At 43.9% G+C, this 141,489-nt stretch overlaps 6 protein-coding genes and 1 long non-coding RNA gene across 15 annotated transcripts; 4 read left to right on the forward strand and 3 right to left on the reverse strand.

The window, feature by feature from the left end:
• Positions 1 to 228: 228 nt before the first annotated feature.
• Positions 229 to 10,032, forward strand: LOC142372139 (uncharacterized). The gene is made up of 14 exons (XM_075454968.1): positions 229 to 451; positions 1,809 to 1,964; positions 3,085 to 3,203; positions 3,527 to 3,698; positions 3,841 to 3,959; positions 4,066 to 5,776; positions 5,967 to 6,071; positions 6,227 to 6,402; positions 6,824 to 6,915; positions 7,581 to 7,711; positions 7,855 to 8,035; positions 8,598 to 8,745; positions 8,877 to 8,946; positions 9,986 to 10,032. The coding sequence occupies exons 1-14, from the start codon at positions 241 to 243 to the stop codon at positions 10,015 to 10,017; spliced, it is 3,423 nt and encodes a 1,140-aa protein (XP_075311083.1). The 5' UTR covers positions 229 to 240; the 3' UTR covers positions 10,018 to 10,032.
• A 44-nt stretch (positions 10,033 to 10,076) lies between these two features.
• Positions 10,077 to 18,819, reverse strand: cd9r (CD9 molecule related). Of its 3 annotated transcripts, XM_075454970.1 has the most exons (10): positions 18,713 to 18,819; positions 18,317 to 18,455; positions 17,636 to 17,741; positions 17,376 to 17,473; positions 15,359 to 15,433; positions 15,159 to 15,260; positions 14,464 to 14,559; positions 12,839 to 12,922; positions 11,863 to 12,081; positions 11,062 to 11,097 (listed from the first exon to the last, which is right to left on the reverse strand). In XM_075454970.1, exons 2-9 carry the CDS (start codon positions 18,380 to 18,382, stop codon positions 11,872 to 11,874), a joined length of 837 nt encoding a protein of 278 aa, XP_075311085.1. In that variant the 5' UTR covers positions 18,383 to 18,455; positions 18,713 to 18,819; the 3' UTR covers positions 11,062 to 11,097; positions 11,863 to 11,871. The 3 variants fall into 3 exon arrangements, with proteins under 3 accessions (XP_075311086.1, XP_075311085.1, XP_075311084.1); XM_075454971.1 differs by lacking the exon at positions 11,863 to 12,081 and having other exon boundaries at positions 10,077 to 11,097; XM_075454969.1 differs by having other exon boundaries at positions 11,062 to 12,081.
• A 4,147-nt stretch (positions 18,820 to 22,966) lies between these two features.
• On the forward strand, positions 22,967 to 72,421 carry LOC142371997 (RNA binding protein fox-1 homolog 2-like). Of its 4 annotated transcripts, none has more exons than XM_075454718.1 (13): positions 22,967 to 24,022; positions 35,911 to 35,961; positions 51,318 to 51,512; positions 52,365 to 52,538; positions 52,940 to 52,993; positions 53,155 to 53,247; positions 62,664 to 62,751; positions 63,059 to 63,115; positions 64,037 to 64,184; positions 65,863 to 65,905; positions 67,339 to 67,439; positions 68,350 to 68,428; positions 68,655 to 72,421. In XM_075454718.1, exons 1-13 carry the CDS (start codon positions 23,765 to 23,767, stop codon positions 68,697 to 68,699), a joined length of 1,386 nt encoding a protein of 461 aa, XP_075310833.1. In that variant the 5' UTR covers positions 22,967 to 23,764; the 3' UTR covers positions 68,700 to 72,421. The 4 variants fall into 4 exon arrangements, with proteins under 4 accessions (XP_075310833.1, XP_075310832.1, XP_075310834.1 ...); XM_075454717.1 differs by lacking the exon at positions 65,863 to 65,905 and adding an exon at positions 65,310 to 65,352 and having other exon boundaries at positions 22,968 to 24,022; XM_075454719.1 differs by lacking the exon at positions 65,863 to 65,905 and adding an exon at positions 65,310 to 65,352 and having other exon boundaries at positions 22,968 to 24,022; positions 63,062 to 63,115.
• A 1,024-nt stretch (positions 72,422 to 73,445) lies between these two features.
• Positions 73,446 to 78,672, reverse strand: LOC142371669 (retinoic acid-induced protein 3). 3 transcript variants are annotated; one of them, XM_075454384.1, is made up of 6 exons: positions 78,319 to 78,672; positions 78,003 to 78,093; positions 76,331 to 77,607; positions 75,585 to 75,647; positions 75,119 to 75,174; positions 73,446 to 74,996 (listed from the first exon to the last, which is right to left on the reverse strand). In XM_075454384.1, exons 3-6 carry the CDS (start codon positions 77,532 to 77,534, stop codon positions 74,907 to 74,909), a joined length of 1,413 nt encoding a protein of 470 aa, XP_075310499.1. In that variant the 5' UTR covers positions 77,535 to 77,607; positions 78,003 to 78,093; positions 78,319 to 78,672; the 3' UTR covers positions 73,446 to 74,906. The 3 variants fall into 3 exon arrangements, with proteins under 3 accessions (XP_075310499.1, XP_075310498.1, XP_075310500.1); XM_075454383.1 differs by lacking the exon at positions 78,003 to 78,093; XM_075454385.1 differs by lacking the exons at positions 75,585 to 75,647; positions 78,003 to 78,093.
• A 1,425-nt stretch (positions 78,673 to 80,097) lies between these two features.
• pde6hb (phosphodiesterase 6H, cGMP-specific, cone, gamma, paralog b) lies at positions 80,098 to 82,375 on the reverse strand. Its single transcript, XM_075453998.1, has 3 exons — positions 82,333 to 82,375; positions 81,065 to 81,219; positions 80,098 to 80,968 (listed from the first exon to the last, which is right to left on the reverse strand). The coding sequence occupies exons 2-3, from the start codon at positions 81,205 to 81,207 to the stop codon at positions 80,851 to 80,853; spliced, it is 261 nt and encodes an 86-aa protein (XP_075310113.1). The 5' UTR covers positions 81,208 to 81,219; positions 82,333 to 82,375; the 3' UTR covers positions 80,098 to 80,850.
• Positions 82,376 to 116,018: 33,643 nt separating this feature from the next.
• On the forward strand, positions 116,019 to 118,797 carry mgp (matrix Gla protein). The gene is made up of 5 exons (XM_075453658.1): positions 116,019 to 116,118; positions 117,487 to 117,573; positions 117,698 to 117,727; positions 117,922 to 118,027; positions 118,240 to 118,797. The coding sequence occupies exons 2-5, from the start codon at positions 117,513 to 117,515 to the stop codon at positions 118,403 to 118,405; spliced, it is 363 nt and encodes a 120-aa protein (XP_075309773.1). The 5' UTR covers positions 116,019 to 116,118; positions 117,487 to 117,512; the 3' UTR covers positions 118,406 to 118,797.
• An 18,430-nt stretch (positions 118,798 to 137,227) lies between these two features.
• Positions 137,228 to 138,419, forward strand: LOC142371773 (uncharacterized). 2 transcript variants are annotated; one of them, XR_012768113.1, is made up of 6 exons: positions 137,228 to 137,343; positions 137,483 to 137,630; positions 137,751 to 137,803; positions 137,911 to 138,008; positions 138,100 to 138,188; positions 138,305 to 138,419. It is a non-coding gene; the product is annotated as an uncharacterized LOC142371773 (long non-coding RNA). The 2 variants fall into 2 exon arrangements; XR_012768112.1 differs by having other exon boundaries at positions 137,229 to 137,343; positions 138,298 to 138,419.
• The last annotated feature ends 3,070 nt before the right edge of the window (positions 138,420 to 141,489 follow it).

Consider the following 141,489-nt stretch of genomic DNA (forward strand, 5'->3'; position numbering starts at 1 on the left):
ACACCTTCTACTTCGGCTCTCTTTACAGGCAGAGCCAGCGCTTTAGCGACGAAAAGCCTCACCCAACCCCACGCGAGCGGAGTCAAATGGCAGTTACGCCTCGGCTCGAGGCCCCGGAAGAGACAGTTGAGACGTCCTCCTCACTCCAAGAACCACGGAGGCGAGGATGGGACGGCGAACACCCAAAGAGGAGGGGAGGGGGGAGGAGGAGAAGGGCCCGAGCGGACACTTAAACCCAGTATGGCGTCTACTACAAGTGGCGCTACTTCCAAAGGCCGTTTTAGACGGCTGGAAACCGAGAGAGAGTGGCTGTTTACGTCGCATGACTCTCCCAATGGAAACTGCAGCAGTGGATACACCAAACAAGTAGTCCCCGGCAGGTTTTACAAAACTGGTCAGTTTGAAGCAAACCTCCCACATCTGAGCTATCAATCCGACTCCGCTGGTTCAGGTGAGCTGTCCTGATGGTGGTTGCGCTTTTGCATTTTTATCCCGTTTAGCAGTTGTTGGTTACACTGGCCAATGAAAGGGCGCATAGTTTTCAGCTAGAATGTGCTTCTAATGTTGGGGTTCAGTGTAACAAGTTATGGCAGAAAAAGGATAAAGCTCTCGTGTATGGTACAGCTGACACATTTTTTGTTTGTTTGTTTGGAGGACCAAAAAACTGTAAGAATTCAAATCCTGTAAATACCATTACATCGACGTAAAAAAAATGATTATATGAAAAAGTCCTACATGTGATTTAATTTCCCTCTGGGATAAATAAAGTATTTTTGAATTGAATTTGAATACATTGGAAAACATCACCACATAGGTAGTTAAAGCTATGGTAGGTAATCCTAGAGAGCTACCAAGAGAGCTAGCAAGATTCGAAAGTGTCCCCTCCTCTAAGCTCCACCCCCCCCTCCCCATTCCGTCAGTGCTTCATCCAAAGCCGGTAGAACCGCGTGCGCACATGGAGCAGGGAGCCGGCAGAGGGGGGCGTAGGCAGAAAGCAGAGGCATCTGATTGGTTTTTTGTAGGCGACCAATCCGAGATCAGCGGGACGCTGATCTCGGATTGGTCAGCTTTTTCTCAGTCCTGCAGCTGCCACAGAGGTCTGATTATTTTCGTCCCTTTTTCTAAATACATCTTGTATAGATTTCTCTCAGGATAGACGGACCATTTCACCCAGTATTACAAAATGTGTTTCTGAACAGGATTACCAACCATGTCTTTAAGTATTAGAAGTAAAGGATTGTTGGAGTAGTCTTTCTGCTATGTTGTGACTGAGACTAATACAGATTGTTGTCCCTAGCAGCTGGAGGTGGAGATGGATAGATCTCCTTTTATAAAGGGGTACACACAGAAACCAGATACATGGGGCGGGGGGGGGGGGGGGTGATTAACGGGGCAGGAAAGTGAGTTCTATGCTCAAATATGTTCTCAGTCTTCTACTTTTTCCTTAAATTTGAGATTTTTTTTTTTTTTTCTTAACACTTCACTTGAACTGAAATTAAACCTCTTTTTTTCTTTAGACTGCACAGTGCTTTGTTAGGAAGAGACCAAAAGAGTTTAAGCCGATTTAGCTGTTCTTTCAATCCTGGTTTAAAAAAAAATTATCAAAAAATTACCTGGTTATTAAAAATGATTAAAAAAAATATCCTTTTTTTTTTTGTAAAATAATCTTCATGTCTGTGTGATGTGTTTATTCTCACGGTTCTCACACTGCAGTCGGTGGTTCTTGCTTTTATGTATGCACAAAAATGCATTGCGCGCACACACACACACATGCGGGTGCTAATCGGAGGTATATTTTTGTTTTCCAGTCCAGGCTCGGGAAAGCCTGGCGAAGATCGGAGGTCAGCAGGTTAGTGGCTCGGAGGAGAGCTGGCAGAAGCTGCTGCCTGTGGTGGAGTGTGGCGAGGATGCCATGACCCTCACTGTCAGAAGGAGACGAGCTATACAGCTATTCCTGGACCGAGGTGAGGCTGTGCCTTCTCAGTTTAGCCGTACTCCAGCTTTACCGGGTGTAGGGGACAGCTTTTTAAAGTTGCTTGGGTTTAGAGATCCAGCCTCCTTCTTTTAAAAATAATTGATAATGACTGTTTAAGTATTTAAGCCCTTTGAATGAGCACAAATTTATTCCCACGATACCCAGCAAGAGTTCTCTTCAGAACTGAATGTAAATGATCTGTTCATTTTTAAGGCAAAGTCGATGCAACACAACCACATGACTCCTGAAACGGCTGTTTCAGCCATCCGTCAATGAGCTGGATAACTGCCCGTACTGGTGTTGGCCTGATGCATCCGTGTATCCCTACTCTTGTCCTTTCTCAGCGTCTACATTCTGGATTCCTTGTCTGATCCCTTCTCCTCGTGTCTGTTCTTTTAAACCCTGAGATATGAGAGGAGGAGGCAAGTGGGAGACATGAGGAGTCAAGGCAGCAGGCCCTTCATAAAAAAGTCCCTCCTACTGTAGAATGATGTAGCACAGGGCACAGCTGAATCCCCTTTTTTCCCTTCTTTTAATCCCTGAAGCCTCCTTTTGTCGGGGGGGGGGGGGCAAACAGACCTGAAGATGTTGTATGTGGGCCTCCTCAAAGCTCCAACAAGCGTTCCCTTTTCTGTAAATGCATTTTAGGAATTGATCAAAAATGATCTTATTCGTGTCCGAAAGGAGCACCTCTAGGATCAGTAGCTAGGACACAGGAAGGATGTTTTCTTGTCTGACCTCTTGAAAGAAAAGTGTTTCCAAACAACTAGGTATTTTTTACCTCGGTTTTTTTTTTTTTTATTATTATTAAACTTGTCTTGTTGACCAGAAGTACTCTTTCCATCATGGTGAAGATTAACTGTGCAACACGTCACAGCGAGTGACTTTTGGGCTTTTTGGGAAGTGCCACAGGGCTGCCACAAAACAAGAATAGAATTGCAGGACAAAAGTCAGTTCTGTAATTTTATTTGGATTATGTCCTATTCATGATCCTTGTAAGCCAAAGTTTTAATTATACAACCCTGCTTTGTAATGCTTTCTAGTTCTTCTGTCTCCCTTTCCCCATAATAGTAAAACTTAAGTTTTGTTTTTGTGTGTGTGTGTCCCAGCCAATGACTCATCGTTGCCCCTGTTCCAGCTGCCGGCACATTGTGGTTACTCGGTTCAAACCACATGGAGAGACCTCAGTCTGATGGCTCGGTATGATGCCTGTCACGTCACCCAAGAGGTGTGGGACATTCTGCTTTACCAGTCACAACACTGTAGTTAAATCAGCCAGTTTTTGAGCTTCTACTTTGTGGAAACTTTTAGCCTTCATTCTTTTGTGACATTACGCCTCCTTTCCAACTCCTAAAGCCTTCTGTCCTGGTAACCGGGGTAAGATGAAACCTGGATTTCAGCTGAAATTACTCTGGGACTTTCACAATTATTGACTCGTGTTGAAAACTGTTTTATTGTGGAAAAACTAGCTTATCTCTAATGGGTATAAAATGCTTTGAGCCAAGAGCAAGAAAAATGGTTAACGAATACTGTGAAAACACGTTTATTTAGAATGACGACTATGTGTTGCCTCTGCTGTGGAGGGGGACTCCGGTCAAGATGTCCTGTCCAGTCTCTCAGATTAAGCCTCTGGCTGTGAAGCCATCCTCCCTCTGCTGCTCCCCGTATGGCATGACTGTCAAAGTACAGCTGCAGTCTGCGACAGAGGAGCCGAGTATAAAGGGTACGTTTTCTTTCGGTCTGCATCAGAAGACACTTGACTGTCTAACATTTTTGGGGTTTTTTTTTTTTTTTTTTTTCCCCAACTATTTAAAAAAAAAATAATTTTTGTTAGTAGCTTTGTTTTTTTTCTTTTTCCATTTCAGTGAGAGGAGAATGGACCCCTTTGACGCTGCTGGCTGAGCAGTGTGGCTTTACTTTGGACAAACGAGACGCAGAGATCGTAATTGCTGTCCCGTTTATTTCTTGTGGTATCACAGTGAAGGTGAACGTTAAATGCTCTTAATGTCACGAACTTTAAATATGATGCAGCACTGAATGTGGTTTCTGTTTGTATAACACACCGTGACATGTTTTGGTCTTTTTGTCAGGATGGAAAATACACTCTGTCTCTACAAGTGGGACCAAAGATCCTCACATTGGCCTGTCCGGTCTCATCCATCGAAGGATTCCCAGTTACCCATCTACCTCTGGCCGACAGTCCTGCTAATCTTATCAGAAGGGCAACAAAACCCATGCTAGATCCTTTGGGGCCCTTACGGTGGATCCCACCTTTCTACCTGGCTCCTCCTTACCACCCCCACCCGACATTTCACAACAATTTTGATCCTCCTAAGGGACTCGAGTCACATAAGCCTTCTACACCGCCACCATTGACTCTTGGCGTTACATTTAGTTTGCAGTCTCATCCCCCTGTGAGTTCCCAGCCAAACTTCCTAAAGAATCCTATCGGGAATCCTTACGAACGCTCGGAGGATTCAAATCTGCCATTTTCAGATGAAAACCAAAATCAGGAAGCTCCTGTCTCAGATCTCTCTGAGAAGCGCAGTGCTGCAGCTACAAGCTTTCCAGCTGTGGTTGAAGCTCCTCATTCCCAGGCTCCAAGCCATGATTTCAGTCCATATTACCACTACTACCATCACCCCAAAATCCCCCTTCCTGGAACTCCTCAAGACCCCCACCCTGCTCCCGGAGGTTCTGAATTACTGTCCTCAGCTTTCTCTCACAGTCGGTCTCCATTTTTAGATTTGAACGTCCAACAGACAGAACAGTTTTCAAGCAAAGATGCATCAGACAACATTTCTCCACCTAAAACTACTTCCTATCCTTATACCCCACCAAATACTAAATTTCCCAACAAAGTTTTTGCACTGAATGCACCTTACCCTCCATACCACTATTTCTATTATTTTCCACAGTTTGCTCGAGGTGAGGTTAAAAGTTTGGGTCTTTTACATCCGGGTTTGGCTGAAATAGCAAATCTATCCTTTGTCAGGTCCAATCATTCACCAGTACTTCCAGGACATGACAGACACGGCATGAATCCAGGCATAAATGAGCCAAAAAGTGATAAACCTGTTGATACTTTGTCCCGTGCCAAGTTGAAGCAGGATGACAATAAGACACATTCTGCATCTGTAACTCCTGCAGTGCGCGCTCCAGTCGCACAAAGTTACCTTCACAGACCAGATCCTGTTGCAGTTCCCCCTACTAAACAAGCCCCACCCCCCACTCCAGGTTTCATCTATAATCCTAATCCGTACCAGTACTACTACCACCCATATTACAACAACTATCTCATGTATTATGGATCAGAGGCACTGCGTGGACCAAACAATCCTCCTTCTCCAACTTCATCAAAAAATCTAAATCCTCTGCTTCATTCGTCTTCTTCTACAGTTCACCAACCATCCTATCTCAAACATCAAACCACTACTTCACCCACAAAATCCATGCATGATTTTCAAACTGGACTGTGGCATCCTTACTATTATTACCTCAACCAGCCTCAAGTGGCCAAATACAACCAGGAGCTCCGTAAACCATGCAGTAAAGCCTCTAACAAAGGATCTGCCCAATCTGAAAATCGGCGTCCCTCAAACTTTGACTATGGTAGAAAGCAGTGGTTTGCTCGTTCTTCTGAGGCACAGTATCCCAGTGCCCCTCTGTCACTGCTCAATCCCTTTCAAAGTCTGTATTCCTACTATATGACTCAGCAGCATCCATATTGGCAACACAGTCCATATTTTGGGCAGTACAGTGGAAATTGGGTTAAGGAGAAGGTGGATAATAAACTGAGAGGTAAATTGTTGCATTTGGAGTCTAATTTTTGTGCTTTAAAATATTTTAAATTTCTTATTTGTTCTGACACTGGGCTAAAGTTAAGGCATTAGGTTTGGACTGCAGGGAGACATTCATAGAGCACACTGTTTGACTAAATCAACTCCCTGCATAACGAGTTCTCCTCTCTTTGTTCACTCTGGGCTCTCAGATAATCTCAAGGCCAAACCATACATCGCCCCACCCTGTGGCCTTGGACCTGTGTCAGACATTGATGGCAGAAATCCTTCGGGGTGCTGCTCATACCTGATGAAAGGCGAGTCTCTCGCTAAACGAAAGTCATCACTGCTCGTCTTAAAAACGGACCATTTTAATCCGATAATTGGATGGACTTGTGCATACTTTTAAACCAGAAGCATTTACCCAGTAGTTTGGGATCATTCCTTACACTTCTTGCATCTCTGCCAACAGATGGCACTGTAGGGCAGTATTTTGTCTTTGCGGTGCCCGACTCTGTGGCGGAGCCCACAGTGGTTCGTCCTGCTTTATCCTCTGAGGACAGTAATGTGTCCTGTATGCTACAGAGGCTGGCCTCAGACCTGGACATCTACTTTGTGCCCCTGGATGGTTGTGGAGTTAACAAACGGGTAAGACACGTTTCTAAATGCATCATTATGTACAATAGAAATGAGTCCATCTCAGTTCAGTCTCATTTCATGGCTAATTTGTTCATCTTTGTATTAATAAATGCACAGTTTATTAAATGGGATTCCGGAGAATCACAGAACATCTCTCCAGAAATGAATATTTAGTTGACTTCCCATCTGCATACAAAGTACAGAGGAAAATGTGGATATTTAACATTAATGAAAGGTTTCCTGACTTTTCTAGTAATCTAGATTTGATCATACAAATCTGAACTGTTAGTTTCTAATTTTGTGAATGCAAACACTTTAACTTTTTATTTGGATCTTACCGACTTCACTTACTGACTACATTTAGTTGTATAACTGAGACATGCATCACATTGGTGCTTTGTGAAATCCCTTCTGACACATCTTCTGTTAGATGTTTGGTCAGACGATGGTTCATCTTTTGGAAGTCCAAGGTATGCAGCCACAAAACGACGGCAGTTCGGCACACAAGAACTCTCCTGTGAGGTATGTCATTGCTGTTTGCAGGTAGCTTACGGTGTACAGGTGTTTTTCAATTCAGAGATGACGTCGGCTCCATTTCAGTGGGTCACATGTCACCGTTGGATGACATGCTGGTTTCCTTTGCAGGGAAAAATTTTCATTGCAAATAATCTAGTGCTACGTCTGTTCAGACAGCGCTCTCTTCTAGCTATCTGTGATCGGCTTTCAGCTGGAGAAAATCTTAATTATTTAAGCCATATTTATCATTGGAGTGTCTTTGAATATCTCCCACTATTCTGAGCTTTTCTATTCCATTTTGATGAAGCTGATAGTACTTTTCTCATTTCGTTGTGCAGTAGATGCAATCGGTGCATGTACAAAGCTTAAAGTTGAAAACCTAGAACAACAAAGAAAGTTGGAGCCACTCCCCTGATGACCATTATCCCTACATGTAGTTTAATTTTTGTTGAGTCAACTAAAGCAAAGGGGTTTGTTGACTAGCACAGTTTGCCCCTCTTATAGGCCTGGGAGATCTCCGATAATGATCAGTATACCATTGAAAACATTAGATATGTTAAATGACATGCTTTCTTCACTTTTATGATGATCCCTGCATCCTTTGTGCTGGTAAACGTGTTCCTGAGGTCCACTCTGCTAAACATGCGCACATTGCTTGTGTCGGTCTGCAGGTTGACGGTTGGATGTAGTTCCTCCCCAGATACTCCTGGTGAAGTGAGGTTCCATATGATGGATCCACCACCTCGGCCCCCCATCCAGCCAAAACCAGCTGCTATCACTGTGCTGTTTAGAATTGCAACAGGTTTTTTTTTTTTTTTTTTTTTTTTTTTTTTCTCCCCCTCTTTAAATGTCACATCATTTCTATTAAGTGTCTTGACATTCTAGTGTCTATCTGTCTACATCTTGTGGAATCAGCTGAGCTTTTCTTGATTTATGCTCCTGCAGATGGGTCCTTCACCAACTACTACTCTGAGGCTCACTTGCCTCTTAGCCTCCTGCAGGGTAAACCGGTTTACGTGGAGCTGAGGCTGCTGGCCCCCTCAGCACCCAACCTGATGCTGCTGGTTCACTCCTGCCTCGCTTACACTCTAGCTCCGTATGTCAGCTGGATCCTTTTATATGATAGGTATGTTTATACGCGGATAATGAGGTGAAAGTGAAGTAAACTAGATTAATCTCTTGAAGTTTTTTTTTTTTTATAGTTTTATTGGTTGTTGCTATAATTACAATGAATGAACTTCCTGTTGTCTCTTGCAGTGAGGTGTTTGGCCTGTACTTTGTTTTGTTGTTTGAGATAAAATCTGATAGTTGGAACCTTTTTATTTATTTATTTATTTAGTTTTTGTCAATGTAGCATAATTATACTGTGCATAGATTTGCAGGAATCTTAAAGTTGTGTCAATTAATTTCCAAATTACTGGTAGTTTACTATATATTCACATTAAATGTTTGCAACCATGGGCAAAATTACAGTTGAATTGATCTATTTCTGGGCTTAACCAATAATCTACTATAGTCTTCTCTACTCAAATAAAAACAAGGCTCCTGCACTTGAATCATAGCAGGAATTAAAGGCCCCATGATCATTAGAGGACATGCAGTGTCCAAGTCCTAAACTGGAAAATTATGGTTGTGTTAATTCTTCAGAGCTTTTCTGTTGTAAAGTTGATCACTCTTTTGGTGTTCAGTTGTTCCAGCCAGGGCTTTTCGCAGCTGCTTCCTTCCCCAGACACTCGCCACATCCGGAGGATTAAAATCACCAGTTTCCCCTCTCTTCCCCTGGAAAGTTCAACCCACACAGCTCACAGAGGATACTCTCTCCTGCAAGACCCAAAGGTGCCTCCCACTTAAAACACACCCAGGTTGACCACTGCTGCTGTCTAAGTTTGAACTTGACTGCAGCCCATTCTTAAAGTGTGGACAACTATAAATAGTTTGAATGTTTTCCTGTTATCTGCCCCACTCAGGTCTCCTTTTTATGCCTGACGGAAACATGCTCAGCTGCTGATGGGAACTGTAGCATAGGCTGCATTAAAGGTAAGATCAGGGAAAAAAGCAAGTGTAACAGCGGTATGGGAGTCTAGGGTGGCTGGTTTTATTTTTTTCAAATGTAGTGAATTCACATTCAAAAGAAACCTCTCACAGAGCACTTTATTAGGAACACTGTACTGACTGAAGCCCCCCTTTGCTCTCAGGAAGAGCTTCAGGGCCTGTTCACATTATTTGTGAGAAATGCCACAAGATGCTATCCAGTCTCTTGACAGTCTTGTATTTCTTGATGTGACTGCATCTCACAATGTCTGCACTTTCATGCTGCTAGTGGAGGATTAGTGTATTGTAGCAAGGCAGGATCCTGGTGGTTGACAAAAGCACAATTGTATTGGAAGAGGATCAGTAATGAGGAGGAAACTTCTTCCCCACACTATTATCAAGCATCGACACAGGTCAGGTTGGCTTTATTCTGTTGACGCCCAGTCTGGGTGGCATCAATAATGCCAGTTTAAACTTCACTAAATGTTCCTCGTCTTCAGTGGTATAGTTTTGGCAACCTTGTGTTCATGGCAACTTCATTGTTGTGTTGTCTTGTAGCCGATCCACCTTCAGGCTCAACAAGTGAATTCTGAGTTGCTTTTCTGGTCACCTCAGTCGGTGTCCTGAGTCATTCAAACCATTTGGGCTTTTTTCTGAATAATCTCATCGACGAGGCATTTCCTGCCACACAAATGTTGCTTACAGGATGTAGGATAACCATTCTCTGCATTTGTATAGTCTGTTGTACTGAGGGAGGGCGGGGGACTGTCTGACATCAACCATTATACCACAGTTAAACTTGGAGATCATTTTTTTACCCTCAATCAGATCATTGACATAAATTACCCAAAGCTCCTGTCTGTAGTCTATTTGGTTTTGTGCTCTGTACTTATGTCACCTGATTGGCTAGTCTTATATAAATGAATTCAAATGCAGGAAATGTATTATATACATATATTAGACGGTAAATGTGGGTTTTACAGCATTTTCCTTCCATCGTTTGTCTTGTGGACGAGTACATCTCTGCTTTGTCTTTTCTCCACAGGTCCCAACAGCGACGTGAGAGCAATGAAATAAAGACACTTTCACACAGCTGCAACTTGGCTCGTCATTTTAGAAAAACAAGTACACAAGTGTCATCCACTATGGTGTTTTTATTTCTAATATTGTGGACTGAACACTACAGTGTAATACAACAACCTGGAGTACAGAGAAGGAAAACGATCAATTTAAGGCATTAAGCTGTCTGGGCAACTAAAAGTTTAGAAGGCAAAGAAATCTGACAGCATCACCAATTCTCATAGAATTAAGTTGGTTTTATTTTTCCCTCCATATCAATGCAGCATTTACAGTACTTAATAGTGCACAGCTCCAAATGACTCCGTTACAAGTGTTAATGCAGTCAATTTAACGGCCTAAAACGCAACACTCAAGGTAATTTGGACTTTTCTGGCCAGTCCTGCGGCCCTCAAGACGCTCATCAGAAATAAATGGAATGCAATTTTCACAAAAAACACGACAATTTAAAAAAAAAATTTTTAAGTGTACATATAAAAAACAAAACATATTAAGCTAAACAGCATAATGATGTCGTAAGCAGAGTAAAGATAAAAGAAGGCCCCCGAAATTCAAGGCATCCCTTTTATAATTTGACCTGATGGCATGGATTTTCATGAATAATATGATCCCTTTTGACAGCTCTCTCTCTCTCTGTGTCTTTGTGCAGCAACAGACAGAAATATACAAAACATCTAAAAAAACATTTTCAAAAGCTGCATTCATAGAATTCAAAACCCACATTAACATGAATAAAGTGTTAAACAGACATGGGGAAATCTAGTTAAAAAAGAAAAAGGCTCAATCTTATTAGCTGAATGTGACATTAAACTGATGCCTTCACATTTTAAGATTACAGTACCTAAATATCAAATGATCTTATTTTCAAGTTGTGATGTTTTGGGGATATAGAAATGAAATGGCCGCATAAGAAAATCTGTAAATACTGGATTGCTGGTTGAGTCTCCAGCGATGGTCTTTGCTGATTGAGAGGAGGGTAACAACCTCCTCTTAGTACACAGTCGAATAGTATGTCGTGATGTCCTGCTGGACTCTCTTGAGCTGTTTCAGGAGGATAGTGGCGCAGACCAGGGCAGTAATCTGTCATGCAGACACAGAAGGAGGAAGGGGCGTAAAGAGCGGGGACAGGACAAAGATGTGCAGAGGACAACCTGCATCATCCTCCCCATTGCCATAAGATCCAAACCAGCCAAAGAATGACGTGAAAGAAGCCACATTTCCCAGTGCCAGCGATCAAACCCAACACAACCCGCTCGAAAAGCACATGTAAAAGTGAAAAATGCCACATGATTGGTGAGTAATAACTAGACATTTAAAGAAAAAAAGAAATCCAACCCCATAACAGTTGCAGATACAAAAGAACAGACCACAGTGACTTGTTGGGAAAGAAATCAGGCTGGTACAGTGAACAATATCTTGCTTGGCCTCCAAGACTTGTGGCACAGCAAAAATCCATTTCCACCTTTTATGAGAGGAATAGTTGGTGGAGTGGTTTAATAAAAATATTGTTGGAAAAAAAAAAAAAAATCAGCTTAAAAAGGAGCCTTTTGATTCAGAGAGCCTCCTGTCCTATTCACCCACTGCTGCTAAGCTTGGAAAAACTTGACACATCATCAGCATTTGTCATGCTTCCGTGTGGGAATAAGAAAAACAAACAACTACCCCGAGTTCCGATAACTGGCAATGGTGTTGTTTTAACTGTTATGGGTACTTTAGGGTGGATTTTTTTTTCTTTAAAGGGTGCAGGGGACACTTGGCTGTGATCATACTAAGAAGCAGATGATTCTGTGCCAGAGCATTGTGAAATAACATCAAAACAGCACAACAGTGTGCATGGAAACTGACAAGAAAACACTAAGCCTGAGCCACAGGTATGTTGGCCACAGAGAGGGGCGTGAAGACGACTGGGTCCTGGTCGGGGTAGGACGTGGAGGCAAAGGCATGCTGAGATGGCTGAGGGGTAGCCACAACAGGACTGGTGTGAGTCAGGATAATGTACTGAGGAGATGAGGCGGACTGACGAATCTTTGAACTGAGGGTTGCGCTGCATATCAGAGCAATGATCTTTGGGAAGTAATGAATGGGAGAGCAAGAGAAAAGGGAAATAAAGAGAGAGGCAAGGGGAAGAGTTTCAATCAAGAAACACAGGGGAGCAGAGTGATTAGAACATGAACTTACGAAATAAGAGCTGCAAACTTGAGCTTACGAACAGACAATATTTACAATCTCACTTCCTGGTTGACACCATTTCAGTGAATTTGTACCATCATTTACTAACATTGAGAAAACAGATTATTTTATCACCAACAATTAAAATAAACCTGTCCAGCTTTTCTGTTGGGATTAAGAAACTAAGTGACAACCTAACAGTCCCAATAACTGGAGGGGGTGTTGGTTTAACTGTTTTGGGTATTTTAGGGTGGACATTTTCCTTTAAAGTGTGCTGTTGGGATGAGATATTCTGTTTTGAGAACAGATTATTTAATACTAACACTTGAAAATAACCTGAACTGTATTTTGAATTAAAAATGGCTCGCAAGTACAACTCTGTGGTGTGCAACTGTCAGTGAATTGGTGCAATATTTACCACTATTTGCATCTTGTTGCACATCATGATTGTGTCCTTTGTGTTGTGTTTTTTCAACATTTCAATCCAAATACAAAACGGCATCAAGCTGCGGTATTTTTTTTCCCCCTTAATTTGCAGAAATGATTTATTTCTACCGCTTTAGAAAAATACATTTACTTGGTTGTTTCCCCCCGTGTTGAACGAAACGTAATTTATTGTGTCCAATTAAACACGCATGCAGCATTTGCCTACCAAAAGAGCTCCAGTCCCGATGAAGATGCCCATCACCATCGGTGCCCTGCGGTCAAAGACATTTGCGATGGTCATCGGACAATTCTGTAGGAAGACGAGAGGAAACTGTGAGCACCCACACAACTGCATTTCTTAGTCTTACAATAAATCCATTAGTATAATGAGACAAATCATCCTACATAAAACCGGCGTCCTAAAAAAAAGAGTCAAAACCAGTCAATGTTTAACTTTTGTATCAGCTGTGCTCCATGCATGCATGCCCTCTATTAATGAGTTTTATCCGTCCAGATGGCCTCTAATGAGAGTCACCCCTCCAGCTCGTGGATTCAGGTCACTTCAGCCAAGAAGACAGTCATTAGGAAATATGAAGACGCCGGGCTGCACTTAAAAACTCACTCATGCCTTTTAAAAAAAATTGCAAAAAGGATGGAGAAATACACAGACAGATTCTGAAATTGTGTTAAAATGGAGTATAAGATTAAAGGAAAATAATTAGGAAAATGATAAAACAACGGCGGAGATTCGGAGGAGCCCTGTTGGTAAATAAAAGGTGAAGCCCAGAGAGGGTTGGTCAGTGAATTCCAGAATTGTGTCTCTGCATGTTTGTAGTTGGCTAAATATATGCACCCTGGTTGCATTTTGCTATCTCCAGAAGATCATTTTTGCCTTCACCCGTCTCTTGGCTTTATTTTTGCCAATGATAAGACAGAATACTTCTTTTTGGTCCCGAGTTTGTTTCTGCATATGACTGAGGTGGCCGAGACAGGAAATGTAGCGAGGAGAAAGCAGGAAAAGCACAGAGCTGGTGGCCCGACTCCACACCGACACCACTGAACATCCAGTGAAGGGACATTGAGATGGTGACATCTTATGAGCACCTGGGTGTTCATCTGAACAACTGGACTGCACTTTAAAACGCCACTGCACTTTATAAAAAGGGACAGAGCAGACTCTACTTCCTCATGACATATTTTTGGAGTGCAGGGGACACTCCCGAAGACCTTTACTGCTGTTGTGGCATCAGCCATTTTCTATGGTGCGCTCTGCTAGGGGGAGCAGCATCACAGCAGCTAACAGGAAGAGGCTGCACCAGAATGGCCCGCTCTGTCCTGGGATGCCCTCTTGAACCTAGTGTTGGGGGAGAGGAGGATGACAGCCAAGCTGTTATCAATCATGGACAGCAACTCTCACCCCCTCCGAAACACAGTCACTGGACTGCAGGACTCTTTTGGTAACAGGTTGCTCCACTCAAAGCGTGTGACGGAGAGGTATCGCAGGTCATTCCTCCGTGCAGCTGTCAGACTCTAAAATGAACACTGCTCCCAGTGACAGTTCACACAGAAACTGCAATACACACTTGTACATATATATATTTATATATATGTGTGTATATATATATGCTATTCTTTTCTTTAATCTTCTGCTATTGTACCATTTGGAATTCCCCTTGTGGGACGAATAAAGGTCTATCTTGTCGTGTCTTTAACATCTGTTCAGTTCCTCCTTTTTATTCCATTTCAAGCCGAAGGATGAGTCATTAGACCTTAGGGTGGAAATTGAGGCTGGGCCAGACATTAATGCAACCGGCATAATTAAAACAGCTTTATTTCTTGGCACCAACTTACTGGCATAACAAACTTCTCCAAGAACCCATCCGGCTTGGGACAGGTCTGCTTGACTATCTCTATCAGAGAGACGCCGGTCACTCCACAGCAGTGGATCTGCAGGGCAGAAGGAGGGAGGTGGGGGTGGGGTGACATTTGAACTGTTGGGTATCTGACAATTTACACTGCATCTATAAACTAGTGTTCAACATTCATTAAGTAAGTAAATAAGTAAAATTGTGTAAAAAAAATAAAGACTCTGACGGAACTGTTTAAAACTACATCTAAAAAAGTGCCACTTTTTAAAATTTTCCTGATGTCACCTTCTATTTCTTGACAACATTGTCGTGATGAGTCTGTCCAAAATAGTGGGCTAGCTTCTGCTAAACTCAGGCTACAGCCCCAAAGCAATTAGCTCATTGTCAACTCATTAGCTGCTTTTGTAAAGAAGCAAATACAGGGAGACTAGCGTGCCCTTTGAGGCTACCAAGCTGCCAAACGAGGCGAGGTCCTAAGCTTGTTTGACTGCTCAAAGCGGTTCTGTTTATTTATAGCTACGAGCCTGTTAAATCTCGCATGAAGGCGGACATTTTGAAATAAAAACCTGGAAAACATCATCCACAGTTGGCTGAATACTTTTTAAAATAAGAAAAGCTTTAAATTGAATAGGGCTTTTTTTAATCATAAGGGAAGGGAAAGAATTGTTTGCTGCTTACCGTGTTGTGGATGAAAGTGAGAGTGACAGCAATGCCTGGGTCTCCACTGGACACATACAGAGTGTACAAGCTAACGTAGAACTCCCCCATGTTCTGTCCAACCTTAATGAGGAAAATCAAAGCACAATATCATGGTTTAGAAATAGTGGGGTTCTTACATATTTTCAGATGATTGCAAACTTTTTCCGTTTGTCTCTTACCTGATCCCTGCTGGAATAAGCGAGTACTCCAACAGCAATTTCAGCCATAGCCAGAAAGGTCAAAAGGACGGAGAACTGAAGGGACCGGAAGAGATAAAATTATGGAGGTTATTAGTCAGGAAGCACAACAACAGCACGGGAAGTGAACCAATAGTTCAACTTGATCCTCTATTTTCTCCCAGTAGATGCATCAAAACCGAGATAGATAAAAGACAGCTTAACGACGCACTACATCAACATGTGAAAACACACTCAAATAATCCGATAAATAAGTATTACCACCCTGTAAAACAATAAATAACACATGGATTTCACTTTAAAATGAAGACTGTTGTTAAGTCAAAAAAAAAAGGACAGCCAATGTCTTTGCAGTTTATTGCAGCATACAAGCTGTCCTCAACTTTCTGCCTTTTAAACTATGTAACACTTCAGGAATGCCTTTCACTTTCCAACACGAACATAGAGATTAGGCTACGAGCTAACGCTGGAGAATAAGAAATCCTGGGAAACTTTCAGCAGCACAACTATCAAAACAAATAGTTGCCGTTAAGAGTATTACAAACAGATGCTGCACACTCCTAAAGCCCACTCTTATAAAGCGGGGGAGCTCAGTGATGGGCCCATTGATGTGACTTTATTTTGTTCTGAGTCATAATCAGCCATCAGCCATTCCTCCTATGTGCACTGCCACATTTGTAGCTCTTTTGTGTGATTTTGCAATGCAAATTTACAGTGTATCTGAAAAAGGGGCAAAGGTCAACGTCTCCAGGCTGGATGAGCAGGGACTCTCAGCTCAAAATACAAACCGCGTTATTGCTATTGACACCTGATGTGGCAGATGGTTTATTACACAGAACCATCGAGTAGCATCCTTGGAAAATGTTTATCTGTCTGTCACAATTCAACTTAAGGCTTGGTTCTTAAATTTCATTAAATGAAATATCTCAGTGTCTTCGAAATGTTAATGTGACCTGTTAATAATTCAAACAAAAACATATTTTAAATGTAGAAAACGGAGAATGGAGAACGATTTTGTGATGCAAATGTATTACTCTTTTGAACTCATATTGTTTTGAGAAGCAAAACGCTTTATTTTTGCGACCCCAGCCAACTAGCCGGACTACTTTCGTCAACGCCAAAACGAGGCTGGAACTCGATTCACAGGGCGCAGTGGGGGGTAAGAAAATGTTCATAAATGATATTGCTAGTATGGGATGTCATACAGCTTCATGTGAAAAGAGGCGAACTATCCCTTTAATCGGTCCACCTCCAGTTGTAATACAGGAGTAACACAAACCAATCAACGTACTATTGTACAAAGGTGCTCTAATGTGTTCCCTTATTATTGAAGGGTTGGAAATGGTGGCTGTATTCGTGTATGCGTCCGTTTAAGGCGGCGGATGGGGGACCAGTACGCGTTGCGCGTTTAAAAAAGAAAAACCGCGGCTTCGTGCTTGGTTCTTTTGCTTTCAATCTGCTGTAATGCGTCACAGTGCAGATTAAGTAGCCCGCTCCACCTTGAGTAACCGCCACCTTTGAATCACCACCACATACATCAATCTTACAAGTGCAACGATAAATCTTTAACTGTCGGATGTTTTGAAAGCCTTTTCACGAGGGGGCAAAGCGAGCGCGGCAGTAATTCATTCCCTCCGGTAAGTGCTGCCTCTTCTGAGCACTTGTTCTGTGAGAGGACGTTAGTTAGTTGGCTACTGGCCAAATCAGAGCGAAAAAAAAAAAAAAAAAAAGGGGAAGCAAAAGGAATAACTTGTGATGATGAAACACTTACCCTGAAAAGACTGCTAGTTTCTCACATAAGCTGTTTTATGAAGTTGTATGCTTTGCGTCATTTAAATGAATCAAGCTGGATATTATTTTCACTCGGCAGTGAAGCACCCACACGGATGTCTCCCATAAGCACGCAGCTCATTTCATTTTAATTTCTTATTGTACAGGAAATGGCATTTCTGCCGAGTGAGCGAAAAAAACCCCACAAAGATACTGTAATAAACCTCACCACTTGTAAAGCACATCTTTTCTCGTTGCAAGCGCCGTAGTCTCCAAACGCGACCACAATCAGCATAACTGAGCCGAGAACTATCAGCACAGTCACACCTGCGTTGAGAGAAAACAAAAACATTGGTTACAAAGTGTGAACCAGAAACAGATTTAAAATAAAGAATTTTCCCAGGGGGCTATATTGCATAATTACGCCCAATGCATATACACACACACACACATACATACATACATACATACATATATATGTGTACCTACCAATGACAAAAGCGCTTGAGTTGAGGGCATCTATTTGGAAGATCCCTCTGGTGTTGTCACTGAACCTCAGCCATAGGCCGAGACCCAAAAAGACAAATCCCACCAACTGCGGAAAAGAGAATAATAAAAAAGAAAAAACAGATGTTCACCTGCGTTCTTGGTTTGAAAGTTTCACATCCTCTCTTGGTGACTTCAAATAACCCGATGTTCCTGAATTCACGCTGCTAATGGGTCCTATTTTGTTTCACACCATGTAGGACTTCCAAACAGGTGGCATGTTGGCATTTTCAGTGAGGGAGCAAAAACAAACAAACAAAAAAAGGGCAGGAGGAGTGTGGGACAGCTGGGAAAACAACAGCAATTCCGGGTGGGCTCAGTTCAAACAAATGACGTGTTGTTGGATGGAGAAGCTGCGGTTGCGACAGCATGCCGTCAACAGTCTCCAGGTTTGCATAAAGGCACCCAGAGCTTGCATTCCTGGGAAACGAAACCTTTTGGCTCAACCCTTACAACCCATGAGTCAGACCCCCCACACACCACCACCACCCTTATCTTACAACTTATAGCAATATGTATTTAAATTAAGGTGGAAAGGTGTGTTTTTCCTCATTTCTCATAAATGTAGGCCTATACGTTATTGCAAAAAACAAAACAAAACAAAAAAACAAATGCGCGACTTACCGCAAAGATTATGTTGAAGAGGATGAGGATATATTTGCAGACGAGCCCGCATCCATCCACAGCCATGATGAACGGTGCTTTGAGGAACTACGCACTCGGGAAGTCTGGAAACGTTTGCACGACTTGACTCAGCACAGGACTGCGAAGTGGAAAAGCACACGGATGTTTTTTTCCAAAAAAAAAAAAAAAAAAAACACACTTCCGATAGGATACAAACCACCCACGCTCACAAAATGAGATGCACTTTGTGCTGTCGCGAGTCGTTTCAGATGTCAAATCCAGATTAAGCACCTAGCGGTACGCTCGTGCGTTTAACAGTTCTTTCACAGAGGTGGAATTCTTAAGCAACGTGACAGCGATTAGGACATAAAAAGAAGCGTAAAAGGAAACACAAACCTGTATCCTTTCCTGACTACAGCACACCTTAAGTTCTGCCTGCTGGAGGAAGCGAAGTACTCGGGCTCTCAATACATCTGCGTGGACGTTGTTATGCCTGGGCATGCAGCATGCCCCGCCATTTCACATTCGTTCAGCTTTCCTATTGGCCAAGGGGCGTGACTGACAAGAGCTCCGACCAATGAGCAGAGTAGGAGAGGCTGCGGTGGCCTAAAGAGAGAGAGTGAGAGAAAGAGAGAGAAGGGGGAGAAGCGCAGTAAAAATGAAACTTAGGGAAGTGAAAGCTAAAATTCACTTCTTTTTTTTTACTTTTCTTTTGTAGCCTATGGCCAAAATATAACAAAAATTTAAAAAACTAATTTAGTGCGTATCTGAACTGTCAGTTAATATTTGCTGTTGTCATGGCGAACACTGTGATGTTCAACTCCCTACTTGCTTTACGCCCTTGAAACTTGGAGTTGAAACGAAAAACAAAAAGAGGGCACAAAGAAGAAAAGAACATTTAAACACACACACACACACACACACACACACACAAAGAACACGAGGTAGCCTGTGCCATCCTCCCCTCCCACACAGTGCACAGGCCAGTGTGCACTTTTTGCAACTCTTTGCGTAATTAAGAATGGTCATTACACCATCCACATTGAGAAATGTACTTTAAGACAAAATTAAAGTTATACCCAGCTGACATAAAACCACTTTAAGGGGAAGTCAAGACTTTCTCACCGTACCCACATGCGGTTCCAAACGATCTCAAAGACACAAAACAACTACCATGATTCTGTGGTGGGAATCTACTGCCTCCACCACCACCAGTTAAAAACTCAACCAATACAGTTAAACAAGATCTGCAAGTGCTGAGGCCCAGTTGAGAAACGAAATCTAAAAATGTCTGTGGAGATCATCGACAGCTTATACCTGTGCTCAGAGCATGCATAAAGTGCACATATGTGAGGTATTATCAGTGCTGAATGATGTCATAACCTTTTCAGGTTACGGGAAAATACCCTGTCACCCAGATAGAGTCTTTTTTCAGGGAACATAAGGCCTTTTTCAGTAAGACAATGTCAAACTAAGATTCTGTTCATATCACACCAACATGATTTGGTAGTAAAATAAGCTGTGTCCTCAGCTGGCCTGCCTGCAGCCCAGGCCTGATCCTCAATGAGAGCTTTTGGTGAATTATGAAATGGGGAATTACAAAACGAGAGGACTCTGAATTATGGAGCAGAATAATCGTATGCCAAGCAAGGTGAGCGAGCAGGTGAGCTTTCTCAGGAGGAAACATGGACAGAAAGTCGCAGCCAACAGTTGAACAGCTGAGGTGAGGAGAGACTCCTTCTCAGTGACATGTCCAGGATTACATCGTCTGTTGTTAACAGTTATAACAATCCCTCCTCCTTCACTGTTACCTCTCTGTCTGCAGTCTTTGTTCATTTAGTCTTTTTTCGCTGCGGAGTAAAGAGGTGCTTTAGAAGTTTCTTCAGCCGACTTTTGAAAAAAATAGTATTCCCCTCCTGATATTTCTTGCTAGGTCATCATCTAGGCTCAGAGCACATTCATTTGATCTGCCACTTATCTCACTCTTCCCATGATGATCAAAGGAAGAAATGGTTTAAACTTCCTCCTCCTTTTTCTGTGATTTTTTTTTGCTCTTCATGCTAGAAGAACTCAACTCATCTGCATTCGGGGTCTTATTCCAGGCATCACCTGAGCTTTGGAAAGCTCAAGCTGCTCCGACGTGCAAATAGCTGTCACGTTGCCACGGTTATGCATAAGCATAACAGATGTAGAAAAAGTGCCAGAGGTACCCGGCCGAAATTATTCCAACAGAACAGCCTCAAAAGCAGCACAGAGAAACAAAAATCCGACATGTGTTTTCACAGAAAAAAGCTCAGCAAGAATAGAATAGAATAGAAAAATACTTTATTGATCCCCCAATGGGGGAAATTCAAATTAGTCAAGTAGCTCAAAAAATTATTAATATTTACAATGAATGTATAGAACAACAACAATAATAATACCAATTCTATTAAAAATACTGCTAGTAACTAATAATAATAATAAATGACTAAATAAATAAATAAATATCAAAGATTAATCAATCAATTTGAGAAGAACTCAGCAGTCACTGTTAAAAGTGGGACACATTGCTGTGCACCCATTCTTCTTTTATTTTATTTACCCATTTATGTCCTTCTTTTTTACTGTCTTTATCGATATGGATACTGATTGTGTGTAACTGAGTCGTTGTGTGTTGCTTGAGTGTTGGAGTTTTGTGTTTGTTTATGTTGAAAAAGGAAAATTAATAAACATATTTTTTTTAAAAAGAACAAAAAAGCCTTATGGCTGTGGGAACAAAGGACCTCCTGAACCTCTCAGTCCTGCAGCGCAGAGAGATGAGCCTCTCAGTTAAGCTGCTCCTCTGTCCTGCCAGGATGCTGTGGAGAGGATGTCATTGGGTGAGAGGCAGGGTGCACCCTGGTCCATCACAGCGCCACACAGACACAAACGAGACACACAACCATGCGGCCTCTCACTCGCTCCTATAGAGACAATTTAGTCTCACTAATTAACCTAACATGCATGTTTTTGAACGATAGGGGGGAAGCCGGAGCACCCGGAGAGAACGCACACACACACGGGGAGAACATGCAAACTTGAACCACCAAACCACCATGCAGCCCTCCATCCAATAATAAGGACTTAATCTATACTAAGACAAAACAGTGCAGGAGAAATAGAAATGTTCCCTCAGATACTATAGTATACAGTATGTTCCACAACTGACATCATTTTACTGCTGTATCGAGAGAGTAATGGCTTCTGCTGGCTCTGTCGGTGAAACAGGCAGCAGTGTGGAGTGATGTGACCCCTCTGTCTTCCATCATTGCAGGTTCAGTGGGTGGCAGAGGAGCAGGTAGCAGGAGAGAGAAAGAGGTTGATAGAGTGAGTCATACAGACGAAGAGGGGGAAAAAAACGCGCACACACACGCACGCACGCACACTACGCTCCCATGTGCACACACACACACAAACACAGACGTTTACACACTTTTACACAGAGGTAGTTGGCCAAAAGCAACGGCAGTCGTTTCTTTTTTGAGTCAGGCGGGGGAAGGGAGCAATCAGTACAGGTTTTATGACATAGGTGTGTGTGTGTCTGTGCCTGTCCAACTATCTTCGTGAGTTAGCAGACTATCTGAGTAAGAATATGTTGGGAAAGGGAGGATGTTTAGGCCATTTTTCCTCTTCTCCCTCCATTTCAGAGGGCCGTTCGAGCCGTGTGAAGCCTTATTGCTTTTGAGGGTTCAGGTAAAAAAGAGGCTTTAGGTTAGGGCTGTGCTCAAGCATTTAGTTGTTAACGCTGAGAACAGCCTGAGCGGATGAGGAGGACGTTGTGCCATGAAATGTCCTTGCAAAGACAGCCATACAAAACCTGTGTATTTGTGACGGCAACGTTTGATCCGAGTTCTATGACTTAGCTGGCTTTGCAACTGTAAGCCTGTCTGAAAACCAGCAGATAATTTGGCTTTGCATGAGTCACACGACAAGAAATACACAAGAGTTAATGAGACAGTGTTTCCCTTCAAACGCTATGCCATTTAAGACCCACTAGAGGGCGCAAAAACCTTACAAAAAAAAAACACAAAAAACACAACTGTACTGGGTATCACTCCCTCAATTGAATTTCAAGCAGTGGGGACTGGCGTGGGGCTCTTTTGATGTCATTTTATTTTAGATTTCTTGCCTAAAACTTGCGCGCATGTGAAAATACACAGACATTTCCATATATATATATATTTAATGTATTTTGGAAGCTTTGGCGAATTTAAACATGTACGTGTAACGGATATTTAAAAATGTGCAAACCGTTGACTATTGAGAGTAGGCTACATGCGGCGGTGTTAATATCAATCACTCCTCTAACATACTGTTTACGGCTATTTCAAAAATGTGAAATGTGAAGGTGTTTTTAAGTCAAACGTGGTCTCTTGCCACTGTGGTCAGTCTTTTTCCCCCCATTTTTTTTTTTTTCATATCATCTGCAATTTAGGGTGGGAGGTGTGGGGGGGCAAATTCTGGCAGGTCTACGAGCTGTGGGACAAGCATCTTCTTCCCATGAATTGGGCTGAAATGTTTAAATAATTGAGGATAGAGGAGGAGGGAGCTGTAAGAAGGTGGTGTTGGTGAGGGGAGGGGAGAGGAGGGGGTTTGGAAAAAAAAAAAAAAAAAAGAAGGCAAAGGAGACCAAGAAAACGCGGACCTCAGACCAGTCCACTCCCCCTCACTGTCTCCTCTCTCTGTTCCCGGTCTCCATCGAGAAATCTGACTGCAGATCAGCGCGCCGCGACTCCCCCACACTACGAGTTGGGACTGAGACCAGAGGAAATCGTGTTCGTCGGTCGCCAGGTCTGCACGCCAAGACTCATCCACAGCAGACCACGGCGAGGGAACGGACGAGAAGGGAGTGAATTCAAGGGGAAGGCTGGTAGGAACCACGGAGGAGTTTAATGCGATAACGCACACGGCGGCGAGAAGAGAGAAGGACTGGCTGGCCGCGCTGAAGGAGTAGTATTACGCTCAGCTAATTTCCAACCTTTTCTATTCTTGGCAGCGAGAGTGTGCTCTCCGAGCCACATTTATAAAGAGAGCTAGCGGAATGTAATGCTAGCAAGCTAGCTAATGTTAGCTAGCTAATTAGCTCGTCAGGCATCCGAGAGTCGGACGTGTGATCTTTATGAAAATAGGTCACTGCTTAGTGTCGTTTTACTTTTTTGGAGGGGGAAAAAAAACCTGCTCTTTTGTTTGCTCTTTATGCTGGATCGTGGCATCGTCATAATGGTCTTTCTCGCATAGGCAACGCCAAGTTAAGACAATAAACAGTGCGAGCTTTCCCATATTGATGAAAGTCCGTTCAGTATTACCCGTCTACGCGTGTTGTGGAAAAGCCAAGTCCACTGTGAACATCAAGCTCTGAAGAGATCAGGAAAAGACAAAAGGGGGGGAAATAACACAGACTTTTGACTTCTGACTGTCTGCCGTCCAATGTTAATGTCGACCGACGTTGCATCTCTAATGTTACCCGTTAATCGGGGAATAATGGACTGCGAGAGGGAGATTGATGCAGCAGCCGCCGGAGCCCTTGCGAACACGGCCGGGGGTCCAGCAGTGGTCCGGGGAATGAAGCGCGGAGACCCGGAGCCCGACGCTCAGGCTGCCGCTGCTCTGACTGAGTTGGCCGGGGCGGAATGCAAAAGACCAAGGATAGACGGGACCGGGAGTGTGGTCGGTGACATTGGACAGGTATGAACGCAAATGTAAACGCAAAAGAATCCATCCGTCACATCTGTGTCATTCTCTTCCCTTTTCTTGGTTTCCCTTCTTGAGCTTTTGTCTTTGTAACATTGCAACAGATTATCACCTGCCTCCCTTCTCCTCACTGATAAACGTTTGTCCCTAAGCATCACCAAGGAGGGATGTTTTGACAGCCCCCCCACCACCTCTCCCATCCGACAGCATAGTCCTGCCGTATTTGGAACAAAAAAGAAAAGCCTGTAATTACAGCAAAATGAGAGGTTTCTGAGTAACACAACAGCAGAGCGTGCCCTGTTGAAATGTTGTAGCTGTGCTCGTGGAGCTGCTCGGCGAGGGAGCACGACCAAGCCAGACAAAGGTAATATGATACAGGCTCCATTGCTGTGACAGTCAGCACCACAGCAAAGATCAGAGCCATTCATCATGCCTGTCTGGCACGAAGGCAGCCCGTGCTTTGTCACATGTGGCGAGGTATCGTGCGTTTTTTTTTTTTTTTTTAGTCACTTGGACAGAATTTCTACGAATGGTGCTGATGATTTGCAGCCAGTCCACCACGTATCCTGATGCAGATGGCATGTGCCATTAATGCCCCCTCATTGTGGCTAGGTGTTAAAGGAGAGAGGCAGACGGGGATTGGGGGAGGGGTCACCACAGTGAAAGACAAAGAACAAGAGCCTTTTGCTGGAGGCTGAAGGAGCAAAGGGGGCTCAGGGGGCCCTCCTTAACGTGGGTCTTCCCTGCTTTCATGACTGGACAGCTGAAACAGCGGAGCATCGGCGACCCGTTCCTGCGTCTCTGCTCTCATGCACTCTTACAGTAAACCAGAGGGCTGCCTCCTCACAGGACGCACCTCTCTTGCTTGTTCTCTGCTGATCTGTTGCTATTTATTCCTCCGTGGCTCAGGAACGCATAATTCTTACACCTACACGCATATGGTTTTGAAGTGCCTCTGATCCGGTGGTACAGGGGGAACATTTTTAGCTGACGTCTGGTGTTTTTTTTTATTCACTGAGAAAAGTCGAAGGGAAGGCAAACGTCGCTTGAGGTCACTTGCTTGTAATTCAATCCGGAGAAATTGGTAAAAAAAAAAAACCCACCATAATGGGGAGTGCGGCTGACCTGCTGCAGAGACTGACAGCAGAGCTGTGGAGCTCAGTGAGTTTCACAGAGGTTGTTACTGATGATCGGGGAGAAAAGGTTACGGTGGTAAAGATGATGTGGAGGTGACGGCGGGATGGCGTGGGGAGGATTCGCCCTGCCCGTCGGTTGTATTGATTGTGGAGTACGAAGAGATGAGTAGACGGAGACACTGGAAGAGGATGCGAAGTGGATTAAAGGTTTGGGGTGCAGAATAAAGAACGAAAAGGGGAAAGAGAGTGATTTAAATGGCCATGATGCGCCAGTGGATTGCAGGAGAGGGAAAGGGACTCGGATTGGTAGCTTGCATCCATCAGGGGGCATGATAAAGGATGAGGAGGAAAGTGATGGATGAGGGGGATTGCAGTAGTTGGGGAAGGGATAAGCGGGGGGGTATGGTCTGAATTAAAATGAGTGGTTCAGTAGCAGTATATGCTGTGAATGAATAAAAGAGAAGATGACATTGAGGGGTTATGCTGGCAGTTCAGGCATAAGAGGCGAGTAGCCGGCGAGTTGTGGGGTTGCTTGTGTGACCAAAATGTCCCGAACAATTACTGCAGGATTCCCACTGAGGGACAGAGCCAGTAGACTGCTGACCTTCCAGACTGACTGTAAATCAACACTGTAATAATAAATGAGAGTGCAGCCTCCTCTCTTTGTTGCCCGTGCTCTCCTCCCCCAGTTCTGCCTCACACACCGCCCCACCCCCCCCACCCCCCACCCCCCTCGCTCCCTGCCCCCCCCCCCCCCCCCCCCCCTTCGCGTGTCCTCTGATTTGTCTCCCTCCTGCCCTCCCCAGGCATATTTCCAGATTGTTAATTGACTCCTGGTTTGCAGGCTTTCAGTGAACCCCCCACCCCGCCCCGCCCCACGCTTTCCCTTTCAGCTATGCCTTTTTTCTCCTGCCATCTTTGATTGTTTCTCCACTTCTCAGCCCATCTCCAGTCACTCAGATCTGTGTATTATCTCTCTGTTTCCCAAGCTCTGCACGTGTGTTCTCTCATGTTTGTGTCCCCCCCCTCTCTTCTTTGTCATGTCTTATCCCCCCTTCTCTGTTGGCCGTATTCATTTATCCCCTTGAGGCAATGCTGTGGTCCACTCGGATGCAGCGGGAGAACAGTTTCCAACTCTCCCTGCATGTCGCTCCCTCTGATTCGGAGAGCCGATTTGTCCTATCGTTGGCAGTAAAGAGGCTTTGTGTTGCGCTAACGAGATCAAAGCTCATTTAGAGGGGGGCATTAACCAGACTGATCGCTATAAAGGGCTAAGGCAAAGGGAGAGGGAGCAGGCAAAGGAGTGGTTGATATGAGGGTTATTACCAGCAGTGAACAGTTTTAGTTGCACAATGTTCACGGCAGGCAGTAATCATAAGATGTAGGATTGCTTATTTGAGTAGAACAAATGGGGATTGGACTTCTGCCTGCTGAAGAGTTCAAGGAGAGATCTGTTTGGTCATATAGGCTGCTCATGGGCCTTGAGCCTTAAATAAAACCCACAAGAATAAATGAACTCTGTGCAGGTCTGTATGGATTTCTTTTGGGTTCTGGAGGTAAATTGCATTGTGGAAAATGAAAGCTTTTTGATTTTAAGCGTACTAAATCGCATTCTCTTGGATATCTCCTCAAAATACCTTCAATTAGTCACATCTTAGAGTGTTCACCTATTTACAGTTCCGGCGGAATGAGGTCACCTACATTTTTTTGCTGTTTTGGGGAAACGATTTGCTGAATAACCAGATTGAAATTTAAATTCCATTGAAAAAAAATTCAAGAGGCTTCATAGCTTTCTAAGAAGGCGGGAAATTAAGGGGGAAATGAGGTGGTGTGCAGATGGAAAACCTCAGCGTTGGGTGATTATTTTAAAATGAGGTTTTTACAATGTCAGAAAAAGTATGAAAGTGTCTGATTTGAAATGGGGGGGGGGGGCTTTTCTTTTTTCTTTTGTTTTTTTACTCTGCCTTTGAACAGGCTTTGCTCGTTTCGCCCAGCCGCGTCGCTCTCATCCTCGGTGGGCCTCGGAGCTCTGCGCGGCGAGAAAAACTCTGTCACAGCTTGCATTCCACTGCCACGTTTGTTCTCGTTTGTTAAACTAGCAAGTCTAAGAATAATGTAAAAAAGTTCCCCCGTCATAAAAGATGTTCTCTCTGGCATCCAGCTGCTCCCCGAGCAGCACATGTGTGCAGCCATGGGAGAGGGTACCTTCCACCTTCAGTGTTGCCGCCTGCTGAGGAGTTGTTGGTGGGGAAAAGAACGGGAAAACATGGCGGAAACTGTAACTAAAAGCTGAAGTCTTGGGTCACGCAGTGCAGCAAAAAAGTCATGAATGCTCTAACTTGTTACACACACACACACACAACCCAAACGGTTGCATAACATACATACCATGACGACAGCACTCGTATAAAAGAATGAAAAGGATTGTGAAATGAATATCATTTGATTTAGGGAAAAAAGGAAGAAGGAAATCGGCGGGATTTTTGTAGCTTTTTATTACATTTGTTACCATAACAGATTCAAGATCAATGATAAATCATTATCCGGTCAAAAGTAAGCGGCTCGTAAAGAAGAAATATCCACCGAGGTGGGGGTGGTGTGAGGCAGGAGCAGGTGGTGTGGGTCAGGCTGCGTGTCCAGTCTTGAGTTGGTGTGCGTTAATGTCTTAAAGAAGCTCGAACGCCAATGCCGCGCGCTCTTACATTAGCCTCCCTGCTGCTGTTTAATGATTGCCGTTAAACTTTGAGCCACGGCGCAGCCGAGTCACCCTTGACTTTTGAACCGGCACCGATAAGCTTAAAAAAAAAAAAATCTCCAGACAAAGTTGCTCAACTCGCAGTCTCGCTATCTCTCCTTCTTTCTCCTTTCAGTTCACTTCACCGCGCTTTATCGCCACGAGTGCAACGGTTGTGCTGCCAATGCGCCAAAAGAACTGAATGGGATCGCACGTTTAAAAAAAAAAAAAAAAGAGGAACACATTTGAGCTCCCGCTCATTTATTTATTTATTTATTTATTTAGTTCGTGTGTTAATGGACACTGGACTCGGCTCCTTTAACGCGCCACTTGCATTATAACTCTCCCTTTATGGGTGTCACAGCCCCCCCCAACAGCCGCCCCACATGTCTGCTCCCCAAGGCTGCCCCCAAACTGTCACATGTGCTCCCATCTCCACCCACACACACGCAGCGAAATGTCAATTCAGTGTTTCCCTTACATGGGGTCATCTGCGATGCATTGCCACAGGATTGTCATAACAGTGTTGAACTTCTATTGAATAATGCGCATCCGCTCATGAAATGTACCTGAATCTGTGAATTTGTGTCAGGTGTCACAACGCTGACATTTTTAAAACTGTGACAAAGTATCCCAATTTCGATTCCTTCGTCAATACTGCGATTGTTGTTTTTTTTTAGTATCTTTTCATAGGATTCGCAGTGATTATCTGGGCCGGGTCTACAAATGTTTCGGGGGTGCTCAGATGTGAGCTGTCACCGAGCCTAAAGTTTATTACACACTATGTCGGCATGTCGGCTAAAGTTGTGCTGTTGGCTTCTTTTGTTGGCAGAGGTTTTGCTCGTTCCCCTGGCTCCTTTTTTTTCATTTCGTTTTCATTTACCGAAATCCAAAAAACGCTTCCAAATAGCACGGTTGCCGTTTTCTTTATCCACTAAAACCGATCACGAAGGCCGCCGCCTTATTAAAGTCCTGTAAAATTGGTCTTCAGCTCGAGTAAATGAGACATACGATGAGAAGAAATCAGCACCATGAGTGAGAGGCAGCAGGGCTATACGGACAGTGTGTGTGTGTGTGTGTGTGTGTGTGTGTGTGTGTGTGTGTGTGTGTGTGTTTGTTTGTTAAGTGGCTGTTGGAGAGAGAGTGCAGTTAGAATCTGTGTTTTGGTTTTTGGTAACTCAACATATCTGACACATCAAATAAGTATTCTGCTGAAAATCCATTATAGCACAAAATCCCCCCAAAATGTAACGGTTGCATTTTTAAATTTTTTTTTTTAAATTTAAGCTTTTATTGATTAGGCGTTGTAACATAATCCATATCCATGGTGCACGAGAGGCTTTGTCTGCCCAACCTGAAATGATTTGATCTGACGGAAAACAATGAAGCGGCCCTCGGAGCATGTTGATGTGATTTATGGAGCAAAAAAAAACGATCCGCACCAAGTAACTTTATACGATCATAAAACCTTTTAAAATGCTGTTAAATAATTAGCTTAGCCAAACAGAAGAAGTGGTGGGAATGCTCAGTTGATGAATGTATATTTGCATCGGTGCACATTGGGTTAAAGATGTGCGTTCGATCAAAAAGCATATCATTAAAAGTTCCACGGTGTGAAAAACAGCTGACTGAATTAGCTTCTGCTAACAGCCAGAGCCAAAGACCTTGTGTTGTCCTCAGCGGGCGACCCCTGCAGTTGCACTCGTACAGGGTTATGGTTAATATTCAATATTTTTTGTTCATTCATACTGTTGTTAAGCGCATTACATTTAAAAAAAAAAAGATTTTATGGGCTGGGGATAAGAGCTAAAGCAGATTAAGGGGAAAAAAAGTGAGTAATCATGGCTCTGTTGTTTGCATTTTGCTTAGTGAGTGTTTCAGCTAACTCAAAAGGAGCCGAACGCTGTGTATTTTCTTTGTGTATTTAACGTATTCATTGGTTTACTTTTAGGTTAAGGCAGAGAGATGTAAGCCTTTGGTTTTTCCAGCAGTAGGGTCCTCGAATCTTTCAGAGGACGGTGCCTAAAGGCTGATTCATACTCGGTGCAACCTCGCTCATACTAGCTGGTCGCAAATGGCGCAAACGGTCACGTGTCCCAAAATTCCGCCACGCCCCCCTTTGCAAGCTAGAAAATCCTCGCGCGGCACAAGGGCGCGCACACAACTTTTTTTCTGACTTCGCGCGCGCTCAACCGGAAACAGCTGACCAAGAAAAAGAAAAAATGAACACTGCAGAGACCGGTGACCGAGAGGATGCGCCTTTACAAACATCTGTACCACACGTCTATGAAGTTACACTGGGACAACGTTTGACAAAGTTCGTCTTGTTGCAAAGGACGAACATTCCACCTTCTCTTCTGTTTTTGCCGCAGCTGCTTAGCTCTGAGATACATACAGTTCTACACCCAGAGTAAATTCATTCCGCATCAGATGTGCCAGCCTCTGCTGACGTGACACCACAGGTGGCATTGTGTATGCTTTCTTCGTGTGCTTTTCAGCTTGTTTCCTCAACAGTGACGCTCGCTTGTCTGGAGAGAACTGCAAATGTGACGCATACTCAGCGCAAACTGCGCTTATGAGCTGAAGGAACTGTGAAGGGGCTGGCGCTTTCGATGACGTCATTAATGGTTCTCGAGCCAGAACAGTTGCGCGGTTGCGCCGAGTATGAATCAGCCTTAAGTGCCTGCTTCGACAGGGATCTGTCCACAAATATGAAGAAGGACCTGTTATTAGGAGTCCAAGCGTGTAAATAGAGAGGGGAACGCTCGTCAATAAGTGGAGGGAAAAAAAGTAGCTGCGCCTAGTTCATATCGCATGTGTGTGAGGCTCCTGTTCTCTCAGGAAATGCATTAACTGAAATAAACAAAACAAAAAAACAAACACGGCGTCACTGTTCTGTGGAACAGATTTTATTTTTCAAGGCCTGAAAAGGGTGCCGTCTTAAGGCATAACCTTTCAGTGCTGGAAGAATCTAGTTTATTCAGGTTTTGGAGTCCTTCCTTGTAAGGCGGTGCTATACTCAGATGATGTGCAAGGACGGGGTTTGGTGAACAAAGGTTTTTTTTTTTTTCGTTTTTTTTTTCTTTCCATCCCCGGGTGGATGAGCTCGTTCCCTACCAATTGGTTGTGAGTTCAAGCTACTTTGCACTGTAAAAGCACTAACTGAGCATGTGCTGAAGAAATCCAAAACCCACTTATTGCAGATTTGCTGCACGAGCGACCGTAAAGCCGACTCTAAAAAGACTACAAAGCTGAACAATCATTTGTGTGCGGATCCACGCGGGAGCACAGTTAGTTGTTTTGTTTGTACGTTCTCGCGTGTCGACTATTTCCAGTTGCATTCATCATTTCCTGCTTCATCCATTAGCTTTGCGCTGCCTTTTGGAGGACGGCACATCAATCACATCGCTCTCCGTAATCGGCCTTCTTCCAGTAGACCTGTTGCGTTTATTCCCTCTCCCTCATGGGAGGTTTGTGCCATGGATGTTGTCACTATGTCTGGTACCTCAGCCGTAATGATTTATCTTCACTTTGTTGTCGCTGGTCGACTTCATAGAGTTGACTGAGGGTCACCCGGAGATGTTCCTGAATGAATGATTTAAAATCCAGTATATTCTTTGTGGATTCCATGTCTCGGGTGTGGCCATTTTCGTTCCCTCGATACAGCGGCAAATATTTATTTGCTCCGTAAACATGCAGCCGAGGGTTGGAGTCCTCACCAGAGAAAGAAGCCGCCCTCCCTTTGTGTGTTGTAATCCGAGCTCCTCCATCCTACCTTGTGGCATCCCGTCCACGCATTTGTCGCTTTCCGCCATTTGGCGTCGACTACCAATCTTTCAGTGACAGCCTTTCATCGCGCCCCCTTATGCTCTGCTGTGGGTTAATAACACCCGAGTGGAAATTTACTGGCACCGGGTGTTTATTGTCAGGAGTTTAACTGCTGATATTCAATCAACCGTGTTCGCCGCCATGGGCGGATTTCGATGAAACAAAAATGAGAAACAAGAAAAACCTCGTAATGAAACGGTTATTAAGGTAATGGAGTTTTCTCGGATAAGGCATTGTAAAGAGCAATAGAAACCTTATTCGTACTTTTCGATTTAATCATTTTTTTCCCTCAGAACTACAAAGGCGTGAATATTACTAATATTAAAGTTTACAGATTACGTCGTGAGAGAATAGCTCTTCTTTTTCTAAAGCTGTGTATGTACTGTTCAGGTATTATTAAGCTCATACCAGGGTAGCAAAATATGGTTAATTGCGTTTTAGTTGAAAATTACACTAAATTTGTGTTTGCCCGTCTCGACTGCTTACAATTGTTGACATTTGTTTATCGGTGGGGTAAATGCTGTCGTTTTCTCAGCGGCGACACCTACTGTTTAGGATGAAGATTGCCGTACAGTGCCCTTTTCGCACTGCCATAAATGGTTATGGTGCTGTGTTGGTCTCACGATACACTCAAACCTATGTCAGACCCCGGCTTCATCACCTCTCTGCTGGACGAGGGCGAGGAGCTGCTTACACGAAGAACTGGGGGGGGGGGGGGGCTACAGAAAACACCATGAGCTCAGTGTTTGTCTCCTTTCCCAGATGTTTATGACTTAGTATCAGGAGTCCTGTTTGTAAGCGCTTCCCAAGATCCATGAAGCAACATCCACCATCACTGTTTGAGGGAGGGGGGAGGGCACAAGGTTCTTCGGTGAAGATGAACCAGAGTCCCAGCACTGTGGTCCTAATGATATAAAAGAAAGGAGGGTGGTTCAAACGTTTAGAAAGAGACGTTTAAATTGATTTGGCCAAAAAGACTGCCAAGTATGAATGGCATGGATCCTGACAGCCCGGCCCTCTTGATAAGACTTTGTCAAAGCCGCAATACGTCACCGTAATTTGTCCGAAAGTTTTAGGATTTCATTTTTCTGCTGAATGAATCGTTGCAGGTGGCAGCAGGTGGGGTTTTTGTTCATCTACAGTATTTGGTACTCAGACACGGCACAGACCCTTTCCTTAGGCTGTTGTGTTAGAGACCACTGGAAGCCTGCAGCAGCCTGCCTAATTACCCCCCCTCTCCCCTCCTCCTTCTGCCTCCACCCCTCTCACCATCTGTTGACCTCATGTCATTTTGCCTTCCCTTACCACTGCTGCTACTTTTCTTCTTCCCGGACTCCTGTTTTGCTCCAGCAACTCCCCAACTCTTTTCCTTCTCCTAAAATAGCAAGTTGGAGAGGGAGAAAATAAACAAGAGAGACGCCCTTTTAGTTTTGCCTTCCTTGGAGTCAAAGGGGGGGCCCGAGAGAAGGGAGAGTGTGTTTATAAGTGTGTGACTTGTTTTCGGTGCTTTTGCCGATCGCCGCCAGCGCAGCCTAAAGCCTCGCAGTCACCAAGCCGGCGCCTTCAAAGGCTCCTCTCTGCTCGCAGACTATATGCCGTTAACTTCGTGGAAACTTAGAAAAGTGCAGCCTGAAAGCATAACTTTGATGCAGCACACGCTGTTCCTTCATTTAAAACTTCATTTATGCTTTTTTTTCTTCTTTTTTTTTAAACAGACGCAGACGTTTAAAACGCTTAAAAGCGTTGCCGTATGGAAAAAGGAGTGCACATACGTGTGCATCTGTGCTTTTGTGCGGCTGTTTTAGAGAGGCTTTAAAAACCAGGGATCAAGTTCAGACCCCCGAGCCCTTCCCCCACACCCTAAGAAAATATAAATCACATGGCATTCTTCTCTTATGACTCATTGTCTCCATTTTGCAAATGTTTTCTTTTTTATTTCTCTCCCCTTTCTTTGCTTTGGCCGTATTCTTACCCACATTCCTTCTCCTCCTCCTGTGTGTGTGTGTGTGTGTGTGTGTGTGTGTGTGTGTGTGTGTGTGTGTGTCTGCTCTTATTTTCATCTAGTTTTTTCCTTTTCTTCTTTCCTTCTTTCTTTCTTTCTTGTCTGTCCTTCCCCCATCTCACCATCCAGCTCCGTCCCTCTTCTCCTGCAGACAGATTGATTCCAGATGTTTTTAACCCCCCCTCTCTCCCATCTTGTGCTCCTCTCTGTAAACTCCTCCTCCTCTTTCTTCTTTCCACTCCATAGAACCAACAGTGACTCTACAATTTGAAGGTCTGGGATAATTTTGGTTTAGATTTAGCTGGCGTTCCAGTTTTCATCCCACTTCTCATTGCTAGTGCAGTGAATACACCCAAACCCAAATTCTCAACATTTCAGCAAACTGACTTTATTATGAATCCCGTTGTAATAAAAGTAAGTGTTATCTCTAGTTTTTGATGAGGTAAGTCCTGTTTGAAATGGGCTACAGTGTCGGCAACGTTCAACGTGCATCTTTTTTCCGTTTAGTACGGCTCTGAACAGCCCCCTTATGCTGCATTTCCATCTGTGCTGTGCGTTGAGCACCAGCAGCTTCCTCGAGGTCCGCCTGCTGCTCAATATAAGCCTGTCCGTTCCCGTGTAAATGTGGCGCACCAAGGAGAGCGTTCCCCCTGGGGATGAGGCACGAGGGGGAAATTGGTTCCAGATGAAACAGGAAGTGGGGAGAGCGGACAAAGAAGCGGCTGTTTGAGACCGGGGAAATGGAGGACGGGCTCAGAATCTGGACACACTCACACCCAGAGTCAAAGTTTAAAGCTTGTGCATCAAAACAAAAAATGAAAATGGCTTCTATTTCCTATCCTTTACTTCTTTTCTTTCTATTTTTTTTTTCATTACATCTTTCCCCCTCATCCCCTCCTGGCTTTCCTCAAGCCTTTGCTGTCTAGACACTCCTTTCCCTTTTCTGCACTGGTCCATACATGGGGACCACATCTGTGTTTGGTCTCTTTGCCCATCTCCAAACCTCATTCGCACAAAGACTTGAACTACCCAAGCAAGTGCTTTTGGATTAATGGGTCTTTGTCTGTCTGTTTATATAGACTCTGTGTCAATTTGCCGTCGATGCTGCTCTCAGTGTAGCACTTGCCCTTGATTGGCTGGATGAATGCTATTAGGAAGTGATTCCCACAGCACGCAGCTCGAGGTCAGGGCTGCGAGGTTAACTCCGCTGACACTCTTCCGAAGCCAAATCTTCCTTTCCTCGTTGCTGGAGTGTTGCACAGCCCACACTAAAGCTGCTCGTTGAATGGAGGAGCGGATTCAGGCGAAGGGGAAGCAAATTTGAAATATTCCCTGATGAAATGTAATTAGAACATAAGCAGCTCTAAAGACCACAAACTCACACCCTCCTCAAAGGCGTAGTTGTGTACAGACATATATTTATTTCTGTTACCCCTTCACACACACCCCAACCCTCAACCCTCTTTTCCTCCTCCTCCCTTCCCCCTTCTTGCTTAGTGAGACTCATGCTTCAGCTCCTTATCGAGAGCAGAGGCATGAGTCTCTCCAGGCGGTCATGTTTTCTCTGCGAGGCAAGCCAGCAGGCTAGACTGCCGGAGTCATCGCTTGCTGTCAAAATATCATCGTTTAGTTAACTTTGCCCATTATTCCAGTCCTCCCTCCTGCTCCCCCCCTCCCCCCACCGGCTTAGTCTTTCTATCCTTTCTTTCTCCTCTTCACCTAACGCTGCCACAAACAATGGCTCCTCTTGCCGGGGCAAAAGTGACACAGAAGAAAATAATGGTTGCAAAGAAAAGGGTGAGGGAGACGGAAATAATCTAATCAAAAGTAATTACAGAGCAATTAACCACAACAGTGGTTTCGGAGCGGGGTTGATCGGGGACGGGGGCTGCTGCTGCAAGTGGATTCTGATTGGTTAGTACGGCTGGATGAAAGTTTGGGAAGCTGCAGTTATGGGTCACCAGTCATGGCATCCACACAGACTGGTGTGTGTGTGTATGTGTGTATATATATATATATATTATAGTCGTCCACCTGTTTTACATGATTGGAATCTCTTGTTGGTTATTTAAAAAAATAATGTCTTTGAGCACATTTCATTTGAAATGTACAAGTCTTGGACCATCGGCTCCTTTTCAAAAGCCACTCACACTGCTCTCCTCCCTCCTGTTGTCTCTTGCAGAACAATGAGCCTTTAAACCCCGGTTTCCATGGATACCCACCTCACAGTCAGGTAAGATTAGCGCTCAAACCTCCGTCGCAATGAATCAAGAACAATAATGTGGTTGGGAATATTTGACTCGCTCGGCAGGTGTTGGTTTTCAGGCATCTGGCTGCTCTGCAGGAGCGTATGAGCTGAAACGGGCCTTCAGGTACAGATAGTCGAGTGCTGTTTGTTGATGGGATGGCAAACGTGTTCAAATTGAAATCAATCGCAAGATAAAAAAAAAAATACATGTGTATATATATTTTACTTCAATTTTTTTTAAACTAGACTATTAATTCTTGTTGTCCGGCTGAACATAGTATGGTTGTCTCTTTACTCCAGTAGCAGAATTGGACTACAGTGAACCCTCGCTATAACGCGGTTCACCTTTCACGGTCTCGCTGCTTCACGGATTTGCATCGTGCATTGTGTTCTGCATTCTGATTGGCTAAACAGTCTCTCCGCTTCTTCTCTACCTGTGTGTCAATAACGTTGCGGTTTAATATGTACACATACATTACAGTTCTCAAACATAATCGATGGTGGCATGTCGGTATATATAAATCTTTTTGCCCAGAAGAAAAAAGAGCGACAACAACTACCGATAACTATGTTCTTCTCTCGAAAAAACACACCTGCACCGCGGGCTTTAGAAGAAAAAAACGCTACAGAGCGGAGTCAGGATGCAGCGGCTCAGTCCTACTGTACTCTGTATTTTTTTTCATAATCATTTTTCATTTTCTCCCGTTCTAATCCAATGACTCGGGTCGCGGTGGGGCGGTGCTGATCTCCGCAATTTGAAGCCTTCAGTTCGTATTGATGATTAAAATGATTATTTTACAGTACAGTAGTTATTTGTAAAAAAAAAAAACGTTTATACAGTTCTTTTATTTGTTAAACAAATGCTTGGGCCTGTAAAAAGGTTTTGTTCTTTGGTTTTAATGTATTATGGAGTATTTCATTGTATAATAAGTGTAAAAAAAATATAGATTACTACTTCACGGATTTTGCCTATCACGGGTTCTTTTTGGAACGTAACCCCCGCGAAAAACGAGGGTTCACTGTACTAGCTATATTCACATGTAGCCAGTTCTGATGTTCTTTTCCCACAGCGCTGGTAGCTCATAAATTATGTCTCTGGAAGAGGAGCTGGTTGTGACTAAGCTTCTCTTTCAAAGACTTGATCCTTAGAAATTGGAGAGAAATTATGCTATCACCTGCTTTGAGCTAAGCTCTGCGAGCGCCGCATTCTGGAGACAAGTTCATATCCTTTCACACGTCCTCACTCTTTATCCCTCGCTCTGTCTCTCCGTTTTTCTCTCGTACTAAGTGTCTCTCCACGCATATTGCTCTCAGTAATGAGTGCCTTATGTGTGCGGCGCAGCGGCGGGGTAGCTGACTATTTTGTTATCTCCTTCCAAGCAGCAGAGCAAACTGAGCGGCTGAAACCAGCTCAGGCCCGGTGTGCGTGGATGCACGTGTGCGTGCATAGAAACCCCTTTGGGTTTTTTTTTGTTTTTTTTTTTAAAGTCTGTATCTTTGTCTTGGTATGAATGCGTGTGTCTCTGCTCTGTGTTTGAGATGTGCAGCTCTCCGACGGTGCCACAGGAGGGGAGTGTTGATCTGCAAGCCTGTGCGCCCCCCAGCCTCCCTCCCCTCATCACAAGATGGGAGATACTCTCAGACCTCATCTCTCTCATGTATTTCATTTTCCCCTCGTATACTCTGCTTGTGCTCCCGCTCTACTCCTGGCATCTCCTTTCTTGGGAATTCAGCTCTGGCAGAGTGTGAAGGAGAGGCGCTGCAAGAATTTAGCTTAAAGGTTTAAAGTTGATTTTATTTAAACCTGTTTCCCGTCCCTTGTGACCAGTATTGAGCTATTTTTGGTTGGATGCTCGCTTGACGGAAGGGAGAAAAAAAAAAAAAGAAAGAGTGTCAGAGATTAAAGGAAAATGAGGAAGAGAGAGGGAGCTATGGTGGAATAGACGCAGGAACAAGCTATTTAAGATGGCTTGCCTTCAGGGCACAAAATCATACAGGCCTGTATTCCTCTCACCTGCCTGGGTTCATCTGCTTGCAAGACGAGCACTTGGGCAGAGCGAGCGACTGATCTGCAGTGTATCTGAACTCCTCTAGTCACCTGTTAAATCCAGAGCCAGACACGCACTCCTGAATTTGTTTCTATAAATGATTCAAAAGTCATTCCTGCTAATATATTCTGCCCCGTGCACACATATTAGGTCTCTCCAGCATATTGGCTGCTGGTTATCATGCAAATGGAGTTAGCCAAGCCTAGCTGAGCAAGATTGGCTCGTTCGTCGCCGCAGTACATTTGTCTTGGTAACGCTCCTGTCGTATATTATTTATGCTTGTTTGAGCTGCCTGTAGGACTGCCTGTGTCAATATGAGTGCGGTAAACGATGACAGGCTCCTGTGGGTCCCTGTTTGCTGCACTGTGTGGGGGTGGAAATGTGTGTGTGTGTGTGTGTGTGTGTGTGTGTGTGTGTAGGTCAGGTGGGTGTGTCCGTGGCTACTCCGTCTCGTGGGGTCGTACATGTCGGCCTCCTGCTGTTTCGATCACAGAAACGATCGGGGTTAGCAGCACACATACGGACACGTGCATGCAGTCACTGAGGCTGCAAGCATCAGCATTTTCTACCATTTATTTAGCCGGGCCAGGAGTCTCACAGCAGGCTGTAACCATCACACAAGCTACTTAGATTCTCTCTCAAATGTCACTGTGGAAAAGTCCAGCTGGGGTTATGGATTATTGCTCGCTGCTGTGCTTGGAGAATGCGGCCTTTGCTGAAATGAGCTGGTGACTGTTGGATGGAGCTTTGTTTGAGTCCATGCGCGCGTTCGCCAGCCAAGGTGCACCAGCATGAATGCAATCAAGGCACATCTGTGTGTACATTATATGCATGTATTTGTGTGCGAGTGCATGTGTTTATCGCTCAGTTCAGTCTGTGTACTTAATCCTGAGATCATCCCCCTATTCATCCTCTCATCCTCCTCACTTACAGCCCTAATCCTGTCATCCCTGGCTCTTTTTTTTCCACCCAGTCCTTTATCCATTTATCTCCCTATCCCGTTATCTGTCGCTCCCATCCACTGCCCCTCTGTCCCTCCCCCCCCTCCATTCCATTCTAGTCCAGCTCCTCTCGTTTGCCTTCTCCCCCTCCAGCACCACTTATCTTTCCCTCCCTCCATCCCTCCATCCCTTTGGACCCAGTTCTCGCCAGACTCAGCAGATGTCTGAATGCTTGGCATCAGGGCTTTTTTTCCGCAGAGTTCAGTCCCTCCCATATGAAAATGCAGTGCAAGGAACTGCACTCTCATCTCTGCAAATTAAGCGCCTCCTAACAATGCAGTGTTGGAAAGTGACGGAACGGAGCCAGAGGAAACAGGCGCAATGCAGCGAAATACAGATTCATGTTCAGGTTGAGCTTTAGGTGCTGGAGCTGGGGCTGGCTCTCCCTCAGTTATAAGATCCTTCCATCAGTGTGATGAAGACAGCTGCTGCAGAGAGATGGTGATCTAGGAGCCTTCCCACGCAGCTAGCTACCTAGCTGTCTACCGGCTGGCCTACCTACCACTGCTTTTTTGGAGCTGACAGGCTGCCACGCAATAAATAAATCATCAAAAAAAGCTGCAATGCAGTGGGGGTCGCTTTCGTGTTCTGTACTCTCAGGCAGCCAGTGTGTGGATAGAAGGCAGCATCTTCTTCCTTTCCTGTTTCTTGCCTCTCTCCAGGGGCTTGAGGAGACGGCAGCAACAGCTTTCTGACTCCATCCAGAGACACAGGGTTAGATGGCTACATGGAAGGATGGATGCTTTGATGGATAGGAGGGATTGAGAGTGAAAGGGAGGGAAAGTTTTAAAAGAGGGGCGGGAACAAGAGGAAGCGGGGAGAGCAGCGGGACGCGTAACGTGAGTGTGTAAATGACAGACACATAGAAGAAGAAGAAGAAGAAGAAAAGAAGAGAAGAAGAGACTCAGGCTGGCAGGAGGAGAGAGAGAGACAGAAAAGGCCCAAGGGGGATCAGAGCGGCCGGGCCGCAGAGACGGGGTTGGGAGTGACAGGCAGACGAGACTTGCGTGCTGGAGGAGTAGAAGAAGAGACGCCGGCAAAGGGAAGGGGGAGTGAACGAGGGAGAATTTGAACGTGTGAGACAGACGTGGACTGAAGCCATCGTCAGCTCATGGTCCTAGAGCACAGACACAGGGGAGGAGGAATAGGAGGAGAACGAGAGGCGCAGAGGGAAGGAGAGGGGAGAAGGAACGGGATACCGGAGAGCTGGTCAGCAGTTGTTCCTCTAGATCAGACAATGATGGGGCTGTACTACCCAGCTATGCTTCCGGTAAGTTCCCTTTTACGAGCCGAGCTTCTTTTGATAAACTGCCGCGTGCACGTGTCGAGCGTAACAATGCAGAACTGGGGGAGAGGAAAAAAATTCCCATTTTGCTTCTTTTTCATTAGTTTGGTTTGGCTTTCAGAGGGCAGTAACTGGTGGGCTGTTTATGGTGTAGCCTGCTCTGCTTTGCAGTGTCTTGGCCCAGGTGAGGCCTTTGTCAGATAGTTGGCAGAGTTTCAGACCAACAGCAGGGCTTGTCCCTGCAGCTCTGCTCCTTTCACTTTTTTTATTTATTTATTTTTTTTTTAAACAACGTGTACCCAATTATCTGTGATTGTGTTTTTTTCCTTAGATATGGTCCATTTTGTTGTCGTCACTGGGGGATAGAGACTGTAAGAAACTGGATGCTTACACTTGATTTGCAGCTTAAAAGCGGCTCGTCACATGCAAATGCTTAACACCATAGATTGCAATGCAGTTGATGTTCTGTGCTAGACTGCTCTTAACATATGGTGGGCGTGTCTGTGCTACTTTAGCTGAGAGACAGCCCGAGGATGAGAGCTGCTCTCTGGCTCTGTTCTAGCATGTCCTGCTCTCTGGTCTTGGGTTCCTTTGGGCCTCAAGGCGGGTGTTGGAAACTGGGGGAAGATGGCAGAGAATGCACACAAAGACGAGGCAGCAACTGCTGCAGAGACCGCCGCTTGTCTTGACAGGCGCAATTACGTTTGCGAGACCCCCACCCCCCCCTACCGTGCTGACTGCACACGGTGTCACGCAATGTTTCGTACGTATGCGTTTGTCACGTCATGTCATGTGCCCTGGGGGGTGAAGGCAGAGGTTTTGTCAAGCGAATCAACGTTGTCATCCAAGCTGTCCGTGCAGTTTAAACTTCATCCGTCAACTGGATTGAGGGAGACAGGTGCCAAGGCACAGTTGTTTCTGGGCACACATGGGCAACATGCACACAAACGCACACACGGCTGCTGGACTACTCTTCCATAGACTCAAAAGAAATGCGTTTTTTACAATAATAACGTCTCATTTGAGGACATTTGTCCTGTTTGGTGGTGCATCGTATTTTACTCCAGCGGCTCTTAATTTGAGCAGAGACATTACGGTTGAGAAGCTGCAGGTCTTCTCTCTTAAAGTCATGATACACGTGTTGTTATTGTACAAACACCTGCTGACTGCACACCCACACGCAGTTTGGCGCGTTTGTGATCATTTGGACTGAACTCCGCTGTGCCTTTGTGCTCATGTGATTGTGCGGTGCTGACATTCTGGTTGTAGTTTTGCTTTCCCCCGGACCTCTAAAGTCTCACCGTTAAATGTCCGTTTGTCTTCTCCGTCCTGCGTTTGTGTTTCTCCTGTTTTCCTTTCCATTTCCCTTCCTCCGCGAGCACGAGCAGCTGTAAGCTAAACGCCTTATTCGCCCTGAAAGAGAACGATGCCAAATGGAGGGTGGCATTAGTGGCGAGGAGGGTGTGAGGGCAAGGGTGGAGGGGGTAGTCCCACGTGTGAATGCACCGTGAAGGTGACACTCCTGTCGTTCCTCTGTAAAAATTTACAGCCCTGCTCGCTATTTTGGGTGACACGTCTCTATAGAATACAGCGGGCGAGAGTAACCCAGATTGTTGACATAACTGCAAGTATGGCATTAAATTTCACCACAGTCACCATTTTTTACGATCAACTCTGCTGATAGTGGCAGCGGCTAAATATTTAGAATTCAACAAAATCCAAGCTCATGCCAGAAGACTTTGTAGTTTCATGTTACCTGAGCCAGTCCTGGTTTTCTTTCTAAAATCTGTAATAAACTGATAAAAAGTTTTTTTTTCTTTCTTCTTTTTTAAATGGCTTCAAAACCTTTTACATAGTCGTGTCTCGAATTGCAGTGGAGCATCAGCCAAGTGCTGCGTTTGTAATTTGGAAGTGAAAACCTGTGCGCCGCACAATGAAAATAAAGGAGCGTAACTATATACTTTTTGAAGTAAAAAAAACAAAACGTAAACATATTTGGTAAAGTTTTCCTTCACAAACGTCACCGAATGCTCCCGTTTTTTTTTTTTTTTTCGTTTTTTTTCATTTTTTTCATTTTTCCACATTTCCAGCCGGTCGAAATGTCCCGAAGTGGCCATTTTCCAGATCAAAGACGCGCTTGCTGTGTCGCTGTGTGTGTTTTTTTTTTTTGCTTTGAACGACCAAAAAAGGATGAAGGGGGGGGGGGGAAACCTCTCTGTGCTCCGTTTATGGTGCGTTTACTGATGAGAAATAAAAAGGGGGAACTTCTCTTTTTGTCTTCTCACACTGCCAGTGAGCTGGTCTGAGGTGCGATCCGGTCGAGCTGAAAATCGTTCCGACTCCTGTAACTGCAGAGAATCCGCTGCGCAATGGCTGCGCGTGGCTTTTTGCTGACGTTTAAAGATGGAAAAATAAATCAACCCAATTTCTCCAATATTTCCCCTACTGTGCTGCATATTTGAGTAAATAGGAGTTATCTGATTAGCAACACTTAATGCGGAGCTAGTTATGCTCCACTCTGGATGGAGTCACGGGACATGGCAGATCCCCGTCTCAGTGGAGGTGGACAGGCAGGCTGCTTGGCCCCATGACCGGACTGCTAATGTACTCCGTTTTGGTCGTGAACATTTGGTTTTTCAGTGGTCCTTTGACAGAGATCCACGTCGACCATTTTTATTGTTTTAAATGGCGTTTGCCGCACTCGGAACCGTCGCAGTCTGTGTGCTTTTCTGTAGATGTCAGCGTACGGTGAAACAAATGGGAGTTCTAATCAGGCAATTGCTCAACTGGTTTTAATCATTGTGGCCGCCCTTTAGGTAAATGGTATCTGTTTGTTTCTTGCTAGTTAGAAATGAGTATAATAAAACCGGAACATAAAGCCCAGAGTCCTCGGTATCGGTGGCCTAATGCACTGCGTGAGAGTGCTCCACCTCAGGCTTAACTGCTTTCCCACTGCCCATAAAGCTGCAGTGATATTGTCCGACACTAATGTTGCTCTAACCGCCGCTGCCTGAGGCTTTAAGGCTGTATGCAGCGGGGGTGAGGTGTGAAAGCACTCCACATGTCACCTCACGGTGCACATAAATACACAAAGAGGGGCAGATTGCAGACTATGTGAAACAGGGATGTGGTGCAGTCGAGCCCTAAATGTATGCGCTCCTGCATCTCCTAGGTTACCTGCTCCTGCATGGCGAATAGCAGAGTACCGCCGTACCTCTGCACACGCTGTGCTTCGGCTCACACCGCAGCAGCAGCAGCAGCAACTCGGCGCCGCCGGCCTTGTCATGTTCAGAATTCCTCCCGACGGCCTGCTGCAAACGACCCATCTTCCTCTAATCAGAATCTGCGATCAACTTGTTTTATTTAACTGCTGGGAGCAGCAGAGCTGAAAGTACATTTTTCAAACATTTAACTGTTTTCGCTGGTTCGATTTTTAAGTGCACGTTCATTCGTTTCAATTCCTTGATTGTAGATGTTAGCCGGCGATTGAGATGAGAAGTGAGAGAGAGTGATGTCCTGAAATAACAGTTCTGATTTATTTTTTTAAGTAGTCAAATCATCGGGCTGAGGAGGAGACAAGTTATCATTTTATGCTGCATTACCCTTTCTTTTTGCTATTAGAGGTAATTCTGTTTTCAGTGTTTCCCACAGATGTGAAGGCAATGTGTGGTGGTGGGCCACGGGGGGGGGGGGGGGGGGTAAAAAATTAAAATTCTTCGAAATAATTCCTTCGTTAATAATTGCTCACACAGAACTTTATTGTATTAACCCATAAGAACCCAGACCCATTTCTACTAAAATGAAAATTAAAGGGGTTATAACACAGACTTAATAGACCACATAGAACCCATTTCAGAATTTTTTTCCAGAATACCACCCCCCACTGTCAGAGATCTGTAATGTGACATAGGCTATATGTCACATTGGGAGTTAAGAACCTGGATAATTTCTCCATCAAGGAAAATTATGGGGGACGTAAGGATGTGTGACACCTGTGTCAGGGTGGGTGACACAGGTGCGGCTTATCTGCAGATTTTCACATCTTCATTGTAAACAAATTAATAACATAGCTAATTACACTGGTCGGACTGTTCAGCTGTTTCAGACTGATACCTCCGGTTCAGGCTGGTCCTCATCATCAACACGCACGTCTCTTTTTCAATCGCGGAAAATATTTTTCAATACTCATCTGGATTGAAGCAGCAAACATTCAGTGTAAGAGTTTAAAAAAACTACTTTATTTGATTCACAGCTGCTAGTGTTTTGACCTCGACAACCCAACTACATTTTTTATTTATTTATTTTTACGACAAACTTGCGACTAGTTAACTTTATAAAGAAGGCGTAATTGCTTGTTTGCTATGGGTCGGGACAGGACGGGACAGCATTGTATTCAAATTATAAAATATTTTTATAGGACTTTTTAATGTGTGATTTTCTAAAGGTGCACGTGATACCAACCTTTCGTGAATTTCGCCAGCCGTCTTCTTTCGGTTGAGCCAGAGCTATAGAGCTAATCTAACGCGACGCTGAAGCTAGCAAGCTTCCAGGGAAGCACGGAGGGGAGGGGCTGTGTGTGTGAGTAGGCTATGCGAGAGAGACGCGAGGGACAGAGAGACTGAATGAGAGCAGGGAAAGGAAAGGCAGCTTAACGAATACGAGTATTTTTTAAAATAGCGTTAAAAAAAATTATAATAACGAAACGCAATATGTGGCGGCCGGTGTTGAATCTGTGGCGCACCGCCACGAATTAGTCTATGTGTGGGAAACACTGGTTTTAGCTGAGGGTTGTAGTCTTCCAGTCAGGATTATGAACAGTATTCATTCAACTTACCAGGTGCTCGGCGTCACCACCTTGTCAGGGACTACATGGACCTAATGTAACAGGAAGTAGTATTTTAGGGAATTACCAAACAACCACACTCACTCACTCCTACCAACTTAGCATCTGATCCAATTTCAGTGTACCTTTTGAAAGTAAGTTATAGAAAGTTTTTTTTTGCAACAAATGACCTGCGGCACGCTGCCGACGAGCTTTCGACACTGAGAGGATTCCAAATCCAAGTCCACTTTTACAATATTCAGGATACCATGGAGCTTATGTGTGCAGAAATGTTAACGGAGATCGTTCTCAAAAGAGGTCCTAGATCCTTCTGTTTCTCTTTTGAGTCCCCCCCCCTGCAGCTCACAGCAGGTTATCAGAATGTATTTAGAGCCATCGCCACACCTGCTCGCGTGTCATTGTTTTCAGAATGCTGTCGCTCAGATGCTTTTGTTCTTGTTGTGGGCCGCCCTTTAACACATTGAATACCGGCGGTTTTTACAGAATTATGTCGTAGAATCCCAGCGTTCTAAACCATTTTTTTGACGTTTTTTGTACAGTCACAGCATATTATGTGATAGGGCCACTGAAACATGTTATGGCTCGTTTGAAAGCTGAGACTTTAAACTCTTTGTGGGTCAAAACTGCGTGTCTCTAGGTGCCGCCATTAGCGAGCTATCCTTAGCTAAACCAAGGCGGGTATCCACCAAAATCAACAACAAACTGAGATATCGGGGCTTTTGTGAAACGTGCGCTCTTTCAGCCTGTCGCACTTTAGATACTTACATATCCGGGTCAGAGGATTTGCGTCGTGTCGCATGTTGCAAAGCTAACCTGTTCATAAGACCGCCTCCTTAGACTTGTCGCGTGTCTTCTTCTCCTTCTTGTTGTTTGTTTATGTTACTTTACCGCCACCCTCTGGAAACCGACACGTGCGATTGGACAAAATGCGGAAATGCACAACAATCAATGGAGCGTTATCAAAATTGTTCTTGAGTTGACGCAAAGCCATTGGCGTAATGATCAAAATGTCCAGATGATAACACCAGTTTTTGACTGCCATCTATGTCAGTTCTGTTCATCACATAATTACAAAAATCACACAGAATGTGCATTAGAATGTATAGATTCAGAATCCATAAAAAAAACGTAAAAACTTATTTTTACCATGTGGGAGCCAACGCATAGGCAGTAAAAACGTAGTTTTACGTGACTTGGGAGTCAATGTGTTAAGCCGTCACATGTGTTCACTAGGAATCATTTAGATAACTTGTTAATCAGCGCTGCAAGCCTCAGAAGATAGTGAAATGTTGAATTTAGTGTCCCGCAGGCCAAGGTGAGCCCTTCATGTGTCCCGTTTTTTCAGACTAATTGTCAAAAAAACCCTCCAATAGCCGGCTCCCTTTCAGATGAAACCGTGGCAACCATCATCCAGGCTGCTGTGGATTTTGAGTTTCCTTTTATTCTGTGTTTTAGATCACAGTGCCTTAAGTGAGTGAGCGAGTTCAAGAAAGGACCGCTTGTGTGATTATCTTGATGATGGTGATGGTGACGATGATCAGAGCTGTCAATAACCGAGAGGCTGCCTGTCGCAGATCTCAGCGGGGCCACCAAGCTGTCGACTCTGACGGACAGCATCAGGGTTTTATTTGAATATATATATATATATTTTTTTGTAGTTGCACTTTTAAACCAGAAGCGGGGGGGGGAGTCGCAGAGCTCAGTCAGCGTATTTGTGTCTGATGGGTGTTATTCCCAGTGCATCAGTGAGTCCGTTAGAGTCCCGTGTTGATGTGTTGGCGCCTATGGAAGCCGGCCCTCCGGGCCAACGCTGCAGTAAAAGCACTGGGTCTGCAGTGCCTGCACTTGTCCATATGTAAAGTGTAAACGGAGCGAACCATTGCTGTGGCTAAACGATGGGTATTTCTGATTGGCCCAGACTCAGGAAGGAGAAGCGGGAGCCTCCGCACAGACACAACCATATAAGGAGATGGGCTGTGGCCTGTGCTCTGATGGACATCACAGTGCAGGAGGTTCGAGTGACTTGAAGGGTGAGTGCTGGTGGTTTTAAGAGAAAGAAGAAGAAAAAAAAGAAAAAAAAAGGGTGAGGGGGGGGGGGTTTGGGGGCGCCCTCTGGCTTTCATCAAGCTTGGCAGGCGAGGATGAAGAGGGTGGGGGGAGAGAGGAGGGTAGGGGGGGGATAAACGCAAGCACTACTTACTGGAACCACAGGAAAAGACGTGGATTTGAAGGAGAGGAATCTGAAAGTACAGTAGCGCATTTCTGTCTCCAGCCGGGCAAACCTTTCAGACGGCAGATGGTTCCACGAGACTAATCGTCATGAATGCATGTGATTGATGACTTTTGGTAGCATCACCACGTGGCTGTTAGATTCAGCGTCCCTGCGGCTGGCCGGCGTGCGCTTCACTCGGGTGGTTAGAGGCTGAAGTCGGAACACAGGCTTGAAAGGCTTGCCGTGAAAAGGCCTCTCCTCCCTCTCCCCCTCTCTGTATGGGGAAACATATGGTGTCACAGGTAACCCAGCTGCTGTTTATTTGTACGCATGCAAGAGTCGAGGGCGAATGTCACACACAAGGTGGCTCCTTTTATTTGTAATACCGGGTCGCTGAAGAAATAAAATCTCCCTTGATCTAACGCTCGGGTTGCTTTTTAAAAAAATCGTTGTTTTTTTTTATTTTTATTTTTTTTATATATGAATGAATCCCTGCCTGTCTGATTCCCAGCTCCCTGTGAGTGGAAAGCTAGTCCTGAAACCAGATTTAACTCAAAACAGTGTCTCATTATTTCCTATAGTCCCTTCTCCCTCCTTCCGTGCCCCCCTTTTATTTTTCCATCATTTCTTTTTTTTCCCTTCTCCCCCTCTTCCTTTGAGTATAAGATGTTGCCATGTAGGGGAGTGCTGCTCCTTAGTCAGCAGGTCAGGAATGCCGGCACTGGCTTCGGCGTGCACAGCCTTCTATTTAGATCTAAATCCGCCGACAGTTTTCGCCCTGCTCCGCGTTTCTTAGCGTATCAGTTTAATCAGTCGTCCTTTTTTAAATTTTTTTTTCTCTTTCTTCCTCCGTCTGTGACACGAGCCTCAATGTAACAAACACCTCCGGAGCTTTGTCTGCATGACTAATTGTGTGGGAGAATCGTGTAATGCCACGGTTGGTTCGGGCTTTTGTTTATTCAGCCAGAAAGATTCAAAGACAAAATAAACAAGAGTTGTAAAAAAAAAAAAAACATCAGCTGCTTCTCTGGTGTCCTAAATCGGTGTCGGATCAGCGCCAGATCTTCAGCGGTTAAAATGTAGCATCTGTTTTAACGGAAAAGCTCAGTTCTCTCGGCGCTCTCTGTGTACTCGTGTTCAGCCTTGACCTCCTTTTCCATTTGTCACTCTACATTTCATTCACTCGGTCTTCTCTCCCTCTGCCCAGCACTTTGACTGTGTGCAGTTGGACTCAGCCCCGAGTTGGGATATGCTTATAGGACACACCCTTCGGCGGCTCAATGCAGGCTACTGCATGCTTACGAGCCCGCATGTCTTAACAAGTGCACACAGTCCCAGTATACTAAACCTGAACCAATGACTTTTTTTAATTGGTATGTTATCTCTGAGGGTCCCTCATTTATCACCAGCTGACAAGACTGTAGTTGAAGCAAACCACAATCGGCTCTCACACATTTTTTTGTCCCCCCCTAACATAGATTCAGCCTTGCCACAGTGGCAGCTTATGAGTTTCCCAGATGCCCCCCCCCCCCTTTTTTTTTTTTTTTTTTTTGGTTGGGTTATGCAGCCTTCTCTTCTGCCTCTCCTATCTGTGGGGCTCAGACCCCAGAAGCTATCTGTGCTGCAGATGAGCCTTTTAGGCTCAGCTGCCTGCTTAAAGTGAGCGTGGCCATCGGCGCAAAGAGCAGTGAGCTGTCAGGCTAGGCTATGGGATTAGAGAGAGAGAGAGCCCATTTGCTTTGCGGCATCTTAGTTACTCCGTCTAATTAAAAATGCTGTCTGGAGACAGTGTGTCTCCAGGCGTCACCCAGCCCAGAGACCAGCCCATAGCAGGGACCAAACCAGTGGTTGATGGTGTGTTTTAAGCATGTATGGACCAAAAAATCCTATTTTTATACACGTATATATGCACAATACATATTATAGACCATTTTGACATCGACGTCAGCTGGTATAATTTATGGCTGACACCTTTTGAGTTTGGGAATTAGTTCGACTTCACACCAGCATCGATGACAAGTGGGTTAGTTTCCCTTATTTTCAGCCACTTTTTTTTTTTTTTCTCTACCTCTTTGGCTCCCCCTACAGTTCTGGGACGCATCATCTCTCACATGAAAACAGATCTCGGTCCGAGCCCTGCACGCACACAGCCGTGCACAGGAATGTGTCGTCATGCTGACAAAGACGCCTCGAGAAGCCACCGACTACGTCGAGTGATGTCACGCGACCCAACAAGCATAAGACTGCAATATTGCATGTGCTAAAATGTGTGCCATGAACACATTTTACATATTATGGTGGCCGTGTATTTCAAGCTAGCAGAGAACTTATTGAAAGGCTGCAGACTTCAAAGACGGAAGGAACTTTTAAGAAGAGGAGAACGCGTTCATGTGCGAAGCAGAGACGATAACAAAAAGGGTAGAACTTACATTTCACCTCCGCTGGATAACATAACACAGATGAACACGCTGCTGTTGTTGTGCTGCGTATTCCCGGCCAGTTGCGACATGGAGAAGTAAAGTCAACATTTGGAGCATCTAAACATATTTGATTCATTCTGTTATTAGAATCGACCACAGGTATATGAATAACCTGCACAGAGCAGGTGGAGAGATGAGGTATATGCTGTCCTTATGTTGCGCTTTTTTTATTCTAGTTCACCGCACAAAGTGCTTTTACACCAAAAGCCACATTTAAGCCGTTTACATTCATACAGCACTTCTTTGTCTACAGTGTTACAGACGGCTGCTCTCCATTAGCTTAAACCTACATCGCGACAACAAGAACAAGTCTGGGGGCATATTGCATTCTATTTTTTTTTTTTTTTTTCCAACAGTAATGTTCAATCTGATATGTCTTCTTGCCGCTCGTACACTTTGTCCCTATTTATCACTTCCTCTGATAGCCTTGTCTTGGCTCTCTTTGCTGCATCTGTCTCAATATTTTTGTCCACTTTTTGTCACTTTTGTTGCGACAAAGTTGCGGAAAGGTGTTTCTTTTTTTGTTGTTGTTGTTATTAAGTGACGTGGTTTTTAAAGCAAAATTGTGTTGCACCATTTGGAAACCAAAGTGAATGGATGCTCCAGGGCGGTTTCAGGCCCAGGAATGTGACTAACAAAGGTCGGTGCCGTTCAAAATAAAGTAATAAGATTCACAGACACCTCTAGTTTTTCTTTAGAAGGCAAAACACAGTTGTGGATCTTTTGTTGCATACCCCTTCCTTACTGACCTCAGCACAGTATCTATGGAGGGGACAAAGATCTTACTTTGCACACTGACAGGCCTCGCTCACATCAAAGGACAAACCCGACTAAATGTGTGAGGAAACACCAAAAGCACTCTCTGCTCTATAGAGCAAAGGGCCATAATTGACACGAATTGATACATTTACTCCGGTGTTGTCTTGAGGGTGTGAAATGACTGTGAATGCACACAACAGCACAGAGTCCCCACGTACTCGGGCATAAAGAATCCATAGATGATCCAGCTGCTGATACAGATGCGACACAGCACACACACACACACACACACACACACGCACACATTTAACACGGAGCATATTTTGCCGTTCGAAAATTCAAGCCAACAATGCAGCTGGAGCTTCAAACGTGTCACGGTCTTAATATCCATCCATCCCAAAAGCATCTTGGTATCACAAACTGTGTATCAAATTTTGTGACTCTTAATAATAGATGTGTTTGCTGTAAATATTTCATGGTCGGCTGACTGAAAACACATGCCTGTCAGAGATATGGAGGTAGAGCGAGGGGGGGAGGGGATAATACACAGGGAGCGAGGGAGTGACTGAGGGAGAGTGAAATTTGATAGTAGGAATTTTAACCCCCTCATTCTGGCTCCATCACGATGCTGCAGCCGCTGCAAAAGGCTCGCTGAGAATACATCTTCATTTGCCTCTTCTTCTCCTCCCTCCCTCCCTCCCTCCCTCCCGCAGGGCTCTCAGGATTCGACCGGAGGACAGGAGGCTTTGGTAGCCCCACCCTTCTCAACCTTCCCTCCTCCACCCCCGCCTCAAAACGGGCTAGCGGGAACAGAGTTTGGCCCGGGGGCTATGTACGGCGCTGGGGGCCAAGGTGCATCAGAGGTTGGGGCTGGCGCTAATGGAGCCACTGCTGTGGCCAACAACAATGTAAGCACGTTGTCTAGTTGTCCTCTCAGTTGTTGAGCTATTCTTTTTGCAGGTTTAATATTATTTGATTTGACAGTATTTTTTTTTTGTTCCTCTCTGCTCTTTTGTCTGCAGTCTGCATGACATTTTTTTGCACGAATGGCTGTTTAGCACATTTCTTTTGATTTATCTTCCATTTGCGTCGGGTGGAAGGGTTTCCAGCCACACACACACAGATCAATTTCTTTCGCACGAGTTGCCTTATAATTTGACGCGGGGCTTCGAGTAAAGTTTTCCTAACATCAACTCTTTCATTTGATGGCCAAAGACCTGCAGCTCTGATAACATTCCCATCCGCTGCTTTGTGTTTGATGCCATTTAACACATGTCAGCTTGCTAGCAGCTGTAGATGATACTGTGGTGCAAATAGTTCACGTTACTCATGCTAAACAGCAGCGTGTCAGCATAGTACCTCTTGAGTATATTAACTTGCTGACATGAGCAAAATGCTCACGCTGCATAGAAACTATTTCAACCCTATCATTCCGTAAGTTCCAATCTGTTCAGCCGTCCGTACTCGCCACGTAACTTGTTTTTTTTTTTTCCTACTGTACACACTTCACTCAAAGGGAGCTCCACATTTGCTGGAGCTGCTTCTTGGATGATACAGATCTAAACTTGCGGCAGCCCGTGCTCATCTGCAGTGTCGTTCAAAATGTAGCAGAGGTTTGGTTATACAAGAGATCAAGCAGCTTGTATCCAGCGAGAGAAAATCTAATTAAGGAGTTGCAGCTGAGCTCCAACTTGCCAAAGTAACTCTACCTCTTTTACATTCCCTTTCCTCTCCAATTAAACAAAAAAAAAAAAAAAAAGGGAAAGACGGAGGAGACGTCTCAGGGTGAGGCAGGAGTGCTGTGCGGTGTGGGAGGGACGGGAGCGGGAGGCTCCGTAGGAGACTCCTCAGAGGCCAAAGGGACTCCCAAACGCCTCCACGTCTCAAACATCCCATTCCGCTTCCGGGACCCAGACCTCAGGCAGATGTTTGGGGTAAGAATTTTAGATATTGAGCGGCCTCATTTTTAGCATGATCAATAGATCAGTCTAGTAGGCCCGGGCTGTGGCTGACCCAAAAAAAAAAAAAAAAAAGTCAAACGAGCACAAAGAAAATACACTCATGGGGGTCTTCTCAATGCTTGAGAGGCTAAGTGGCTATGTGTGTCAGTGTGTTAGCATGAGTGACAAAATGGGAGGAAAAATGGGGCAGAGCAGAGTTCAATTCCACAGTAAAGAAAAACACCGTTTCATGCTGAAGCTGTCTTCTGTGTAATAGTGACCCCTAGTGCTCAGTAGCTGTAATACCGCTGCCACAGATCCTGAGGCTTTGAGATAGAGATTGCGTGCTTGTTTTCATATGTGTGTTCATTTCTTTTCCTCAAATTTCTTTGCAGCAATTTGGGAAGATTTTGGATGTAGAGATTATTTTCAATGAGAGAGGCTCAAAGGTAAGTGCACAGCAGCCATTTGACTTTCTGAAAATGACAACCGCTGAATAGCAGACTTTAGACGGTGATGAAAAGCACCCCAGTTGTCCAGAGATTCACTGATTGTCCCCGACCACTCAGCAGTCCCATCCCACCTCTTTAACCTCTGCTGTGTACCACAGGGTTTTGGCTTTGTGACATTTGAAACCAGCGCAGACGCAGAGAAAGCCAGGGAAAAGCTCCACGGCACACTGGTGGAAGGTCGTAAGATAGAGGTAATTTTCCTTTCTGCCTCTCTCGCTCCGTCTCTCCTCTGTCTTCTCTCTGTGCTCCCATCATAATTCTGCTTGATCACTGACTGCCAGCTAGCTCCCACCCTCCCTTATGTGACATGCTCTGATGCAGCCCACTGGTATCCCACTCCCCGGTCCTCTGCAATATGTTTTTCTTGTTTTTGTGAATCTAAAGAGATTAATTTCCTTATTTTGTGCAACGGTTTTTGTTTATGTGGTGTGAATGATCGAGGGAGAGAGGGAGGGGGGGTGCAAGAACACGGCAAGATTAAAGCATGCGTCTTACTTTTCTTCTGCAGCATTGTTTTCACATTAACCTACTGCCTCTTCACCTTTTTTGTTAATTCCCCCCCCCCCCCCCCCCCCCGATGCACAATGTGTCGCCACACTGATGTTGCCACTCCTCATGCAACAATTGGAATGATGTTTGTGTAGCTGGCACCGGAGGGCACGAGAGGAACTCAGTGAAAGGATGATGCATGGCAGATTGCTGTCAGATGCTCTTATTTTCTTCCCCAGTGTGGAAATCCCTCTTGTGTTCCCCTCTCCCAGTGCTGTGGCTGTACGGATGTGACAGCTAATGGCTCCTGGTGCAACAGCAGCATGCCGGGAATCACAGCAATACTGACGCATGCTCACTTTATGGAAATCTGGATTTTCCGATGAACTGTACACTTGAGTTTTTATGTTGGTGTGTGTGCTTTAAGGTCGTTGATTTTATTTTATTTTATTTATTTATTTATTTTTTCTGTTCTCACGTATTCTTTTTTTTAATGTTGAACTGAAGCATGTGCTGACTGTTTTTCTGAAAGCAGGTTTTTTTTTTTCTCTCTCTCTTGTCCTTATTTAATTGGGGTTTTCAGCCAGTTATCCATATTCAATCGCTTGACTTAAGCCTCTTTAAGCCAGGATTTCTGCATGGGCTTACTGTGGGTGATTACCTTGTGGTGTGTGCGTGGGTGGGTGTGCGTGCGCGCGTCAGTTCCTGCATGATGGACGAGGCTGGACGCTTTTAGTCGTGTACTCTCGGTTTTCCGCTGCAGTGTGGTTGGGAATGAAAGGCGGCCACCTGCATCCACAGGGTACCACACTCTCTGCCACCTCCACCTTCAGTCAATCAGCAAGCTGAGTGGATGCTGATGGAGGCAGCTTGCCCTGCATCAGTGTCACCCATCAACAACCTGTGTTGTCCCTGGCATTGCTTTAACCCGACTCCTCAAGTCATGCATGACATCAGTCACTTTTATCATGCAGTGCGAGGTTTGTCCTTGTTTTTTGTTTTTCTCTCCCTCCCAGTTGTCACTTTGCATGTAATCTGTTGTACTCCAGTAGTGGTGATGGTCTGTAAGCAAGTCGAGCATCAGCAGCATGGTGGGCCGGCAGCAGGAGTGTGTGGAGTGTGTCTCTTCCTGTCTGTTTATGGTGCATGAGCTTGGAGAGACAAAAGGCTGGCGCAGGACAAACCGTTGGATTTGTGTTTACACATTCTTTCAACCAAGGAGAAAGGGACATTTCTATTTGAGGCGATGCTCTCTGGCAGTTCTCCTCTCTCGCAGATGTTGCCGCGGTGACTCGTGCTTTTTGTTGGTCGGTTGATTTCAGAGTTTGTTGAAGTGTGTTTTCAGAGACAAAGATGACAACGGATGACATGACAAATCATGCATTTTTGTTGCAATTCAGAAGCTCTGAAATATAGGCCGACTGTATATAAGAGTTTGGTAGTATCACTGTGTAATGACAGTTTGCTTTGATTCACTGGCATGGGTTTAGCTGATGAAGCCTTGGTGTGCATGGTTGATATTGTAATATGGATATTTTGTAGCCTAACTGAGGCTGTAGTGTAGATAGATGCATGTGTATTGTGTATTGCCGTTTTGCATAGTCTGTTTCAGAGATGGGGCGCTTGATTTACTGTAAGTGTTCAGCTAGCATGAAGTCAGTTGCACCTGAGTGCCGTGTAGTCTCGTTTCACTTGGGGGGGGGGGGGGGGCTGAACTGATGAATAATTTCTACCTGAATGATTTCCAGAGGAATGCTGTACTCATGTCAACTGTTTCCTCCAACTCCAGGTGCATGACGATGGGAGTTGGTTGTAGTTGCTGCCCAGAGTGTGCATGTCTGTAGCCTCTGAACACGAATAGAAGGAGAAATGTTGCACTCAAAGTCACACTGTACTTTTCTCTGTCTGGGATAAAACTCTGCGCTTTGAAGAAGTCAGTTTCCTGTGCGCTTCCAATGTGTCCATGTAAGTGGCCCAACTACAGTTCACTTTGTCTCTCTTATCTGCTTCTCATTCATCCCATCCCATGATCCTTCACTCTATATATAGAGTCCTACAGGCCTCTATATATATATATACATATATATATATAGCGGCGAGACGGTGTATATTTTACAATGCACTCAGAAACATACACGCGTCATCCATCTCCACCCATCCATGGCTGTCTTTGGGATAGTGTGTATGCCCTGACATAAAGCAGTGCTCACTCATCATGCAGCTGCATCTGGAACATTTTTTGGTGTTCATTGATGTGTGACGTTTCTGGCAAAGAGGATAAAAGATGAACCATTTGCACGGATATTGTGTCTCTTAGTTCCTTCTTTCGCTGCAATTATTTAAAGTGCACCGGGGTCTTTGCCTTTTTCTCCCTCTGGGTTTTGGGCTGTTGGCACATTAATTGCCGTCCTCCTGCAATTCGAAACAGTTCACAGCATTTTATTTTTTTTAAATGTCGGCGCTAACCGTTCTTCTTCTTGCAGGCGTTTGGTCTGTGAGAACAGCTCTTTATCGGTAGGTGGTCCCACAGAACAATACGCTTTTGCCACCCCCCCTCCCTCTGTTTATCAATAAGAACGATAAGGTGCTGGTTTATCCGTTCCAATTAATTGTGTCCGTGATCAATTTTTGCACAATGGAAATTTTCCAACTCCTGGAAGACTGCCAAAACCAGGATATTTGCATTGAAAATGAAATCCTGTCAACTGAGGAATGCACTGCGCCACCAACACGCTCACAGAAGACACCTGGCTAATCCTCCTGCCACTCACTGTATGCGTGTTTGTGGTTGACCCGTGACGCCGGAGTGTTTCGGCGGGGCGAGGCGACGGGCTCCTCCGCAGCGCAGAGTTTTAGTCAGATATTGCCACACGATAGTGCAGAAATAAGTGAGGCGTGTGTGGCGAGCGTAGCAGCCCTGCATGCATCGTCAGCGAGTGTGGGGCCAGTGAGTCAGGAGTGTTCATCATTGCCGCATGGATGTGTCTGATGAAACGGATGAGGGGAAGTTGTGCCTGTGGTTCTGCATGCCCTGACCATGTTTATCCTCACCGACCAATCTGCTGCCACACACTCCTTCGTGGGACACAGTTTGCCTTCAGCTCACTCTGGCCTCCAGTCAGTTCTTTTCATTCATCCGTAACAAAGAAAAATGTTTCAAAATTAAGTTGAACTCGACATAGTGAGTTATTGGATTTGGCGATGCCCTGGGTTTAAGGCTCACCTGTTGCTACTTTCTTCCCCTCTCCCACAATTTTGGAACTTTTTGTTACTGCATGTTGCTCCACCAAGGAATAATGAATGATATGTGAGCTTATCCACGCGTGTTTGCTTTCTGTGTGAGTGTGTGTGTGAGTGAAAATGTAGAAAAGGTTGAAAGAAAGGGGGAAAGAGAGCTTGAACTTTTCCCTTTTCAGCCCTCATCATTCTTTCTCTCTCTTCATTTTCTTCTTGCCAGTCGAGTTTGTCTTTGTGTCATTTTTAAAGTTGGATTCGAAACGATCGTGCCATTTATTTCTTTTTTTTTTTCTTTTTTCTTTCTTGCCGTCATCTCTGCCTTATTTTTATCTCTGTATTTCATTTCAGTGTCCTTTTTGTTTGACTGTCCTTCAGCGTGTTCTTTCTGTGGTGACTGGTGAAAACTGGAAATCACAGTCACTCTGCCCATGCCCGTTGTGTCCGAACACACACTCGCGTCTTTGTGGTGTAACTGTACCACACAGGAATGAGTCGACATCCAACCCCCCCCCCAAAAAAGACCCCCTCTTATTCTTATTCTGACCATAACGCACCCACGCAGCGATAAAACCAACCTTTGCTATTCTTCTCTTATGATGACGGGTGTTGTGACTTTCTGTCTGCTCTTCCCACTTTTCCTTCTAGATGTTCCAATTTGCGGCATTTTTATTTACTTATTTATTTATTTATTTTATGGTAGCGGAAGTGTTTGTTTTTTTTTGGGTACAGGCAAGTTCGACCCATAAATTCATCCTTTGCTGCCGTGTTTTTTTGTTCTCTCGAGAGCACCAAAAACACCTTTCTCCTGCTGGTCAGATTGATGTAATGACGGTCAGGGCATCGCGAGCTAGCATCCCCTCTCCTTCCTCTTCCTCTCTCTTCTTCCTCTCGGTCTCTTCTGAGCTGTGACACTGCTGCTATCAGGTTTTTTTGTTTTACTTGGGGCAAGGAGGGCGGGGGGGGGGGGGCATTTAGGTTTCTTTTGTTACGAGGATTATTTGTTCCTTTATTTATTATATTTTTTCTGTTTCCCTGACGACTTCTGTGTGTTGTTGTCAGTCTCCACGGTAACCACTCGCTGTTTCTACGGCAACGGTAAGTTGTGTACAAACATCACTGATCTGATCCCTTGCCATCCACCCCTTTAAAGGGGCATTTTGACACAGTATTTATGCACAGCCCACTGTGAAGTTACTGCTTCAGTCTTTACATTTCCACGTGCCAAATGATTTCAGTGTGACAGGCTCATGATGTAGTGTGATGCCCCACCTCCCCCACTACCCCCCCAAAGATACTATTGGTTTACTAAACCCAGTACACAGACAGACAGACGGAACCGACACATTTCAGCATAGTGCATCCTCTTGCAATTATTTCTTTTTCTTCTTTTTTTTTTTTTTGTTATTTTCCACATGCCCGTTCCAACCACGTCATTAACACCTTACCGGTAATCACCCTCCTCTATGCAATGACACATTAATTCTCCATCGGGCTCAGTATTTGGTAGTATTGATCTTCTTGAGTGATTGGGGGGGAAAAAAATAAATAAATAAAAAAAATATATCAGCAGAAATGATGCAAAGCTTTGCGCCCTTTTTGCGCCTGTGATTGCTTTGAGTGAATGCAGAGCCGCAGGGCGAATAAGACTGCTCCTCTTTTCTTTTTCTTTTTTTAGATCTTTTTTCATATATATATATATATTTTTTTTTTTTTTTTTTTTTTCCGGGTTATGTGTTTTTTTAATTTTTTTTTTAAGTTCTACTGACCCTGAAATACTTTTGGCATAGATATTTGACATGTTTGACAGTTGGACGTGCATTTGAGGGGAAAACAAACAGAAAAAAAGAGCCGCCACACATTGAGGAAAAGGGTTGGAGTTAATGTTCGACGGGAGGCCGGCCGACGCCTCTGCACACCTTACACCTTGTTGCACACAGTCAAAGCCTGTCTTTCCTGCCAACACACAAAGACCTAACACACGCACAATGTTTTGCTTCCCCTTAAGGGAACTAATTTGATCTATGTAAATCAGTTTTTGTTTTCCAATTATTATTATTTATGTTGAAACTGAAGTTATTTGTAGAAGCTGTGTTTTTTTTCCAGATCTGGGCTCAGTTGCACCTGTTCTTCATAAGTCCTCGACTGCATGTGATTGGAAAGTCCTTTCTTGGTTAAACTTTCTATTTTTATGGAAGCGATTTGCCGAATACGGTTGCACTATTAAGATTTAAAAATTCTCCCAATGTGCAAATGGGTTGCTGAGAGGCATCCGTAGCTGCAGGGGTTAGCACTCGGCAGGTTTCTGGCTGCCGTCTTTGATTTGTAATCAGAAGAAGTGAGTAAGAAAAGCTTAAGGGAGGAAAAAAAAGAATTCCGCTGATTCCCAAAAATGTTATTTGCTTTGCCTTGGGTGGGTTTGCTTGTTTTGTAAGTAACGCAGTGGAAACTCATCAGCTGTTTCCCTCCTGAGCCTGCAAACAAGAAAACTCATATGTCCGACCAGTCTTCTGATATCACATATCAAATCTTCCCAGAGATGTAAAGTAAGTCCCAATGAAGAGCTCTCTCCATTTTCCTATTGTGGATTTCATTTTGTTCCTCCTCTCATTACCGGCTAGGACAACGACAAGCCCGTTCCACCACTCTCTGGCAACATCGCGCCACCGAGCTTATTCGTTTCAGACCAGCCCCTTTTAAACGTTCCTTTTTAAAAAGATCGGTTGAGGTTTGCTTTCGAGCTTTTTGCCACCTCGCGTCATCGCTGTGGTCTCTCTGTGTTAAATTGGAATGTTCTTTCTCTGCCTTTCGTGAGCAGAAATCCTGGGATAGACCTCAGCCTCTGGCAGTCCTCCACAATATAAAGACGATGAGGTATAGCTGATAGATATACATGTTCTAAATGGCTCATATTTGAGCAAACTGGGTTTTGGCTGTTGGGTCAGTTGTGCGACAGCTGATGGGGACTTTGTGTACTTTTAATATTAATCATGCGCAGGATAGCTTCCTTAACCAGAGGCATCCATAATTGATAGAAACTTTGGATGCTGGTTTTCTCATTAAGTCATTAAAAAAAGTAATAGTGCGTTCAGAATGGGTTTTTGATGTAACTTCCATCTTTACTACTAATTTTAAATCAACTGGATAAATGGATCAGAAGTGGTCCAAGGATGAAGAGCAGGTGCAACTGGCTTCCGGTCACTCACCAAATCAGTCAGTTTTGTGTAACCATATGCATTTCTAAACCGATATGGGGTTTACCTCGCTGTTTTTGGGTCTCTTCTGCTGCCTTTTTGTTTTTCTTTTTCCTTTTTGGTTTGGTTTTCTTGTAGTGGACTGTCTGTGTATTAGTAGTTGTAGTAGTAGTCATAGTGTTCTGGTCTTAGTTTGTGACACACAGTTTTAATGCCTGGCATAGTGTCTCATGTTTTATTTTGTTTCTCTCCTTTTTTGGGAATGAGGACTGCTCTCTCTCTCTCTTCACTCTCCTTCTCTGTATCTCTCTCTCTCTCCTCCCCCTCTCTCCCCCCTCTCTGTATCTCTCTCTCTGTCTCTCGGTTCCCCTCCATCCTTTGGTGCTCTGTTTCTCAACCCACCACATACGATGAGATTTTCAGGAGAATGGTCACCAAATCTAATTGCTTTATTTGAATGATGCACCTTGGTATATCTCTTTTGTTTGAAACAGTAATTGTTCTTAGTTTTTGTTTTTTGTTTCTTTTTTGTGTTGCTAATGTGAACTTTCTCCCTTTTTCTCTTCACTCCATCTTTGTTTTCCTGTTTTTGAATATGGACTGGCTCTGTCTCTACCTCTCACCTGCATCCCTTACTCTTAACGTACCTGTCCCATCTATGTGTTTGACGTGGGAGTGCTGCGGTTGTTTTGATTGGTCTCTACGCTGCATCCAACGCTTGCTGATTGGCTGAAATTTCATTTGTTTATTTTTTGATTTGTTACTCACTCTCGGTCATGTGATGCGCCCATATATGGCTGTGTGTAATTTCCGTGTTTATATGATTATTGATTTTGTCAAACAGATGTTTTTGCACCCCCTCTTTCTCTCCCTCTCTTTTGTATTTTGTTAAAAGTATATTTACATTCTTTTAGGTACGTAAACCCCACAAGTTTGGTTACATATGGAAATGTGATTTGATTTTGTCTGGGTTAATCGTCCAGGCCGGACTGGGAGGGCAAAAGTGGGATGAGAAAAGATGAATGCCTCGATGAATCATTGACACTTTTGAGATTTGCCTTCCTTATTGGTCTCTGTTGACTTGCATGTGCTCCTGGCAACCCAGTTCCATTAATCTAGCACCACTCAAAGACGCACTCTACACACACGCACCATTGATATGGGCTGACCCCTGTTGGCGTTAACTCGCCGACGTGACACGTGTGCAGGCGTGGACCACATTTTGCTCACTCACTATGAACACGCTGGCACCAATTTGACGCCTTTTACTCGATTTACATTTCAGAATGTTTCCACTCGGCTCATGTCAGACAGCTAGCCAGGCTAAGCTAATTGAATCATTTGCCACTGACCTTGTCATCTGCAATGAGGGAAAAATGAGGTAAACCTAATTTCCATTTGAATGAAGCGCTGCAGATAAAAGAACATGACTCACGGGGGGTGGGGGGGCGTTGCGTGCAGCAGTCGAGGCTTTAATGGTCCTCTAAACGGGAGTGCGGCGTGCATGCACACAACACCAGCACTCTCATTCCTCAGTCTCTCACGCTCCCCTTCTTTGTCAAACGCAAGCGCGCACTCTCTGCTCATCTTGCCAAAAAGGTCATTAATCTTTAGCTCGCCACGCAGTCGAATGTGCAACTCGGACAGTGTGGGTTATTACCGTCTCCCTCTCTTAAAGCCCATCAAAGGTAGATGAGGGAGCGGAGTGGGAGCCTTTGAAGCTCAGAGAGGAGATTATCAGCCATCTTGGATTGAAAGGCCCGAGCATTAGTCTTTAAATGTCAGCGAGCATCCACAGAACATACTCACACACACACACACACCTAAAAAAAAAAGCCATAATAGTTTCACCTGCACATGCAGAAAAAAAAAAGTACAGCTCAGTTTTCTTTGCTGTGCCACCCTTTTACATGCCCCCCCCCCCCGTGGGGAATCACCAAACCTCTACTGCGCAGCTTGCTTTTTATTGCATGACTGAAAATTGATTTTAACAATCTCCATCCACTTTTGCACCCAAACACAGACATGCAGTCCAACGAAAACAGAGCCAGAACGAGTCAGCAGCCCCGTCACTGGTATAGTTCAGCACCAACGGCTTTTACATTCTAGCCAGCGATGCTGTGCGCCACTATTTTGTTGCTAGATTCTCCTTTTACGAGTGTGCACAGAATGCAGCTCCAGATGTCAGGTGAAAGAAATTGAATTCTTTATCAGGAACTAAACCCCACCCCCCTCTCCCCCCCCAAAAAAACAGCAAATAGTCACATCCACGATGTCGGTGGGCCAGCAGCCAAGTTTAAGTCAGCTCTGATGTCATTATTTGTGCACTTTGACGACAAAAACACGAACTGCTTAGAGCAGGATGACTGAAACTGGAAATGAGAGGTTTACACAGCCAAATTGGCAATCACCCTGAGTGACTTCATCATTCAGTTTTAATGACCCAGCAGCTGTAGCTCAGCTCGGAGAATATGCAGTAAAAAAAAAAAAAAAAAAAAAAAAAACGTGCAAAGACTGGAGGCAGTCAACAGCCTCATCATAGCAACAGGCATGTTCATTGTAATGTTATTGTAAAAGCAAACATATACATCGGCCTTGGCCAACATTTGATTCTGTGTGCTAATTTTTCTTTCCTTTTTTGCCGAGTTCTTGTGTCTGTGCGCTTGACTGTCTCCCTCCTCCATCCCCAGGTGAATAACGCCACCGCCAGGGTGATGACTAACAAGAAAATGGTCAGCCCCTACCCTAACGGAGAGGCTCTCAGCACGCTGCCCTATGGTAACAACCACAATGACACTCACTAACAGTGAACCCTAGCTGGCCGACTAACCCAGAGAGCCGGGGGGGGGGGGGGGCAGCGAGTGTCCCCTCCTCGTCTCTGCTGCTCGTTTGAACTGTTTTCTCGGCACCTAACTCGAGGGGTGAGCCGGCATTTGTATGCAGACAACTTAACAACGACCAATGCTTTCCAGGTTATATGTTAAGAAATGGGAGGTGGAATGAGATTTTTTTTTTTTTAAACAGTACTATATGTACCACCTGACGGTAAAGTTAAAGTTGATTATTTCTTCTCTGTTACTATCAGCAGGGTGGAAATTGAGTCCTATGATGGGTGCTGTGTACGGACCGGAGATCTACGCAGGTAAGACGGAGCTCCGCCTGTCCGCCGGCTGCAGAGATCTGCAGCCACATTTATATTTCAGTCACGTGCCCATCTTTATACGAATGCCCTGCTGACCGAGCACCTCTCCTCGCTGCCACTTTTACGGCTCTCGGGGACCGGAGCGCCGGAGCTGAATTATTCCTCCTCTTTTTCTTTTCTTTTTTTTTTTTTTTCTTGCTATTTGAAGGGACATGTATGGATTTACTTTTAAGTGCTGTGAAGTGCTTATGATCAGTGAGCACCTCACCTGCAGTCGGCAGCAGTCGGAGTAGCTTCTAGCTCAGCTTGCCTATCAGGAAACCTTCTGACTCTCCAAACTGAGAGAGCTTTGACTGCTGTCTACTAAGAGCAGGACTCTGATGGCTCATTTGTACTTAATAAGGCCGCTTGCAACAAGTTTTACCTTTAATTTGTGCCGGCACAATTTTCTATTTTCTAGTATTTCTGCTCTACACTGGAAAAATAAGTAAGAAAAACAAGAAATACAAGACATTTTTGCTTGAAATAAGCAAAAAATCTGCCAATGGAAATAGTGAAAATCGGCTTGTCAAGATTTCTTGAAATAAAATGTAATATTTGGGACTTTTGCGTTAAAAGTGATCTTGAAATTAGCTTAAAAACCTCTTCAAATGAAAAAAAAAAAAAGCTTGTTTCATGTCAATTATGACTCAAAACAAGATGTTTTCAAGACTTTTTCACTTAACAAGATATTCCAGATGTATTGTATTTAAAATAAAGTCCCTATATCTTGCTGAAATGGTACTTGTTAGGCAATTGTGTCTTATATCAAGTGTAATGAGATACTCAATGAGAAAAATATACTTTGTAAGATTTAGATTTTTTTTCCAGTGTAAATTTACTATTGTCATTCTCCCTCTCTTCCCCCCTCCTCACCACCAGTCCCAGGTTTCCCGTACCCCTCAGCGGCGGCAGCAGCCACGACAGCGGCCGCAGCGTTTCGCGGTGCCCACCTCAGGGGCCGGGGCCGTCCCGTTTACAGCGCCGTGCGGGCTGCCATGCCTCAGCCTGCCATCCCTGCCTACCCCGGGTAAACAAAAACCTCACACTTTTATAAACGACATCTGCGGACTTCACACGCACCAAGGCCGCCCTAGATTACTTATTTTTTACTTTTATTTTTTTTTACATCGAACATTCTAGAAATAGAAAAGTCAAAAATCAGTGCGGAGTCGGGCTTCAGTAAATCAGTTGAGCGACGCATTTTTTCCCCCAAAGTCTGTCCGGCCAGCTCTCCGTCTTAACACGGCTGCGCTCGTCGACTTCTCGCGCTCAAACATCACTCGCTCCTCGCTCTCTTCAGCAGTCCAACTTGGCAGACGGTCAGTCGCTTCATAAGCTCTTCAGTGGAGTGTGACAAACTGATGGGATTTCACTCGAACAAACACACTGATGCCGCAGTCAGCAGATTTGCATAAGCACACACACAAATCTCATTTAGTCATTATACAGATGCAGTCACCTTGTACACAGATTTGCTACAAGTGACTTTTGCTGTGATGTTTTTATTCATTTATTTAATTTTTTTCCCTTCACTATGTACTGTGCATGTTTTGTTGTGGCTAATGGGGGTTGCGACTGCTATGATTTTTCTGATAAAAGCAGAATTGACTGATTAATTGCCTAGTGTTACTTACTGTGATATGATTGAACTTAGCTAAATAGGAGATGGGTGGGGGTGGGAGGGGGAGGGGGGCTGGAGGAAATACTCTCTCCAAATCTGCTCCACTGAAAACTAAACCTCCCAGGCACCATATTTCCTATAAAAAGGACCCAATCAAAGTGGCCTTTATTGCCATGGTTTTTCTTGTAGCTGGGGAACAATAGCATATTTTAATGGTCTTGTTTCAGTTCACTGAACCTAACGTATGAGCCCCACGAGTGCATTGTTTAATGCTTTTAGTTGCACTTGTGGAGCCTCAGTGGAAGTCGTATTTCCTCTGCATGCTGCATGGGTGTGAAATAACCACTTTTTTTTCTCTTTCTGTCTCCTCCATCCTCTCTCTTCCTGTTTCCCCACCCCTCTCGTTTTTGCTGTGTTTTGTGATCCTCATCCACCCTGGGTTTTGGGACTGTGCACCATTCCGTTTGCACCCCTCCTCCCCACACACTTCCTCCTCTCTCTCTTGTCTCTGCTCTGTTCTCCTCCTCTCAGCGTGGTGTATCAGGATGGGTTTTACGGAGCTGCAGACTTGTATGTAAGTAGATTCACTTCCAACCAACACGAAATCTTTGTCCCTCCCCTCACGGCTTTCTCCAGCTTTTTCTTATTTATTTATTTTTTTTTTTTTTACTTCCTCTTGGGGTGATTCTGCATGTGCATCCAGCCACGCGCTGCACAGAGCTGCCTACATAATGGGTGAATTCATGGTGCTGAAGTGGATCCACAAATGTGCACAATATTCATTGATATATAAGCTGATTTGCGGCAGGAGATTATTTTTGTTGAGATGGGGGGGGAAAATCTCTGTTTTGGAATTTGTTCACCGAATGAGACAAAATAAGGCTGTGCGAGTTTTAAAATAATGTCATCAGAGTAAGAAAAGAAACAAAAGTGACATCTTAATGATGGGATGGAGGACTTCAGACACCACAACAAAGGCTGCTCTGTAGGCGGATGCATGTGAGCATGTGAACAAGAAGCGTGCGTGTGTGTGTGTGTGTGTGTGTATCCAGGTTGACGACGGTTGTTTCTGTTCTCTCTATAGACTAGTGTTTCAGGACTCAGTCCTTAGTCCCAGATTGCCGCAGGTAGGGTCAACTCACCATCAACCCCACAGTGTGCTTTTTTTTTTTACTTTAATACCTCTGAACTTATGAATCATCTTCTGATCTGATCTGGAACATGTTTTGTTTCAGTTGTTACCAATAAAATTTCTCGCTGCTTTGAGTTTTGCTTGGTTTCTCTACTAACTCACTGAAACGTGCAGTTTTCTGTGGGTGCTGGGAAGTGTGTGTGTTTTGTTTAATAACTTACTAAACTGCGTCCAGCGTGTATTCAGTCTGCTCAAAAGAGAATGTGGCCTCTTTTTTTTTTTTTTTTTTTCTGGCTGGCTTGTTTGGGAGGAAGAAAAAAAAAATGAAACCCGTAATTATTCAGTTTTCTCGCTGGCAAAAATGATACGTTCCAGAAACGGCTCGAATTTTTATCCCGCTGCTGTTGCAAAAGTGTCCTTTCATCCAAAAGAAGCAATATTGGCTTAAGATTTTAAATTAGACGGAGCTATTCCGTTAAATTACGAGGCTCTTGTTTCACAATGAGCTCTAGTCAGTGCGAGATGCTCTGCAAGCCTTCTGCCTGAAGGGGCTCAAGCTGCAATGGAGAACATGCTCTCTTCCTGAATGAACTGCCCCTCGCAGGGTAATAATTGAAGCATGTGCTGATCAGTTGCTGCATGCAGGCGTTTTCTGTACTGCTGCTGCGTGTCCTATTTTCCCTCCACTCACCCAGGGAGCCTCGCTCTCTCCCTAATAACCCTCCGCCTCTGCTCCGTGTCCTGCAGGCGTCTCAGAGAACGCTCCGGTGTGTCTGTTGTGCTGAGCTGATCTTTAGTCTGATCAGGTCCGAATGCAGTGGGATGTTGCCTGTCCCCCCCCCCCCCCAAGAATCTGAATTGTTGTTTGGGCTCACGCATGCAGTCTCAGCGCGAGGAGGTGATTTTCCCATCAGCCTGGGCTCATGCTGGTGTGTCTGTGTGTGTGAACGTTTTTCATCCCTCCCTCTTTATTTGTCCCTAAATTCCTTTGAAAAGAACCCAAATAACAAACTGTAACAAATGTGTCATAAACACCGTCTATTGGCACTGGGACTTCTAAACTCCAGCATCTGTTCTAGTCCTCGGGCTGTAGGATTTCTTTTGACTCCTCAGGCCTCAGTGAGGACTGACAGTGAGGTGTCTCTGTGCCCCCCCCCACCCCCCCCCCCACCCCATAGTATTAACACAGTAACTTTGACAGTTCAATTTCCTCTTTCTCACTGATGAAGTACTTCTGGTCCCACATCCAACACCACCCACCTCCTTCTTTCCCCCATATGCAACTGCAATGCGCCGACGCATTTCATCCATTGTAAAGCTCCACGTTTTCAGAATACAAGGAAACGGCTCATTTACACACCGCAGCTGCTTCTTCCTCAGAGATGTGCCAGTTAGTGATGTCATATGTGTGTGTGTGTGTGTCTGTAGGGAGGCTACCCTGCTGCAGCCGCCGCCGCCGCTGCCTATCGCTACGCCCAGCCCACTGCCGTAACCGGAGCAACCGCTGCTGCCGCCGCCTACAGTGACAGGTGAGGTCAACCCAGGTCGCAGACTGACAAATAAACGCACACGTCACCGTATGACACACTTCAGAGTGGAGTTGACTAACTATTTGAGAAGCTAGGTGGAGAAGAAAAGAGTAGAAGCTACTTGATGTGTCTTGCTCGTGTTGCAAAGATGGCGGACCTGGCGTTTTCTGTTTGCGACTGTAAGAGCAGGGACTCAGACTCTCTGAGTCTTTTCGTCTTCCCCAACTATGCCAAATGACGACAGAGGCTAATTCCTATTTTTCCCAGACCTTGGAGCGTACCGGCACTGGTACAAAAGGGGACACGGGTCAAGCGTTGTCGCGTTTTTTTTTTTGAGCAGCTGCTTCACAAACTCAACCCAGGAACTTCTGTCCATGTTTTGTTTTTTTTCTCTTCGCCCCGCGTATCGGTGCATAAAAAAGTCGCATACGGTGGTGCAGACGCTACAGTCCTCGCTGCAGCTGGCCCCGGTTCGAGTCCCGCATCGGACGGCCTTTACTGCATGTCATTCCTCCTCTCTCTGCCCCCTGTTTCCTGTCTATCTTCAGCTGTCCTATCCAATAAAGGTGTAGAAAAAAAAAAAAAGTCATATACCGTCATCTGATTCCTGCCAGGTCTTTAAAATGAGGTCAGTGCAACCCCAAATGATCAATAACATATAAGAAATGACCTCATATGATATATATGTATATATTTTTTTAAACAAAAATAAACCAAAATGCTTAGGAAGCTCATTTAACCTGTGTGTAATGAAACCTCGTCCTGCTGCAGCTATTCAGCTCCAACATGTCCCGTTCTAAATGTCACCCAGATGCTTATTCGTGTCCGAAAAGGAGCTTTAGAAGAGCCCCAGTGAAGTCCTGTGTGTTTCCCTTTAAAACTCTTGTTGTTACTGTGTTTGTGTTTCCAGTTACGGCCGGGTGTACACTACGGATCCCTACCACGCTTTAACTCCAGCTGCTGCTGCTGCCTACGGAGTGGGAGCCATGGTGAGAACACTTGCACGAGCTCTCATGAAGCATCGCGACTACGAAAGCTTTTGAAAGCAACGCAGTCGCCCCCGTGTCGAGCTTTACTTTGGCTCCGCCGGGCTTAAGTCCAGTGCAAGGCATCTCTGATTTATAGATTGATTGAATTGATTTCAGAGCATCTCTAACAGGCATATTCAGCTCTGCATTGATGTTTTTTTTTTTTTGTCTCTGTTGTCTCTTTCAGGCCAGTTTATACCGAGCGGGATACAGCCGGTTTGCTCCGTACTAAAACCACAAATCACACCTAAGGAATTTCACTTCTCTCCAAAACCCTTTCTCAAGCTCTGTGTTTGGCAGGAGCTCCCCTCCATTTTTCTGCAGGCAGACTATAGTGACAACTCACCTTTGTTTTTGTTTTTTCTGTCAGTGGTTTTTTTTTTTGGTTTTTTTGTTTGTTTTGTTTTTTCTTTGTGGCGAGAAAGGGTCGTCGCCACATCATCAAGTCGAACTCTCGTCTGTACTCTTCTGTCTGTCGCTGACATGGAATCGATGAAATAACTGCCAGGAGCGTCCCACACACACACACACACACACACACACACACACACACACACACACACACACACACACATACATGCAAAAAGCTGGAGCTGCTACTTTGAGCTGCTGGGCAGGATTTGGGAGATTTTAAGGAAAAAAAAACACAAAACCAACAACACTACGGGACCAGGAAGGAGAGAGAGTGCTGTCCCCGTGTGACCCGACACACTACAACCCCTTTTTTTTTTGTTTTTTCCTAAGAGTCGCTGAGCTGGCAGTACATCCACTGCCCTGTTCACACCAATCTGACCTACAAACACAAGTTAATCGAACGGGACGGAACAGAATCATAGAACTGCCACAGAATGACTGTATAACAAAAAAAAGAAAAAGGAAAAAAAAAAAGGTACTCATGTTTTTAAACACTACATAGAGCTACAACCCACTACCGACACCGCTCTGGTTTGACATTATGTAATAATGGAAAGATGAATCAAACGGAGCGCTCAATGCATAACATATAGGAAGCATTTCCTTTGTTTGTTTGTTTGTTTGTTTTGTTTTGTCTGTCACAGCTTAGAAGGCTGAACGTTCAGCTGAAGGGAAGCATCTGACTGACGCAAACCACTGTTGTCTTTGAGAACAACCATGAACTCTACCCCGCTCCCTTTTTCTTTCTGTTGTTGTCATTTTCAAACGCTTCACAAATTCCTCTCAAGTGTACAAAAAAAACCGGCCCCACCACCACCACCCCGAAAACCAAACCAAACGACAACAAAAAAAAGGATAATAATGCTCAAAAACGCGTGAAAATTACAAGGGGAGGGGGGGGGGGCGACTGGGTTTTTTTTTCTGCGTTACCTCAACTTTTCCTGCATCTGTTTAGTTTTGCAGCCGCCGATGCAAAGCTGCATAGAAATATCATGATAGCAAAAGAGAGAAAAAAACAAAAAATGCGGATGATGCATTCAGATTGTTATTTTCTGTAAAAGAACCGTTATTTTTTGTCCATTTATTGCTCATGTGCGCACATGTCAGTGATCACATGTGCAGACTTTTAGGGCTGCCCATTCAATCCCTCTTCTCTCTGCTCATTTCAGCCATGAACTGACCCCGTACACGCGTCCATTCTGAAAACACTCAGCGCGCCCCCTCCCCTCTGTGGCGCGTCTTTGGTCTGCTTAGTGCTTCTTCCAAAAAAAAAAAAAAAAAGAGGACTCTGCTCATTTCTGCCTCCTCAACCGTCAAGACATTCCAGCTGTGGCAGCGGTGCGGCGAATGTACGGATCAGATGGACAAAGAAACGCAGAACAAAGACGCGGAGAACTAATCGTCTCGCGTGCTCCAGGCAGAGCTGCTGTGTTTGGAAATGGTGTCTGATCAGCAGATCCCAACAGAAAAGCCCAAATTAGAATACAGTGAAGCACACTGAGGTTGCGGTGATGTAGTGAAGTATGGGGATGGGGTAAATAATACAAAAACAATGCGTTTTCTATTTAAAATGATTTTTTTCCACACTCTCATGTAGTTTTTAATCCCCTTGTTGTGCTCTCACGGAATGCTCGCTCTGAATAGTTTTAAAGTTTTCGTTACCGGTGCGCCCGAAGGCACCATTAGAGGAGCGACCACCAGTTCCCCCCCGCTGCAGCTGTCCCGTTTCATCTCCACGTGCTCTCGCTTGTTATTATAAGTTGTTATGTGCTATTGCTGCCTTTGTTTGGTTCCAAAGATTTTTAAGAAGAAAGCACATTTCTTTGGTTTTTGGTGTATATCTTATCTCTGTGGTTGTGTTTTGCCTTTTGCAAATTTTCTTCTTTTTTTTTTTTTCTATCTGTGGGTCGAAGCTGTATTTTACAGTACAGTGTTGTAGCAGCACCCCTAGGAAATGTCATTAAAGCATCTACAAAGAGGGAGAACGCTAAAGAAAGAAAAAAAAAAGATTGCAGCAACTTGGGATTTCTGACCTGCAAACAACACTTTTATTCGCTCTAATTTATCTGTCATTGTTTTTTTGTTTTGTTTATTTGTGTTTTTTTTCCGCTTTCATGTGAACTCGGACGTGTAGATGTAGAGGTGTTTGCTGCAGACAGGAACTCGGAGCCAACGGGACACATGAGGGACACAGAAAAGGCAGGTGTAGAGAGAGAGAGAGAGAGAGAGGGGGGGAGAGAGAGAGAGAGAGAGAGAGAGAGAGAGGATGTTCAGAATGGCCTTTCTCAGCAGGGCCAAATTACAGGAGGGGTGTCCACGCAATGCTCAGAAGGGCCCGTGGCCCCAGCGGTAGCCGCCTTCTGGAACAATGCAAAAACGATGTGTTGGTGGTTTGCTGAAGGGACGTGGTGGCGAAGGTGAGAAGCTGAGCCATGAATCAGTAGCTGACAGAATAACAGCGTCCCCCGCTGTATTTTAGGGGGCTTAGAGTGCGCTCAGGGTGGGGGCGGATCGTGTGATGCGCGCGCGGTATGTTGTTTTGTATGATTGTGAAAACTGTGCAGTAGGTCCAATGAGTATTTTTTGATGAGCATTACCTCCTTTATTTTTTATTTTTGTTCGGGGTCTTATTGTTCCTTATAAGTATTATCAGAAGTGTCGCTATGCATGCTTTTGTGAGAGAGGAAGCGTGTCGGTCTTTTTCACCTGTGCATGAAATCAAATCGTAGTGCTGGAGGAGGAGGAGGAGGACGGTGACGTGGAGGAACGGGTGTTTGCCCGGCTGGAGGAGGAAGTAACTTTTGTGCTGCGATGAACGCAAGAAATTTGAGTCCAGGTCCGGTGTGTGAGGTCGTCCGGCTGGGTTAGGGGAGCAGTGAGTGTCCCGCGGCCGCTTTACGAGGCCCAAGTGGGCCCCCTTCAATAATCTGGGTTATATCTGCTCTGTGCCTCTGTGGTCGCCATGGTGATCACAAGTCATATCAGATGTCTAAAGTTTAATTTGGTTTGTCTGGACTCCTGTGGTTTGCCTTCTATGATCAAAATGAAACTCCAAATGACAATAACGATGGGTTACACAGAGCCGCGGATGCTGCTGCGCCGCGTTATAGACGCTCACCCAGCTGACGTCACCACCTCACGCATCCAGCCGGCACAAGCTTGCTTCAGGGGTGACGCGTTGCGTTTGCTCGGTCCCGTCTTTTTTTTTAATTGGATGCAAAGCTCATTTGGAAAAAGCTGCAAAAACGAGCTCAGATTTCGTGCTCGCAGAAGCAAAAGTTCTCCCTGCTGCGCGGCAGTCCGCCCCGCGGGGACCTATAGTGCAGCCATTTAAGAAATGGGGTTGGATTGCATGTGGAGGGTGTTTTTTTTTCTTTTCTGGTTTTTGGTCACATGCTCTTAAGATTTGTTTTTGTTTCTTTCTAAATAAGTGACATGTATTTTCTCACAATGTTTTATTTTGCCATCCTTGTGTCTGCCTTCTGTTTATTCTCTTCATTATTATTGAATGTATATAATAAATAAACTGTTTGGTTTTTATTTTTGGTCTTCGGATAGTTACTACCTTTTTTCGCAGGTTCTGACGGCCAACGCTCGTGTGGGAATGTGGTTTATCAGGAGGATGGAGCACATTCCCAGATATGGCTGCTTGATTTTGGACCTGGCGGCTGTTGTGTAATTCCCTCCCTGATTGTCTCCGGCTTATCATCTTCTGTGCAGTGTTTGGCTGGCATGAAGGCATCCTGCTTTAAATAGAACAGAACCACAATGCCACGTGAGATAAGCGAGCCCAGGTTTTGATTGAATGTGGTGACGTGGAGGTTAAACAGACCGAGCGCTTTTGATAAGAAGCTCCTCTCTGACTGTCCTGGAAGCTCTCCTCCTCCTGGGTGCAGCAGCTTGTCTGAGTCGGGTGATCGATGGAGGCAACAAATCGCACATGATTAACGCGCTTCGGCTGGACCCAAATCCTCTGCGCGATAAGCTCCTCAGCCACCTCCAAACTTTCTAATACTGGGCAGGGGGTGGGGGGGACGGGGGGACGGACGAACGATCTGGAACGAGCTTTAATTGCACGTGGAGTAAATGGCGTAAATGAGTTGGATGTGGAAGGAAACCTCATCCCTGCTAATTGCTCTAATGCACAGGAGGCCAATTGCCAATTTGATGTCGTGTTCTTTCTGAGTAATTGAAGTTGGGCTAATTGGAAGAATAGATTGAGGCCTGTGTGATGGGGGGGGGGGGGCTGCATCTGTTAAAGTTTGGAGCTGAGCTTTAGAGGGCAGATCACTGCAGTGGAGGAGACAACTGAACAAGTGCAGAGAAACGCGTTGCCTCTGTTTATAATGACGCTATCTACTTTGGTCAGTCCCGCAAGACTCCCATAATGACTGCTTTTATCACTTGGAGCGCCCAGCTGCAGATGATGCCCCCTGGTGGCGGAACTCTGACACTACCACCCGATCCTCTTCTTTGGAGGGGACGTCTGTATATGTGCAAGAAACATGTAGAGTTTTCTTAGAAGAACTTTTTATTGATAAAACATTCAACAAGCATTTCTGATTTGTTGGAAAGAGGCACGTCATGTACACTAAAAAGTTTTTAATATATGTTGCCAGAACACAGGAAGTAGGTGCAGCGATTCGTTGGAACATGCAAACATAAATGGAAATGTGGTATAAAAGCAAACAAAAACATTTGGCATGAACATCTTTATTCTTCAACACAGCCTGAACCCTCTTAGATGAGCTCTCTGTCATTTCTTTAAGTAGTCTTTGGGAATAGTTCAATAGTGGATCAACTGGAGGTCCAGATGCATCTCTCGGCTCCTGTTTCAGCTCTTGCTTCCTAATTCTTAAGGACATCATTTTCAGATACTGTTCATCTGCTGCAGAGAACATTTCTTTTGTCCTACACTTGTAACATCCAGTTGCATCACACTGCACACCATGCTGAGCTATGCCAACTTTTTCTTTGGGGTTCACCTGGTTGGTGTATACTGTTTTCTGTCTGTCCAACTGTTTATCTTTGGCGTTTTTGTCGATGCAACAAAATGAATTGGAAACCAACTATCAAAAACGTCTTCGCGAGACTGTTTGTAACAAAGTGCCTCAGAATATAGTTAAAGTTGGTTCTTTGCACATTTGTCAAGTGTACACACAACACTGGTCCATCCCTTTAGTTGGGTGCCTTTTTTTTATGCTGTAGTGTTTCATAGGTCAGAGTTAAGCGACTTAACTAATTAAAAAAAAAAACCCGCTTTCTTCTGAAAATGTATAAAGAAAAACTTTGAAAGAACCTCAGAAATCCTGAAGAACTATTGCTCAAGAGCACGTTTAAAGATTACAAGAAAAGCCCGCTGCCTTAAGATATAAAAAAATGAGAGGTGGATCAAGACTTGTGCACATTACAGAACCTTTCCATGAACAGGATAACTTTTGCTTTTCATGCAGGAGCGTCAACAGAACCCTACAGCTGAAACTTTGAATATGGGGATGTTAATGAGGGATGGCACGAGCTGTCCCACAGTGCTGACAGCTCTCCTGTCCCGTCTTCCTCCCTGTCTTGTTTAATCTCATCCAATCTGACTTCCTTTCCAGTCGCACCTCCTCTCTCTCATTCCTTGCCCTTTCGGCCCTCCTCTCCACCGCTCACTGCTCTGCTCTGCTCAGCAGTTTGGCACCTCCAGAGAGATGGCTTTTCGCCTCTTTTTTTTTTTTCTTATCACCTCGTGGCTTTTATGTCCCCATCCCTGAGTAGCACCCCATGACAGAGACTCGCTTCCTGTTAGTGTTTACCGTGCAGGTTTCCAACTGGAGGAAAGTTAACTGCATCTATCCCACCTCGCTAACCAAACCCAACAAATGCTTCATAATGCCGAGTCTTTTTATTCTCCATTTTGGATTTTGGGACAGACATTTTGACATCTCACACAAAAATGTGTATATTTGCATATTTACATATTTATGGATGACTTGGTCACCTTTATCTTTTGGCATTATTCATGTGTGTGAGATTGGGATTGTTAATCTTGTCCATAATAGTCGTCATATGGCTCAGTGTAGTTGGTGGTCTGAGGGCGGGGAATGGTGTAGTCTTTGTCAGGGTCGATCTCCTGAAACACACAACCATGCATTTATCGTGTTATGGCACTTGATACCCCTTTTTAATACACCTTATTACTAAATCTTCTGCAGTAATAGATGCATGATGAGCTTTCTTTGGTTAGATACTCACGGTCATAGAGAAGCCAGATTCATAGGGTGATCGCAACGTCGGGTCTGTTCTCCTGCCTGAAGGGAGATCGATGCAGTTAGCTGAAAATCACTGAATGCAGAGGATAGTCGAGACCTAAAATTTGACCTGAGCTTCTTTGTGAAGAACTGATTGACTTTTGTACTTTGGAATTAGACTAATTTTAAGAAGAAATCATCTGTACCCCCCCCAAAAAATGCATGGAATATGGCTCTGCCTCCACCTGCTAGCTGCTGACACCAGCTTTCTCTGTCTCTGCTAAGCAGTTACCAATTTTGAAGTTTTTTTTCAGCCATATATTTATATAGCCAATGTATTCTGACTATGCTCAATACAGGCCTGATTTAAAGAAAAAAAAAAGGAATACATACATCTTTGGAATAGAGAGGGATTCTCAAGAAAGCAGAAGTTCTATTCACATGGAATTATCATATGGCTTTGTATTTACTTTCAATGCTTTCAACAGTGCAGGAGCAGAGCAGCGCTATCTCCTCCTGGGGTAGTCCAGTTTCTGTGATTAGAGGCACATAAATCAGAGGTAAGTCCAAGTAAGACGCCGCAACACTGCGAGCCAACCAGAAGCTTTTCCGTCAAGCAAGCCGCCAGCTCAGAGAGCGCTGGGTGGCGCAGGAACTAGCAAAGTGAAGTCTCGGCTGGGCCGCAACTCGACCAGAAGTTGGCTCACCCGCAAAAGCTGCTACCCCCAGGAGCCAGCTCTATCTGGCCTGCTGGGAGTAAGCAGCCTTCTCACTGCCTCCTGCAGCTCCTAAAGTGCTTGGCCTCCTTGTTTGCCCTTGCTTCTGCTTTGTTCTCCACCTAGCCTGTACTAACTTCTCCTCAGCTTGCTGCCTTCTAGTTCAATTTGATTCTCAGCTGAGCAGTTCCACCCGAGCTGTCCGGCCTCGCCTTCCTGATACTGTCATAGGTGCTTTTAACAGATGGGGGGGGGGGCTTTGAACTCTTCACAACAATTACCACTGAAAGGTTAGATAGAACTGTCTCTGATGAATTAAGAATTATCATCACTATGGTGGCATTAACAACCAGTGGGGACAGACAACACAAGTGTTTGGCTTGAATTTCAACTCCAACGTATTTCAAAGTATCTTTGGGGGCATTATAGACTAATTATTGATCCGTTAGTATTAAGTATTTTGGTGATCACGTGTCTGTCCTCAGTTCACACATTCTCACCTCTCCTGGTCTCGCCATCATTCTCAAAGCTTCCGTTTTCTTTTCCTTCCTTCTGGCTTGCGAGTCCCGGAATATCGGCATTGGGGCTGGTCCAGCCTGCAAAGCTCAGAGGTAGATCCCTCGATGTGGCCTCGCCTCTACAGAAGAAGGCGACCTGGGACAACCCGTGCCCCATCAGTAACACCCAGCCATTTGCAACTAAGGCGATGCTCAGCACCGGATCATCCCAAACTGGCCGACGGCCCAGCTCGGGGTTTCCCCATGTCAGCATGGTGATCCACACCACCCAGATGCAGGCGGAGAGCAGTAGTGTGAACCAGAGCAGCGTGGCCTGTGTTCTCCACTGCCGGCTGGTGGGTCCAGAGTAGCTGTAGCTGTAAGTGAAGCAGGAGCGGCACAGGATGTGCAGGGAGAGGATCAAGCTGATGGCGAGGAGGCACAGCACGAAGATCTGCAGCATGACAAACTCCTCCTGGCTGTACTCGCATGGTTTCTTGTCCCGGACCAGCACGATGAGCAGCCACTCCGTTGAGATGATAACCTGCACAGTGACGAGCCCCAGAGCTACGGCGGGCTCCCCCCAGCCGCGGGCAGCGGCGAAGCCCAGCAGGGCGAGGCAGCGAGCCAGCAGGCACGAGAAGGCCAGGGAGAAGAGCACGCTGAAGAGGAAGAGCCTGGTGGGGCACGTCTGTGGGGTGAGCCGGACGATGAAGGCAAAGGTGATGGCGAAGATCCCGGCTGTGGCCAGCAAGAACATGGACATGCAGAGCACCATGCCGCCGTAGCTGTTGCGCTGGTGCCGGGAGGACAAACACGTGCTCAAGGTCCAGAGCAGCAGGCCCAAGAGGAGACCTACACTTAACAGGAAGCCTCCAGATGCTAGGGTCTCTAACACAATCCCCCATGCTGCCCGCCGGTCACACAGGTACCTGTATATTGGATTCAGTCCGGTGCCACAGCCTCGCACCCCCGTTAGGGAAGTAATGTTTGAGGAAATGGTTGTGCGGTTGGTTGAGGGATTGATAGGGCTGCTGTTGGTTGAGGGACTGATGGTGCTGCGGTTGGTTGAGGGACTGATAGTGCTGCTGTTGGTTGAGGGACTGATAGTGCTGCTGTTGGTCGTCTGACAAAGACAGGTGAGGGGGACGCAGGTGAGGAAGAGCAGGGGCAAGAGAGACTTGCACTTGTTGGATGAAAAGGCCATAATCGTTCGATTAAGCCACTGTGTAATTTAGTTTTTCTTTTCACGCCTCCTTTGATACAGCAGGTTGTTATATCTGTAACAAGAAGCACATGTCAGTCACCTCAAACACAATAAAAAATGTAAAGGTTGATACTGCAACGCTTGCATGATGTAAGAAAAAGAAGGTCTTGGCGTAGAAAAGCAAAAGGGGAAAGAGGTTTAGCAGGTAGAGTGCAGTAGCAGGGAGTGTACAAACATGCCAGAACAAAGCAGAAAGGTGAGTGATCAGGACTAAAGCTGCAGGAAAAACCCAACTGCAGCACAGAGGAGAGGCTGGAACACAAATGGAACAATAAGAAAACTGAACGTTCTGTCACTCGTGTGGTTAATACGCGGCACAGGTCGGCCTGGAGGTTGGAGACGGGCAGAGATATTCACTCCTGATAGTTAATTGTCACTTCCTGCAGCCCATAGTGGAGTCTTTGTTACCTTGTCAGGGATTTAAAGATGACCTTTTGGTAGTCTTAACAGCGAACAAATGCCTTCAACTTCATCCTGACTCTGGCCTCCCTTTTCGTAGCTGTTCACCGTTTCATACGGGGGAAAAAGATCATTTCCATCCCGTCATAAGATCAGAGAGATTCGCTGATTTGAATTTGAAGCTCTGAGCACTTTTAGGATGATTGGTCGACAGTTAGAATGTGTTATTATAAAGAAAACATTGCATGTGTGGTGATATCATGTTATCATAAAAAGTAGCTACTGTTTAAGCCCTGACCAAACCTTTCTTAAATAAGGCACTTACCTTTTATCCTTTCAGATGTGAATTTAAACACTCCACAGCTCTCGGGTCCAACGTTTAGCCCTCAATTCTCTCAGCGTGCCGGCACGCACCTCTCAACAAGATAATGCGCTCATATCTCAGTCAACTCAAAGTAAAAGGCACCAAATGAAGACCAGTTCTGAAGCAGAAATCTTCACCAGACTCACTCCGTCCTCTAACCCCCCCCGCTTTCATCTGCCTGGGTCCCTCCCTGAGATTATAGGTGGGGCTCTCATACACCTGGAATGATGATGATAAGTCACACCTCCGAGAATCACAGTTTCCCAGTACCAAGTATTTGCATCCAATTGGTTGATAACGTGGACACTATCTGGAGTGTGTGAGGCGTTATGTCATGTGAAAATCACGCTCAGGAGGGGTGAGCAGTGAGATGTTGGGAGGAAGGGCGTTGAGGTGAGTCTTACTGACTCATCCCAGTGTCACCGGGATACAGAGCAGGAGTAGCTGTTGCCGTAGTTACTGGTAAATCACAGCAACAACATTTGAAATTAGATAGTCAGCCCGAAGGGGAGTTGCATTAAGACAAGAGAAGGATTTCAACTGTTGTCTTTTACAAGTCCTTACGAAACACTTGAGTTCATGTCTGTACAAGTATTCATAGGGTGTGTTCCATTGAATCTGATGTCACTTTCCAGCTCTAAGGACACTGTTTATAACAAAGCCTGGAGCGACAGAGCTTTGATATTCTTTTTCCAAGAGTATTTGTTACAAGAGTGGCATGTATGCGCAGTGTGTTTTAACAACATGAACAAGGTCAAATTCCCAATAATTAAGAAATTGATTGTTAACAGTGGAATTGGACATTCAGATGATCAGCTCAGATTAGAGCACAGCTCCTTCCTTGTTCTCTTTGACCGGCCGAATGTCCAGAAAAGTTGGAAAATTTGAATAAAGATCAAAAACTTTGATTTATTATTATGTTTGAGGCAACCACAGGATGTCCTTGTTGCTCTGCACCATCAAACGCATGATGCTCTGACTCCAGGTTCCACCGGTTTAATCCAAAAATACCAACTCCGATAGAGTAAAAAAAGAGTGAAAAGCCCAGAAAAAGTCCCAACAGTTAGCATCTTGTTAATCTTTGCACAAGTATTGCCCAGCAGTAAGCTATCCAAAAATCCAAAAGTCCAACACGACTCCCTACAAGCTGAGCTGACCCAGAGATGCTCTTTTTTTTTACCCGCTCAGCTGTGAGATGTTCCAGCAGGTATTTTTCAGACTTTACCAATTTGTTGCTCCCTCACATCTCAGAAAATTTAAAGATTATCTGGCTTCAAATTCAAAATGAGCATACTGTTCTGAGAAAACATTTGACATTTCTCCGTTTCAATACTTGGTGTCTCATCTTTGCATTTTCAGTTTAAAAACAGGGAGATGTGATTTGCTGCCCATTATATCCCATATTTCTTTAGATTTTAATCCGCGTCCCAAATTGTTTTGAAGCCATGGTCCAGCATGCTATTATATGGCTGTGTAATTGAATTTGAATGACACACCTCCATTGACGGCCTGTAGCCTGTCCTGAGAGACAGAGATGGGAGAAAAATTGCTCCTGATATTTGAATTTTCCACTTTTTTCGAACCTTTCCTTACTTTGACATAAATGGAAATTGAAAAAAACTGATCAATAATGGATTGACCAGCTACAATGTTGTTGTTTTTTTTTTTGTTGCGTTACTTTTGTGCATCAGACAAAGAAGAAATGAGAGCGGGACAACACAAGTACTGAAAATAGACACGTTTTACTGCAGCTATCAGTACATACCAGTTCACAGTACATTGTCTGTAGTATTGTGCTTACAAACACAAAACACATACAGTATATGCCGTTATTTTCTCATAGGAGGGAGCTGGGATCAGATAGCAGCGGGCAGAGAGGGACATGGAGCTTGAGATAAAAGGGAATTCCTCCTCCGGGATCATGTGAAGGTGCATTGTAGTTTTCACCTTTACTGCGTGTTACACACTCTCCTGGCATCCCTTGGTGTTTACAATGGCGTCAGTCACAAGGCGTAGAAAATACGATGCAAAATAAAAGAGGAGGGAAGTACAAAAGGTAAGATGGACGACAAGGTAAAAAGGTGCACAACTCTGAGGTCGCATTATTTACATTTTAACAGACAGCTAGAAGCAAGCTAGTGTTCAGCTAGCGTTTGGCTTGCATCCATTGCCACGAGTCGGGAGGGGCAGTGGAGAAGGGGAAGTCCAAAGGTGGAGAGGGGAGGTCAAGAGTACTGCTTTAGATGGATGGGGAAGGGAACAAGGTATGTGGAGGGGTTTTTTCCCCGTCTTCTCAATTCAAGTATACATACTGTAAACAGTATCATATCGTTATAATAATATCATCCACTTAGTGGAGTAAAGCACGAGGTAGATAGACGAGAGGGCATTAGAGGGCGAGCCGGCAGCCTTATCCTGGCGTGCCGAGCTGAGATGGACAGAAGGCAGGGAGGAGAGGATCAATCAGAGGAAAGGTGCAGGAAGGCAGGAGGTTTAAATGATGCCGTATTTGGCCAAGTCGCTGAGCTCCATGTCGCCGAAGGCTTCCCATGGGCACACCACTGTGATGTCTGTGCCAAGACCCTCCATGCCTGGGATATCGTCACCAAAGCTGGAGAAAGAAGAAACGAAGACATCAGTGGGTAAATCCTAAATTGATTGCGTGCATAAGCAGGTAAACAGAAATGAAATCTAAATAGCATCGTACCCCTTCTGGCCTGGCTTGGGGGCCTTGCTCTTGAATGTGCGAGTCTGCCTCTGCTTGAACTTGGGTGGTCCTTTCTTGGGTGTTGTGGGGCCAGTGGCGCCACCAGGGGCCAGGGCGCTTCCTGCAGGTGGGCTGGAGTTCATTATGCTGAGTGTCTGAAAAACAGAAGCAATTTTTTTTCTTTTAAAGTCTCCTTTCCTCCCGTGGCTTCCTCTGCCTCCTGCTGCCCTCCGTTAATCCTGTTTGCTTCCAAGCTCTTAATGCCAATCAGTGGAGATTATGCAGATTAAGCTAAACAGCCAGATAAACTTTAATCCCACTATGATCCTCAACCGACCAATTGCCCTTTCTCGTGTGCAACAAGAAAGCAACCTTCATTCTTGACCTCAAACTTTTCCGTTAGCTCTTTAAGTCGGACCTGAAACTGGCAGCTGATTTTTGGCCCCTTAAATGTCTAACTTTAAAATTCCTCGATCATTCACGACTTAGGTCAGTTCATCATTGAAATGCATTTGATTTTTTTTTTTTTACTGGTATTTGTTAAAAAAGACAAAAAGAAGAAGGAAAAAAAACCTGTTCCACTTGTTATCATCTCAAACTAGATCTTAAGCAGTATCCTGCCTAAGCTCTCCATCTGCCCCCCCTGGCTTTCACTGCTGACACTGCTAATCCTGTTAGGCCACTTTGACAGAGGTGAAAAACACTCTTGTTCGGCCCATAATGTAACTCCACCATATGCTCCTTCCTGCATCAGCACCAGCAGATCTGAGAGTGTCGGAGTCTCTCCCTGTAGGGATGCCACCCAACAGATTATTAGCCATCTGTCTGCTGTGGCTGTTGCTCCTAAAGTCAATCGGCTTTACACCGAGCATCAGAAATGCCGCTCACAGGTTGCCCTCCTCAGCTTTTTGCTCATGTCTTTTAAAACATTTGCACCTCTTCTAAGATGAAATACTTGATTCCAAAACATCACCGAATTCTCGCTATAGATTAAACAAAAATGCTATTGTTCTCAGTTGCTCCTTTTCTCTTCTTCAACAGAATGTTCCTGAACAGACTTCTCTACCGACAACAGTCCACTCCCTCATTTCAATTCTGGCCTCATCCTGCACCTATTCCACAGAAAGTATTGCTGTCATTGTAAAGTATAACTCTGGAAACAGCACAAGACTAACAAGCAGCGGCTGGCACAGTTTGAATAAGTAGAAGGTCTAATTTGCTCGTCAAAAAGTCGAGGCATTCAACCTGCAAAAGTAGTTTGTTCCTACCTGTTGTTGCTGCTTTCCCACAAGTCTTCTCCTTAGAGCTGCTTCAGGCTTGAAGTTGTGAAGATGGTTGTCAGTGTCCTGCTTTTATACCCCCGCTCCTAATCCCCACATCCTCTTTTTTTCCAGTCACATGGTCATTGGTAAAGGTCAGCCAAACTTCTCCAACAAACAAGCATCGTCTCCCTCCCGCCCTGCCAGGGCACGGATGAGGCGCCCTGGCCCACTCAGCAGACAATGTCAGAGATCAGTCTGGAAAGATTTTAACCGGCTTATCCCTCTAAACCTCAGCACGCCTGCATTTAGCTGTTCTTCGGGAAGACAATGTTCAGGTCGCGTTTCAGGTCCATGTGAGATGTTGTTCAGCAAACAGAAGTCCTGCTCAATGTTATCTCAATAACATTTCAACAGAAATGACGAAAACAGGAGTTCCTTATGATGAAAAATTGGATAACTAGACTAGTTACTCCTATGTAAGTGGTTTCTTCCCTAACTAAAGGGTTACATGTCTTGATTTTCAAACTTAAACCTTTGGACACTGGTTTGATAATCAGGTTACGCCACCAGAGACAAAGAAACAACTTGCCTTGTTATCTTATTAACAAATGACATAAAGGAGTGAGAACTTAGCAAAAGGGGTGACCTCATTACATGGGGCCTGAAAAAATTTAAATTTGGAGCCTCTTAAAACGTAATTTTGTCGTTCCTTTCTTCTATGTAAATGTCGTTTTCCAGGTATTTCTTTGTAAAGACTGTTGTGAGAGACGGGCAGCTGGCAGGGCTGGTGTTAGTGATAAAACTGATCTGGTACCAGTCACACACAAAAAAACAAAAACAAAAACCGTTAGTTCTGACAATGTTTGCATGTCACGTTGAAAGGTCTTCAGACTGAAGAAAGAGCAAGTTTACTTTTGACCTCATGCTTATTCGTGGTTACTCAGTATTTTCAGTCGCCAGACCCAAAAAATAAATACAGAGTGCGAGAGGATTTATTTCCCTGTATAAAATAGTGGTCTATAAATGCTTGGAGGAAAAGAGTCGAGAAGAGGTGCTCTGTGCAACACGAGAGGTCTCCAGGCAGAATAACTATGGCTCAGGGTCACTTGAGCCAGCACTAATGGTAAGCTTTATCAAAAAGCAAAGTTTTAAGCCTGAGCTTAAAAGTACAGAGGGTGTCTGCCCCCTGAAGGAAACTTGGAAGCTGTTTCCACAGCAGAGGATAGCTGAAGGCTATGCCTCGCCCTCCACGTTTAGAATCTCTAGACACCACAGGTAAGCCTGCAGACTGGGAGCGAAGTGCTCTGCCTGCTGGGATGAAATGGTGCTGTGATGTCTTTAAGATATGATGGAGCTTGGTCATTAGGGCTCTGCATGGAGAAGGCTATGAGATTCTCGTCAGGATTTATTCCACTGAAGGGAAGCTAATATGGGTGAAATATGATCCCTTTCTCACCAGTTCCTGTCAGAACTCTCGCTGCTGCATTTTGGATCAGCCGGATGCTTTTTTTTTCCAGAGAGTTGGAACATCCTAGGAATAACACTAGTCCAGTGTAGAGGTAACAAATGCAGGGGTTGTTGTTTTTTATGCTTTATTACTGCATTATCCTCAGACAGCTTACTGCTAAATCTGCTGATATTTCACAGATCTTGACATTTTCTCTGTGTAAGAATTGTACAGAAACAAAGAATCCTGCAGAGAGCAACCGGAGCGCACTGATTGGAAGTTGTGTGAGAAAATATTTTTGAAAATCTTTCATAATCTGCATGCATCCATTTTTCCTTTTAAACCCAAGAGTGATTTAGAAAATTTGATCAAAACAGACGCGGGGGATTACAGGTAACCTACATGCAGGGCTTTATTTCATTCTTCCCATGTCTATTTCCTTATCTTGTGTTCTAGGAAACGATGAGTCATGAAACGAGTAGAGATAGTCTAGAGAGGCAAAGAGTCGAAGATTCAAACCAGTATCATTAAAACTAATGACGTCTAATGGGATGTTTTGCTGGTGAAACCTGCATCCTGGCAATCGCACTTGTCACCTACCTAAATATTTTTGCCCGCATCAGTTCCACACACTTTCCTCATTCGGCAGCAGCGCTCCCTTACAGAAGCAGCCTCCATCAGCAGGGCACCTGTGGGCCCCACAAAAAGGGCTTAGAAAAGCCTGAAAGAACACACCAAAGGGTGAGATGTTCACCCGAACCTTCAAACTCCCCAGAGACCAATTCTGAAGGAATCTGTGGGACGCAAGCCCACTCCACAAAGGCCCCAACCCTCAACCCACAGAGTCTTAAGGATCTGTCACTAACATCAGAGGAACAGACACTCAAGGACGTGTTCATATAACGTGGTCATAATGTTATGGCTGATCAGTGCAAGTTTTTTTTTTTTTGTTTGTTTTTCCACAATCTTCGGTTTAACTCACCAGTACAGCTGAGATTGTCACAGGATTGCAGATGATTTTCCACTAAAGTGCTTCAGGGATTAAAAAAAAAAGAAGAAAAGAAAAGTCAGGGTGCCAACACCATCGCTACTATTCATCTCGAGTGGGATGCGTGCGTTTTAAATTTAGCTCTAATCCATCCACCAGCTGCTGAAACAGTCCGAGCTACAAAGGCGAACTTCATGGTTCTTTTAGAGAAAAAAGAGGAACTCAGGGAGGCTTCAACCTGTGCAAATTATCATCATAATTATAATAAAAATGACTGCACACATTAGTTCATGTTTGTTCCTGGACTTGCACTTTCTTCTGTTCTTTTTTTTTTTTTTCATTCACATGGTCATATAGCTAAAACAATACATACATACAGGAGTTTTCCCCATTTTTTTTAATTAAACAGCAGATTCTGTTTGTCCAGGAGCTTGACTTTATACTTTAGTTTTTCTCATCCTCTGTGTAACCATTAGCCGTTTTCTTTTACCTTCACCATTATTTGGTTCAAGAACCAAGGCCCCTTGGTTAGGAAATCATCATGGCTAAAATTAGGGTGAGGTGTTCAGGGCTTTGTGGAATAGCTAACATAAGGCCTGGTGTGACATCTAGAACACCCTAGAAAGCTAAATTTTTGGGGGTTAACAGGGAAATGCCCCATCATTTGCAAACAACACACAAATCCAGGTATTTAACTCAGTTAGGTGTTGTGAGACTTGTTATCTTCTTACAATCTCATGATTTACCGTGAGACCGGGCTGAGAAGTCATGGAGTTATTATAGTTACTCATAGTTCTAAAGTGGCGGCGGGATGACCTGTGAGGCCAAACTCACCCCCATTAGCGATGCTCGAATGCACTCACTTGGATTTGGGCTGGATCCTGTCCTGTGGACTGGTCAGCTGAGGTTTTAAGGGCAGTTAATGGGCACCCAGATCCAAATGCGGACAGGGCAATGACTAAGCCTCTTTAACAGCATGTAGGCTGAGGATAGGCAGGAACTGACCTGTTTAACACACACTGCGATTGAGCACAATGTAATGCAAATTCTGTATTTGGGGGGTTGCAGACCGCAGGTTTGTTTGATTTTGGATGTTAAAGCACCAATCTATCAATGGACATGCGAGTGTGTGTCTATTGATGGCGTCGGTTAAAAATAGGGAAACATTGTGGCGTGATGCAGAGTTTTCACATTTTGTCCAATCGGTGAAGTCAGTTCCTTCCTTTCTGAGTACACTGGAAAAAATGCCCCTCCAAAAATAAGTAAGAACAACAACAAATACAAGACTTTTTGCTTGAAATAAGCAAAAAAAAATCTGCCAATGGAACTAGTGAAAATTGGCTTGTCCAGATTTCTTGAAATAAGATGTGATATTTGGGACTTTTGAGATAAAAGTGATCTTGAAAATAGCTTAAAAACCTCTTCAAATGTAAAAAAAAGCTTGTTTCATATGAAATCCGACTCAAAACAATTTGTTTTCAAGACTTTTTCATTTAACAAGATATTCCAGATGTATTGTCTTCAAACAAGTCCCTATATCTGGCTGAAATAGTACTTGTTAGGCAGTTGCGTCTTATATTAAGTGTAATGAGATATTTTGAATAGAAATGAGACAAATATACTTGGTAAGACTTTGATTTTTTCCATTGTATGGAAACGATAGAAACTTTTCAAAAAGGCTGCTGTAACTCACCTGAACTTGTTTACCTGTTTAGCCTAATTAAACCGCCACTTGGTTAAGAACACTGAACTCAGCAACACTGTTTCTCTTCCTCCTCGTGCAGGTCAGTGTGTCAAGTTTTGCACCTCCTGCCTGCGTACTTGCTAATACTTATTCTACTAATTAGATTAAGGAAGGCACACAGCATTAAATACACTGTCCTGGGGCAGCAAACTAATGCAGGACTTTAGAGTGGAACTGAGCAGCGTGCACGTTTGGTGTATGTTATATATTTGGCTTGACAAGCCGTGCTTTACAGCATGTCAGATTTATGTAAATATGAGCCAAGTATGAACTAAACAAATGATAATCCTCATGGATTTCTGGGTGTCTGCCTTAAGTAAGCAGCAGCATAAACACTGCAGGTATACAGTTTATGTGATCTGTGATCTATGGATGTTTGCCCCCCCCCCCCTCTGCAAAGGTCAAAGTGACCACGAGCGACTATTCTGAGCGTATGAACATAGCTTTCTTTTTTTTTTTTTTAGAATAAAAAATGTCTAGACAGGAATTTAAAAATGTTAAATTATACAGGATGTCACTGTTTTACTTGTGTTGAAATATTGTTAGCCTCGATCTGCAACTCGAGCGTGGTCAAGCCTCTGAGGTTACAGATGGATGCAGGGATAGTAATAAATGTAACTCGTGTGTACAGTGAACATCAGCCATGTCAGAGAGAAGAGGGACGTTCATTCCAGAAAGGATACTTATTCTAATGTGGAAATTAAACCCAGGACCTTGACTAATGCTCTTGTGCACGAACCACGCGCATTCTCACATGTCATAAGATGTCTACATTGGGGCAGAGAGCTCAGACTGTCTGGATTGGTGAATATGAGGTCAGATGGTGGACCTTTTATTAATGTTGACGGCTGGAGAGCAGGCTCAGGGAGTTGTGGACAACAGAGCCTACTTTAAACGTGCAAAGCTTTCCTGTCTCATCAGAAATCTTCCCCACACCGGCCTCTGACCTCAAAACCAATTTAGTCGAGGCTTACCAACCTTTTCTTTTCTTTTTTTTTTTTTTTTTTAACCTATTCGCAGAAGGTAAACACTTAGTCTTTTTTTTTTTTTTTTTTTTTTAACATGTCAGTCAGGGCTCAGCACAAGCAGCCGTCTCATTTATTTATTTCAGTATCATGTGTTCTTTTATATTTTGTTCTATTTTTCCCTCGTGGCAGATCCTGTCCACAGGCAAATTGTGTACTGGCTTCACAAATTTAACTGCAAGAATCTTTTCCAGGATCTAGAGTTTTGTAGGAGGTCCTTTCGTCGACCTCCCATAGGAGCCAGGGGCTAAACAGTCCTGGGGGAGATGTTCTAGTACAACAGGAGATAGTTCTCATGACTTTCCCTGTAATTTTTTGGGGTGGGGCTTGTATTGCGGAACAAATCTGATTGGTTGATCACTCCTAGCGTCTTTTTCTGTCCTTTTTGTCTCAGTCGCCTCATATTTATCCACAAAATCTCATAAAATCTGTTATCTCTGTGGCAGACTGTCTGTGTTCTGTGGAGGAGGAAAATTGGCAACCGCAAGAGGGATTGAGTCAATAAACTCTGATTGTGGTTGTTAAGGCATAGATAAAAACACCCACAAACTGTCGAAATGTGCGAATTTAACAAATTGTGACTGCAGTATCCCATTTCCTGTTTTTACTGCTCTGTGTAGGCTGCTGTGGCCAGCGCTGACGGCCCGACACTTCAGTGAGAAGAGATTAAGCCGTGGTCACAAATTCTTGCCTCAACACAGAACCCAAAAGTCATGCACCCAAAGGGGGCGCTATGCTAACCTATTTTAAAAAAAATTGCAATTGTATCAAAAATGGTTTGGCTTGGTGTTGATATTGTTTCATCATTTTCTCATCAGCACCTTTTCTTTCTGGTCTTTGTGCCTTTCTGACTTCTTCTCCACTTTCTTGGATCATTCAAAGATTATCGAGCTGATCATAAAATGTTCGGGAAATTTCCAAGTCGGTCATTTTAATGTTGAGAAGTAAGTCAGCATTGATAAGAAACATATCAATGAACTGGCAGTGTGAGGGTTCATTTAAGGTACAAACTAAAAAGCTTTGCTCTTCAACTCTAGGAGGGGCCACAAAAAAAGTCTCTGTCTCGTAACGGGCTGCAAAAGCATGTAATTTGGTGATGATTTATCAAAGTCAACACATCAACACATTTTGTTATTGTTTTCTTTAGTTGTTCCATTATGGTGCTGTCAAAGCAGGGGAATCCCTGCTTAACTTCAAGAATCTATTAATGACTCATGTCATCTAAGAACGCCTTTAACACCTCTAACACACACTGACTGCACACCTCTTTACCTACTCTGCTTGTACTCTGTCCTGTAAATAGATTTAGCTCTTAATCTTGACATCAGGGTTTCTTACTGAGTTCAAACACCACACAAGATAGGAACACTAACAACAAAGCCAAAGAGCAAGAGCGAAAAATGTTTTAATGTCCCGTTTCCAAGGGGAAACGAATGCAACTGGATCACTCTGCCTTGAGCACACTGTGATCAGTGGCGATTCTAGAGTCTGTGGGGTCCCCAAGCAAAAAAATCCTAGGGGGCCCTACCGACCAGTGTTCGTCACCAAAACATCTGACACCAACGAAAAATGTATGAAATAAAACCTCTTTTTATTCCAAACATGTTCCAAACATGAAAAACATTGTTATTTTTAAAATATACATGTAAAGAATAAATAAATAACCAAAAAAGACTATTAATAAAATAAATAAAAATTTGAATAAAATACTGCAAATTACTTTGAAAACCCAATATAAACTTTCTACAAAATATTTACAGTACATATTTACAAAGCATATACAGTAGTAAGTTCCTCATAAGCCCAATTTACAGTATGCACTGCTTTTAGAAATGCTGCTTACGGGCCTTGGCTTGTGCAAATGCTGATACTATGTCCTCCAGATCCAAAGACCTTCGCACACTACACTCTATTGAAATAAGAGCCAGTCCTGAAAGTCTCTCTTGAGACATAGTTGACCTGAGATAGGTTTTGACCTATCACCTCATCATGACAACCACCAGGTTGAGTGGCCACTATCCCACTGGAGGTGGATGTTCCTGGGACTAATATGACAAAAACAATGTGTAGTTCTATAGAGTGTGGTAGTCAAGTGGAAGCTTGTAGTATTTTGTGTTAGCATTTTAACACTTCTGGTTTGTAAGAAAAAATCTCTGGGAAAATGAATGGAGTGTTTGGTAAGGTCTGAGCAAAGCTGTATGGAACACTGTTACTAGCTTCTACAGTTAACAGTTCAAGTGGAACACTTACGGTTTTCATCGTCAGCATTTTGGAGGGGCGCTTTATCTGTCTGTGTTGTGGTAATAAATTTAAGTAATGATCCTGAGGAGAGATATGAAAGAGATGCTTAATTGTTCTCCTTGATATAGTTTCCGTTTCCTGACTCTGGACAGGTACAGGTCCTGGATGGAGGGCAGGCTGACATCAATAATCTTCTCTGCAGACCTTATTGTCCGTTGCAGTCTGTTTTTTTCCTGTTTGGTGGTTGATCCGAACCAAACGGTGATGGATGAACAGAGAACAGACTGAACAATGGCGGTGTAAAACTGGATCAGCAGCTCCTTAGGTAAGTTGAGCTTCCTGAGCTGCCGCAGGAAGTACAACCTCTGCTGTGCCTTTTTGATGGTAGTGACTGTGTTGGTCTCCCACTTCAGGTCCTGAGAGATTGTGGAGCCCAGAAACCTGAAGGATTTCACAGCAGTCACTGCGTTGTTGGTGATGGTGATGGGTGGCAGAGTGGGGGGGCTTCTCCTAAAGTCCACTGTCATCTCCACTGTTTTTAGCGTGTTCAGCTCCAGATTGTTCTGACCACACCAGCAGACCAGCCGTTCAACCTCCCGTCTGTATGCAGACTCGTCACCGTCCCGGATGAGGCCGATGACTGTTGTGTCATCTGCAAACTTCAGGAGTTTAACAGACGGGTCTCTTGAGGTGCAGTCGTTGGTGTAAAGGGAGAAGAGCAGTGGGGAGAGCACACACCCCTGGGGGGCGCCTGTGCTGATGGTCCGGGTGCTGGATATGATGCTCCTCAGCCTCACCTGCTGCTTCCTGTCAGTCAGGAAGTTTGTACAGTGGCACAGTGAGCTGGGTGAGTTTGTTGCGGAGGATGGCTGGGACGATGGTGTTGAACGCCGAACTGAAGTCGACAAACAGGATCCTGGCGTACGTCCCTGCAGAGTCGAGATGTTGCAGGATGTAGTGCAGTCCCATGTTAACGGCATCATCCGCTGACCTGTTTGCTCGGTAGGCGAACTGCAGGGGGTCCAGCAGGGGGTCTGTAATGTCCTTCAGGTACCCCAACACCAGTCTCTCGAAGGACTTCATGACTACAGATGTGAGGGCAACAGGCCTGTAGTCATTCAGTCCTGTGATGGTGGGTTTCTTGGGGACCGGGATTATTGTGGAGAGTTTGAAGCATGAGGGGACTTCGCACAGCTCCAGGGATCTGTTGAAGATCCGGGTGAAGATGGGGGCCAGTTGGTCAGCGCAGACCTTCAGGCAGGAAGGTGACACACCATCTGGGCCGGGTGCCTTCCTGATCTTTTGTCTGTGAAAGACTGACAGAACATCCTCTTCACAGATCGTGAGTGCTGGTGGGGGGTCAGAGGGGAGAGGTGGAGAGTGGCAGGTGATGTCAATGGGTCTTTAGTGTCTGAGAGGGGGAGAGGTGTGAATGTGTCAAACCTGCAGTAGAACACATTCAGCTCGTCAGCCAGTTGATGGTTCGCTGCAGTGTTTGGGGATGGTCTCCTGTAGTTGGTGATGGTTTGCAGGCCTCTCCACACTGACGCTGGAATGTTGGCTGAAAGGCTGTTTTTAATCTTTTCAGCGTAGCTCCTCTTGGCTGCTTTCACCTCCATTGTCAGCGTGTTTCTGGCCTGGTTGTACAGGACTCTGTTTTGGCAGTTCGTGGCTGAGGTTTGCGCTGTTAAAGTCCCCCAAAACAATGAGCAGAGAGTCTGGGTGTTTTTTCTCCACGTTAATTTAACGTTTTTGCTTACCCGTAATTTATGCTTAAATCATTATCTGCTCCACTTACCACTGTCTTTCTTTCTTTTAGCTTCTTCTTCTTCTTCTTTTCACTGCCAGATGGATAGGTCCTCTTCATTTTCCATCAGCTTATTTTCCGATTCAACGTCACTAACTGTCATTTTCGAAACTGTGAAGTTATCCGGGCTGGATTTTGACTGGGCAAAGCCAATGTCAATCAATCAACATCGAATCCAATCGGAATTTGTATATGCAGTCGCGTAGCGCTCTATGATCCTTGATAGGTTATCTACGTTGGCACTTGATATTCGCCTGTTGCTATTTATCTACCGGGTGTAGCTGGCCATCCAATAATAATTGTGTTCATTTAAGGCATGTTAACTAGACAATCTTTGACTAAATCATTTAAATTTAACTGTTCAAAGAAAATATGTTCACCACGAACGTTCACCACTGTTTATAAAGTAACTAGACAATCTTTGATTGAATGCACCTCAGCTCTCTGGGGCCCCCTAGTGGCTCGGGGCTCCAAGCAGTTGCCTGCCTTGCCTGTTGACAAGGTGCGCCTCTGACTGTGATGTAACGGTGCCCAGCAAATCTGAACGGCTCTACGAATGAAATATTTTCAGTCCTAGATAAAGTGAAAGAGCTTCATTTTTATGAGTTTTTAAATTGGTTATTGCTTCTAAAGTCCAAATAAAAGACCGTAAGCGCAGAAAAGGGGATTTTATTTTTTACACAAAATTACCCCTTTAAAGGCGAACTCCGGGGCATTTGAAGCGCAATCCCATTGCTAGAGGTTGTCAAATACTGACAGTAGGACACAGACCGGTGCAAATCGGCGCTCCCTGTGCGGCGATTGCGCTGTTTGCGCAGCCTGTCATGCTAGCCAAATATGTGGTGGCTAAGGGGCAAGTGCTAACCCTTCCACGTAAAACAACAACTTGCACACTGTATATAAAGTTGTTTTGTAATGTCCCCATGCCAGTAATGTGAGAACCATGCATATGGTTTTGATGGTAAGGCTTGTGACTTTATTGTCGGATGGTTTATAAAGTGGTGTGACGTTTCTGCAGTGTGCAAGTTGTTGTTTTACGTGGAAGGTTTAGCACTTGCCCCTTAGCCACCACGTATTTGGCTAGCATGACAGGCTGCGCAAACAGCGCAATCGCCGCACAGGGAGCGCCGATTTGCACCGGTCTGTGTCCTACTATCAGTATTTGACAACCTCTAGCAATGGGAATGCGCTTCAAATGCCCCGGAGTTCCGCTTTGATATCCAGCAACCCACAATCCATGTTCATGTGTGTTGGAGTGCATCACTTCATAGAATAGAATAGAATAGAATAGAATAGAATAGAAAAATACTTTATTCATCCCCCAATGGGGGAAATTCAAATTAGCCAAGTAGCTCAAAAAATTATTAATATTTACAATGATTGTATATTAACAACAAATAATAATACCAAAATAATACCTAAATAAATAAATTAATTCAAATATATTTTATTTTATTTTTAAAATCAATCAATCAATTTGAGAAGAACTCAGCAGTCACTGTTAAAAAAGCCTTATGGCTGTCGGAACTAGTCATCGCTAGTTAACTCATATTCATATTTGTTAGCATCACAGTTTATTGATCAGATGAAACAAATGTTTTACCCCCACTGGGCCTGCATCAAGAGCAAAGGTTGTAATCATTTTCTTGCAAACATTATTCAAAAAATGTGTTTCTCTCATTTCGTATGCAAATGTATTTCTTCCCTTGAGAGTGTCGCTCAAAAGAATCATCACAAACATCACCGACGACACCTCATAACGTGTAATTATATCGTTCTTTTCAAAAATGGCATGTCATCAAGATTAAACACAGTTAACCATTTCCGTGATTTGCAGCACCAGTGTTGCTTTGGGCCACAGCTTTTTTTTTTTTTTTTTTTACAGCTCTTCACCACAACAACCTCCCCTGTGGTGTCTTAAACGTGAAAATCCCTCGAGCACGTCTGCCTTGTGTTTGACATACAGTAAGTCGTTTCTTTTTTTAGTTCAGCTTCCTCTCTCTTCCAATGAAATTCCACAGCTGGGCTTCGTGAAATTCACTCAAAATGCGACCACGTTGTGCATTTCGATTTTCATTCTGCTATGCTCATTGAAGCTTTGAAGTGCAAAATCCCCTCAGTTTTAGCCAGGAATCTTTGACTTTCATGGCGACCAACCAATTCCTTTTAAAGGCTATATAGAATTTCCAAGTCTTTCTAATTTAGGCATTCTGTCAGTTTTCCGTTGTGTCAGTGTTATGCAAGACCTGAAGAAGTCAGCGTGCTGATACAAATGAACAATGGAAACAGTTCTCTGAAGGACAGGCTGACCTGAATCTCCTTTCACAGGCTTACATCATTTGTGGTCACGAAGCCTCTCGGAGGATATCTTCAGGAGCTCTTTAAGCCTTTTGTTCCTCCTCCCTCTCACACCATTCACATAATTGTGTTATGAAAAACTTTTCCTGCTTAACCGAATAACCAAAAAGAGAGTCTTTTATTAGCACTATGTGTAATAAATAAATTGATTCTGAAACGTACTGAAAATTGTATTTTCTTGCGAGCTTTTGTCTACGCACAAGACAAAACATACCTTTTTTTTCTTTGTTTTAATGCATTGTGCAAACTGGGAGAGTGTTATTTCATAGCACTCTACAAAACTACTCTCTTTTTCCTTTCAAACTCCTCAGTTACTCTGTAAAGAAACGGAAAAAAAAAACGGATTATTCTGCATAAATGTAGGATTCTTACGATGAGAGTCACAGCAAGGTCCCCTCTGCCATAAAATCCTTTTTCCCTTTTGCCTCTCAGGCTGAGCTGAGCTGTGAGCGACATGCACAGCAGCAAGCATGTGGGTGTGCAGTCATTTGTTTTCTGTATTTCATTTGAGGCAGCAGTGAAAACATTGTGCTGAGGAAATACATCAGGCAGGGGACAGCTTAGCGACCCTGCAGCTGTTTTTGTCCAAATGTAAAACAGACGAATAAAGACTGAGACCCGATCGCACAAAAAAAAAAAGAAAAATACGCTGAGTTCTGATTGCTAAGGCGACCTTGATTTTGGTGTCACATAAAAGGCAAATGAAAGAAGGGACGGAATGAAAACTGATGTGTAAAGTGAACACATGACAAATGGCTGTACCAAGCACATCATCACTGCAAATGACCCTTTAATTGAATAGATTGTCCTGCAAGTAGCAAGTTTAATGGTCAATGCTGTATGAATGAAAAGCTAGTGTCACATCAACAAATCAACTATCCAATCCAAACACACATACTTATATGTATGTTGTAGAATCCAGTGCAAAGAATTGTGCTGAGCTACTTTCTCTGTTACATGATTACAAGAAAAGCATGTAGCAGATATTACAGCTGAGCTAATAATGCTCTTTGGTGATCAGGATCCAAAACGTTGGGGGAGGCTTCTTTATTAGAGTGTGAGTCTGCATGATGTAAGCGTTTCCAAAGTAGATTACGATGACGTTAAGAGACATGAATGTTCACGATAAAATTATGTAAACTGATCTTTTCTGCAGCTGAGCCTTGCACGAGTTTGACTTCTTTTCATAAATGCTGCTCTGATAAGAGTTTTGATAAGTGATTTAAAAAAAATAAGCGTCACACCAGTAAATAGCAGAGGTAGCAGACTGTTTTTTGTTCAACTTAGAAGTTTCTTAGGAGAGCGATTAGGCCATCTGAGCAGGACATAAATTATTAATCACTAACAGAAACCCCCCAAAAAAAGCTGCTGGGGATGAAATAAACCGACCTGTCAGCCACAGACTGCAAAGCAGCTTTACAAAAACATAAGACTAAGAATCACTCAGCTGAGAGGACGGGCAAAGATCAGTGCAGAGGCTTCCCGTACGTTCCAAGCTATCAGAGCAAACACAGATCCTTTAGACGGCTCAAGCCCGAATGTAAAATCCTTCTCAGAAGATCGAGAGTGTGTGCAGAATTCTTAATCCGCGTTGACCTGATGTTGAAACGAACACACTTCATCTACCGGTATCTTCATCAAAACTTCCCAGCCTTGAAATTTTCTTTCTTTATTACTTTCTTTTAAATGTATGGCTCCCTATGGGCACAGCAGAGAAACTCAGCTGCAGAGAGATCTATGTAAAACCCATTAGAATGTAATGCGGAGGTACACCTGCATGGAGTTTAAAAGCTTAGAGGGAACCTTTAGATTAGTTGTAGGAAAACTTCTATGCAAATGGACTGAGAGCAAACTTGACCTGAAAAGCTGACACTCTTCCTTCACACTTTAAGATCCCCACGCACTGATAATTGAGCCAAGTCCTCCAACATAGCAACCAGGAAGAAGCTTCAGAAAGGCAGAGAGATAAAAACGGTGAACGTGAGATACAATAAATCTGAAAGCAAAAGAGTGGGCTGATGGATGAGGCTGAAACGGGGAGTTGCGGCTGTAATCTTGGCTTTAAGCCTCATTAAGACGGCACAATTATTAGATTGTAGTCTGTGCTCCTCAGAGAGTGAGACTAATTGGATATCACCAAATTAAAGCGCTTTGACGTTGTCATGACCCAAGACAGGACAGTGTAGGTGGACGCTTCTCCAGTGGGCTGGAAAGAAGTGGAAACAGCATTAAAAGTAATTAATGGAGGCAAATGATGCTGAAGCAACCCAGAAACACAAACTCATAGGCAAACACACACTTCAAGGACCCGTGTCACGTGTCCTGCTGAGGAAGAAATATAAGCATAACACTCAGTGTTTTGGAATGCACCACACGTTTGGAGAGTGAATGCTTGTGCTGTAATTAGATTTCTCACCACCTGCACATTACAGAGATCTCACGCTGAAGCTCAACATTCTCTGAAAATCAATTTACCGAGCCGCTACAAAAAGCAACCAAGAGAAAGAAGACCAGAGAGATAAAGGATTGTTTTTTGTGTGTGACTGAGGGCAGAAAGATTGGTGGTGAAAGATTGAAGGTTTAAATGAAGGAGAAATAAGGAATCAAAAGCTTATTCGGTGAAGCAAGTGCTTGGATGTCTTAAACACGAGCATGATGAAAAAAATGTTAAAAAGCAGCCCCACTGAGAGGAAACGAGTCCTTTGAGTGACTGTATAGTAACATACTGCAGTGTCACGTGGCTGTCTTTATCACACAAAATGTGAGGAGCTTTTCTTCATCTTGCCTGCACCTCAGTTTTCCTCTATCTTACACCGTACACCTTTCCTGTGTTTTCTCTTTGCCTGCAGACCTAATAAATGTTGCATTTGTTGTTGGGCTGGGATGAAAAGGAATGAAACAAAAAGGGAAAGCTTGTTTATGACAGTCACGTATTTACTGGATAGAAAATAAGCCGTGGAAAAAATTCTCAACATATTTCAAAGCACGCGTCCCCTTCCCCCTCTCTTTTTTTCTCTGTCACACACAAATGCACACTCACATGTTTGAATGGCGCAGCTAATGATCAAGATTAACGCATATTCATATGTTTATGTTTTCAGTTATAGCCCATTAATTCACAATGTGCTTGGTTTCATTATTCAGTCCCACATGAACGCATTGGTCGGATCTGCCCTCGGCTATCTAAACATTCCATTTCCAGCCTGTGGTGCAGTGATGTACTCATTAATACTTAACAGAGTCCATAACTTTGTGATGCAGGGATTGCGGCTTTCAGGCAGTTATTAAAACCCGGGAGGCTGAGGAATACACGTTATGGATCCTATAAGTTTTGAGCAGCTGGGAGATAATAAAAATGCTGCCATGCTGAGCATGTAAAAACAGCAGGAAAACGAACCTCATGAACTTGGCAGGTACGATTAGACTGTCAGGGAGATGGTGTCTCCCTGACTCAAAAATAAAGAGCTGGTAAAATTCACAGTTGGAAAGTGAAAGGGCTCAGTTAAGAGCCTAAATCTAGTGGCTGAGAATGTTTTAATATTGAGAATCTGTAAACCAAATTGATTTCAAATATTTGTTTCAATGAGCTTCTTCCTCCTTATCACAGCTGAGGCTGCAGCTGTCTTTCATTGTCCTGGTAAATACATTTAATCAGATTTATGAATCTGCACCATATTATGTTTTGTCTGCTTTGATGTTTAGCTACAGTGTGTGTTATTGTAGATCTACTATGGCAGGAAGTGTTGAGCATGGCAAACTCACTTTATCCTGTATTTATACTCACAGTGTGAAACACCTGAGTAACGGCACTAAAACAGACACACAAAACGACCATAAACAATAGTATTTCTCTTTTGCAGAAACAGCTTGACAATATAGGTTTGAAAACTGTGCCTTGACAAATTGTCTACTCTCATTTCCCTTTTGTTTATATGCAGACACAGCCCATGCCATGATGGATGGGTTCAATGTTCCTGCGTTCCTGCTACGCAGTGAAGTTCATGTGTTCATATCAAATACCTGCAACATCTTACTTATGACACACTCGTATGTTTCGATTTCCCAGTAGTTCCCTGTGAAGTGGGCTATACTGGGTATTCAGCTATTTCAGAAATATTCCAAACCGTAGAAAGCAGAGACATTTCAAAGGGAACTGTGAACTGTCTAGGGAAATACTGAACAACAGTTCATCACTTCACAAGCTGAAAATGAAGATTACCCAGTCACTTCTTCTTGCTTTGGTTCCAAAATAAACAGAAAAAAAAGTTTACAGTTTACAACCATCGCTGCCTCGTTAGAGAGGGGAAGAGATGAGGAAACAAAGATGGAGAAAGAAGGTGACCCTTAGCCTACCAAGTGGAGTTTAATCACACTGCTGAATGCGAACATGCTGATTAACAAACAGGTATCTTGTCCCAAAGTCTGATCCAAAATCTGGATCTCGTTTTTCCACTTTTTCATTAGAATTAGGACAATTATTACACCTATATTCAGCAATGATTTAATTTTATGGAGTCATGTGCAGTGGGTTATTTGAGTAACTATATTGGTTAAGAGGAAAAGAAATACACTGTGAAATAATTTTAGATGCTGATCCTTCAGTTTGAGCGTAGAAACAGTGTCCTGATGTTAGAATTCAGGGTCTGTGCATAATAAGAGACAATATGGACAATATCTTAACAAAGCAGTGCGTAACATGAAATTCACATTCTTTATTATTGTCGATTTGATTTAAGAAGTTACCTCAAAACAACAATGTTCCAAACTCTATTAAAATTATCTTTTATCTTTAGGAAAACAAGCTATTGCTGACATTAAAATTAGCATATTAGCAAGCTAAGCTAGTATTTGTTTGCCTAGCTTAGCTGTGGAACTGACAGCTCCTGGTACTAAAACTGCTACAGTAGCACTAACAGGTATCTCAGGTGATTTGGAGACCTGTGCAATGCATGTACAGAGAGCTGTCTGAGTCAGTGATGTTGCCAGGTATTCTGAAGGAATTTTGATAAGGAAAGCTCTTTTTTGACATTCCCTGAGCAAGGAACAGGGGGCAAAGAGTTGGTTACTGTTTATGTACACTGTGCAATGGAACACAGCTACTGCTTCACATTGTTTATTCGCTCGTTGAAATGCACAATTACATTCACCCAATGCCTCTCATACAAAAGACCACAAGATCAAGACCTGTCTGACAATGTTAACAACAGTCCTGTCATCTTTCTATTTTGCTCTCACTCGCAAATTGTTAGGATTAGGAGCTAAATGTACATGATTAGTGTTAGAATTCAAATATAAGCTCAGGTTAAGATGTAAATACAAGGTTATAGTTTAAGGATGGACATGATTCGTGCTTACACAGTAATTTTCATGCATTACTGTCCTTGAAACGACACATCAATGCCCCCCTACACAAAAGAACAGCCTACACATGTGTTGCCGATTTTCAACTCTTACTGGTGACACAAATATGTGTTAAATATGTGGACATTATGGTATGTTTTCTTATGAGAATTATACCTGATCCAGCTCTTTCTTCACAGTGTCCATATAACTTTTTTCGCTCCATCTGACAATAGATTAAATCTAATAATACTTTACGTCAGGTCAACCATCCAACATTCTGTCTTTCTTCATTGAAAAACAGCTACAACTGAAAACTGATGTGTCCATGGGGACATTTATTCTTTGTATATTTTTGCCTGAGATGGCTCAGAAATATCTCTGCTGCAGGATTTTTTTTCCCAGTACACTGAAATGAACTTTGAAAGCCTCCTCTGCATTCAAATCCCAGCTGCAGGCATGTGAAGCAAAAGTGGAAGTTTTACTTCAGTCCATCACCCACTCACACTGCAGCAATATGCAGACACATCAGAGGAAAAACAGACTGTGTGACAATGAGGTGCCATAGAGATTCACAAAGAAAAGAGTGACAAGCTAGGGTTGAAAAAAAGAGGAACTATAACAAGAAAAAGCAGAAATGAACTAAGAGAGAGGAATCTTGGAAGTTCTGTACTTAGAGAAGGACGAAAAGAGAAGAAGAGATGAGGAAATAAAGCTTTCCACTCCTCCCCGGGTACCACCATTCGGGCTAATATCTCATTACTAGTCTTAGCTGGCAGCTCTCAGGCAGTCAGGGAAAGGTCAGGAGAGCTCCAGAGAGACAGACTAACTGTGAGGCTCTCATCGAGCCTAATAACATTTAAGTCCAGAGACATCGGGAAACTCTGAGAAATGAGCTCGGAGGAGGATTCAAACATTGAAACTTTCACATAGCAGTGTGTGAGAACTTATCATCACATTAATAATGTAACAACCACAGAAGAGGCCAAAACTTGTCCAAATGCAGGCTTCTTATGGGGTCTCACTTAAGGGAAATGTTTGACATTTGATTCGGTTATATGAAGACAGGAAATGATGCAGTTGACAGAAAATTTATCTGAGGAATTACAACATTGGTATGTGCATCTGGACCAAAATAAAAAGAGTGATAGGACTGCTGCAGCTAAAGAAATTAGTATAAAAGAAGGCCTCAGAGCTCATACATTTACAAAACTGTATCCCTTATTTCTGTAACAAAATTACTTTTTCCATTATTTGTCCACACTTTATGCAACCCTGGTGCAACAAAGTACTGGTAAGAGAGTCATTATATTCTAGTCATTTGAACTAATAGTTACCCGTATACACCAGTAGATGGCGCATCAGTCCCACTCAGTGAGGCCCGTCTTTTCTTCCCTTCAGTTTTAAATCAGTCTGGCTTAAAGAGGGCAGATTACTGAGGTTCCACGCCGCTGGATCTGGCCAAAGGTCAGCATTGCACACACTTCATGCATACCAGACTCAACTATGAATAAAGTCAGTGGTTTTGTGGGAGTGTGGTCTTGCAGTCCTCAGCATACTATTATCTAGACTCCTAACAAAGTGGACAGATACTTGGCCGTTAAGGTCTGAGATCATGACTAATTGGATACTTACAATGTGTCCAGTTATTATATAACACGATAACACGTGGCAGAAACCTCCGATTTATGTGGTAATCGTATAGTGTATGATTTATACACGTTTTCTTACAAGTCATCAAACGTTCATCAGTACAGTTCTAGAACTGGGCCTGTGTTACGACTGAGAGGCAAACTTCAAAATAAACTTTGTGCCATTTTAAACGGTGGATGATCAATTCATTAAGTACTGATTAGTTCATCTGGCAACAAGGGCAGTCTGTTATTGACAGTGGGTCTGCTACTCGTTCCCTGTTGAATAAGATTAAGATTAAGATCAGATTTTATTGTCATGTACATGCAGAGAAATACACGAAATTTGTCCTCCGCATCTAATTCGTCCACGTTGGCACCTGTTGAACACACGCATGCACAGGGTCACACACTCATGGAGACAGATGCGGTGGGCAGCCATTCACAGCGCCCAGGGAGCATGGGGGTACGGTGTCTTGCTCAAGGGCACCTTGGCCGTGGCAAGGAGGTGGACTGCCACCACTCCAGCTGTCACTCTTTTGAGTGGCGAGAGCGGGAATCGAACGCCAACCTTCAGCTTATTGGACGACCCACTCTAACCACTGTCTTTTGTAATTGAAGATTTCAAGTCTCTACAGAGGTTTCAATGGCGTTTGAGTCAGGACTCTGTGCTGACAAATTTGAAATAGCCAATCCTTCCCTTTTTCAGTCAATCTGTAAGTGTGCCTTACATTGTCTAGACCTTTAACTTTGTTCTCTGACACTGGGTAAAACTTGGCGCTTTAATATGGCCTAGTAAAGACACCCTACCACATGATTGCACCTTCACCGTGCTTAATTGTGGGTAAGATGCTCTTTACCCTAGGGGCTTTATTTCGATGTTGAAATTCTGTTTTCATCCTCAGTCCATACTGACCCTTTCTCTAAGGTTTTTCTCACTTAGTTTCTTCCATCAGGACTGTCTCAACACTTTTAGCACTGTGAAACTTCTTGATAGCACTACAAACCGAACCGGATTTCTAAGTTTAAGAATGTAGGTCAGGAAGAAGCTGAAGGGTTGTCTGGAGCAATGGTGGCGCCCTGCGGCTCCATGTCACTGTGCCACTGGCTGCCTGCGTGTCACCATCTCGTTGGAGGCGATTTGTAGGTTTAGTGCTTGGTCTGTTGTGCTTGTGTATACATATCATTGCTCTAGCTGTTTGTGACAACCACAAAGGGAGAGAGGACACAGCAGAAAGTTAGGGAGAAATGTTGCTGAAAACCTGACATTTGAGACCCATTTCTGAATTCTCTGATACGCATATCCACATCGTTGACATTAATATTTGCATGACGTTGACATTTATATGCTTTTTTTAGGTCGTGGGAAGCTTGAAGTGCAGCAGTAAAGTTTAAGTTTAGAATCCCAAAAAGAGGTAACAGAGTCCAAGACTCGGACTCTGGTTTTGGATAATTAGCGGGAATACATGGCCAAGAGGAAAGGATGCAGACCAGCAATGGAGAATGGGACACTTTTGTTTTTGAGAACGGAGGAATGGGGTGGGTGAGGGGGCAGAGAGTGGAAGATGATTAAAAAAGGAGCTATGGGGTGGTCGGTGGCGCAGTGGGTTGTGCAGGGACCCCATCGGATGGCCTTTACTTTACCTTTGGTCCTTCCCCTCTCTCTGCCCCCTGTTTTCTGTCTCTCTTCCTACCGTCCTAACCATTAAAGGCATAAACCCCCCCCCCCCCCCCAATTTTTTTTAAAAAAGGGGCTATAATAGGCTGTTGAAAGGTAGAAGTTGACAAAAAGCAGATGCAAGAGAAGTTGCATATCTGAGTCTGATTTACAGATGCTGAGCAGATTTTTTCAGTTTGTGTGTTTGTGGTCATGCATAACAACCATTGTCAGATCATGGTTCAGGAAATTCCTCAATGGCTGAGCTTTTTCATCCTGTACATTCATTGTATTTCTGCACACGTCAGCCTTTCATAAACAGAGTCACTCTCTGTGATCTCTTGTTTGTGTTGTCTGTTTGTGAATGCTATCTGATTCTGTGTATTTATGTAGGAGTGTGAGTGAAATTCCTCACAGGTTAGATGTGTGCTGGTTCAATGCCCTGCAGGTCTGTTTGTTATATTTGGCAGCTGAAGAGCATTGGTTGGGGGGGGGGGGGCTAAAGTAAACAGCGCATAAAACCAAAATTTGGGTAGAGCTCTTATGAGAAATAGAAGCAGATAGCTTTGCAGTAACAAAAAAACAGTAACACACACGCACACACACATCTGTCCATTTGGCCTTAAATGCTCCCGAGCAAGAAAGCAAATCTCCTTTTTTGACTCCATTTATTATCTTGTTGATGGCTAATCTGAGTTTAAAATATAATAGCACATGCAAAAGATAATTACCTCTTCAATCAAATCCTGGTCATTTCAAGATTATTTCAAGATTTCTGCTTTTAGACACACAAAAGTCAAATTCGGCACAGAACTTTATGTTAATGCCACAGATAAATGCAGAGCATTGTGAAACCTGGTTTCTCTGGAGATTAAACCAAAAATTATGCAAGACTCAACCTGATCCCATGCTCTTGTATCGAGGCAAACGGTTTCCTAATTGGAGTGGTATGTAAACTCTCTCTAATAGCAGGTTGGTTGCAAAAGTTGGATTACAAGAGATGGAGGGAAAGGGGTGAGACACCACAAGTCATTTAAAAGCACTCACTAAGCTTTCTCTCTGATCCCCAGCACCACGCAGCTTGATAGCTAGAAGATTTGCTGCTAAGAATAAGACGTGTTAAATAAACAGGATGTCCTTTGGAGCAGCAAGCAAAACACAGCCTTTGCAGTGTATGAGGAAAACTGACACTTAGAGTGCTTAAATATTATGAGTGAGGTTCGAGATCTGAAAGCCGCCGCTGAACACACAAGCTATTAGCAACCCAAACATACAGGAATTGCATTTCCAAAACTGTGGAAACTGTTCTTTGTCATCAGAAGACCTGCAATTAATTACAGTGTTATTCTAAAGGAGTAGATAAAATAAGGCTGACCGTTGGACTGAAGGTGCAAACGGATGTTATTTGCTCTCCTGCCAAAAATTAGACCAGAGGATTTGCTCAGCTCTTGAGTTTGTACTGTAAGGCCAGCTGGAGGTAGCTGCTGGTAGGTTTAGCTATACGTAAATACTGAAAACAAAGGAGGCTATAGGGGCCTCTTTGCAAAGGAAATATAATTTAATTTTGCCAGAAACCTGCAGAGTCTTCATGAGAGTATCCATCTCAGTGCCATTAGCGAGCTATAAAGCGGCTGGTGGCTGTATTTCGTATGCCAAATGTTTAAAGTATGTTAACATGCTGAAGGTCTTACTTTTCTTAAAAAACAAATCCGAGTTTCAGACCTGGCCCATCTTTGATGATCGCACAGTTTGGAACCAGCTGCTTGGTTCTACTCCGTATTTACTGAACAGCCACGATAGAAGTACAATATTTGCACAAAAGGACAGTTTTTCGGTGCGAATGAGGCTCAAACTTCATCGTATGAAATGAAAGGCTCAGTGGAACCCCACCTTCCACCTCTCATCTCCTTACAAGAGTTTTTGAACATGTTATAGTTGTGCCAAATCACTTTTGTGACAGTTTCATGTAATGCAAAATTATAGCCATGGAAGGAATTTAAAAGGCAGACTTGATATGCAACTGTTTTTGGAGCAGAAAAATGTTAGTATTTACTCACAGATCTTGACTCTTTATGGTGACATTCCTACGCTTTGGGCTGTGGAACCACATAACCGTTACACATTCTGGTGTGAAATTCTTCGTTTTAGTTCTTTAAGAATTCTTGTTCCCTACTTTTTGGGAACCTGTTTGAATGAATATTACTTTGAACTTTCTCATATTTTCACACGTGTCATGAATATGTATTTAAATTAAATTTAAAAAAAACATTGACAAATATATATATATATACATTTTTGTTTTTCATTAAGGAAAATAATTCAAGATCATACAGCACCGGTCGAAGATTTAGACATACCTATTCTTTCAAAAATGAAGGGCTTGGTGTGTTGCTGGTATGGTAGGGTTACCAGTATGTTTAAAGCTGCCGTCGGCAGGTTTTCAAAATTCCGAGTCTAAAGTCGGAAAATTCGAACTGATACAACTTTCAGGTCCCTCCTCCAACCTCTACCAAGCTCCAAACCGCCCCCCAAACCCAGGATGGGCAGAGCCCCGCCTGCCACACCCACCTGCCACACCCTCAACCTTTCCGAAATTATAGATAAAATATTTATTTCAACTTCAATCACAGTGGGAATCGTATTACACCATATTGTGGCTTGTGACGGACTTTGTGAGTGGAATCTGTTTTTATTTTCGCTGAAATATAGCCTACCTCCAGTGTGGCTGCTTAACGTTAGATCTATGGCCACTGGCCAGGGCAGATGCCTGGCTGTCCTCAGCTAAGCCCGGCCCCGCCGCCCCTTCTTAGAACTCTCGAGCGCATTCTACCAATCAGAATCACTGTAGGCCCCTACTTAGCATAATATCATGTAACATTTAGCGCGCCTGTATAGATGCTATTGGGGCAGGTGTATGATCTGCCCTGATATGATGTATGACTTGCCCTGGACATGGAAAGGACTCAAAGGGTTTAAGAAATATATTACTCCGTCCATCTAGCCAGTGGGAACTTCAGTGCCGCCAAATTCCCCTACAAACTTGTTGGATAAAACGGATAACTATGTCGGATTTGATGAAGGATATTGGCTGTTTAATCCGGATTTACGTTTGTGGTAGTTAAAGATTTTACTTTATAGTTGCTATCTTACAAAGTTTAAGTGATTGTGAACGAAGTCTTTGCAAAATGGGAAACTGGGAGTGATTTAATGAAATATCTTAGCTTGATGAGCAAAGCAATGTTGAGACAGTAAACAATGTGTTGACAGCTTCGTACATGTACAGTAGGGTACTTGTCTGCTAGCTTAGGTTTCCCCAAGACTAGCTAAAAACTGTAAGGATCTCCTCCGAGAATCTTTGCTACACACTGTCCCGCCTACTGCTATATTACTCTGCAGAACATCAGGAGCGAGTCAGTCTGATAGTAGGCTACAGTGAGTGAAAGCAGTTCCGCCGGTGAAGTTTTAACCATGGCTGCTAGCATCGAACCTGTACTCAATAGCATTGAGTTTCTCTTGGAGAACTCATTTGAAAGACTAGATTTGGGAACAAAAATGGCTATTAAAAACATTGGCCCCCATAAACCTGATATTAATATAGTTCAGCAAACAATGGATAAGGGTAGGTCTTTCAATCGGACGTTTTCCCGTGCGTGGTATGACAAAAAGCCCTGGCTCTCTGGTTGTTCCAATAGGAATAAAATGTTCTGTTTCCCATGCTTGCTCTTCCAATCGCCTGGCACGGGGGGACAAGGGGATATGTGGAGCACTGTCGGTGTGTGTGACATGAAGCATTTTTCGGAAAAGGCAAAAAAACACGAGTTAGAACAGCACTGTTAGATGAGGTAGTGGATACCAGGCATCTGAATTGTGCCATGAAATTAGCAATGCTAGGTAATGCTAACATAGCTGCCCAACTCCATGAGGGCTACAGTGTGAGTGTTAGAAATCACAACAAAGAGGTTGATAAAAATAGGCATATCCTTTCCAAATTGATTGATTGCATTCGGTTCTGTGGGGCATTTGAACTTGCACTAAGGGGACACGATGAGACCGAATCGTCCAGCAATCCTGGAGTGTTTAGAGGGCTCGTGGATTTGGTAGCATCTTTAGACAGTGTAATGCACGAACATCTGCAGAATGAAACTGTGTTCAGGGGTACCTCCAAAACCATTCAAAATGAATTGCTGGATTGCATGTTTGAGGTCATGCAGGGACATATTATTCAGGAATTGAAAAATGCAGAGTTTATCTCTATCTAGGCAGACGAGACCACTGACGTTTCCACCCATTGTCAGCTTGTTGTAGTGTTTCGTTACATTGACACGGCAAACACGGTGCAGGAGAGAGTTTTCTCTGTTAAATCAATTGATGGTCAGTCCAATGCAGATGGGATCTCTGCGGTGCTTCTCGACCAACTTCGCCTTGTCTGCTCACCAGAAGTGGCATCAGACAAGGCTAGACTGATTGCACAGACATACGATGGGGCTAGCGTGATGCGGGGGGCATCTGGTGGTGTCCGTAGGAAAGTGCAGGACGTGTACCCCAATGCTCATTTTATACATTGCTATGCTCACCAATTGAACTTGGTAATGGAACAGGCTGTGTCAGCAGTGACTCCGGTGCGGTGTTTCTTTTCTGACCTTGGTGGATTCTCTGGGTTTTTTTCCAGATCCCCGAAAAGAACAGCACTGTTAGATGAGGTAGTGGATAGGGCTGTCGCGGTTGAGGAATTCCCCCTGTGGTGAGTCAGGGCGGCTCAATATTGCGATATGCGATATTATTGCGCCATCTTTTTTTTATTTTTTATCTATCTATGTAGCAAATTCGTTTGTTAATTACTAAATTACTAAACTCATTGCAATATTTCCTCTGAAACATAGCACTTACACATTTAAAAAAGGTTATAAAAAGACATGGCAACTTTATAACACTTTATTTTATTGAAAGCAGAACAAAGGGCGGTAACGGCACAGATGCGAGATGCAAGTTGTTTCTCCTACGGATTGAACTTAAAAACAGAATTCAGGAGAAGACTGAAGTTGAACTTTTAAATGCAAATAAAATATGAAATGAACTAAAAAAACAAGTGCCTGTTTTGTTTTTTGTTTTTTAAATTAAGTATACAAAGTGAGATGTACCAGGCACTATTTCACACACACACAAAATTATACCACAGTAGCAAACGGCACCATCTCCTCAACCAGATACCGTGTAACAGCACCTGTTAGGCGTTTATGTCTGTCACTGTCTCTCCAAGTTGTCGGCTCGCCCCAACATGAGCTGCTCCGCGACTCTGTGTGGCAGGAGGCGGCGGCAACCGTGCCGCAATAGCCGGATGATAGCTTGCTAGGTGAGCCTTTAAATAATTTGTTTTCCCTCGTTTTACTTGAACCGTTTTTCGGCAGATTTTACAAATCGCCTCGTTTAAATTGGCTGGTTCACCCTTTTCATTTGGTTGAAAGCCGAAATGCTCCCAAAGGGGCGAAGTAACATTTGCTTTCGATACTAGTGCGGCTTCCATTTTCTCTTTCTAAAGTGTGTTAAGTTGTGGCGAGATCAGGTCAGGTGCGGTGATGAAAAAGTAGTTCGTCAAAACGATCGTCAAACTTCTGCTGGAAAGCATATTTTGCTCAAATTTTTTTTGTGGAACATCTATGAACAACAGTGACCACTCGGTAAGTTTCAAAGCTTTGCAAAACGAACGTTTAATGTTGCTAATAGGACCGTGCGCATGTAGATTGAAACCTGCACGGACGCTATCGAAAATACGTGCGGTGATCGCGGTGACCCATCATGAAGCGCGGTGGGCGTCATCATATCGCGATATTTCATTTTTGCGGTTATTGCGACAGCCCTAGTAGTGGATACCAGGTTGCCGAGTTCGTCCCAAACTCGATGAAATTTCGGTAGTCGCGCTGTTTGCACTGTGTTCGAAAACAGAGACCGTCTCTTAGAGTGTTTCGAAAGGATCCAGGCATCTCGAGATTTTGACTCGAATACTGTTAGGGAGGGATTTTCCCGAATGCTGTCCGACCCCGAATTTATTTTCCTACTGGACCTCTTTTACCAAATTATGCCACGGGTAGATGTGCTTTATGCACAATTGCAAAAGAGGGGGATAGATGCAGTTGAGGCACACAAGGCTGTAAACAACTTTGTGGAGCGCATTAAAAAAATCCGCGATGACATTCCAAGTGTTTGTGCGAGGCATAGGCCTAGTGATCAGCCAACACGTAGGGGCACTCCAAATTTATCACAAATGGCGCATGAGGTGTGTGGCACCATAATTGTGACTGCAAAAGACCGGTTCCAGTTCACTGCACATCTGTCTGCTGCCATTCTGTTTGACAGCTCCAATTTCGCCACATTCTCAAACAATTTCCCCAACGAGCTTATTCGGAAAACAGCCGATGCCTATCCTGTGTTTGACGAGAACCGTCTACGCACTGAGTTGTCTCTGATCTACGAGAACCCAGATTTCAGGTCATGTAGTGGTGCTGGGACATTGTTCGAGTTCATGATCAGGAACAACCTGCAGTGTGTGTTTGCCGAGTCCGTGAAGCTGTTGCGCATTCTTATTACCACGCCAATGACAACAGCCGAGTCCGAGAGGTGTTTCTCAACCCTTAAACGGATCAAAACCTTTCTGAGAAACACGATGTCACAAGAGAGATTGAACACACTGGCCATGCTATCGGTAGAAAAAAAATTGACAAATGACATTCTAAATTTTAACAAAGTCGTTATAGAAAAATTTGCCACTCTAAAAGAAAAGCGTGCTAAGTTTTTATACAAGTGAAATGTAATAAGCCAATCAGATGTGACTAAAACAGTAAGCAGTGAAGTGGGCCCGATTTGTTTTTGTAAATAGTTATATATTCTACCGTTCAGTTCCATAGTTTGTTAGAAATCAGTTCAATCACTTTTAATCTAGGGTCTTCTTCCGCTGCACACCGTTTCCCTCACTCTGATGATGCTTACATGCTTTCATTTGGCATTTTGGCTGATAGGCTATTCTTTCGTTACAAATCCCCTGCAATCCACATCAAAACAATGTAGGCCTACATAAAAGGAAATTAACATTAACATTATTTGTTGCATTACAATACAATAGGGCTACATAACTTAGCCGACACGTTTATCCAAAGTGCGCATACACGCGTACCCATGCGTAGGCTACCCATGCGCGACCGAAGTCCGTACCATTTGCGACAAGTTTCCCTCTAATTGAAACGTAGGCAGTATTAATTCCTTTCACAAACTTTCTCTTCGCTCATTTTCATGGGGCTTTTGTGTTTGTTGTATGGCAGACTTTTATGCGAGTGCGCACATCCCCCCCTGCGTATGGTTGCATAGACTATTGGCCTATTGCGTATGCTCCATAAAACTTGCATTTTGATAACGCAGATCATCTGCCCCGCCTATTTTCCAGACCACGAGCCGCTACTGCTTCAAAATGATGTGCTGGAATGATCAACAGTTATAGGAAATGTTTATTTTCATTTTGAGCCACACAAGGGTAATTATTCCAGATATTGAAAGCAAGGACTCACATACTTTAGCAATATACAGATATGTAATGGAGGATAGTTTTCCTCACCATAAAAGAATGATCATGTATATCAAGTATTTCTTTGACTGGTTTCTTCTCTTCTTTTACGGCTTGTGTGAAAATCAGAAGATGTTTACACCATGTTCTTGCAGAAATAAAGAAAAGGGTTCTCTAACTTTCAAACATCACAGTGTTCACAGTGCATTAAGCTTTGGGATTCCCCATCTCTTTCTGATGGCTGCAGTGCCAAATTCCTAAACCAAATTTCCAGTCTGCGCCACCTAGAAAATGTTTTATTAATGGCTTTTTGCCCTGTATTCAAGACACCACGATTGTTGGAAAAGACGATGGAGAAACTGTTCAAACTGTTCTGTATGAGTGTTTTGGTTTTGTAAGTATGTTCATTCGATGCCTGAAAAAGAAGCCAACAATCTGATCTGATTGGATCACTGTCCATCCTCATAAACAAATTAATCATTAGATATGTATTCTGTACAAGCCAAAGTCAACATATTAGGTTTCAAACTATATCAGACATGAAAATCCAACTTGAAGTTCTTTGGGCCCTGCAGTGTTCTGCAACATTCATAAATCTATGACGTTTGTATGGCAAAATTCACAACCGCAGGGCAACAGAACCATCTGAGTAATGTCTGTGCTGCATCCAGCCTGGCCAGATCCCCTTACCATGTCAAGGACAGGGCTCAGGAGCATGTTTACATCACATGGTGTTTTCATGGACTCTGTCTGAGTCACACACTCCTCAATGTGTCCACTGTGTTCACATAGAGTGTAAAAAAAGTGAATCACAGCCATGACTATGACTATAAATAACATCAGGCATAGAAATAGGAAAAACGTTATCATTAAAGAACTCTCTGTGGCCGTTTTGTTTTTTTCTTTCAAACCTGAGAGGTGTTGTTGAATTAGTGTTTATATTCTGTCCACTCTGACCGGCTGAGCCGCAGAGCAGCCTGAGGTCCACCTGCTCATCCACTGAGGGAAATAGAAACCTGCCCAAACAGTTTCGAAAATTTGTTTTTGCAGACATTATTTGGATACTTTGCAAATTTGTGGTCATGGCCTCATAATGAAGTACATGCTCATTCCTTCATTTTCTTTGGCCAAATGCTCATTCTTTCCTTTCTTACGCCTTCTCCCACCCATTTCCTGCACTCTGTGTGCAAACTTGTCTTACTCAACAAAGTCTGACTGAGTCATTTTCCCCTCTCCAAAGTCCTACTGAGTGTGTTTATTCGAGCCTACCTAATTTCCTTGAGATAACTTTTGATAGCTCCAATTCCCGGTACTAGCACAGATGTACTGTACAGGTGAGCATCATCAGTCATAAGCTTCAGACACAGCCCCGTCGGCTGGCTCTAATCCTGTTTTCTCCTTCCCTCTGTTTCTCATTTATCTCCTGGCACAGTTGACTGAAGAGGTGGCTGGTTAAAACAAGAATTTAGCTGCCTGAGAGGCAACGAGAGACAGCTCAAATGCAGCCTCAATAGAGAGGTACAGAGAGGAGGATATACACAATTAGAATGCCCCAATATGACTGTATTTGTGCACATCTCAAGAACATTAGGAGAACAAGGGTGAAAAAGAAAAGATCCCTGTACAATCATTTTTCATGCAATCACCTTTTTTTTCTAAGTTTGCCTTTTGCTACCCACTGACCTTAACCATTAGAAACAAAATGAAAGAATGCTTAACTTTAAATCCCATCTGCAAAAAATATCATCTAACAACTAAACATCAAAGTCTCTCATTCAGTTTTTGTTTGCCCACATTGTGTTGATATCCACTTGTGGAAAAAGTGGACATTTAATATATGCTGTAGAGATAAAACTGCTGCTCAATGGTTGCACAGTTAACAGTCTAATATGACCACATCACTGAGCATGTCTATAGCCACAATGCTAAAAGCATCCAGCCAGAACAACTTGTCATTTCTCTCTGCACATCTGACTGCCTTTTCCTCTGTTCCCCTTTTGAATCCCTCGTTCCCCCACCCTAATCTGTTACTGAGGTTTATCTCCATTTTCATGTCTGTCTTAATGTTTATCTGTCTGTCTGAGACCCAACTCCTGGCTTGTCCCGTATTCTGGTATGTTTAATGTTGGCAAGAGTCTGCTCAAACTTAGCTATTCACATAGTGCTCCGACTGCGGCAAATCTAATGTGGTATTACATAACTCTCAAATATGCACTATAGGGACGTTGTTCTATGACTTTAACGTGGGTGTTCTGAAGTCTTCCTGGAGGAGGTGTAGCATGTGCATGAATAGTAAACTTTGTTTTGGGATCTTAACAAATTATGTGTTCCTCTAAATGCCACACTAAACATCAATTTAGGCCCTGTTGCCACCTTAGAATATGAGAGAACTGAATGTATGTAGAATAATGGCATCAACAACAACTTACAATTATATGAAATTACAGAGTTAGGTTGATTGGAATTTTTGCTGGTCTCAACCTTCGGGATAGGGTTGGTCATCCAGGAGGGGCTTGGAGTTCCCCCGCATCAAAAGGAGCCAGTTGAGGTGAGTTGGGCATCTGGTCAAGCTGCCTTCCGGACGCCACCCTGGTGAGGTGTTTCGGACAGGAACCGCTGGAGAGATTATTTATCTCCCTTTAAAACGAGAGCTGGAGGAGGTGGCCAGGGAGAGAGATGTCTGGGGATCTCTGCTCAGACTGTTCCCCCCGCAACCTGGACCAAAATAAGTAGCAGAAAATAAATGAATGGATGGATCAATGGATGGATGGTTTATTGGACTTGAGAAACAAAGTCTATACATTTAGGATAGGCCATGGAAACAATCACTGTTCAGTCACGGAGAAACAGGATTATTTGAGACCACAAGGACTGCTATTTAATCATTAGTGTCTATGAACATCCTGTGGATACAGTGTTGTGGGATAGACCCTCAGACAAGTGTAGCCCTCGCTCCTGTGACAGAGGCTGCTACTCCATATCGGTTTATATTTTGCTACTTTTACCATCAGTTTTTTTAGATGGTACACCACTACATCCTACCATCCATGTTGTAGCATGGTTATTTCAGGCAAAGCATAACTATTGGTTTGATTTGTACCTTTGTTGGCATTCATTTAATGTATTATGGCAACAACAAATGTTTACATCTTATCGCCTCTTTACAGGGGTGCCCCAATACTTAGTTCCTGGGTCCTTCCTCTTAACATACATTCACCACTTCATTCAAGTGTGCCTGACTGTTAGCCACCGACATCTAACTCTCCTCAAATCCAGCTCTGCCCACATCCAGTTTGACTGGTCAAGGTTTAGGTTAAAGGAATGGTTCGGCGTAAAATGATAATTTGAGCATCACATGGTCATGCCACATAATTTATATGGGTGAAGAGCCTTTCTCCGAAAGACCGCGGCATTCCGAAGTTGGCTATTTTGAAGTGTTTTGTTAGAAACGCAGCCAAAGCAACTGGACGGGGCCAATTTGGAAAATATAAGAAATCGGTTGTTTTTCCGCGATAAACAAGCTCAAAAGCGCTACATACTTCAGCTGTGTCATAACAAAGGCTTCGTCAAGCAAACCGAGGCACAGAGAAGTTCATCGGACCACACAGCCTTTCACTGGCTAGTGTTTTTTGAGGTATCACCGGTAGTTCCAACTCCTAGTCTGACCCGGATGTAGGCCTACTGCTTCAAGTTATCAAAGGGAGGCTGAGACGCAAATATGGCAGAAGACGACCATAATTTTTTCGAAGACGAGCCATTTGCGTTTGAAGGCCAACCATACTTGTTTGAGCCCGAATATACAGACGAGGAGTTGCGGGAACGGGAGGAACAACAGAGATGTGCGGAGCAAGCGTCAGTGGGCGCTTCTGCTCGGTCGCGTACTGGAGGTATTTATCTCCTGTAGTAGGTTATATTTACTGTAACACTGTCTGTATGCCTCCCAAATAGAGTGCCTGCTTGCTGGCAAAGATGCGCGGTGTTGCGATCAGTTTTACAGAGGTCAATTCATGATGAGACTGACAAACTTATACATGTTTCTCTCTCTTCAAACACTTCAAACATACCTCCAAAGCCATGCGCCTTTTCGGTACAGCATTCTTCTGGGGGGGCTGTGTGGTCCGATGAACTTCTCTGTGCCTCGGTTTGCTTGACGAGGCCTTTGTTATGACACAGCTGAAGTATGCAGCGCTTTTGAGCTTGTTTATCGCGGAAAAACAACCGATTTCTTATATTTTCCAAATTGGCCCCGTCCAGTTGCTTTGGCTGCGTTTCTAACAAAACACTTCAAAATAGCCAACTTTGGAATGCCGCGGTATTTCGGAGAAAGGCTCATCACCCATATAAATTATGTGGCATGACCATGTGATGCTCAAATTATCATTTTACACCGAACCATTCCTTTAAGGGGCAGGATCAGGGGTCAGTGGGCAAGGATTTTGATATGAGAGGAGTTGGATGGTCCAACCCCATCTTCCTGCATTATGCAGGAAGAGGCAACTCGTTCCCTTAGATCATGTCATTCATTCAAATCGCTTGTCAAAACTCTATAATGTTGAAAACACCCAGTCATGTCTGTCATTCCTGCATAAATCCATTCTTGTTTCTCAAAGATATCCTATTGATGATCAACTAAAGAACTATTGGTGATTCCAGCTGTTGTATCTGTATCTTGCTGAAACTATTACAACACTCTTCTCGGAGATTACCCAGCAACCACAGTAAAACCCCAGCAGGTGGTCCACCGCTGGCACATCTGATGTCCAATCATCCAAAAATGTCACATTAATGGCTCCGTTACTCATTGAATTACAGATGGCCACTCAAATCATTAAGTCATTAAAGCTTACCTGCCAAGTGACTTCAGACTCTGCAGCTACCAATCTAAACTTATGTATAAGCTCATGTTCATTCTTGACCACTGAACTTCATGAGGAGTGTGGTTCTACTGTGAGTGTGAGTCTGATTCTACCATCTCTACACACAAACATACATTTGACAGATGGCTCATAGTTATGAACAGAGATTTGGACATTAAGTGTACACTGAAATATGTTATTTCTTACTTTCTATACCACATCCTTGATTTATGGCTACAATTTGGCAGAGCACACTTTTGAGAAACAACCCTGTATCTTTTTAAAAGTTAAAACCATCTCTAAAACTTGGTTTATGTATGTATTGCTAAAAGAAAGCTTGCATATTGACATTACTTTGTCAAATAATGATAGCTTTGCCATAGTGTCCCCCAAACGTTTGTGTAAAAAAGCCCTGAATTTCATTCTTATTGCCTGAAGGAAATGGCAAACATGCAAAGAATAATGTTTCCTTAGCTTATTTCTCTTTTGCTTGTCAAAGGGTTGTAAAGAGGGACAGTAGTTGGTGAGTAAACATCTGTATCTGCAACTGTGAACCATTTCTTAAATGTGGATTTACAAGCCAGTAGGTTTAAAACATTGCTTTGCCCTTAACACCTACCCAACTCAATAAAATGTCCTTTCCATTGTCTCAGAGGCATATTGGGGCCAAACAGTAGAGCCAGTCCATCTTGTGTCCATATGGTGGATATTCTTGTCAAATCATGCAACAATGCTGGCAAACATTGGTGAATATTGTCGTGTACCTGCTATAAGGCAGGTTAGGCATCTCTGTGCCAGCCTTCTCTGACCCTCTCCTCTGTCGGTGTTTATCCCCTGCTTGCTTTTCTCTGTTTCTCTTGGCCTTTTTCCCCTCACCCACAGTCCTGTGCTGTACGGAAAGGGCGTGGGAGTTGGGGAGAGAGTGAGCTAATACCCCGGTCTGATTAAATGGTAGAAAAGAGGGCTGATAGCATGAGAAGGGAGGAGAAAAGTCTAAAGGGAGGTGGGGAGTCGGTAGGTAGAAGATGGAGGGGTGGGGGGGAGTAGGATGAGTATAAAAGCTTTGCTGTGAAGAATTAGGAAATACTCCCCGGGAGAAAATACGCAGAGATATTTCCAAATCTTCTCACGGCATAATAATCTTTCAAGGTAAGTACATTACTGCAAATCGTCTCTTATATCTAGCTGCTTCAAGTGAAAACTTTTTTTTCCCCCACTTTTTAAAAAAAACAATCATTGTAAGGCAAATTAAAAAAAAATGTCTATTAACTGACGTTCATTTTTTGCAACACCTTTTTCATCATTGTTGAAACATGCAACTAGTAAAGTAGGCCTCTTTTTGTGGAAACTGAACTAAAAAATGTCGTGTCAGTATGGCTTTTTTAATGACTAACTTAATTCCAGGGGCTTTTTTCCAATGAGGTGGGCACATTCTGTCTGCGGGGAAGTAGGTTAGAACCCCTGCTAAGACTCAGACATGCATAAAAACCTGTAGACACTGTTGTCAGCACCTGATACACACATACACACATTCGTCTGGCTGTCCTCGCCAGCCTCTGGAAGCTGCTCTTTGAACTTTGGGCTCCAGGCTCACCCCACTGTACATCTAGGTATGGCTGACGCCGAAATATGTCTTAGGGGTTGATGTTGTGAGCGTGTGTGTACATGTGTAAGCCAGTGTTGGAGAGTTTTATGTGTCTGTGTGTGCTGGTGGATAATGAAAGCTGCTATTGATGGCGCAGAGGACGGCTGCCGAAACAGAATTCCTTCTAAATCCCACAAACAGACGACGGGGATGAAAGCCTCTCTGCCGTGCAGACACGCAAGTACAACATCTGTGTGCATTTGGGTGTGTGCGCTCACACTTTGGGTGTCCAACACATCTGGGGTTACTGTTTGTACAGGTGTCACATCTCTTGCTTTGGGTCACTTATTCATGTGACGGAGCATATAAACGCACATGTTGGTGCTGTATGCAGACATGTGCAGAGTGTGTGTGTGTGTGTGTGTGTGTGTGCTGGGCTATGTAGAATACCCTCAGCTTATGATTACAGTCTGTTCAGTAAAAATAATTTTGGACTCAATTAGTTTGCAGCTTTTCTCCGCCACAACTATTCTCTTATGGCTCATCCCGATAAACTGAGGTTTGAATGGAATGCGGTTGGCCTTGATTTCAATTCAGCACACTGACTTTTCAGTGTGGCCATATGAATACATAACGTCTTTGGTACGTGTTTGCTCCGTGCAGACATGCTGCAGCAATACGTCAAATAGCCTATAGAATAACATATACTAGTTGTTTATTTGTCTGCTTCTTGCCTTCATTCACAAAACCACAGCTTCATATATAGAAGCATCGCCATTTTCAGCCATCTGTCCTAGTTTTAGGTTCTCCTCTGTTTACCCGCAGATTCAAAATATGAGCCAATCTCACTCCCCTCCTTTTCCCCTTTTCTCTGCTTTTATTTTCGTACTCTCACTTCAGTGCTGCCATGACTCCTCTCTCCTCTCTTCCAGCACTCCAGCGGATCAAAGGCCCCAAGATGACTAGCCTTCTTCGGTTTCTGGCACTCTGTGCTGCCATCTCTCTCTCTGTCTGCTATGGTATAGATCCTCCCAGACATCCTCACTTTGCTATAAGTTATAGCACATTTAATGGCCGTAATATTTCACATTTTGACAGATATTCTTCATATGTGATTAACCCAATACCATGTTTTTCCCATAGAGTCCCATGAAAGCACAGAATCCATTGAAGGTGATTAAATATTGCATCTCCTTCCTGGAAAAACATGCATGCATTACTAACACAGCCTGTTAGACAATGTAAAGCATGTAATCCTCACTTCAACCTTGACTAACATCACCCCAGCCATTATTTCACTTGAACCAGAGCAGCTGCACAGTTGGCATGCCTGACAGGGTTAAAATAAGAATGTTTTGTGGTTCCAGATTTGTTTGTGCCTCGAAATCGAGCCAACTCATTCATCCCGCCGCGAAGGGGCAACATATTCAACCCTCCCAGAGGGAACAACTTCAACAACTACAACTTAATGAGGTAAAACACTCAACCACGGGCATGCACATGAACCACACAAGCAGATTTAAAACCGCACACACACACACACACACACGCCAGACGTACACAAAACAGTAGATAATTAAGAAAAAGACCATTAAAACTTTACTTCATGCTTGAAACATGCACAGAGCCTGCAGCAGGGGGTAAAATGCTTTAATTAAACAATGCAGCCCATATCTATCCACCAGGACCAGAAAGCATCCAGCAGAGAGACGTGCAGAGACCTGTGAGGACTACTCTCCCTGCCGCTTCTACGCCTATCGCCACGGCTACCAGCAGGCCTTCCAGAAATACTTCGGAGCCCGAACACCACTCCAACAAACCCATAGACCAGCTGGGACCCGTCGATTCTAAACTGAAGCGCAAAGTTATCCGTGTAATCATTTAATTACATCTATATCATCATTTTCATATGATCTGTTTGTATTTGTTGTTACTCTTGGCTGTGGGATAAAATCCTAGAAGAAAGTACCAAGGCATCCAGTGTGACTCGACAACCAGTCATTGTACTCATGTGGAAATCTACAGTTCATCTCCCGTGTAATTGCAGGATTTCTTGAATCTACCATTACTACACCTTGCCACCATTTATGAGTTTTACAGGATATGCTCGAAAGAAAGGTTCACTATTCACTGACTCTTTTTTACCCACTTGTTGTTTTTTTTACCCACTACTTTTCTGCTGTCAGTGATAATTTCCATTGTATTGAGAAATAAAATTCCCCCTTTGTGGGTTTGGTCCGAAACCTGTTGATGGCATCTGTCTGGGATTCAGATGGCTTTAATAACATCTTGGAAGCAGTGTTGCTGAGATGGACAATTTCACAGCTGCGTGTGTTTTAAAGGCTCAAACTACAACTGCTACTTTACTGTTGTAGACGATTGAGTAGGTTTTAGTTCGACTTTCTTCACTTACTTTTATAATACTTCAGTAATAATACTGCAGTAGAAAACACAAAAGAGCGCCCACAAAGAGCCACAAGATTATTCTAAGGGGTTATAAGAGGATTAATGCGAGTCATTTTAATGCAACATTGTGGGTCATGCTTCATCTTTAACACCCAAAAGTTGATTTAATTCAAACCTGGTTTAGATAAAAGTTGAGAAACGAAAGATTTAATCCCATGCAGTTTTGTGTTTTCAAGGTTTATCAAACGCTAAATCTTTATTTGATGAGCAACACTAATAACGAAGAATAGATTTCTGTGAAATGCAATAGAGCTGAACCATAAAGAAGAATTGAATGGACAAAAACTTTTGCAAGTACCTCTGAACTTTACTTTAAATTACAGTGATCAACAATTACGGACACCTAGTGGTCAAGCTGGAGATAGCCACCAACTCAAATGTCGTCCACCCACTATCTAGTCAACAAATGCATGTTTATTGACAGGCTAAATTGTCCGCTTGAAAAAAACAAAACAAGCAACCTCTGCATCATTTCAAAGATATATGATCTTCATCAGGGATTTACATTTGAGCAAAGCCACACCAGGGTTCATTCTTGATTTCAAGCGTGGCCTATCCTGCATTCACTTCGCCCCCTTGTGGTTTCGGTTCTTTGGTGAGGTTGATTCACATGCCCTCGCCTGTTCTGATGATCCTCCATTACTGAAATGTGTAACCCAAACAGTGCAACTCGGTGGCTCAAATATGGCCATTTTTCTGTTCATTTTCCAGCACAAATTGGTATAAACAACTCATTCTAAGGTAATAACAACAAAACAGTTAATTCAGAAAAGCGAATGGATACAAATAGAAAATTTGGGGGAATAAAACAACACATTTTCTGCTCATTGTTCTTTGTTCTCGTTACAGACTGCAGCTACAAGTACAGCGCTGCACTAAATGTGTTTTTGTTTTCTACCCCTGGCTTGTTAGAGGGGCGAGTCGGATTTCTTGAGATCTCAAGAGGAATTTGTGCAATCACTGAAAAAAACAACTCATAAGATTTACTTAAAAAACCCTTTGTAAGTATTTGCACTGAAATGATTTAAGTAATATTTAATGCTGTAATATCAAGTAACACTCACTTGCCAGTATCAAGTCAATTTTACTTACCATAAAACATAAGAGTTTTGAAGATATTAAGTAACATTTACTTAATTACATCTAAGTTTTAAGTTATATTTAGTTAAACAAATTAAGTAAAGTCTACTTGTTTTTCATAGGCAGAAACATAATTTTACTCAAAATTTTAAGTAAATTTTATATATCTGTAGTGTTTGCTGTTATGAAGTTATTTAGTAGATTTTAACGATACACTTTCAGAGTAAAGTTTATGTAGTATTTCTAGGTTTATGTACATACAACTATTAAACATTTAAATTGTATGAGGAAACCTAAGTAAAACTTACTCTTCCCCCATAATTCATGCATTACGTTAAGAAAATGTTTAATTTTACTTAAGAAGCTCTAGTTCTTACTGAATCTTAAAAATACAAGGTAGAAATTATGACAGTTACTCTAATAGAGTTTACTTCACCAAAAAGTCACTTTTTTCAGTGAAGGAGCAGGAATATGCTCGACTCCATCTTCATCCCGGGAGAAATAAAGATGGAGGTGGTGGTAGACTACAGATCCCTGGGTGTTCACTTGGAGAACAGACCAAACTGGGAGTGCAAAATCGAGGTTGCACTTAGGTTCTTCCACATTTGCAGCAACATGTTGCAAATTTTCTATAATTCTGTGAAGGAGAGAACAATCTGCTTAGCAGCCATCTATATAAGTGGCAGCTTCAGACTCACTCAGTGGGGTCACATGGCACTGAAAGGATCGGATTAATGGCTAAATTACAATAAGAATGAGTTGAGCAAGGGTAATTATCGTTGGATATATGGAGGTGAATGAATCTGATCATAGGCACAAAGCGTGTCATACCCCAATGTGATAGGTGGCGCTGTACCCATTTCAACTATTGCTAATAGAGCCACTTCCTGTTGACCTCTTCACCACCAACAACAACAACAAACTCAGGCATTGGAGAAAGATGGCGAACGAAGAGCAAGATGAAGCTACATCCCTCTACATTTGGTCTGTGATGAGCTGCGTGTTGCACAAACGCAATGCAAAACGGAGCATTCTCCATCGCGTTGTTTGTTTCTTTCTGACGGCGACAACAACAGTAATAATGTCTCCTTCGACTTCCGGGTCATGATCCCGGGAAAAAATCTGGAGCATGCGCAGAACGCAAAGTCTAATTCACCACGTGCTTCAGCGTCTACAAGCTGTCAGGTTTGGTGAGGGAAGGGAGGACACGGATGCGGACTTTCAAAAAATAAATTAGATTTATTTAACAAAAAGCAAAGTAACAACATAAAACGCGGCAGAGCCGGAAAAAAACTGAGCTATAAACAAAAACAAAAGAACAAGGACATGGCATGGAATAAATACTTAGCTTGGATGAAAATGTGGCGTGGAAACGTGGCATCACATCTAACAGTAACAGTAGTAACAAAGATCCGGCAAAACTGAAAGGGGAGGCAGGAAACTAAATAGGGAGTGAGAGTGATTAAGTGAGTGGGTGCAGCTGGTGGGGAATGAACAGGTGAGGGGAATGAACTAATGGCCTGAGTGAGGGAAGTGAAGGGAAAACTAAACATGGACTGAAAAGAAACATAACCTAAACATGAAAACTAAAAACATGAGTCTCTGGGCGTGACAGAGCCCCCCCCTCAAGGGGTGGATCCCAGACATCCCAAAAAAGTCCAAGGGTGGGAGGGAGGGGCTCGAAGCCGGTCGGGGAACCAGAAACGGGCGTGGTACCGGCTTCGGGCAGCAGGAGGCAGTGGTCTGGCGGATGCCCAGACCGCAGACGGCGTAGCCGGAACAGGCGGTGGTCTGGCGGACGCCCAGACCGCAGACGGCGTAGCCGGAACAGGCGGTGGTCTGGCGGACGCCCAGACCGCAGACGGCGTAGCCGGAACAGGCGGTGGTCTGGCGGACGCCCAGACCGCAGACGGCGTAGCCGGAACAGGCGGTGGTCTGGCGGACGCCCAGACTGCAGACGGCGTAGCCGGAACAGGCGGTGGTCTGGCGGACGCCCAGACCGCAGACGGCGTAGCCGGAACAGGCGGTGGTCTGGCGGACGCCCAGACCGCAGACGGCGTAGCCGGAACAGGCGGTGGTCTGGCGGACGCCCAGACCGCAGACGGCGTAGCCGGAACAGGCGGTGGTCTGGCGGACGCCCAGACCGCAGACGGCGTAGCCGGAACAGGCGGTGGTCTGGCGGACGCCCAGACCGCAGACGGCGTAGCAGGAGACGGCGGTGGTCTGGCGGACGCCCAGACTTCCGTCGGCGTGGCGGCAGGAGACGGCGGTGGTCTGGCGGACGCCCAGACTTCCGTCGGCGTGGCGGCAGGAGACGGCGGTGGTCTGGCGGACGCCCAGACTTCCGTCGGCGTGGCGGCAGGAGACGGCGGTGGTCTGGCGGACGCCCAGACCTCCGTCGGCGTGGCGGCAGGAGACGGCGGTGGTCTGGCGGGCGGCCAGACATCCCGTGGCGTGGCAGCAGGAAGCGGTGGTCTGGCGGGCGGCCAGACATCCCGTGGCGTGGCAGCAGGAAGCGGTGGTCTGGCGGGCGGCCAGACATCCCGTGGCGTGGCAGCAGGAAGCGGTGGTCTGGCGGGCGGCCAGACATCCCGTGGCGTGGCAGCAGGAAGCGGTGGTCTGGCGGGCGGCCAGACATCCCGTGGCGTGGCAGCAGGAGGCGGTGGTCTGGCGGGCGGCCAGACATCCCGTGGCGTGGCAGCAGGAGGTGGTGGTCTGGCGGGCGGCCAGACATCCCGTGGCGTGGCAGCAGGAGGCGAAGACCGTCCCCCGGTCGGACGGACCTCCGACGGGGGGGGAGCCCCCCCTTTAAGGGATGGATCCCAGACATCCCCAAAGTCTGGGGGTGGGAGGGAGGGGCTCGAACTAGTGAGTCCATGTCGGGCTCTGCCGCCTTATGGTCAGGCCCGGAGGTCTCTTGGTCAGGCCCTGCGGCCTCGTGGTCAGGCTCTGCGGCCTCGTGGTCAGGCCCTGTGGCCTCGTGGTCGTGGTCAGGCTCTAAAGCCTCGTGGTCAGGCTCTAAAGCCTCGTGGTCAGGCTCTAAAGCCTCGTGGTCAGGCTCTAAAGCCTCGTGGTCAGGCCCTGTGGCCTCTTGGTCTTGGTCAGGCTCTAAAGCCTCGTGGTCAGGCTCTAAAGCCTCGTGGTCAGGCTCTAAAGCCTCGTGGTCAGGCTCTAAAGCCTCGTGGTCAGGCTCTAAAGCCTCGTGGTCAGGCCCTGCGGCCTCTTGGTCAGGCCCTGCGGCCTCTTGGTCAGGCCCTGCGGCCTCTTGGTCAGGCCCTGCGGCCTCTTGGTCAGGCCCTGCGGCCTCTTGGTCTTGGTCAGGCTCTAAAGCCTCGTGGTCAGGCTCTAAAGCCTCGTGGTCAGGCTCTAAAGCCTCGTGGTCAGGCTCTAAAGCCTCTATAGCTGGGGCCAGCTCTGGAACGGCTGGGACCAGCTCTGGAACGGCTGGGACCAGCTCTGGAACGGCTGGGACCAGCTCTGGAACGGCTGGGACCAGCTCTGGAACGGCTGGGACCAGCTCTGGAACGGCTGGGACCAGCTCTGGAACGGCTGGGGCCAGCTCTGGAACGGCTGAGTCTCTGGTGACTGTGGCTGAGGAGAAGCTGTACAGCATGGTTACCTCGTATGGCTCCAAGCCAAAAATGTCCTGGGTAGCTGAGCGCTGCACGCTCATGACCTCCGCCCAGATGTCTGCCACAGCCGGCAAGTGCTGGAGGACCTGCTTCCTCAAAAAGAAGTCCACCAGGTCGTCAGCCACGTTCAGCTGCTGCCAGGCGGTGTCGTCCCGTGCCAAGCAGGCCCAGAACCTCCCGACCAGCCTCCAAAAGGCGTCCTCGTCCGCCGCGTCCATTTCAGTTGGCCGGATCTTTCTGTCAGGTTTGGTGAGGGAAGGGAGGACACGGATGCGGACTTTCAAAAAATAAATTAGATTTATTTAACAAAAAGCAAAGTAACAACATAAAACGCGGCAGAGCCGGAAAAAAACTGAGCTATAAACAAAAACAAAAGAACAAGGACATGGCATGGAATAAATACTTAGCTTGGATGAAAATGTGGCGTGGAAACGTGGCATCACATCTAACAGTAACAGTAGTAACAAAGATCCGGCAAAACTGAAAGGGGAGGCAGGAAACTAAATAGGGAGTGAGAGTGATTAAGTGAGTGGGTGCAGCTGGTGGGGAATGAACAGGTGAGGGGAATGAACTAATGGCCTGAGTGAGGGAAGTGAAGGGAAAACTAAACATGGACTGAAAAGAAACATAACCTAAACATGAAAACTAAAAACATGAGTCTCTGGGCGTGACACAAGCAGGTTTAGTGCGACTTTCATCCGAGTTATCTCGGGGTCTTAATCCGATCCGATCCATAATAATAATAATTAATAATAATTTTTTTCAAATAACATACAGCGAACACTGCACAGTATTAGGTATTTTTATTAAATTTGCGTTTTTGTAGTATTAAAGCTGCAGTCGGCAGGTTTTCAAAATTCCGAGTCTAAAGTCGGAAAATTCGAACTGATACAACTTTCAGGTCCCTCCCCCGACCTCTAACAAGCTCCGAATCGCCCCCCAAACCCCTCCCCCTCTGTGGACGAGGTTGTGCACGTGAGTTCACACCAGTGTGAGCGCACACAAGCTGGGGCAGACTCACGCTCAGCAGCGTGTGCACAAGCTGTGATTGACAGGTAGGATTCCTCCACCCTAACTTGATTGGTTAAAAACAGCCGGGAGCGCTTGGTTTTTGCAAGCATGTGAAGTGTATGGAATAGTACGGATATCTGATATCAATGTCCCCGTTCTTGTGTTTTTCTCACTTGGTCCTCATTAAGTGTCTACTACCGGAATGTGTGTGTGTGTGTATAAGTCTGGTGTATGTCTTAATGTTGTGGGAGTGTTTGGAGTACGAGTATGTGTGTGTGTGTATGTGTGTGTGTGTGTGTGTGTGTGTATGTGTCTTGTGGGTGTGTGTGTTGTGGGTGTCTTGTGAGTGTGTGTGTGTGTGGGTGTGGGGGTGTGTCTTGTGGGTGTGTGTGTGTGTGTGTGTGTGGGTGTTGTGGGTGTGTCTTGTGATGTGTGTGTGTGTATGTTAACAGAACTTTATGGATAATCACACTGGCCTTTTATAGAAGACGGGTCTGAATCGGGATGGCACGAATCCAGTTGGTCCTTTATCGCCTTATATGGAGGGTCTTGAGTTTTGGGTGTTGGCCCTCCTTCGGCTCTCATGTACATTCGGTGCGGTACAGAAAAAACAAGAACACCATTTTAACACTTAATTCCGTGCACCAGAGTACATGTTAAGATTCACTTCATGGAAAACAAAATTAAATCCCACCATTTCTATCTATTCTGTGTATTCTAAGAATCTAGCTCGTTGAAATTATGTGCTTAACTCGGATATTAAGCTTGTGCATCTCTTAATTTTCTCCGTTGGTATTGATTACAGTTAATTAACTAAAACTGAATGTCTTTCAATATATTTTGGGATCTATTCCCCAGCGCTTTTTTTTTTTTTTTTTGCTAAACTCCACTCTGCGTGTAACCGACTTCCTCAACACCCCCTCCTTTTTCCTCCTCTCTTGCCTTGCCGTGCACGCGCCTCCACAGGCCGCCCCAAGCTCACACACATTCACCGTTCCCCCACACTTTCTTTTTCTTTTCCTTACACGCTGCTCATTCGTTTAACATAAATGTGCTTATGAGAAAATGTATGAATTATGCTTGGAACATGCATGGGTTCATCAAACACATCTGAATTCGTACACACTGATCGTCTCATTAGATGGACAGATCTTATCAGACACACTGTTTCTTGTGGCGCATCTCAAAGCGAACCAGGCGCCGGCCGAAATTCGCCACAAAAACTCATAACTTGACAGTTATTGTCCTGTCTTCATCACTCATACACCCATGTTATTTTCAGGAATCATGTGTATGTTCATCTGTCATGAATGCAAACACCGCCGTCCAGCACTTTATGTGCAAGTTAGCGGGTCCCCCCTTTCCCAGACAAACAACAGTTAAGCGTCTCACACTGCCGAACATATAACATGTAAACAGGACACACACGCAACACATGTAGACTCCATTGTCAGACAACACACAAAACCTTAAGGCAACTCTTCTCTCCCCTTTCCTCTGTGCGCGCACCCTACGTTGACAGCTGTTTAAATTTTTAATAATTGTAGCGTGCACTGGGCCACGCCCGAACTCATTTTACCGACAAAAGTTCCTGATCACTTAATGCCACAGTCAGGTCACCCGACCTGTAAATAACAACAACTTCTTCTTAGCGCTTGACGTGTCTTTCAACGACACCCGTTTCACAACTCAGCGCGCCCAGCGATAACGCGCATTAATCATTTTACCGAAACCATATATTGGCTCCAAGACCGAAAAGAGCGTCTGCGGTTTCCACTCAGCAAATGTACATCCTGGCTGACGTTTTGACACTGCACATGTTATGATGCATTATTGACGAAACCAACAAAAGCACTGTGACTCAGAAGGCCTGCAGTGGAGAGCGCGCGTCCGCGATTCCCCACCACAGTGACCCCCTGGACTCTGTATCACTTAAAACTCGTTTACCGAAGCAGTTTAATTAATAAACAAACTCCACTGGCCGAATACAACGAACATCGAGCCACATTTCCCGCCGGACGACAACCGGCTTATCCCATGGCGGCGACGCGGGGCGGGCCTATGTTAGTCGGCTCAAAATCCATTGTTATTATACACACACTTTTCAATAACAGCCTCTCTCCGGCCTGTTAAAATTCACTTCATCAACTTCAGTACTTATAACAACCTCAACAATTTAGACAGATTCTTCCCCACTCACTGATAACCGTAGGCGACCTCTCCACCCCGGACAGGCTCTAAAGGCATGCCCTTTCTGCAAAACAGTTTTCCCCCAGTCCACAGTGCAGCTAAGCGGCCCCCATGAGAAGATGACAAACTCACCTATTATTTCTTAGCCGGCCTCACGACGACAGCAGCCCCACTGAGGACAGGCGGAACCCAGATGCTGGAGCAAAGACTTCTGTGTTCGTGACGCCAAATGTAGTAAATTCTGAGAGAGGTCGTCTTCAAAAACCGGTGTAAAAAATGAGTGATGAAGAAAGCTGCTGAAACGGACGTAGTCGAACAAAAGAAATCTTTATTTCTGTCATCAGGTCCGTCTCAGTTACAGAAAATGCATTTCCCGGGAGAGCCTGTGGTCAAATCGAAAAACTCTCTGCTTGGGGAGAGAAAGTCCCTTACTTTTAAAGAAGATTCAAGGCCACTGGTCCAGGCGTAAAGCCAAAAGATATGGTCTGACTGTAAGGTCCCATATCAAATCTACCTTATTTGGGTAAAACTATTTAAGAGTTTGTTTTTCAGTGTATCCCAGTGTCTTGCACGGAGACGCGCGGAGGCGTCTTGAAATTAACCAGCTGTGGACTCATTAAACTCTGGTTCGTCCATTTTGTCTGTGGACTCAATGAACTCAGTTCAGATTTCCTCATGTGCCTTTAGGCCCCATTTTGCCTGTGGGTCCATACACTTCACATGATTACAGGCTTCAGAGGGAGCTACAGATTTCGTTATTTTTCCTAAACAGCCTATTTAATATTCTACTTCCAGAATCCCATGACAGTTCAAGCTAATATGACTAAAAAAAAGTTGCCGACCGCAGCTTTAAGTATTTTTTATTAAGTGTTAATTAAGGCTTAATGGTGTTTCCTAAAGGGGGCACTGTTACACCTGGCAACGCAGCCCGCTTAAACCACCTTACACCTGACCTCAGAGCATGCTAGCTCCTTTAGCCAGCGCGAGATGCAGGCACAATGGATCGTTTTTTAATTAAAAAAGGGCAAAAACCATGCTCATCTTGAATGTCTCACTATGATTACAACAACAAACTACAAATACAACATGAAGAAAGTCAAGGACATGCATGCCAGCTTCCGCTCATCCCAGTATTAAGGCAAATATGGTCTTAATTGAAAATGTATTGGCTGTGTTGTTTCTTTTTTTGTGGGATGTTTTATATGTAGAAATGCATATTTGCATAAGGGGAACTTAGTATGTTGTCATAAAAGTGGCTCTTCCCTTGATTTTGCTCTGCCAATGTGGCTCTTGTGAAAAAAATAGAGAGTATCACTGGTTTAAGGTGTCTATATGAACTTAATAACTCAGTCTTATTGTAATTTAGCCAATAATCCGATCCTTTCAGTGCCATGTGACCCCACTGACTGTCTCAAATAAAAGGAATCGAACTGATTCAGGATGATGACTGCTGGGGACTACTCCGGACCCTCCCGAGCTTAATGGGCGAAGAGGAAGGCTGCACACATTTCTGAAGATAATGGACAACACTGCACACCCTTTGCATGACATAATGCTGAAACAGCAGAGCCAGAGGTTGCTTCTACTTTGCTGCAACAAAAGGAAGAAACTAAGTTAGTTTCAGCCCAAAGCAATTATTTTTATTTAACAAAATTTACATTTTGTATCGGATGACTTTATGATAAGTCATGACTAGTGATTGTTAGCTTTAGGAAGCAATGCTTTTACATCACATTTTGTTTGTTCAACTGCCAAAATACTATTTTACCCACCACCCAGAGAATGCTGTTGCATGTTGAGAAAAGAAAGAAAAGCCCACCAAGCTGTCACAGAGAAAATAGATCAGAGTTTGTCCATGTTACTCCATTTTACTGTCATTTTGTTCTACCTCGCTTTGGTGCGTTTTTCATCAAACCGATCACGACATTCAGCATCACACATTCTTGCTCTCATCCCATTTTATCCCATATTACTGCTCCAACAATGAACGTGTTGGATCACAAGTCCAGTTGTGTGACGGAATTTGGGGCCATGTCTTAAGGATGAAAAATATAGATCATTTAGTTCTTCAGATATGAAGTATACATACTTCTTGATATCACCTTGCTTTTAATGTAGCGAACCCTTTAGCCATTTTTGTTACCTTTATTCAGATGGTTGGTCTACCTCTCAACAGATTTGCATCTCACAAGAGAAAAAACATCTGCTGTGGGGCGATATGGAGGCAAAGGAGATGTTGCTGCCCCCACCATCACACTCAATCAATCAATCAATCAATCAATCAATCAAACTTTATTTATAAAGCACTTTACATACATTAAAATGTAGCACAAAGTGCTATAACTCAGAGTACTTTCTGATCTGTTGGACTTAAAAAATAACACACTTTGCAAGCATGGCATGGCTCAGTGTTTTTAACCTTTGCAAAAAAGCAATAAAAATTGATGTGTATTTCATCGTGAAAAATCAGAGGTGTGGCGTGAGAGCGTGTGAAACCGATCAAATGCGTGAGAGTTGGCAGCTCTAGATTCTGAGATATAAAATGGTGGATTTGGTGATGACTTTTGACTTGAGACTGTAAAGAGAAAGTGGAGTCTGTATGACGGATGGAAAGATGGAGCATCCATCTACTCGCAGATGAAGAACTACAACTTTCCAGGGCAGGATTCAGTATGCAGAGGTTGAATTTGTGCTAAAGATATGCTGACATGCGCTCTGCTCTGAACGTTTGACAAAGCAAAACCAAACAACACCACAAAACTACATGGTCACATGACTCACCGGGACGACAAAACAGGATGAGATTCATGTGTGTTAAGAGACATTCTTTTATTTAGTGTACTCAGTTGTTATGTGTACAAGTTCATTCCTCCATGACTCAAGAAATGTGTGAGTGTGTTCTAGCTAAATAAATATGCTAAAAGAAGATAAATAATATCTTTGCCTCCGTCGGTTTATTCTCCGAGTACAAAGCTCAACAATGTTGACTCCATCACAAACACACACTTTTCCCGTGTTGTCTCCTTCTTCACTAAAAGTTAAATTAACGTGTTTGTTACAACAGTTTTTGCTGGAAGTGCCCGCAGGTCAGAATACAAACACTGGGGTGACCGAGCCTTTTCCGCCGCTGCCCCCAGGCTCTGGAATAAGCTCCCCGTCGAGCTGCATCTTGTTTCTGACCTGGGCCTCTTCAAGTCTAGGCTAAAAACCTACTTTAGGATGGCTTTTAAAGTTACCTTGGACCTAACAAACACCTTAATTGTTGCCTGATGTGTTTAATTTGGTTGAGCTTTGGTCTTTGGGATCTGTTAGAATAACCAGAAGTGTCACAAAATTAGTTTGAGCTACAGCCAAGACTTGAAAGATACTAAATTTATTGTGTGATACAGAAAACAGAAGCACAAATTGTCACTTTTGATCAATTTTCTGACTTCTCAAACCACTGTTTTCAGCAATAAAATGAAATTTTCTAAATACAATACCATGTGCAGCTTTTGAGCTTCTTTCATACCAATCAGAGATCAGAAATGTGTGCGTTTGTTTCGTGTGTTCGACCATTTTCTCAGTTTTCCCTGCTCTTGTTTCAGATAACCTACCTTGCATAAGAGAGCAGCATTTCAGCTGAACTGGTCTGTTATCATCTCAGTGAGAACGACCTGGCTTAATAATGAAATGCAACACTCACCATTTGAGCTGAAAGCTCTCCACCAGCACACATATTAATGCCGTGCTCTCCTCACAGATGGCACAGCCTGGACAGGGGGAGGTAACAGTGTAACCCAGATATGCCGGATTAAATCTTTATAAGCAGCATTAAAAAAAAAAAAAAAACAGTAACTCACAGTTATTACATGGGCATTGCTTGTTTTACAGATACAATGTTTAATCCACCTATAACTATGCAATCTGCATTGTTCATGAGCTTAAAAGTAGCAACATTAAGCATGAATGCCAAATGTTGCTACAGGCAGACAGGAAGTCAAGGTAATGTTAACTTATAAAACACATTTATGAACATCAAAGTTGACCTAAAGTGCTTAAAACAACAAAGCGATAAAGTATAATTACACAATGAACATATGCATACTGCAGATACAGTGTATTAGCACAGTGCTAAAGCAGTTTCAATGGTGACTCTCCCACAAAAGTCCAAACTTGTAAAGCTCAAATTGAAAAATAAAAAACACAAATTAAAACAGTAATAAACTCAAAAGTTTCGAAGCATTACATTCTGATCTGGAGCTGCCATTTTACTTTCAGTGGTCTCACAACATAATGATTTAAGATCACTTTGAGCGGAGGATCTTGTGGTGCTTTGGTCAAAAGAGGAAAGAAAAGGTTTTAAATCGGTTTTTCAACACGTGCCCATGTGATCAAAAAAATTATTTTACATCGGTAAAATGAGTTCAACGTGAAATCCGAAGTTTCAGGATGGACTCTTTTGGGGGAGTCCAGTCAGAAGACCGTTACAGTAGTCAAGTCTGCTGGAGATGAAAGCATGAATCAGCTTCTCCTGATCTGTTTGGGACATGAAACCCTTAATTCTGGATATGTTCTTAAGTTGATAAAAGGCTGATTTGGTGACTGATTTGATATGATAGTTGAAGGTCAGGTCTGAGCCTATCAGGAAATTCCCATTTTTCGTTTGGTGGCAGCAAAGTGAAAATGTAGGCGGAAATATACGTGTGTGTGTGTGTGTGTGTGTGTGTGTGTTTGTATCATAAGTTTGATACAGAACCATGAATGGTGGCCAGTTAAGGACAAATTAAAAAAGAAATGTTTGTTTTCATGTGTTATGTATATAGATTTGAAAAGTCTGAACAGAGAAGACAACAGCATTAACGATGGAAGAGGAGAAAAAGAAGATGAAAAACATGCCTCTCCCTAAACGTGCACAAGCTGGTCCAAAGGAGAAGATGTCTGATCTCGGTGGGTGGAAACAGAGCAGGAAGCCGAGTAAAATGTAACAGTTTTACAATCTTTGCAAATCTGGATTGAAATCTTTCCCGTTCTTAGCAGCTTCTATGAAAAAGGAACAGGAAATCCTCAGCATTGAACAGAAGAAAGCATGTCAAGAGGTAAATTAAAGAGGCAAAAACATTTTATAGGGTTAAAGACAGGGTCTGATATTCATGTAGATGTGCTGAACAGGCTGGGGGGACACAGCAGTCCTGCAGTGCAGATCAGTGGGAGCCCTAAATTGGCCATGGGATTACGATTTTCTGTTTGATTAAAAAAAAAACAAAAAAAACAATCTTGAATCAAATCAAAACACAGATCAAAAAATTATTTTACATCGGTAAAATGAGTTCAATGTGAAATCCGAAGTTTCTCATTTTGCAGAGACCCTCCCGGTCTATATGGGGCAGCCCGGTCTCTACGAAATAATCCTGAGCACACAGAAAATACAAGATGAACACTTATTTCCGCCAAATATTCAGTTTTTCTTTGTGGCCAAAAGAATAATCAGTAACGTCCTGACAGACCTGTTTTCTCAGATGTCTTTTGAGTCTAAATTTCTACTGAAACACCAAAAACTTGAATGAAACCCAAACTTCGCTTCAAAAAGATGCGCTCAGTTTGCACACGGCCTGAGAACAAGCGGCAAATAATTCGGAGTCAATTGCAGACTGAATAGGATGCAAGGGTAAAAAGTTTCTTAGATAGTTGTGGTAGCTTAGTCGGGGTAGGATCCAGACACGGTGAGGCGAGCAGGCAGGTTGTTGGTAATGGCTGGCTGGGATATTCAGGGTAAGGCGAGGCAGGTAGACACTAGAGGAAAAGGCAGTAGTCAGAGACACTTTCGAAATTTGAATCATTATCTTACAGATAAATGAATGAAAATCTTATTACTGATTACTTATAACCATAAAAAACTGGGAGAGACTTAAAGCAAGTCAAACAACTCCTAACTTGTGGTTTATTTTATTTGTTGGTATTGCTTAATCAAGAATTTCCTTTTATTTCTATGCCAGTTTTCTGCATCTCTGGCTTTAAACCTCAGTATGTATGTATCTATGTATGTATGTGTAATGCTGCCTTTACGTCTATCCTTAGATATATATAAAAAATGAAAGCTCCAAGTTAATGAAGATTGAAAAATGGATAACTGCAGAGGAACAACAAGTGCCACTGCTTCAAATAAACAGTGATACAAATAAAGACATGTTGGAAAGGGACCTCACCAGGATTGAAAGGAAACCTGTGGACGCCGAAGCCCGGTGAGCATCAGTGAAGTTCTGGTTGATATGCCCAAACAGCGACTTAGTGATTCTTTTCTGAGACTTAATAATAATAATTCTTGTCTTGAATGTCAGTTTTGAAAAAGCGTTCAAGGACCAACAGGAGAAGAGTGACGTCACCCAGACGTTTGAGGAAACACGGACATTACAAAGGTATTACGAGTAATGATAAATAAGTGGGAAACTTTTTAATTTAAAGTACTTCTTTAGCCTGTTATATATGGATCTAAACCCGCTCTTTCTTCTTCATAGTGAGCTCAACAAGATTGAGGATGTCTTGAATAGAAATTAAGTGGTACAGGACCACACTGTTAAAGCTGTCACCTTTGGAGTGGCGGCAGGCTCAAGAAGCAAAGACTTTGAAAGCTAGAAATGCCCAGAAGGAGCAGATTTCTGAGCCTAAGGGACCTGTAGTTGGCATAGGTAAGTGTTCAAAGCATGAGTTTAGCCCCTTCATACAGTGTTTTAAAAACCAGATAACACTTGATAACATTTGACTTTTGAGCGGAGAAGGAAATGGTAAAGGCATTCAAATTGGCATTCAACTGGTCAAATGATGCTCTGGCTCTGATGTGCGTTAATAGCAACAGAAAACAGTGCAGAACTCAGGCTCCAGCAGTGAGCACTAGTGACTTTTTCATGACAGAAAGTCACGTTTATCATTTGTAACATCTCACATGAAGTCTCCGACTGCAACAACTCAACAAGAAGAACGGCGATTAATCGATTTTTACCTGTTTGCGAAATATCTGGCAGCTCACCCTCAGTCCTGCTGAGGGTATAATGCCTCTCTCTCACTGTCGCGCTTATGGGCTTGTCTCGGAGGCAGTTCTGTGATTACATTGCAGCCATCAGAGCTCTGAGCTTAAACACTGGCAGTGGGAAAGAATTTAATTGGCTTAAAAGATCTGTTTAAACGGGATGCTTTCGGTTTAAAAAACTGTTTTAGGTAAAGACCAGAGCAGACTCGGGTTAAACCACTACTTTTTAGGAGATCTGCTATGAGCAACATGACTTTGCATGCGTGGAAAACCAATTCTTTCAAACTGCACCTGATAAACATCAACAAAGCTGAAACTGAAAGGGTGGAGGCTCACATGTTATCAGCTTTGAGAGTAAATTCTGTTATTTGTGACAGGTGTGGAGACAGGTTTGGTGTCCAGTGCAGAACGAGCAGTGACTTCCACCTTCGAGTCCATGCAGTCCTCAATCCACAGCGACACAGAGTGAGAAGACAACACCACCCACAATCCTCAAAATATTATATATATTATATGTGGATTTTATTTACTTCTACTTGAATATATAGTGTTAGATCAGGGGTCTCAAACTGATCCGTGAAAGGGCCGGTGTGGCAGCAGGTTTCTTTTCCAACCCTGCAGCAGCACAGCTGACTTGTTTCATTCAATCAACAGAACTGGTTAAGACCTTCAGTGCAGACAGTATAACTAATCAAAAGGCTATAGATATGTCAAATATTCTGCCACTACATGTTCATTTCTCCTGAACCTGATCTCTTTGACATTTCAGGGTCACAAATTGCCATCTGGATAGTGACAGTGATGGGAATAAGGTCAGATTTCTTAAATCTAAAACCACAGATTCACTAGATTGATTTGCCATTTAAAGGGGAACTGCGGTATTTTCAACATTAAAGGGGAACTCCGGGGCATTTGAAGCGCATTTCCATTGCTAGAGGTTGTCAAATACTGATAGTAGGACACAGACAGGTGCAAATCTGCGCTCCCTGTGTGGAGATTGCGCTGTTCGCTCAGCCTGTCATGCGAGGCTAATACGTGGTGGCTAATAATTTAAAACATTACAACAATACATGCCCAGTAATATTGTTGTAATGTTTTAAATACTTGAACGCAGTTTTTCTAGAGAAGATAATTTTTTGTATATGTGATTATCGTCCATTGACTCTTTTGGGCTTTCACATGCGCGAGCGTACAACTACCCGGTGAGTTACATGCTGTTTATAAAGTTGTTTTGTAACGTCCCCATGCCAGTAATGTGAGAACCATGCATATGGTTTTGATGGTAAGGCTTGTGACTTTATTGTCGGATGTTTTATAAAGTGGTGTGACGTTTCTGCAGTGTGCAAGTTGTTGTTTTACGTGGAAGGGTTAGCGCTTGCCCCTTAGCCACCACGTATTAGCCTCGCATGACAGGGTATGCGAACAGCGCTATCTCCACACAGGGAGCGCAGATTTGCACCTCTCTGTGTCCTACTATCAGTATTTGACAACCTCTAGCAATGGAAATGCGCTTCAAATGCCCCGGAGTTCCCCTTTAAGCCTCTTTTCTGAGTCGTCTGCAATGTTTTAGAACCCCCCTCACCGCTTTTTTGATGTTTACTACTGTCTCCGGTATTTGCCTAATTTTGATTCATCTCAACCTGCTTCAGAATGGCAAGTCATGCGCATGTCTAGAAAGGTCCGTAAAAGCACAATAAACGTCCGTTTTCAAAATAATCAACTCACCGGAGTGGTTACTGGTGTGCACTGGTAATCCATATCAAATTTCGTGGCAAAAAGTTGCTTCTGTCGTGTTTTACTTGACATTTTGTACTGGATGTTCGTTGATATTACTCCGCCACCGCTAAGAAAATAGTGCGAGCACCCTGAATTAGACAACTTTATTGATTCAACAAATTTATTAACAAATTTATTCACCCAGACACAGTACTCAGCAGGTATAGTGTAGCTCTTCAATCAATGCATCTACTGCTGTAGAATGAACATGAAAAATGTTTTCTAACTAAAACAGAGGCAATGAAGGTTAAAGTTCTAACTCATCACCACCATCTCTTATGGAGCGATACTGCTGGTTTTCAAGCTGGTGTTACTGTCCTGTTCTGTGGGTGTTAATAACTTACCAACAATAACAATTCAGTAGAATCAAGCTGCAACAATCGCAGTAAGTGAGATTCTGAAAGCTACTGCTCTTTTTTGATCAACAACAAACTCAAACAAACTCTACAGGCTCAACAATATTTAACACTTATGAACGTACAAGAACACTAAATATAGTTTCCTCCTCCCATCCTTGACCCTTGAAAAAAAAACATGAGTCACATGAGCAATTTGAGTTTCAGTGCTCGTACTTTGCACTGCATGAAAAGAGGGATTTGCGGATGTATGTGGCCCCTTACATGTCCGCATACGTTGAGCCCCTGCATTTGCGGTGGTAAAAGTGAAAACTTGGCCCAAATTGTCGCAAATTGACCTGGCAACTGCTCCCCCATGCCCCCCTCCCCTCCCCTACTTAGGAGAGCCTTTAATATGTAAATGCCAGTGATCAGGTCAGGAGGTGCCACAGTCATTTTCAAGTGGGGTGGGGTGAGGTGAGGTGGGGGGTGGGCAGGCCTGTTTCTACACGTTCACTATCACCTCCAACTCCAGCCAAGTTTGTTGCTGTGTTGTCTTGAAAAAGAAGAGGTGCACGCTGTCTGCTGGTGACAGGTGATGCATATCTGGTTTTTTTTCTCCCAAACACCTCTTTTGTAACCGCTTTTTGTGGGCAAAATTCAAGGTTTCAAGGTTTCAAAGGTTTATTGTCATGTGTGCAGTTAGAAACGTGTTTCCCTGAACAAAGAAATTATTTTCTTTGTTGCCCGCACTGGATGTCCAAATGTATAATAATAAAGATAAGATAAAGATAAAATAAGCATGCAACAGCAATATTCTAAAAGGTTTCTTAAATAAAATAGAAATAAAAATATATAAATCTGGCCTGTATACATAATGTGCAGTAGTGCGCTCAGTGTTTTATTGTGTATGGCTTAATTCGGTGTCACAATGGTCACAATATCGCCGAGGTCTTTTCTTTGTCCTTGCAGAGTCCATTTTTGTGTCAACACAGTGCAAATTGCCAGCTGTGGTCAGACAACATTAAATAGCAAAAGGACGGGAGGTTGTCTCGCGAGTATTCCGTGTAATGACGTATACGCATATGATTGGTGGAGCTTAACGGCTCGCATAAGCTCTCGTTCAATCACGTATGAGAAACATTGTGTCGTGCAGTGTAAACAAAAAGTTTAAGGAGCAGATCTAGCGGCAGAAAGGCAGACAGAAATCGCTGAAAACTGCCCTGGTATGCGGAATACAATGGGCTGGAAGACGACTAGCTTTCAACTCCCCAGCAACTCTCTGCGGGTCTACAGGTTTGTGTGTTTTTTTCTACTTGCACATGACCATTTGATTGTTTAATTTTAGTCTTGTTGACACTGTACAACACTTGGGACAGTTCTCGCTGATTTTAAATGTGCTGTATATTAAACTTACTTACTCACTTGCTTACAGGCAGATAAAATGAAAGTCCTGTTGAATGCTATGACCGAGATTCGCTAGGTTGGAGGCAAGATGGCCGTCGAACGGACTGGAGTTACATTCCAGAGAAGTTGAAGAGCGCACCCCCAAGAGAAGGCGGATACAGAATCCGAAAACCGCGGTAAGAGTAGGTTATTGACTGTGGCTTTAGGCTAAACTCAACTTAATTGTGTCCATCACGTGAAAACCAGTGTGAGTTGCTTTATTTAAAAAAAATGAATTTCGTGTTTTCAATTTATAGGAAGCAGTTCGCCGCCTGCATAACTCACCGTGGCATTATAATCCAGGTCAAGGGTGAGAATAAGTGAATGTTCTCCCAATATCTAGTTGAGTTGGACCCGATGTTACGTTACGTCAATGCAGTTTTTTTTTTATAAACCATAGGCCTGTTGTTTTTACAGGCTACGGTCACCTCACAATATGGATGTAACGAGTCGCTTGAAGGAGGCGGTGGCAAACAGTCCGAACTTCAGAGAGGCAGACGGGGACACTATCGAGGGTGAGCGGCGCTGACTTTTACCACGGCTGGCACTGATACTTTTAAGCACTGGTCATTTTATTCATTCCTCTTGTTGTTTTTTTTTTTTTAGCTGCGTGACGGACCTGTGTGCTGTGCTACAGGCGCGTCTTGAAGCCAACCCGAAATACTCACAGTCTCACCACAGAAGAGTGAAAGAGAGTAAGAACATATACGCTGTCAATATGACTTTTGTTACTTTATAGACAAGTTGTCAATATGCTGTGCATGGATAGACTATGTTTTGATTATTTATTGGTTATTCCAACAGCTCCCAGAAGCCAGCTTCTGATCCAGGATGAGGACGTCTGACAACTCCGCAGACTCTGCAGGGACCGGAGTAATGCGAAGAATGCGGATTCCAAACGGCGGCGTTTAGACTTATTGTGTATATTGTAGGCTACAGCAGTGTGTGTATATAGTTTTCAATTCTTTATTATCAATATGGTTCTTATTACAAAGTAAGCTATGTACATTGTGTGGTGTGGCAATAAAAGCGCTTTAAAAAAAAAAAAAAGTTTTCTTTTTCATTCTCAATAGATTCACGTCATTCATGCCTGCATTAGCCTAGTCATAGTGCAGCTTATAAGAATGACGTGAATATATGAAGTACACAAACATCCCAGCAATATTAGTAATCATAATCACAATTATTAATCATAATTGCTGAATGATATGCCCATATGAAGTATGCATATATTAACCTTATTGGCCAATGGGCGGTCAGCTTTACAAGAGCTTTTTCATGTAATCACGTGCCTTTTTTGTCCAATACCAGCGAGGCCAGTGAGAGGTCCAGACACTCTCACAGCGGGGTGCTAATCGCTGAGCCATTAGCACCCCGCTGTGAGAGCCCGCCGCGAGTCGGGTTCGTTTCCGACGATTTTGTCGCTCAACAAACTTAAAGTTTGTCTGCCTGCAAGCGCCCAGGTGCGTCCGAAAATTAGGCAAATTCGCGGAAGTTCACTGCCGTCCACAGTGACACAAATCCCTCTTTTCGTGCAGTGTTGGGGGAAAGCTTGGACGATTCCAGGTCCATCAGGATCTTCTGGTAAGCTTCAAATGTATTCTTCAAGCTTTTTGGATAATTTAGATTAAGTGCGTAGATCAACCCAAAAAGCATCACGCATGCATGGTTGATACTCTGAGGGTTGTGGAGAACTTGGATCTCTTGATATCTGCAAAGTGTCCACCAGGACCATCAGGATCATCACTCTCAGCTTGAACGGTGTAGATTGCCATGGTTGTCCCTGCGATGTCTGACTCAGCCTCACTGCATTCTCGGTCCTGAAAGATGGAAGGAACGGAGAACAATGAGCTGTGTCTCTCTAACCTTGACCTTTGACCACCAAATTCTAAGCAGCTCATCGTTGAGGCCAAGTACGTGTTAATTTGAAGAAATTTCCTTATGGTACTGTAGATATAGCATTCATGAGAACGAGATGGACACAAGTTCAAGGTCACAATGACCTCAAGATCTTTAACTCCCTAAATCCTGAAAAACAAAACAAAAAGTTACATTATGTATAAATGGATTTGTACATTCAATGATCATCAACTATTGAGCATTGTTGATCACAATGAGGGTATCGATACAATTTTTTACTGTTTGTGGGTACGTGCCATAAAGAACATCATGTTGTGTTTCACTGCTTAAAAGTAATACTCTGTACATGAAACATAAGATAGTAACTTACATGTTCATAGGTTAGTCCTCTTCTGAGGGCAAGGTTCTGAGCTCCTTTAAGATGTGAGGATTTCCGGGGAGACAGAAGAGACTGCACTTTATCTAATGAAGCATTTGACCTGCCACAATAAATACTGAGTCAACAAAACACCCCAACTTAAAGAAAAAAAATACAGGACCAAATAGAAGGAACTAATCTTTCTCTACCCTGACCTTCTCTCCCCTAACCCATCAAACCCTTGAAAATGCCCCCTTCTAAATAGAATCAGTCCACTCAGCCAAAACAAAGTCTCATTACTACTTCTACACTGTTTAATGACTTACCTCTTGACATCCGGCTTTGGATTTACTGACTGCCTCAGATCCTCAGCTACCTTTTAACCCTCTAGAGGTCTTCAACAGGGGGTCCGCGGAGGTACTGCAGGGGGGGGGTCGCGAAATCTTTGGTTGATAAGACGATTTTTACTTTTTTTTTTTTTCAAACAGTTTTTTCTCACAAATTGTGTGCAAACGTGTGCCATCCACAGATAGTTTGAGGATTCATTGTCCCATCTACATGCATGTTTAAAGTTAAAATTTGTGGATTATTTGAATAGCTCAGTGTTGTATGCAAGATGTTTGTTTATAAATGGCAGCGGCACGGCCACCCTGTACCTTGCACATGTTTAAAATAAAAACATGAATATATTAACCTGTGTATTATTTGAATAGCTTAGTATTGAATGTACAATAACAGAGTAGCTATGACCTTGAAAGAATTTTATGAGTACCCCCCCCCTGAACGGGACCATGAACTCCAAGTAACAACACAACTAAGCATCTATCACGATATCGGAGTTTTATTATTTAAAAGGTGGTTTTTCAGGCGGTTCCGCCATGGCATATCACGCAAGCCTAGTTTTGGTCGGAAATTTATTTTGTAAGAATATGGTGAAACGTGACGGTTACAGACATCCCAAGTTCCAAAAACTCATTTCAGGGAGATGCTTATCGAACCTAACCTGACTCACGTCATCTGGCTGCGTTCACCAACTACACGCGGGGGCGTTCCCTTTCCTCACACAGCCATCTGAGGAGCCTGGGAGTCATTGGTGTTTCGTCCGATTAGAAAATAATCAGAGCCAGTCATTAATCGCTGGGTGGGACTTTGGATGAATGCCTTTAATCCTGAGATTTTCTTTGCACATACGACAATAATAGTTCACTGATCGCTCCTCGCTCCATTTCATACTATCTGCCGCCATGGTGTTTCTTATGAAAGGCTAACTGGTTCCATAGTGGTCCTGGTGTCGCTCTGAGCTATGTCACGGGTTGAGTGATTGGGAGTGGCTGAAGTGGCGTGTCAGTCAAGATGACGGACAGATTCTTCATCCAGTCACATGCACGAGTTTTAGAAAAAATAGCCCCATTTGAAATCATGTCGGTTGTGGGCTCGTCCCAGATGGTATGCGAATACCAGAAGGCGGGAGTCAGGTAATATCGAACCCCCCCGGCCGCCTATTTAATTTTTGGGGGTCTCTAATTTTGCCTGTTTATCAACATATTAAATTGGGGATTTTTTAAAAGGCTTAGACAGGCTGGATATAAATAGTTAGATACTGTAGCTGGCTAGTTAGATATAGGCCTACACAATTTAGTAACTAAATGTGTATTGATACTTTAAATAAGTCTTTGGTTAGTTTTGCTTTATTTTATAACAGCATTTAACCTACAGAAATAAAATGCAGATGATGGCGCGTTCAACTTAGCCTACCTTCACATGTCTTTTTCAGTCAT

The sequence above is a fragment of the Odontesthes bonariensis genome, chromosome 21 (assembly GCF_027942865.1).
Source record: "Odontesthes bonariensis isolate fOdoBon6 chromosome 21, fOdoBon6.hap1, whole genome shotgun sequence".
Taxonomy (NCBI): domain Eukaryota; kingdom Metazoa; phylum Chordata; class Actinopteri; order Atheriniformes; family Atherinopsidae; genus Odontesthes; species Odontesthes bonariensis.

What these genes read in the sequence shown, in the direction of transcription:
- LOC142372139 (XM_075454968.1), top strand. Translation starts at nt 241, where the DNA reads ATGGCGTCTACTACAAGTGGCGCTACTTCCAAAGGCCGTTTTAGACGG. An exon ending in GTTGTGGAGTTAACAAACGG is followed by an intron (nt 6,403 to 6,823) that starts GTAAGACACGTT and finishes ATCTTCTGTTAG; the next exon opens with ATGTTTGGTCAGACGATGGT. An exon ending in TAGCATAGGCTGCATTAAAG is followed by an intron (nt 8,947 to 9,985) that starts GTAAGATCAGGG and finishes TTTTCTCCACAG; the next exon opens with GTCCCAACAGCGACGTGAGA.
- cd9r (XM_075454970.1), bottom strand. Translation starts at nt 18,382, where the DNA reads ATGGCTGTGGATGGATGCGGGCTCGTCTGCAAATATATCCTCATCCTC. An exon ending in AAAGATGTGCTTTACAAGTG is followed by an intron (nt 15,434 to 17,375) that starts GTGAGGTTTATT and finishes CGGTCCCTTCAG; the next exon opens with TTCTCCGTCCTTTTGACCTT. An exon ending in TCACTTTCATCCACAACACG is followed by an intron (nt 14,560 to 15,158) that starts GTAAGCAGCAAA and finishes TCTGCCCTGCAG; the next exon opens with ATCCACTGCTGTGGAGTGAC.
- LOC142371997 (XM_075454718.1), top strand. Translation starts at nt 23,765, where the DNA reads ATGTTAATGTCGACCGACGTTGCATCTCTAATGTTACCCGTTAATCGG. An exon ending in TCTCAGCACGCTGCCCTATG is followed by an intron (nt 62,752 to 63,058) that starts GTAACAACCACA and finishes TGTTACTATCAG; the next exon opens with CAGGGTGGAAATTGAGTCCT. An exon ending in CCTACGGAGTGGGAGCCATG is followed by an intron (nt 68,429 to 68,654) that starts GTGAGAACACTT and finishes TGTCTCTTTCAG; the next exon opens with GCCAGTTTATACCGAGCGGG.
- LOC142371669 (XM_075454383.1), bottom strand. Translation starts at nt 77,534, where the DNA reads ATGGCCTTTTCATCCAACAAGTGCAAGTCTCTCTTGCCCCTGCTCTTC. An exon ending in TGATGGCGAGACCAGGAGAG is followed by an intron (nt 75,648 to 76,330) that starts GTGAGAATGTGT and finishes CTCTAATCACAG; the next exon opens with AAACTGGACTACCCCAGGAG. An exon ending in AATCTGGCTTCTCTATGACC is followed by an intron (nt 74,997 to 75,118) that starts GTGAGTATCTAA and finishes TGTGTGTTTCAG; the next exon opens with GAGATCGACCCTGACAAAGA.
- pde6hb (XM_075453998.1), bottom strand. Translation starts at nt 81,207, where the DNA reads ATGAACTCCAGCCCACCTGCAGGAAGCGCCCTGGCCCCTGGTGGCGCC. An exon ending in CCCAAGCCAGGCCAGAAGGG is followed by an intron (nt 80,969 to 81,064) that starts GTACGATGCTAT and finishes TTCTTTCTCCAG; the next exon opens with CTTTGGTGACGATATCCCAG.
- mgp (XM_075453658.1), top strand. Translation starts at nt 117,513, where the DNA reads ATGACTAGCCTTCTTCGGTTTCTGGCACTCTGTGCTGCCATCTCTCTC. An exon ending in CTCTCTCTCTGTCTGCTATG is followed by an intron (nt 117,574 to 117,697) that starts GTATAGATCCTC and finishes TTTTTCCCATAG; the next exon opens with AGTCCCATGAAAGCACAGAA. An exon ending in AACAACTACAACTTAATGAG is followed by an intron (nt 118,028 to 118,239) that starts GTAAAACACTCA and finishes TCTATCCACCAG; the next exon opens with GACCAGAAAGCATCCAGCAG.